This window comes from Eulemur rufifrons, chromosome 28 (genome assembly GCF_041146395.1).
Source record: "Eulemur rufifrons isolate Redbay chromosome 28, OSU_ERuf_1, whole genome shotgun sequence".
NCBI classification, from domain to species: domain Eukaryota; kingdom Metazoa; phylum Chordata; class Mammalia; order Primates; family Lemuridae; genus Eulemur; species Eulemur rufifrons.
Genome location: NC_091010.1, coordinates 49,452,830 through 49,597,008, shown reverse-complemented (window position 1 = coordinate 49,597,008; position 144,179 = coordinate 49,452,830). Strand labels below are relative to the sequence as shown.

General features: G+C 38.7%; 3 protein-coding genes across 8 annotated transcripts; 1 reads left to right on the top strand and 2 right to left on the bottom strand.

The window, feature by feature from the left end:
* Nucleotides 1-3,354: 3,354 nt before the first annotated feature.
* On the bottom strand, nt 3,355-15,540 carry INA (internexin neuronal intermediate filament protein alpha). Its single transcript, XM_069460775.1, has 3 exons — nt 14,402-15,540; nt 6,954-7,078; nt 3,355-5,370 (listed from the first exon to the last, which is right to left on the bottom strand). The coding sequence occupies exons 1-3, from the start codon at nt 15,464-15,466 to the stop codon at nt 5,061-5,063; spliced, it is 1,500 nt and encodes a 499-aa protein (XP_069316876.1). The 5' UTR covers nt 15,467-15,540; the 3' UTR covers nt 3,355-5,060.
* A 43,389-nt stretch (nt 15,541-58,929) lies between these two features.
* On the bottom strand, nt 58,930-59,248 carry LOC138376397 (small ribosomal subunit protein eS28-like). Its single transcript, XM_069460675.1, has one exon. It carries the CDS (start codon nt 59,229-59,231, stop codon nt 59,022-59,024), a length of 210 nt encoding a protein of 69 aa, XP_069316776.1. The 5' UTR covers nt 59,232-59,248; the 3' UTR covers nt 58,930-59,021.
* Nucleotides 59,249-60,139: 891 nt separating this feature from the next.
* Nucleotides 60,140-143,480, top strand: NT5C2 (5'-nucleotidase, cytosolic II). 6 transcript variants are annotated; one of them, XM_069460130.1, is made up of 19 exons: nt 60,140-60,169; nt 79,704-79,824; nt 100,319-100,392; nt 124,565-124,682; nt 125,935-126,030; nt 126,352-126,375; nt 132,305-132,396; nt 132,534-132,591; nt 133,625-133,718; nt 134,372-134,425; nt 135,948-136,031; nt 137,039-137,080; nt 138,252-138,359; nt 138,626-138,692; nt 139,387-139,557; nt 141,087-141,138; nt 141,257-141,317; nt 141,453-141,629; nt 142,207-143,480. In XM_069460130.1, the coding sequence occupies exons 2-19, from the start codon at nt 79,724-79,726 to the stop codon at nt 142,450-142,452; spliced, it is 1,719 nt and encodes a 572-aa protein (XP_069316231.1). In that variant the 5' UTR covers nt 60,140-60,169; nt 79,704-79,723; the 3' UTR covers nt 142,453-143,480. The 6 variants fall into 6 exon arrangements, with proteins under 6 accessions (XP_069316231.1, XP_069316232.1, XP_069316233.1 ...); XM_069460131.1 differs by lacking the exon at nt 126,352-126,375; XM_069460132.1 differs by lacking the exons at nt 60,140-60,169; nt 79,704-79,824; nt 126,352-126,375 and adding an exon at nt 89,661-89,763.
* The last annotated feature ends 699 nt before the right edge of the window (nt 143,481-144,179 follow it).

The following is a 144,179-nucleotide window of genomic DNA, read 5'->3' as shown; positions in this document are numbered from 1 at the left end:
GACTGAGGTGGGGGGTGGGGGAGGGGATGGGGATATGCCTACACAATGAGTGCATTGCGCACTGTTTGGGGAGTGGTAACACTTGAAGGTGCTGACTCGGGAAAGGGGGGGTGGGGAAAAAATATGAAACTATTGTTTTTAACTTGCACTGTTCACTTAATAATTCATCATGAATAAAAAAAAAATTCTATATTATGATATGTTCTATCGTGTATTAATCCTTATGGCAGGAAACCATGAAAGATGGATGTTACACCTCTCATTTATTCACATACGGCACAGCAGATGAACCTAAGTGAGTGACGTTTGTTCTAATAAGCACTTCTAAGGAAAGATGCTTTTCTGCCCTGTGCAATAATCAGCGAGTGACTAAAACCTGCTACTGATTATATTTCAAAACTCCAGCCCTTATACAAGTGATTTTGATTACACTCTGCTGAGTATTCTGTAACTCAGAGCCAGAATGAAACGTCTCAGATACAGAATGTCTCAGACCACTAGCCTCATTGGAGAGAGAATGGCCACAGTGATAAATCAATGAGGAAGCAAGCCTAGAGACCCCTCCAAGATCAATCTTCATTTTTGTTTGTAGCCTGAGCTCTCTCTATTCTGTTTCATTCAGAATCACTGAGACACTGCAGAAAAATAAATCTTTAAATATCTTCACTATGGCTCACTGTTTTATTATAATCCTGCTCTGTGTGTATGTTTTAAAGGGAATGTAAGAAAGGATTCGTAAATCTTAGCTGCTCCCCATCCCCACCTAGTAAGTTTGTGAAGTATCAGTATAAAACATGGGGCAATCAAATCATCTTCCAGGAGATCAATAGAGGAGGAGAGAAGCCCTTTGATCTACATAGTAATCATTCTCTTTGTCCTTTAAGGGTATGCGGCAGGGCACGGTAATGCAATAAAAACAGGGCTTTGTTTGGTTGGATTCGGGGCACTCACCCCATTTGCAAATGGCACATCCATGTGAGATATTTGAAAATTGCAACATGCATGATGACATCAACCTAACCTGTACATTAAGTTCGAAAATGTTGCAAAGCTACTATTGTATGGTCTATAAAGAAAAATAAAATTTCACATATAAACTCTGTTTTAAGGGCCCATGATGCCCCTCTCAGTTATTTCCATTTTATATTGCTGTGTTAGCTTTCAGGTACATCAGCTTATTTGGTTCTAAGAAAAAAAAATGTATTCTTACAATTTTGATCTTTTTCAGGACCTTAGAAACATGTGATGATATAATAAAAGTAATATTAGTTGAAAAATCACTGATGGTTGCTCACAGGTAAGCAACATTTCCAGCTTTTTTTCCCCCCATTTACATTCAAAGAGATTTCTGGCTTTTTCTCTAGCCTTTGTTTTGAAATCAATACTTTTATTAGATCTGGTTTATGTTGTCCTAATGGGATTTCTTCTTGCTGAGGTTGACCCAGGGTGGCTGTACACAGTGGTCTCAGCTGGAGCAGAAGGTGTGGTAGACTTCCATGATGATATTTTTCTGATAATTCCATAAATTCCCTACCAATAGATTTTTAAAATTGAGGTGAAATTTACATAACATAAAAATCATTTTGAAATGAATGATTCGGTAGCATTTAGTACATTCACAGTACAGCCACCACCTCAATCTAGTCCCAAAATATTTCCATCCCTCCATAATAAAACTCCATATCCTTTGAATAGTCACTCCCCATTGCTCCCTCTCTCCAGGCCCAGCAACTTCCAATCTGCTTTCTGTTCCAATAGATTTTAAAATACATTTTAAAAACTGTTTCTTTTTTTTAAATTATTCTTTAAATTGAAAACATTTTTTTTTTTGAATGGGATCTTACTGTTACCCAGGTTGGAGTGCAGTGGCACGATCATGGCTCACTATAACCTCAAACTCTTGGGCTCAAGCAATCCTCTTACCTCAGTCTGCTGAGTAGCTGGGACTACAGGCATGTGTCTCAATGCCCAGCTAATTTTTAAATTTTTTGTAGAGATGGGGTCTCACTATGTTGCCCAGGCTGGTCTCAAACTCCTGGCCTCAAGTGATCCTCCATCCTCAGGCTCCCAAAGTGCTGGAATTACGGATGTGAGCCACCACGCCCAGCCTAAAAACTGTTTCACATTTGCCTTTAGAGCCATGCATGGTGATACTTGGTCCTGTGCTTGAGTTCAAAGGTAAGTCCTAAAGTTTATCCTCACAGCTATCTATGACTTGCATTAACTCTGGAGCTAAACTTAGGACTCTAAGCTTCTAGACAATTGCTCAAGTTCTGCCCCCCTTTAGCCAGGGCAGTAAAGTGAATTCTAAGTATCCTGGATTTATTACCTCTTGTAGAATCGTCCCTTCTGTAATACTCTCTCATTTCCAGGCCCTTTGATGGGATGCTACAGAATTCCTTTGCAGAATTATAAGAAATCCCACCCACCTTTTTTTTAAAATAGAAAAATAGCACCCAACTCTAATTTTTAGCAGGAGCAGAGGTGACTCACGGTGGGATGGTCCCAGAGCCCAGTTTTGAGCTACCACCATCTCACTGCAATGCAGGAAGGCAGTAGGCTGAGGAAGTCTGCAAATAGCAGTTTGTGTGCAGGACTTGGTGTTGCCAAAGGTCTCCGGGGCACAGAAACCTTAAGCAAAACCTGGTGAGGAAGGGGTGAAAAAAGATAAAAAGAAAAATGTCTATTCCCATAAGTGAGGGGACTTGCTTCTATGTGGAGAGGCAACATAGGGAAGAAAAGAAAACACTGTGGCATCAGACAGAAGACTGAGGTCCAAATCCCAGCTCTGCCGCGTACTGTGTGACGTCAGACGAGGGTCTTCGCCTTGTTATTCTGAGGTTCGCCTTCATTTGTAAAATGGGCATACAAATACTCTATCTAAAGAGTGGTTGTGAGGCTTAAATAATTCTATGTTTGCTGCCTAGTACAGTGTCTGACTATAATAAGTAGGTACTGAATAAATTACAGCTAATTCTCAGGGCGGGGGATCTCACTGTCTAACGGATCTGAAAGTCATATTGGATATCGTGAAGGTCCTTTGCAGGCAGGCTTCCCCACAGTCTCTCTCGTTTTGTTGTCCGGTGGTCATAACAGTTGCCGTTGCTGGCTTCCTTTCCGTGTACCTCTCTGCCTGTGACTCTGAACATTTTCCATGTTACCAATTATTGTAATTTAATAATTTGTCGACTCCGTAAGATGCTCTAAATGTCTTTCTTTTCTAAACGAGTTCATGGCACTTGGGGATGACTCAGTGAAAAGAAGATACAGATCAGTCAGGGGAAGACTTGACCCTCTGAACCAAAGCAGTGCTTCTCTCAGTGAAACAGCAGGAACCACAGAACACGAATTATGTTGGTGGGATTTGTGTGACTTTTAATTTCTTATTTTACTAATAATGTCTTACAGTGAGAGTGAGGAGTAAAGACAGGGCTGGATGGGGCGAGGGAAAGGAAGAAGAGAGAAGTATCTTTGAAGTTCCTTGAACTACTGAAGCATGTGCTAGGGTAAGGAAGTTCAGTAAAAGCATCACGTCCTATCACCACCGAGCTCTTAAGGGAGATGTGGAACCGAGACGGGGCCACTCTTCAGCTCTGGTGGAAGTGACTGAGGACAGAGAACAAATCCCGTGTCAAACATGGCACACAGGAAAGACTGGGCAATGCGGATGCGACACAGTTGGGCAGATGAAGAGCTGACTCTTCAAGAATCTACTTCCTAGCAAGCGAGCAGGAGCAAGCGCACCCCTGCCCTGGTCTGAGTGTCTCCTCCTCTCCTGCAGGACCTCAACAACCATGCAGCCATGGGGAAAACGCTGGGCAAGACTCTTAGAAAACAGAAAGATCTTTTTTATATTTGCTGGTGGTGTGGATTGACCAGAAGTGGTTTCTTTTACTTTTGGGCAGTAGCATTGTGTCCTGGTGATAAAATATCCTACACTGAGCACTCGTAAAAGGCAAAGGAGAGTGAAAGCAAGGCCTCTTTTGGACCTGGACTAGTGGGAAGGGGAATATGTGGATTCTCAGGGCAAGGGCATGAAACAGCTAATTCTATTTCACCACAAATGAACTGACACAGATAAGTGACACCTTGGCTTTTTCCACTCATAGAAACACTCACTTCTTCTAGTTTATACTACTAAATCTAAGGTCAGCTTAAACACAGTTTGGGATGACTATTACTGTGCTTCTAAAGTTAAGGTGAAAAGCTATATTCTTAATAGTTTTTCCCCCCTAATTAAATGGATTTGAATAAGCTGAAAGCCTAACATCTAGATATTCTTTCCATTATTTTATTTGTTGGGGGAAACCCTTAAAATTTATCACTGCCATTTTTGTTTAACCTACAGAATTGAAAGACTATGAACTGGGCAGGGATAAGTCATTACATGAATCATAGAAGTGGTCAACATGCATTGAATTTTACCTATTGAGCAAGATTATTAAAGGGGGTAAGTTCTCGTGAAAGAACCTAAATGCATTTAAAAGGGAAGAATACTACACTAGCCTTTTTTTTTTCCTGGATGGAAGAAAAGGATATATGGAATTGAGGAAGGTAGAAAGGAAAGTGTCCATTAAACAAACACCTATCATTTCTGAAACAGTTCTATCAGAGTGGAATTGGGTATGGACCATTGGTTTATCTTTGGCAGTGATCTTATATTTCAGGCATCTAGAGTAAGATTACATAGCTGAGTAATGGCTGGGCATAGTGAATAAATACAGTTTTAATTTCAGTTCACAGCAAATGATGATGATCACAGATTTAGCACCTTAGTTTGTACTTCCTCTGCACCTGAATCATCTATCACTGTGAATTCTGAGCTTTAGGTGAGAAAGCTGTATTCTTAGATAACTCCTCTGTGATTGCTCCAGGACTGCAGTTTCCTTCAAGCTAAGGGGTGGTTTTCTTATTAGAGAAAGTATCAATACTAAATGTGAGACTGAAGCCTTGAAGATATTTTATAGTGGTGGCAGGTGTTAGGGATCAGGAATAGGCTGTTTAACAAGTCAAATGCATATTATTCCCTCTTAAGCATTAACTTTTTTTAAGCAATGAAATTATATTTTTTGGCTTGAGATGGTGCTTTCTTCTATATTTGATTTCTCGGTTTTCTTAGTGGATATTACCGTCTCCTCCAATATTTCTTCAAAACTTTCTCCTATCTGGGAGGTTTTCTTAGAGGCTACCTTAGAGGCCTCCTCCTCCTCCTCTTCTTTCTTAAGTGACAGCCCAGTGGATGATACTTTGGAGGTTGCAGAACTGAGGATTCTAGGTGGGAGCAGATAACTTGGATTGGGAGGTGGATTCAGCCCTGAAATGCTTAATCCACTGGTGCTGAAACGTGTCTCTTCACCTTCCAGCAGTTTCCTGAAAATCCAACAGAGAAAAATTCTTAGGAAGTCAACTTATAACTTTTATTAAAAAAGAATTTAACCCTCCATTCCTTATTCATTTTAAAGAGATTCCAAAGTACTTGGCAGTTTCCTCATGAGACTGAGACCAATGATAAATATTGAATTCCAAGGCTCAAAGAGTTGGAGCCTGGGTGCATGCACATACACGTGGGTGCGATGCCCACACCTGCAGCACCAGCTCTGTTTAAAGCACGACTGCCCGAGGGAAACCTATCCTATTCACAAATACATCCCAGAAGGAGAACCCACAACTCCTCAGGGCCATATCACACCCAGTTTTGGCAATTAGAGTCTACAAAACTCTAGGGAGAAGCAATTTTCCTAATTAACACCTTAACTGCAACAAGGATAAGGAAGTGAGAAGTTCACAAAGGAGGGAGGAACTGCAGCTTAATTCAGCCTGAATTTGAGATTTGTACTTTTTCAATGAATAAGGGTACAAAGGGAATGGAACCAGCAGCAACAAAAGCCAGTGAATGACACTATTTCCGATCCCACCCTTTTTCTCAGCCTAGCCTAAACTGCACTGTAACAGTGGCCTCAATATCTTTTTTTCTCATAACTAATAGTTTTTATCATCCTTTTTTTTTAAATGAGAAACTCGAGACACTATCAGATATGCTTGGAGATTTGTTTTGAAGTAGTATACATAGTGTAAAGCAAAAATGTCCAGACAGATCTGGGCTTGAATCTGAGCTCTGCCATTTACCTGCACTGTGACTTTGAGCAAGTCACACAGTCTGTGGTTCAGTGTCCTCATCTGCACACTGAGAACAATATGACCTAATACCTCGTGCCTGACACATAGTGGTCATTCAAGTAATAGCAGCTGCCCCATAAATATGTACAATTACAATGTGTCAATTAAAAAAAAAAAAAAAAAAACCCTAGCAGCTACTGTTAATACTTTTTTTTTTAAAAGGCAAATGTTCACTTAAACATTGCTTTGAGTAGGAATCTGGGGATATAACTCACCTATCAGGCTTTCTAGATTGTATAAAAACTCTTTTTTTTTTTTTTTTTGAGACAGGGTCTCACTCTGTCACCCAGGCCGGAGTGCAGTGACATGATCATAGTTCATTGCACCCTTGAACTCCCGGGCTCAAGTGATCGGCCACACACTGGGCTAATTTTTAAATTTTTTGTAGAGGTGGGGTTTCGATACGTTGCCCAGGCTGATATTGAACTCCTGGCCTCAAGTGATCCTTCTGCCTAAGCTTCCCAAAGTCCTGGGATTATAGGCATGAGCCACCGTGCCCAGCCTGATGGATTTTTATTTCAATCTCTGTGTACTCACATTGCCCCCTTAAATTCTTGGCAGAGGTAGGTAGAATACTCCAGGACTAGTAAGTGGAGCTGGGATATATCCAGGTGGAGGGACAGAGGGGTCAGCTCAGCTGAAAGGGGCAGTGATGCCCTTCCTTATGCTCCCTCACTGATCAGAAACCAGAAAGACCAGAAGCACTTATCTGGGTAGTATTGCCCCCAGGTGACTGCATATGATTGGGTGCGCAGTCAGCACGCCCTTTGAGGTACCTGTAAGCTGCTATCTCAATGTCAAGAGCCATTTTGACGTTGAGCAGGTCCTGGTATTCCCGAAGGTGGCGTGCCATCTCACTCTTGGTGTTCCTCAGATCATTCTCCAGCTGCCCAATGCTATCCTGAAAAAGCGACATATCCAGAATAGTTAGGCCAGGACAGCTGAAATCGATCGAGATTTCCACAAGGCAGGATTCTCAACCCTGACTACATATTAAACCCCCCTGAGGAATATAAAATGCTTACATCCAGGCCTGTCCCCAAGCCCAGATTCTGATGATTTGCTCTGGGGTGGTGTCCCAGCATTTACCTTTTTTCATAAAGGTCCCCAGGAGATTTGGGTGCATGGTGAGGGCTGGGAACTTCTACCACAAGCACATGGGTCTCAAATGAACACTGGGAGATGATTTTTTTTTCTTTTTACAGTCACTTACTATCACTCCCTTCCTTGTTGTATTGTTGCTGAATAACTCTGTTATTACATGTCCTTTCCAAAACCAAAGCCTCAGGTTAGGAGCTTAGATTCAGAAAATTCTAACTGTGGAAAGCACAGAGAGGAGACAGCAAGCCTTCTCTCCCTCCATTCCATGTCTGTGTTCATTTTGATGGTTTCCTGGAAGTCTGCCACTCAGTCACTTTACTGAAAGCATTTTACATGACAGATAAGGAGGAAGCATAATTGCTTCACAGGATTTTTAAACAATCCAAATGGCAGACTGAAATTATAATATTTTAACAAAGAAACTAGGTCCATGTAATGCTCCAAATTCTTCCAAACCAATGCATGGAAGAGAAATAGCTTCATATTTGTGACCCTGAACACAGAAGCCAGAAAGATCATTTAAAAACAAAGCAGATCCTGTTGCTTACCTGCTTAAAGCTCTCCAACAGCTTTGGATAAAATCCAAACTCCTCAGCAGTACATATACTCTTCCCTTTGCTCAATGTGTTTCAGCCGCTCTGGCCTTCTCTATTGCTCCTTAAACATACCAAGTTCATTGCTGTCCTAGGCCCTCTATTTATGTATTTTTTTGAGATGGGATCTCACTCTGTTGCCCTGGCTAGAGTACAGTGATGTCATCATAGCTCACCGCAACCTCAAACTCCTGGGCTCAAGGGATCCTCTTGCTTCAGCTTCCCCAGTAGCTGGGACTACAGGTGCACACCACCATGTCTGGCTAATTTCTTTCTTTCTTTCTTTTCTTTCTTTTTTTTTTTTTTTTGTAGAGAGGAGGTCTCACTATGTTGCTCGGGTTGCTTTTGAACTCCTGGCCTCAAGTCATCCCATCCTCCCTTCACTAATCCAACGCATTATTTTACTTCGAGCCAGGGCAGCTGCTAGCCCATGCAGGAACCTTGCACAAATTAGAAAAAGGTACCCCCAATGGGAGAACAAATTAGAAAAAAAGCACCCACTTGAATGCAGCCACCCTGGTCTTAGCTCTTAACATTACATGAAATTATCTTGTTCATTCATTAGCGTACTAATTTATTTTCAGTTGCTTTCCTCTATCACAGGGTTTTTCCACCTTGGCACTATTGATGTTTTTGAGTGGATAATTCTTTGTTTTGGGGGGCCATCCTGTGCATTGTAGGATGTTTAGCAGCATTCCTGGCCTCTAGGTGCTAGCTGCCAGAAGTACACACTTTTCTTCTTCCAGTTGTGATAACCAAAAATGTCTCCAGACATTGCTAAGAGTCACCTAAGGGGCAAATCCCTCTTGGTTAAGAATTACTGCTCTAGAACATAATTAACATAGATTCAGGGACCCTTTCTGTCTAGGTCACCCTGGAAGCCCAGAGCCTAGCACAATGCACACTGTTGATGCTCAATGAATAACTGTTGAATGAATGAAAGTGATGCAACATAAGCACTTCTTTTCTTATGACCTGAAAAGGTGTGAGCAAATAACCTACATAATTCAGCTGCCACTTTGGAGACATGAAGAACACAGTGGTTGAGAGTTATTTTTATGAAACAGTGATGCAGATAACGTATCAGAAACTTCAAGAAAGTAAGTGCTGAGGGGCCCTTGCAATTCCCCTGCGTGGGGATGACAAAGCAATGGTGAAAGGTAAGGCTGATAAATCAGGGGGTGCAAACTTCCAAATTAAGAGAATTTGCAGAAAGAATTAAAATTCATGCCACCTACCTGTTCTATAAATATTGACAGGAATACTGCAAAGGAGAATCTCAATTGACTTATGGGTACAGGATAAGCAATGATAGTGGGAAAAATTCATATGACACTGGACAGTGATGCAAGTATTTCAAAGTGTGTTAAGAGATCATGAGGGCATAAAAGGATTTTTACCAAGAAATTTTACATAATGGTTGCTATTTGAAGTTACACTACCCTACAAGCAAGTTCTGCTAGTGATGCGTTAGGAGCAAGAGAATCAACATTCCTGGGGTAAGGGGAAAAGGAGTCGGGGTTAGGGAAAAAGGAGAAAGGAGAAAATATTATCATTATGCAAGGGAGCAGGAGAAATTCGAGAAGAGGAAAAAAGGGGCATTTCATCAGGATCTTTGGGTTGCATTTTTTGCCCTGCCACTAACATCCAATGTACCTTTGCTAGTTTTCTACATTTTAATTTCATCAAACCTTCCATGTCTGCATATGGAAAATTATAGTGTTTATTCTTTTCTGAGATTCTCAAATTAAGATTCCAATTTAATGCATTTTACATTAGTAGATGAGTCCATTATCTGTTAAATTAGATAACAGACATTAGAACAGCATGGCACATAGGAAGTATTCAATAAATATTAGTGATTTTTATTATTATTGATGTCATACCATGTGATTCTCCATCTTTTTGACGATATGGACAAATAATCATGATCCTTCCCTATGACCCCTTAAATAACTAAGAAAAGTAATACATAATAAAATTTTAATATTGGATAGTTGCAGGCATATGCCTTAAAGCACCAGATTTTTAAAAAAGCGATTTTGAATAAAAACCTTTCTACAGTGGCTTATACCACTACAATGATGCCATTACACATAATGCAATCCTCCTCAGCAATTAAGAGTCATGATAATGATCAATTTTAAAAAATATTATTCTGTGATATCTTTTATCTTTCAGGTCAACTGAGGTATATCAGGCTGTTTCATTGTACGCTAAATGGTCCCAAAGAGCAGTGTTTGAATCAATGTTGCTGCTCTTTGGTTTTCTTTGTCCTGAAAGATGAACAGATTTGCTGCTACTCATTCTTAACAATGCCCGACTCCTGTGGTCCGCCCTTCTCTTCTATCTGGCTTGAAATCCAAACAAAGCGTTTTAGAATCATGTAAAATAAGAATGAGTAGGCTAGGGGCTTCAGAGTGGCCAATTTCTTAATATGTGCTTTAGAGATAGATGTTTTGTCTCATCAGTAGGTTAATTAGGTCCTTTTCTTAAAAAAATTTTTTTTCAGGTAGAGTGACTCTGGCATTAAAAAAAATTATTTCTGTTTCACTGCTGTATTTTCCAAATAAGAGGTGGTTGGGGAGCTGAGTTCTAGATGGATGAGATTTCCTTGAACTTTTATGTTAGGGATTTCACATATATATTTTATGCAGCAGAGTAGACAAATGCATGACTTGCTTCTTTCAGGGGGAATTGTGCTGCCTGCTGACCACCGATGGCTCTTCAATGTCTCTGTCTCTTTGTTTGCGCTCTCCACCCCACACGAGGCTGTTGTCTTGCATTGCCCTTCAAAAGCCCTGCCAAAGATGGCCTCCAGCTCGAAATCGGAGCAGAACGCTGCAGTCTGCCCCCTCCCCCAACCACGCAGCTGCTGCCGGCTTAGCCTGAGGGAATGGGAGCGAGGCACTCCCAGCTCCAGCTGGGGTCTCTCCCCAAGTAGTTAAGACAAATGCTGAGCATCTTGCCCATGGCTGGTAGGATGCAGGGTGGGAGTAAGAGAAAGCTGGCCACACGCGCCTCTGCAGTGGAGAAGAGAACCCACAGACAGCGCTGTGGATTTCATCACTTTTGAGGGGCCCTCAGCCAGGGGAGCAGTAGTGAGAGCAGCACAGTCTGATTGGAAGAAGCCATCCACAATGACTGCCCTGGCCATCCTGAATTACTGGCTGGGGAGAGCGTGTTTTTATTTGTGGTTCACTCACAGGTTAGTGTGAGCCTTATTCTCACTCCTGTCTTGGCTTCATCCCCATCTTTTTCTTTCCTCCACCACACTCTAAAATCTTGCACTGTAAGTTGCTTTACTGGAAAATGTGGTTTAAGTCAGCGCACTCCAAAATCAGCCTGAGAACCTACGGGATGCAGCACTGTTATTGAAAAATGCATATTCCTGGGCCCCATCTACAAACTGCTGAATCTGTATCTTTGGGAGTGGACCTGAGAATTTTTTTAAGCCCCCAATTGACCTTGTTTGTGTGTCATTTGGTTTAGGAACCATTAATTTAAATTTATTTCTGTAAAGAAGCTATCATGGTGGCCCAGGTGACAGTAATGCAGTGAGATGGGGGAGGGCAAACAAAATGAAACAAAACAAAAACCAGATGGAAGAGCTTAAAAAAAAAAAGCCAATGTAGCTTTTTTTTTTTAATTCTAATTTCAGAAATGGATCTATCAAACTATAGATTTATATGCAGTCACTGCCACCCCCAATCTCCAAAGGGCCAGACCCTTCCTATTTAATTAGGTTGTACTCCAATCTCATAATGGAGAGAAGAGAGCAGACTTGGCTCATCTCCCTGGAGAGCATTAACCAGCAGGGACTGTGATTGTTCAGCAAGGTCTTTCAATGAAAGCTTCAGCTTTCTAAGACTGACCACAATAAAGGTCTGGGACCCCAGTACCGTCCAAGAATATCCTTAGACATCTTTAACAGAACTGGGACTCTAATGGTGCTCTGAAGTGGCTATGTAGGAAAGAGAACTGCCCTGTTTCAGAAATGGAAAAGCATTAAGCTTTTCAGATAGAGGGGAGTTGCCTTTGGCTTTTGAAGACAATAGTCCTACCTCTTCCTAATCTCTTCCCTTGCCTGATTCAGACTCTCATACACTATTGTATACTTACTGTGTCACCTTGAATCATTCTTTACCTTTTTAAAAGTGTAAGAAGGCTTCTCTTCTCAAATAGGCTATCAATTCTCTGGGGCCAAGAAAACGTGACTTTAATTGGGCCTTCCTGTGTCTCATAGAGGGTGCCAAGCTTGCAAAGGAAAATGGCCCTACCACTAATCTCTGAAGCAGAAGAGAATCACCTCCCATTACTGCAGTGAAAGGGGGGTGGGGGAGGATGGAATGACAGGGCAAGAAAACAATGGCTAAATGTCACCATGGAGAGGGAGGCTTTTTGCCCTGGTCAGCACTACTAAGGTGGTTAGAATAGCCAGAGACACTCCTGTGGGTTCAGGCCTTCAGGACCCATGGGTAAGGCTGTGAGACCCACCTCAGCCTTAGGTCCCAAGGAGTCGGAAATAGCTTCCTGATGTCTGACCTTCCCTTCCACTCCCATCAGCAGGTCCTCTAAGGCTTAAGCTGATGGGGGCAGGACTGCAGAGCTGCAGATGCTGCAGTTTCTATTGTTTTTTTGTTTCCTGTAGACCAAGTCTAGATGACCCTACTATTGTCTAATGCTGAAAACGTTTTATGGCAAAGAAGACAGACAACACCATCACTACCTCTTAGAATGTAGGGGCTATACCAAGCAGAGGACATGGCAAAGCCCAATTTAGCTGGCAATTCTGTGTAAGTTGTTCTTTTTGTAGGAATACTGGGCTAGCCCTCCAGTAGACCACCTAGCTCATCCTTTGAGGCTTCTGGAAAAAACATGAGGTCTCAACCAAATGTGACTAATTCAAGTCATCCAGAGGCTGGGGCACATAGTGAAAAGTTCAAGTTACAGATTTTGAAGCAGAATAGAAGTACTTATTTAAATAATGCCGTAATACCAAACTAACCAAAACAAATCATCTAAGCAGGCTTTCTTTCTTCATCAAAGGGAGTCATTTGTATTAAACAGCAAATACCTGCACATCAATAACAATCCTTTAGCTCCTGACTAAAATGGTACTTTTGAGATTTTACTCCTTTCTTGGTTCTATTTTATTAATGTTCCCAAACCCTATTAATTTCATCAAATGTCAACTTCAATCCTAGCTTGAATGATTTCAAGTTTCTGAATTATTGGCATTCTATTCAAAGGAGCTTTTATTTACCTTGAAATTGAACCACACTATTTCTTTTCTACACTTTTCATTCACCCTGTCTCCTGCCTCTGTGACCTTTGTGGTCATAAGCCCAGAATGTTCTATATGTTAAAACTGAAGACGCAGTGGCCTTTGTTGGGAAAAAAGAGCCAATCAATACATTCACAGGAGCTTAGAGGACAGGGAAATATGGAAAAAAACATATGAACTATAACAAAGAAACCATCTCTTCGATTATTGCATACACTTAGGAGGGAAACATGTTAAGAAAATGAGAATTTTCAAGTGGGACCTCACAGCTGCTGAGCAAATTAAATGGATTTCGTTAAGTGCTAAGCCACCCATGAAAGTGCAAATTGGTGCTGTCCACGAGGTGACCTTTGATTGCAGGTAACCAAGACTGATGTGTTGATATTACAGAAGAAAAAAGAAACCAAAAGCAGTTAATTGCCTAGAGATTCATAACTGGGACATGAAACGGGAGAGACATAATTCCTGAGATGGGAAGAACTCGACATCAGCACCTCGGACAGCGCCCAAACCATTCTCGTTTTGCTAACCGGGTGTAAGGCTTTCTTTAGGAAGAAATGTCAGTAGGGAATCGTGGGAGGAGGGTGTGGTGTGTGTGTGTGTGTTGTGTGTGTGTTGGGGGAGGAGAGTAGAGCAGGGTGGTTGCTACTATCTCAATCATCACGCAGCTTGTTGGCTCCCAATCTATACATACCCCTTTGAGGACAAGTCAAGAAAATAGGGTAAGACCCACCTCAGTTCAGTACAGCATTCTCCCCCCAACCCTGAAGCAGACGATACTCCATAAATATCAATTTCAAGCGCACAGAAAGCCTTTCAAAGTCAACCAGACAAGCCAGATAGTCGAGACAGCACCGCCCACCATCGAGAGGCTGGAACCCGCCCCTGTTGGATTCGCTCCTACTCTGGGTGGGGGACTGTTCTCCAGGTCGCCAGTGTGTGCATGCCCACTTGCTGACAGAGAGGCATAGTTAGATTTTCAGACTCCAAAGAAGTTTAAGGGCTTCTTTGTTAGAAGGGCTAGGACAGGGACAAAAGGGAGGGGCCCAGAAGAAGGGCTTCCAGGTCCCTAAAATTAACAGTAGAGACTCCAGGGCTTTTCGTTTGCCAACGCCACCAGTCGAGGCCACTCTCTCCCCTTCCGTATCCTCCCCTTAAATCCTAGGACCCAATTTTACCAGAAAGAGCAGTACACTCGGGAGAGGACAGGACGCCCCTCCCTACGCCGCACTCCGGTCCTTACCTGGTAGCCAGCCACCTCAGCGCTGTGCCGCTCCTCCAGCTCCAAAATCTGCCTCTCCAAGGACTCATTGGCCCCGCGCAGGCCCTCAATCTCGATGGTGCGTGCCTGCAGCTGGCGCCGGTACTCGTGGATCTCCTCGCGGCTGGCCCGGATGGCCTCGGTGCTGCGCGCCGCCTGCTCGTTCAGGTTGGCGAACTTGGACTTGTACCACTCCTCCGCGGACTGCAGGTTCTTAGCGGCCAGGGACTCATACTGGGCGCGGATCTCCCTCAGCGCCGAAGTCAGGTCTGGTTTAGCCACAGCCACGTCCACCTCGGCCGCGGCCTGCGACGAAGCCTGCAGCGTGGCCAGCAGCTCGGCTACCTCTTCGTCGTGCACCTGGCGCACGAAGGCCAGCTCGTCCAGCAGCGACTCCACCTTCTTCTCCAGGTCCAGGCGGGCCAACGTGGCGCCGTCCACGTCGCGCTGCTGCGCCTTCAGGGCGCGCTCGGCGCCTTCGCGCCCGCGGCTCTCCTCCTCGCAGCGCGCCCGCAGCCGCTGCACCTCCTCGGCCAGGCCGTCGCGCTCCAGCAGGGCCTGCGCGCGCGCCGAGCTCGCCTCCTCCAGCTGCGCGCGCAGGTCGCGCAGCTCGCGCTGGAAGAGCTCGCCGACGCGCGACGGCTCGGCGTGGCGCTGCCGCAGCGCGGCCAGCTCGGCCTCGAGCGCTCGGTTCTGCGTCTCCAGTTGATGCACCTTCTCGATGAACACCGCGAAGCGGTCGTTGAGGCCCTGCAGCTGCTCCTTCTCGTTGGTGCGGATGATCTTGTACTCGTTGGTGCGCGCCGCCGCCTGGCTCAGGTCCAGTCCGTCGGACGCCGGGGACCGGCGGTAGGCCAGGCCCAGGCCAAGCGACGAAGCCGAGGAGCAGGCGGCTGAGGAGGCCACATTGCAGCGGGACAGCGACTGCGAGCGGAAGCTGCCCGAGCCGCCGGCCCCAGAAAGGCGCGCGGACAGGCGAGAGCCATCCCCGAACACCTTGCGGTAGGAGGAGGCGGAGCACAGGTAGTGCTCCGAGCCGAAGCTCATGGTGCTGGGATCAGGACCGGGCGTGCGGCTGCGGCAGGAGCTACAAAAGAAAGGAGAGGTGCGGCAGACAGGGCGCGGCTGGGCGGTGTGCACCGGGTTTTAAGGCGCTGGGGCTGGGGCGGCGCATTGGGGGCGGAGCTCCTGCTCCGGGTCTGGCGGGGAGAGGGAAGGGGGGCATCCAGGCGCGGGGGCGGGGAAGCGCAGTGACTACCGCAGCTGCGCGCGCGACCGACCTGGGGCGCGGGGACAGGGCTATCTGCGTAGGAGTCGCCCTCTGTCCGCATCGTCTCTCCCCAAGAATCGACTGCTTCGGAAGTGACTTGAGCAGAGGGGTGCCTAAACAACTGAGGTTTCCCATACAGAAACCGCACTGCTCTGTCGCGTCCCTTGACCCTGTCCTCCCTTCCCTTTTTAACCCAGTGGGAGGTGTGGGTTTTCCGGGGGAGGTGCCCCCTGCGCCCTCCCTCACCCTGGAGTTCCCGAGGGTGAGGTCCTGTTTTTCCAGTTAGAGTGGGGGCCCGCAGGGCGAGGCCTTGTCCCCTCCCTCAGGTGTTCCCAGGGGGAAATGTGAGTCTGCGTCAGAGAGCACCTCTCCAGCTGTTCCTCTGCAGCTCTCGGGGAGCGCCTGGGGCGGTAAGATGCGCGGAAAGATTGCGGCACCCTCAGAAGAGCGGCGAGATCGGTAAAGAAAGTGAGCCCAAGCTGCGGAAAGTGAAAAGAAGCGGAGGTAGAGAGGAAAAGGGGCCAGACCTGGGAAGGAGGCGCTGGGAATGACTGGGGCTCAACAATAGAGCTGTAAAGCGCGGCACAGACTAGGACCCCAAGCTGGTGAAAAGGGGGCTGCAGACTTTTGTTTTTAAGATGATTGTGTTTGAAAACATTTCAAAATGAGCATTTTTAAAACTGGGAGGTTTCACCCAAAAAGAAACTGAATTTCTGGCTTCTTCTGACTATGTGAAGAGCTGGGATGGGCACGGTGAGCAGAGGTGAGGTGCCCTGGCCATTTGATTTCACCACGGTCCCCGCCATTCTCCACTGAATTACATCTACCTTCTTAATTCATTTGCTCTACCTGTCTGGCCCTGTAGGCATTTGAGATTTCACTCTGCGCAAATCCTGCAGCACAGGTCCTCATCCGGCTTTGGAGAGCCACTTCCTATGGAGATCTCTCTTTAGACTAAAGAGGGCCCTGCAAACCAGTTGAACTCCGAGAGTGGGGAAGAGCACTGGTGACTAAGGGGGCCTCCTCTACCACACAGTTGGGGGGATCAAAGAATAGCATTTGAAAAGATGAAGGCCAGGAGGGGTCAGTGTGGGGTGTGCGTTATGTACTCACCGTGAAGCTTATAGTATCACTCAGGATGTGGATATGGCTTGGAGAGGGAGTAGGAAGACCTTTTTAGTTATATTCCAGAATTCCAGACTGAGGGCTTTCTTTGATCCTGGAATTTCAAGGATGTAGTTCTAGGATAAGTTTTATTTCAGCTTATGGAAGGGGGATATTACCGGGGACAGGCCACCAAAGGGAGGGGAAAGGGGATCTTATGGGACTTTGGAGCATATCTCTTGGCTTTGTATTTGATGTCATGGAAGATGGTCAGCCCCTGCCACAGCCTGCCCCTCCTCATCATAGACCAAAGACTTCAGCTACAGGAACTCAATTCTGAGGTCTCTGGGTACAAAGACCTGGTGAGGTGAAGAATGGAAGAGTGCTAACGCTGATGAATAATTACCACCTGTCAGTCTTTGTGCCAGCACTTTTGCATAGGTTTACCTCCTTCCAGCCATGCTTCAAGGTGACCCTCACCCTCATCTTACAGATAAGACACTGAGGCTCTGGTGCGGCACTCTGCACAAGGTCTCCAGCAAGCAAAGACAAGCATACATTCTTTCCTCACAACATAATTCTGCTTAGTGCAGTGAGACTCTTGAAGTCTCATTAATTTCCAAAATAGGGCTAAATGGGCTTCCTGAGGGTTTTGGCCAATAATAAATTAGTAGGCTGGTTTGTAATTGGAAGAACATTGGACTCAGAGGTAATGGGTTTGAATTGTAGCTTCTGCCACTTACTAAGCATGTGGGGATAACAATGTCTACCTCCCCAGAGTCATCAAAGATTGAACTGGTTTATGTGAAGGTTCTTCGTAAACTAGACAGGTATAAGTGATTATTGTCATTCTCTTCCTCTTTCAAATAAAAGGACACTGTTTCACATCCACCAGCAACAGGATACGAGTTGGGTTTAGTGAGGGAATTGCAGGAGACTGTCCACCATATCCTTACACAGGTATCCAGGCTACCCCTTGGGAAAGAGAATACAGCCAGCCTTGATCGTTTGTGGTACCAGAGGCCTGCATGAGTGTGGCAAAGTGGAAACAACCACAGATAATTAGAATATCTTACTTCTGGGCTATATTTCAACCATGATACTCAGGACTACTGAAAGCAGCAAAATGTCCTGATTGGAGTTCCACCTTTCTTTCCCTTTCCATCCTCAAATAGAAGCAGTACCCCAAAGGCAAAACACACATAGAGCAGAAGAAAGAGAGACAAAAGGCCTATGTAATCCAACAAAGTTGGCAGTGGCCCTGGAAATTCTATAGCGGGCTACATTTTGCATCTTCTTAATAGCGTGCCTGAGATTCCAAACTGATATTCTCCCATGGGACTTACACTTCCCTTTCTTGGCATCCCACCCCACAGGCCTAGATGTTTGGCTTTAATAATTTTAGCACAACACCGTCCTACGAAGGATTGCTCTTGGCTGAGCCTCAATCCGTAACTCCTTCCAGCTGGCTAGGTTTCCTGAGGGAGTGTCCTGGGTGTGTGGGGCTGTGTCTTCATCTTCCTCTAATGTTGCACTTGGTCATTACAGACACGTTGGTCAGTCATCCCCACTTCCCCCTCATACCACATCCTCTGTAGTCTCTCTGAGGCATTTGGCAGTGCTGACCCCTCTCCTTGGTTTCAGTGACTTGGTTCTTGGCCTTCTGCTCTTTCCCCATCTATTTTCTTTTATAGATATGCGATCTCCCTGCCAGTTGCAGTGGCTCACGCCTATAATCCTAGCACTCTGGGAGGCTGAGGTGGGAGGATTGCTTAAAGTCGGGAGTTTAAGACCAGCCTGAGCAAGAGTGAGACCCCATCTCTACTAAAAAAAAAAAAAAAAGAAAGAAAAATAGAAAAATTAGCTGTCATGGTGGTGCATTCCTGTAGTCCCAGCTACTCTGAGGCTGAGGCAGGGGGATCGCTTGAGCCCAGGCGTGTGAGGTTGCAGTGAGCTATGAGGATGCCCAGGCAACAAAGCTAGACCCTGTCTCCAAAAAATAAATAAAATAAAATTTGAAAATAAGATAAAATGGATATCGGATCTCTCACAGGTAGGGAGACTTGTGGTAAAGTTCTCTCCCTGAGAAATTTGGTTTTGCCTCATGGTTTTTCCTAACCACATGACCTTGAACACATTTCTGTTATTTGCTGAGCCTTAGTTTCTTCATCTGTTAAGCTTGAATAAAACCACCCACCTGAGTGTTCTGCAAACCTGGTTGATCATTAGAATGACCTGGGAACTTAAATTCAGATTTCCCAGGCCTTACTTGAAACCCACTGGATCTAGGTTTGAGAATGCGTAACCTAATTCTCATGAAATTACTGTGAGGTTTAAATGAGGTTATGTATACAAACCGAGTATCACAGTGCATGTTCGGCAAATGGTGGCTATTAGAAGTATCAACTTCTATAATTTATTCATTTAGCAAATAGTTACCCAATGTTTACTATATGCAAGGCCCTGAAGCAGGTGCTAGACATAAGGCAGATACAGACTCTGCCTCCATGAGACTGGCATTCTGGCAGGAAACACAGAGATTAAACAACTAATTACAAGTTAATTTTTTTTTTTTTTGAGAGCCTTGCAGTTTTGCTCCGTTGCCCTGGGTAAGGTGCAGTGGCATCATCATAGCTCACTGCAACCTCAAATTCCTGGGCTCAAGCAATCCTCCTGCCTCAGCCTCCCGAGTAGCTGAGACTGCAGGGGTGTGCTGTGACGCCTGGCTAATTTTTCTATTTTTAGTAGAGATGAGGTCTCGCTCTTGCTCAGGCTGGTCTTGAACTCCTGAGCTCAACCAGTCCTCCTGCCTTGGCCTCCCATTTTGCTAGGATTATAGGCGAGAGCCACTGTGCCCAGCCTACAAATTAATTGATAATTATAGTCATGACATGTGCTCTGAAGGGGAGTACAAGTTGTTGTGGGGCATATAACAAAAGGCCTACCTATGCTGAGGATTCACAAATTCCTATTTCCAATTTCCAACTCCAAACTCACATATCTAGCTGCTGTTACAGATCTCTTCATGAATGCTTGCTGGTCTTCAAATACTGTATATCTGAAAGTAAACTTCTTATCCCCCGTCTTGCCCCCTACCCCAGTTCTTGATCTTAGCTTTTATGTCCCATCCCTGTTTCTCTGCTTATGCAATTCTCTCTTCCTGGAATTTCCTCCTCTGCCTCTCCTTCAACTATTGAAATCCTTAAGGCTCAAATGCTTCCCCCATGAAGCCTTCCCTTGTATCTCCAATGGAAAGTGATTCATCTCTCCCTTGAACTCTCCTACCCATAGCCTTTGCTCATAATTAGCACAATCTTCTGCTGTAATTATTTGTGTGCTTGTCTAAATGGAACATGGTGGCACCTACCTGTAGCCCCAGCTTCTCTGGAGGCTCAGGTGGGAGGATTGCTTGAGCACAGGAGTTCGAGGCTATAGTGTATCATGATTGTGCTTGTGAATAACCACTGCACTCTAGCCTGGACAACATGGCAAGACCCTGTCTCTAAAAATAAGTAAATAAATAGATAGATAGAACTGGAAGCTCCTTGAGCACAGTTCATCTTCTGCATCTATATATCTCCCTGAGCATCTATCAGTATTAAACACGTGAGGTGAAAAAAATGGTTGAGAATACTTTCTTGTAGAAGCACTTGGGAAAAGTCTTTGGCATGACACCAAGAGTACAATCCATAAAAGAAAGAAATCAATAAATTACACTTCATCAAAATTAAAATCTTTTGCTCTACAAAGGACTCTGTTAAGAAGGTGAAAAGATAAGCTACAGACTGGGAGAAAATATTTACAAATCACAACAAAGGGTTTGTATCCAGAATATATAAAGAACTCTCTAAACATAACAGGAAGAAAACAAACATTCCATTTGGAAAATGGGCAAAAGACTTGAATAGGCATTTTACCAAAGAGAATATACAGATGGCAAATAAGCACATGAAAATATGTTCAACATACCTAGTTGTTAGGGAAATACAAATTAAAACCACAATAACACGATGCTACATACCTACTAGAGTGGCTAAAACAAAGTACTAACAATACCCAGTGCTTTCAAGGATTCAGAACAGCTGGATCTCTTATCAATTGTGATGAGAATGTAAAATGGTACAGCGCTACTCTGGAAAAACACTTTAGCAGGTTCTTATAAAGTTGATATATATTTACCTATGACTCAGCAACCTTACTCCTGAGTATTTAGCCTAGAAAAATGAAAATCTGTGTTCACACAAAAATCTGTACATGAATGTGCATAGCAGCTTTCCTTATAGCAGACTAAAACAAGAAAGACAAGCCAAATGTCTTTCTACAGGTGAATGGATAAACAAACCATGATATATCCATACAATGGAATGCTGTTCGGCAGTAACAAGAATGAACTATTGATACATGCTGTAACTTGGGTGAATCACAAGGGCATTTTCCTGAATGAAAACTAATCTCCAAATTTTACATGTTATGTGATTCCATTTATATAATATTTATATAATCTTTTTTTGGTGGGGGAGCGGACAGAGTCTTGCTCTGTTGCCCTGGCTAGAGTGTGATGGTGTCATCATAGCTCACTGCAACCTCAAACTCTTAGGCTCAAATGATCCTCTTGCCTCAGCCTCCCAAGTAGCTGGGACTACAGGCATGCACCACCATGCCTGAATTATTTTTGTATTTTTCTTAGAGACAGAATCTCACTGTTGCTCAGGCTGGTCTCAAACTTCTGGCCTCTGGCCTTGGCCTCCCAGAATGCTAGGATTACAGGAATGAGCCCGGCCATGTATATAATATTCTGGAAATGACAAAATTGTAGTAATGGAGAACAGATCAGTGGTTGACAGGGGTTAAGGTTGTAGGATTGGGGGGAAGAGTTTACTATAAAGGGGTAACATGAGGGAGTTTTTTTGTGGTGATGGAACAGTTCTACTCAAATACATACATATGATAAAAATTTGGAGAGAGAGGAAAAAAAGACCTAGTGAAATCTAAATAAGGTTTGCAGCTGAATTAATGCATTGTGCCAATGTCATTTTTCTGCTTTTGATAATGTACTATGGTTATGTAAGATGTTATCATGGGGGGAGCTGGGTAAATGGTACATGGAAACTTTCTGTACTATTTTTGTGACTTCTTGTGAATCTTAAACTATTTCAAGGTAAGATATATTTAAAAATAGGCAAATGTTCTTAGGAGATACATGCTGAAGTATTAGGGTTGCAGTATCTTGATTTATGTAACTTACTTTGAAATGGTTTGGCAAAAACAGCACACACACACACACCCCACACACACATGCACACAGAAGGGGAGATAAAGCAAATGTGTCAAAAAGTTAATAGTTGGTGAATTTAAGTGAAGGATGTACAGATGTTTATTGTATTATTAGCCTTGCAACTCTTCTCTAGGTTTGAAATTTTTTCAAAATAAAAAGTTAACAAAATTGATTAATATGTAGATAGATAGGTAGATAAATAAAGGAGGCAAAAAGAAAGTAGCATCCAAATCGGGGATTCAACCAGTGACTTTCAGTCTCACAGTCTTCTAACTTGGCCTAATTTTAAAGTCCTCTCCCCACTCTTCTTGCCCAACAATGGGAAAATCCTGCTTGTTTTGGAGTAACAGAAAAAGGTCAGAATTCAGACTCTGTTGGGAGTATTTTAAGTGCTACTCTGATTCCTTGGTGTTGCCATAGTCATTTAACAAACATTTGCAGAACGCTGGCTATGTGCCAACTTCTGGGATTACAGAGATGAATATAGCTAGAAGTGGTAAAATGTGCCCCCTTTCTCAGATTAATTTTTCACATAAATATAGAATCATGTATTATGTACTATGCTGCAACTTTCTTTTTTCATTTCAAAATCATACACATTTCTCCACATTACTTAGATAGATCTATTTACTTCTTTTTATAGTTCAGTGTAGTTTACTTAAATGAATGTGCCATAATTTGTTTAATCTCCTGACGTTGGACTTTTATGTTGTTTTTAGTTTTTCTCCATTAAAAATAACACTGATTTTTTTTTTTTTTTGAGACAGAGTCTCACTCTGTGGCCCGGGCTAGAGTGCCGTGGCATCAGCCTAGCTCACAGCAACCTCAAACTCCTGGGCTCAAGCGATCCTCCTGCCTCAGCCTCCCAAGTAGCTGGGACTACAGGCATGTACCGCCATGCCCAGCTAATTTTTTCTAGATATTTTAAGTTGTCCAGCTAATTTCTTTTCTTTTCTTTTCTTTTCTTTTCTTTTCTTTCTTTTTTTTTTTAGTAGAGATGGGGTCTTGCTCTTGCTCAGGCTGGTCTTGAACTCCTGAGCTCAAACGATCCTCCTGCCTCAGCTCCCAGAGTGCTAGGATTACAGGTGTGAGCCAACACGCCTGGCCAGCACTGATTTAAAAAAAAAAAAAAGAAAATAAAGAAAGAAAGAAGGAAGGAAGAAATAAATACATTGCTTGAGTGAAATCCAGCCTCCACCTTTGTTTTGCCTTAATCAATCAACCAACCAGCTTATTAATATATTGAACACCTGCTGTGTGTTCAGATGCATCTTGCTGCTTTTTGTGTCTGTGTGGGAGACGTAGTCACTACTCCCCAGAAGCCTACAATCAGTTGAAGAAGTATGGCTAACTTGAGGTCCTAACTTAAGGACCACCACAAAGCAGATTGTATTTGACTGCAGAGCATATGTACTAAGTACTCAGAGGGAAGCCCACCCTTTTTCTGTATCTGATTTTAGACTAGTTATTTTTTTTTTTTAGCTGAATCTCTTTAGTCTCCATGAAAAGAAGCTTGCATGAGCATATCATTAAGGAAAGTGGGGGAGAATCATGGCCCAAACTTTCTGGAGAAGGGGGAATGTTTTTAACAACAACAACAAAACCCATGAAAGAAAATGACATCAGACTGTCATACTCCTATTTGTCCTTTGTTCATAAAAATCAAACTGTTTCCATCTACATAGAAGGTAAAAACAGGTGGGGCGCAGTGGCTCATGCCTGTAATCCTGGTGCTTTGGGAGCCCAAGGTGGGAGGATCACTTGAGCCTAGGAGTTGGAGGTTACGGTCATGCCACTGTACTCCAGCCTGGGTGACAGAGTGAGAGAGACCTGGTCTCTAAAAACAAAAAATTATGAATTCTTTGGATGGCTCAGTTGATGGTAACACTTGTCTGTGGGTTGTAGTTTTGCTTACAAATTTGTGTTTGCAAAATTTTTCATTGCATTATTTGATGTACAGCCCTTTTTCCCCCTTCCGTATTTTTGCTTAGGGGATTTTGGGTTTCTATATTTTGGCTTTAGCATTATTTCAGTGCTTAAGCCTATCTGTATTTCTCACCCTCTCACCCTCCCTCCCTTTCTCCTCTTTTCCCTTTCCCAGAATTTTCTCTTCATTCACCTACTTCTGAGTTTGACACTAGGCTGAACCAGAGTTTCCTGGACCCTAGGAGAGGGAGAAATGGGGAGACGTACCTGATCAGTTACACTTCAGGACCACGGACAGCTCCCTGGCCTTCCCGGTGTAGATGCCTGCTTTTTAAACTTCACAGAATGGAAGAATGGAAACAAATCTGAGAAATCATTTGGCTCAATCCTGCCTGTTGTTATTTCCCAGAGAAAGGATCCCAGTCAGCCAATAGTTCAGGATTATTAACTGCCTGGCTGGGGTAAGATACAGAGGACCTGGGGTGCCCCTTTACCCCTAGCATTTCCTGTACTTACATGTTGCTAATGCCTAAAAAAAAAAAAAATCCTTCAGTTCAACTCAGCAGACTTGTATGGACCAAGCTTTTCCCTCCCTGGAAAGAGATAAGGCCTAAATGCAGACACTCTAAAGGGGGAAAAAGGAACTCTAGTTTGAATAAGAAAATAATCCCTCCTAAGGGTTTATTTTCCATGGTCTCCATAGAAAATAGAGGAAGAGAGAGGAGCACCAGAGCACTGGGGGCCAGAAAGAGCTGGAAAGGGAATGGCAGAGAGGGGCGTCCGGGGAAGTCTGGTCTCTAAATTCGACTTGGTGAGCCTCACACAGTTACATCAGTGTGCCCTGAGCACACAGCCTAAGGATATGCCGCACACTCTCCTAAAATAAGAATTCAGGTCTCCTACTGTCTCCTCTCCCAACAGACAAAGCAAGAGTCACTAGACTAATTTTCAAAAGATAATTTGTATAATGATTTGATATATTTTGTCTTCTTTGGTCTTCACAACGAACTTAGGAAGGGTTTCATTGTCCCCATTTTCCAAATAAATAAACCGAGACTCTGAGAGGTTAGGGAACTTGCCCAAAGTGACACAGCTAGAAAATGGCAGAGCTGGGTCTTGAACCAAGTTTCTCCAACTCCAAGCTGGTGTTCTTTCCACCATACTTTATCCCTGATTGGGTCTTTGTGTGTGTGTGTGTGTGTGTGTGTGTGTGTGATAAAATATACATAATGAAGTTTACTATTTTAACCATTTTAAATGTACAATTCAGTGGCATTAATTACATTCACAATGTTGTATGGCCATCATGACTATCTATTTCTAAACCTTTTTCCTAATCTCAAACAGAAACTCTGTACTCATTAAGCAGTAACTCCTCATTCTGCCATCCCTGGCAACCTCTGTTCTATTTAATGTCTCTATGAATTTGACTATTCTAGGTTTCTTATATAAATGGAATCGTACAATATTTGTCCTTTTGTGTCTGGCTTACTTCACTTACTATAGCTTCTTCAGGGTTCATCCATGTTGTTGCTTGTGTCAGAACTTCATTTCTTTTAATGGTCTGATAGGGTCTTTTGGTTGCAAAGGGCAGAGATTCACTCGGGCCCCCAGAAGCAATGAGGGGTTATTGTGAGCAACTTTACAGAATTAAGGAAGACAGAAATTGGAAATCTGAGCCACATACTGAATTTCAGGAACAGCCACGTGGCTGGATTTATTGGGACTTAAATAAGTCTGATCAGCACAGCTGTGGGGACCAAGATGTCTCATTGCTGTCTTAGTGGACAGAAGTTGTTGTTTTCTGATACTTGGCCATTATTATCAACCTAGTGATATTCTACATAGCGGTATTCTCCTGTGAGGTGTGGCACTACCAAACCAGCTATCCTATGAAAAGCAACCCTCAGGCTTTTGCTAACTCCGTATTTCCATCATTTTAATGATATGCTATCTTTTCTCCCTTTGTGCCTTTCATCTCTTGCTCCCAGTGCCAGTTAACAAACTTTCCAAAAATTTCTAGTTCTATTTTCTGGTTGACTTGGTTAATCTCCAGTGATCTCTTATCATACACCTCCTACGACACCTGCCTACCTAGAAATTAGCTGCCATTGAGATGAGCATCTTCCCCTCCTCTCATCAGGTATAGCCAGGGTGATAAGTCACATGCTGTTGAACATGGCTCCTAATGGTAAAATCCTGCTTTCTTGGGAGGAGGTTGGGTGCATGGCAGGCAGGTGTGCAGAGAGTCATTGACTTCATCCCTCTACATCAGCTCTCCTGTGCTCTGCCGCCAGGCTGTTTGTTGCACTTTAACCTTATGACATCTGCTCTGTGACTTCACAGATCATGGAAGAGAGGTGTATATGTCTGAGTTGATGTGTACTATGCAGGTATTTTTGCACATATTTACAGATTTTACAAATAATTGCCATATGGTGATACGTAGTTTGGAGTTGCTTGAAATATCCTCAGCTTATGTCAAACTGCCTGCTTATAGCTTCTAAATGGGGTTGTTGATCTAAGACTGAAAATCTGTTTTCAGTTCTCTTGCCAAGTCTGCATTAACAGGAAGACATTCAGAACACAGGGCACACTGAGGTGTTAGCACATCCACAAGGTGAGTCCCACTTCAAGTAAGCTGTGGATAAAAGGACTGGATTGTGGGAATCAGGCCATTCCTAGTTCTGTGACTATGACAGAGAATGTGGTGCTCACCAAATATCACATAAATATCTCATGCCTCTCCCTCTGGCTACATTTCCCAGCTTCCCTTGTAGTTAGCTTGGAGCATGTGACTAGTTCTGGCCAAGGGGCAGTGAGAGGAAGTGACACATGTTCTCCACACTTTCTTTACCTGGACTTGAGTTGACAGAACCCACAAGATAGAAGCAGACTGGATCCCTGAGTCATCATTGGAAACAGTGCCACCCTGGGTAGCCTCGTGATCTTTAATGAATGGGAAATAAACTTCTGTGAGTTAGACCCTGGAGCCCTTGTTGTTTGACTGTTACTGCATCATAGCCTAGAATCACCCTGACCAGTACAGTCACTAACCAGTGGTGTGACCTTGGGCAAGTAACACAGTGTCTTTAATCCTCATCTTCCTCTTCTGAAACATAAGAGAGTTGCCCCAGATAATCTCAAAGGTCACATTCATAATTCCTAATTTACCATGTCCTGTTGTCTTTTCCTAAGTGGGGTTTCTATCCATTTCTTTGATGAGTCTGGAGCATCTTGTAGTGCCAGAAAGAAAGGAAATGCTCAAAAACAAACAAATAAATAGAAAGGATGGGGACATATCAAAAGGAAACAGGAGGCCAGGCGCGGTGGCTCATGCCTGTAGTCCTAGCACTCTGGGAGGCCGAGGTGGGCGGATTGTTTGAGCTTGGGAGTTCCAAACCAGCCTGAGCAAGAGCAAGACCCCATCTCTACTTAAAAAAAAAAGAAAGAAAGAAATTAGCTGGACAACTTAAAATATCTAGAAAAAATTAGCTGGGCATGGTGGTACATGCCTGTAGTCCCAGCTACTTGGGAGGCTGAGGCAGGAGGATGGCTTAAGCCCAGGAGTTTGAGGTTGCTGTGAGCTAGGCTGACACCACGGCACTCTAGCCTGGGCAGCAGAGTGAGACTCTGTCTCCAAAAAAAGGAAAGAGGAACCAACCTGAAAGACCCCCAGTGGCCAAAGCTGGAACAATTTGAGCAACAAAATAAATCATGATAGTAATGGGTGATGACAATCAAATAAATATCTATGAGCCCATGCTTATAGAATTAAAAGATTGAATAAATAAGTTGGGAAGAAGGAACAAATCTCCTTTGCAGAAGAATTCTAGTTAATATATATAAGAAGACTGAGGGAAACAGAAAATCACCATTAGAACACCACTGTAATAATTGCTACAGATAAGGTGTAATGATGAAAATAACATTAATGGGAAAGACTTTAAGGAGTAACAGGATATTTGCATAACCTCAAAGTATAGACCCAAAAATATTTATTAATTATCTTATTTTTAACATATGTCCAAAAATGCTTTCATAGTCCCTCCAAAATGTAAGGCTTAATTCCCCTGTCCTTAAGTGTGGGCTGGATTTAGTGATGCACTTCTAACAAATAGTGCAGGGGTCAACAAAGAGCCATATAGGAAATGTATTAGGCTCTGGGAGCCACATGGTCTCTGTTGCAATGACTCACCTCCGCAAAAGAATGAATTTGGACACTCTAATAGTATGCTAGGGCTTCCATGATAAATACTATAGACTGGGAGGTTTAAAAAACATAAATTTATATTCTCACAATTCTGGAGGCTAGAAGTCAGAGATCAAGGTATTGTCAGGGTTGTTTCTTCTGAGGTCTCTCTCCTTGGCTTGTAGATGGACATCTTTGCCTTCTGTTTTTATTAATACTTGGTCTTTTCTCAATGCCTGTCTGTGTCCTAATTTCCCCTTGTTACAAGAAGACTTGCCATGTTGGATTAGAGCCCACTCTAATGACCTCATGTAACTTTAATTATTCGTTTAAAGACCCCATTTCCAAATACAGTCACATTCTGAGGTACTAGAGGTTAGAACTTCAACATATGAATTTTGGGAGTACTCATACCATATACCACAAAATAGCTCAGAATAGATCAAAGACCTAAATGTTAGAGCTAAAACTCTAAAATTTCTAGGAGGAAATGAATGTAAATCTTTGTGACTTTGGATTAGGCATTGGTTTCTTAAATATGATACCAAAAGCAACAAAAGAAAAAATGGATAAATTGGACTTCATCAAAATTAAAATTTTGTACATCAAAGCACAATACCCCGAAACTGAAAAAGCAGCCTGCAAAATGAAAGTAAATATTAAAAATCATACATATGGTAAGGGTCCAGTATCCAGAATATACAAATAATTCTCACAATTCATCAACCAAAAGATAACCTTTTAAAAAATGGGTAAAGGACTTGAATAGACGTTTATCTAGAAAAGATATACAAATGGCCAATATGCACATGGAAAGATCCTCAACATCATTAGCTATTAGGGAAATGCATATCTAAACCACAGTGAGCTGTCACTTCACATCTACTGGGATGGGTATATTAACAAAAATAAGGAAAAAAACAAGTGTTGGCCAGGATGGGGAGAAATTAGAAACCTAGTGCATTGCTGTTAGAAATGTAAACTGGTACAGCTGCTGTGAACAACAGTGTGGCAGTGTCTCACAAAGTAAAACATAGAGTTACATATGACTCAGCAATTCCACTTCTAGGTATATACCAAAAAGAAGACATACATCCGTACAAAAACTTGTACATGGATGTTTATGGTAGCAGTATTCATAATATTCAAAAAAGTGGAAGCAATGTCCATCAGTGGATGAATGAATAAACAAAATGTGGTATAGCCATATAATGGAATATTATTCAACCATTAAGAGGAATGAAGTACTATGAATAATACATGCTACAACATGGATGAATCTTAAAACATGCTATGTGAAAGAAGTCAGTTACAAAAGGCCACATATTATTAGATAATTCAGATTATGTGAAATGTCTAGAATAGGCAAACACAGAAAGACAAAAAAGAAGATTAGTGGTTGCTAGAGGCTGGGAGGAGAAGGGAATGTGGAGTGACTGCTTAATGGATAAGGGGTTTGTTTCCAGAGTGATGAAAATATCTGGAATTAGATAGTGGTGGTGGTTGGAGAACAATAAATGTAATAAAAACCACTGGAACATATATTTTAAAATGGTTACAATGGTGAATTTCCCGTTATATGTATTTGATCTCAACAAAATAAAAATCCTGTTAATATGATATCCCTTCTGACGTGATGCACCAAGAAGGGACGTCACCTGTGGTGTTCTTCCCAATGTGCATAACTTCAGTTTAGTCATTAGAAAATGTCAGACAAACCTACTTGGAAGGATATCCTGCAAAATACTTAACCAGTACTCTTGAAGAGTATCAAGCTCGTGAAAGACAAGGAAAGACCCAGAAACTGTCACAGACAGAAGGAGACTGAGGAGACATGATGACTAAATACAATGTAGTATCCTGGATTGATTCCTGCAACAGAAAAAGGACATTAATAGAAAAACTACTGAAATCTGTACTTTAGTTGGTTATAATGTACTAATGTTACTTAGTTTTGATAAATGTATTTTAACATTAGAGACAAGTTGAATGAAAGGTACAGGTACTATCTTGGCAACTCTTCTGTAAATCTAAAATTATTTCAACATGAATAGTTTTTAAAAACACACAAAAAACCAACCTGAAAGCCTGAGATTAAATGTCATAGGGGCCTAATTGGGTGGAGCTTTAAAGTTGGCTGTCACTTCTGTAAGTGGAGTCAAGTTCATTTGGAACAGATTTTGTGTCCGGTGTTGAGACACCTGAGTCCCCTCCACCCATCCTTAGTTACACCAATATAAGGCAAAGAGGCATCCACTGCTATAGGGCAGGGTTATGAAATGGAATTCTTTTTGCAGCCTGATAATAATACAAAAGGGCAAAGGGTAGGGAAATTTGGACAAAATAAATGTCCTGGGGTCTCCTGTGGAGATGAATATTGAGATTCCAATCACTTCTCTTTGAGAGCTCCTGTTATTAGAACTTCTCTGATGGATCAAGATGGTCGTGGATACGGTTCACTGGCATTAAAGTGGGCCAAGAGAACCCACTGAGAGGAGGGGGAGTTAGGCCTGGTGACGTGTGTGTGTGTGTGTGTGTGTGTGAGCGGCAGCGGTGGTGGTGGTGAGGCAGGGAGTTCTGTCACGACATGTGCTAAGGCTGGAAACCCTCTGACCCAGTGACTGCTGCCTAACCCTGGGAACAACGGCCAAGTGTGTGAGGGTGACCGTGGGAGCCCAGTGTGGAGCATCACAGGGGTCGAGAGCAGCAAGGTCCCTGCAGCAGGGAGCTGGGATGTGTTGTGCTGCCCAGGGAGGGTTTTCATCAGCCACACATGTGGCAGTGACAGGGGCAGCCACTCCCCCAGACAGGTTCTCTGAGGAGTGGAAATGTGTCATTTCACTGTCCTTGAAACACTTGGAAACAAAACTGGCCCCTTTGGATTGAGTAAACACCAAGGATGTTGGACAATACAAGGGAAGAAGAAAGGGATATTGGACTTTCTGCTAACCTGGCATGTTTTATTTTGAAAAGTAGAAGAGATGTGACCTTATCTGTGTGCTGGGCTGGTGATTCAGGTCGTTTCAGGTCGTGCTGGTTACGTAAATTCAGACTGGGCTTCTGAGAAATCATTGCTTCATATGTTCTGTCATTATTTCTTGTTCCTGTTTCTTTGGAGACCAGGACCAGGATGGAGGAAAACAGGAATCCTAAAAGGAATAGAAGAGCTTTTATCCTACAGATCATCTCCATAGCTCACTTTGTATCTAGTTTTCTGTTAACTAGGGCTGTGCCCCCGTCCCGCCCACCATGGATGAGAGATTTTCTCAGCACTTGATTCAGTTTACTTCCCACCCTTTCCTTCCTCATTGCTCCTCTTCAGAGCTCGGAGGTAGACATGCGAATGCTCAGTGTTCTGTGATGAATGTTTAGTGATCCATAGTTTCTTTGCTCAAATAAGTTCATTTTTAAGAAACTAATTAGAATGGATTATTCCTGCTCTAGGAGCTCGTGATTAATGAGTTGGTGCTTTTAAAGTGTTTCCTGGCCATGAAGACAGTGTCAGGGTCTAATTCAAAGTCTTTTCTCTCTCTGTTTCTTCATTGAGAATAATGTATACCTTCTTTCCTTCCCTCCCTTTCTCTCCATCTCAAAAATAGTTTCAAAGTATAGGGAGATTATAGATACACCTTCAGAGATTCACTGAGAATTAGGGCTCTTGTGGTAATTGGAGAACTAAGTCTTAGACCGAGTTCCCCTCCAGCCTTGTAAAAAGAAGAAAGGTGTATTTTTTCTCCCAGTTTTTGGCTATAGTTCTATATTCTGCTTTCTTTAAAATTTAACTTTGATTTTACTATTTTTCATGTTGCTATACAGTCTTCATACATTTAAAAATATTATTTACGATTTTACTTTTCTTTAAGTTCTCCACAAGGAACATTGAGCTTTCTTAAAAAAATTTTTTCTGTAGTGATGGGGGTCTCGCTGTGTTGGTTGCCCAGGCTGGTCTCAAACTCCTGGCCTCAAGTGATCCTCCTGCCTCGGCCTTCCCAAGTGCTAGGATTATAGGTGTGAGCCACCACACCCAATTTTCATTTTAATAGCTACATTATATCCTATCAAGTTGACATAATTTACTTAGTTATTCCTTAATAGATAGACATTCAGGGTATTTTCCCCCTAGTTTTTAGCATTGTAAAAAATATTGTAGTGAATATTTTTTCCTTCTTTTCAGTTATTAATGCAAATTCCCAGAAGCAGGCTCACTATGTCAAAGTACACACACATACCTATAGTTCTTGCAAAATTACTTTCATAAAATGATTATGCTAATTTAAGTTATTACTTGGAATTTATTAGAATGTTTATTTTACCCTTGCCTCATCAACATGGAACAGTATAATTTTAAGTTCGTTAACAGAATGCCTATGTCAAAAATTAGAAAGATCACAAATTGACAACCTGACATTGCACCTCAAGGAACTAGGAAAACAAGAACAAACCAAACCCAGAGTTAGCAGAGAAAAAGAAATAACAAAGATGAGAGCAGAACTAAATGAAATAGAGACCAAAACAAAAACAAAAAAATAAAAAAAAAGGATCAACAAAACAAAAAGTTGGTTCTTCAAAAAGATAAACAAAATTGATAAAACACTAGGCTAGACTAACCAAGAAAAGAAGAGATAAGATCCAAATAAACACCACATGATCCAGGATATGCTAGGTAAATATCCAAAAGAAAGGAATTCAGTATGTCAAAAAGATATTTGGACCCCCATGCTTATTGCAGCACTGTTCACAATAGGCAAGATTTAGCATCATCCTAAGTGTCCATCAACAGATGAATGGATAAAGAAATTGTGGTAATATACACAATTATATAGCCAGATATTATATAGCCGGAAAAAGGAGTGAAATCCTGCCATTTACAACAACATGGATGAAACTGGAGAACATTATGTTAAGTGAAATAGGCCAAACACAGAAAGACAAATCTTGCATGTTCTCACTCATATGTGGGAGTTAAATATTAAAAACAATTGATCTCATGAAGACAGTGAATAGAATGAAGGTTACCAGAGGCCAGGGAGGTTGGGGATAAAGTGGGGATAGTTGATGGTTGCAAAAATATAGTTAGATAGAATGAACAATATTTGACAACACAACAAAGTGGCTATAATAATCAATAAGTTAGGGTGTGCTTTAAAATAACTAAAAAAGTGGAATTGGAATGTTTCAGGTTATAAAATGAGAGCAGGTTATAACCTGATAGCAATGTCTCAGGTTCTAAAATCAAAGTACAAAAATCAATAGCATTTCTATATACCAACAGTGACCAAGCTGAGAACCAAATCAAGAACTCAATCCCCATTTACAATAGCTGCAAAAAAAAAAAAAAGAAAGAAAGAAAGAAAATACCTAGTAATAAATTGAACCAAGGAGGTGAAAAAGAACTATAAATCACTCATGAAAGAAATCATAGATGACACAAACAAATGGAAAAACATTCCATGCACATGGTTCAAAAAAATTAATATAGTTAAAATGACCATACTGACCAAAGCAATCTACAGATTCAATGCAATTTCTATCAAAATACCAATATAATTTTTCACAGAATTAGAAAAAAATTCTAAAATTCATATGGAACCGAAAAAGAGCCCAAATATCCAAAGCAATCCTAAGCAAAAAGTACAAAGTTGGAGGCATCACATTGCTTCACTTCAAATTATACTACAAGGCTATAGTAACCAAAACAGATAGCATTGGTGTAAAAATGAACACATAGATCAATGAAACAGAATAGAGAACCCAGAAATAAAGCCACATACTTAGAGCCAACTGATCTTTGACAAAGTTGACAAGAACATACCCTGGGGAAAGGACACTCTTTTCAGTAAATGGCACTAGGAAAATTGGATAGCCATATGCAGAAGAATGAAACTGGATCACCATCTCTCACCATATACAAAAATTAAATCAAGATAGATTAAGAGACTTAAATATAACACCTGAAACAATAAAAATCCTAGAAGAAAAACTCTTCTGGACATTGGCTTAGGCAAAGAATTTATGAATAAGACCCCAAAAACAAAAGTAGATAAATAGGACTTAGTTAAACCCAAAATCTTCTGCACAGCAAAAGAAAAAAGAGTAAAACATAACCTACAGAATGGGAGAAAATATTAACAAACTATGTGTCTGATATTGGACTAATATTTAGAATCTACAAGGAATTCAAACAACTGAGCAAGAAAAAAACAACCCCCTTAAAAAGTGTGTAAATGATACGAGCAAATATTTTTCAAAAGAAGATATACAAAAGGCCAAGGAACATGAAAATATGTTTGCTCAACATCACGAATCATCAGGAAAATGCCAATTAAAACCACAATGAGATACTGTCTTACTAGAATTAGAATGGCCATTATTAAAAAGTGAAAATGTTGGCATGGATGCAGTGAAAAAGGAACACTTATACATTTTTGGTGGAAATGTAAGTTGGTACAACCTCTATAGAGATAAGTATGAATGAAAATTTCTCAAAGAACTAAAAGTAGGTCTATCATTTGATCCTGGAATCCTAGTACTGGGTTTCTACCCAGAGGAAAAGAAATCATTGTATCAAAAGACACCTATACATGTGTGTTTTATCATTTATCATTTATCACAGCAGAATTCATAATCACAAAGATATGGAATTAACCTAAGTGCCCATCAACTGATGAGTGAATTAAAAATATATAGTGTGTGCATGGATATACACACACACACACACACACACTCATGGAATATTTCTTAGTGATAGGAAAGAACGAAATAATGGCTTTTGCATCAACTTGGATGGACTTGGAAAGCATTATCTAAGTGAAGTAACTCAGGAACAGAAAAATAAATGCCACATGTTCTCACTTATAAGCGGGAGCTAAACTGTGGCAACACACAGGCACACAGAGGGGTGGAATGGTCACTGGAGACTCAAAAGTGTGGGAGGGGATGAGTGATGAAAAACTACCTGTGGGGTACAATGTACACTACTCAGGTGATGAGTACACCAAAAACCTAGATTCCACCACTATTCAATATATACATGTAACAGAATTCAACTTGTACTCTCTAAACTGATTAAATTTAAAAAAATAGCCTTTGAAACTTGGTTCAGAAGAAGAAAAGAAAAAAAGAAAATTAAAAAATTTTTTAAATTTAATTTTCAAAAATTTCTTGTGACCATAGGTGCTGAGTGTTAAAATTTTTTCTCTGAATTGAATTATCATTATAATTACTATTATTATATAATTTATTAAAACAATATAAATGTAAAAAAGAACATTTTCTCCTGCATAGTCACAACATAATTAACACTCGAGAATTTTAACATTGATAAAATGCTATATCTAGTATATATCCATATTCAAATTCCCCTGATCTTTGTAGCTGTTTTTGATTTTTGTATTTGGATCATACATTGCATTTGGTTGATATGTCTGTCTTCTTTAAGCTAGCTTCTAGTTCTCCAGCTTTTTTGGGTATTTTTTACATTAATATTTTTGAAGCATCCAGGCCAATTGTTTTGTCTTTATCTGATTCTTTCCTCATGTTTAGATTCAAGTTAGACACTTTTGGCAGGAATATTACATAGATGTAAATTCTGTCCTTCCCTGTGCATCACATTAGGAGCACATGATGTCTGATGGTCTCATTATGTAAACCTTTCTTTCTGTGCTGCTTTTGACATACAATTATTATTTCTTAGGAAGGAAAATACCCTCCAAACTACTGCCTGCGAGGATCAGGCTCTGCTTTTAGATGGAAGGGAGAAGGAAGTAACACCAGTTAAGCGCTTCATTTATGCCACACACCATACCAAGGGCGTTTATAGAATTAATCCCATTAAACTCTCATAACAACGTGGGGATTATTATCCACATTTCACAAATATGGAATGTCGGGCTTAAAGAGGCCAAGTAAATGCTCAAAGTTCCAGAAACTAATGGAGCTGGATTTTTCTACAGGTCAGTCTTACTTTAAAATTCATGCCTATTCAACATATCACGCCTTCTTAGAACCATGTTCAGAATAAAGTGGAGTAGCCTTCTGTAGACCCATCCAGCAAGGGGTAATGAAAAGATGGCAGATACAGGATTGCACATCACCACTCCCCATTCCTCTCTCATGGCAGACATTACTAATCAAACCTAGCACTTTACCCTCTAAGTCTAGGGGTTTTGAATTCCTTCTCAAGTCACTGTTCCAGGCAGGTGCTACCAATTGGTAGGAGTTGGCATGGGAAATGAAATCTACTCTGTGGATTTGTAATCAGGCACATAAGTTCAAACCCATAGTCTATTTACTAGCTATATGATGCTGAGCAAGTCACTTTACCTATCTGAGGCCCAATTTTCATCAATAAGACAAGATAACTTAAGATAATATCTAATTTCCAGTAGAGTCGCATTAGAATTATCAGGAAGATTAATTGAGAGCAGGTATGTAAAAGTGCCAGCGCTGTACCTGGCACACATTAGGCGCTCAAAGGAAGCCACTAGCACCTGGGTGGCCAGAGACGCTGCACGTTTCGTGACTACCACCAGGGAGCGGTATGGCCCCACGGCTTGGTGCGTCATTTAGAACTTAGTTTTGAGTCCCTATATTGCGGCAAGGGCTGATCTAGGAGCTTGAAAGTATCCACCAATTTAAGTTTATGGAGGGCTTTGTATGGAGGTCGCAAAGTACTTTTCCCGCAGTGATCTCATCTAATACCGACCACAACCCTGTGTGGTCTCTGTGTGTTGGTCTCATCCCTCTCGAGGGACAGAGTTCATATGGGGGGGGTGGGGAGGGCAGATCTGGATTTGAAGCAAGGGCCAATATCTCTATCTCATGCCCTCTACTGCAACCTGCTGCCTTTTGTTAAGGATAATAGGAGCATAAAAAGATTTAGCATAGTAAGAGCTATCTTGCTATATTAATAATTTATTTTATTTTTATTGTTTGCTCTGTTGCCCAGGCTGGAGTGCAGTGGCCTGATCACAGCTCACTGTAACCTTGAATTCCTGGGCTCAAACGATCTTCCTGCTTCAACCTCCCAAAGTTCTGGGATTACAGGTGTGAGCCACCTATAATTAATATAGGTACCCAGCCTCTATTAATAATTATTAAGAACTAATGGCAGAGTTTCAGTTTGGGAAGATGAAAAAGTTCTGGCAATGGGTAGCGGTGATGGTTGCACAACAATGTGAATGTATTTAACCACTGAACTGTACACTTAAAAATGGTTAAAATGGGAGCCCAGGAGTTGGATGCCGCAGTGAGCTATGAGCACACCACTGCACTGCAGCCTCGGTGACAGAGCGAGACCCCTCTCTTTAAAAAAATATTTCTTAGAAAATGGTTAAAATGGTAAATTTTATGTTATGTATATGTTACCACAATTTTTAAAATGGCAACTACTTACATAAATGGTAACTACATAACACTTATTAATGACAATAGTTAATGTTATATATTATTCACTGCTTTTTAAAAAGCACTTATGGACTTATTAATTATTTCTTTAATTCTCACAACCACCAATTGAGGTAGGTACCATCATTATTCCCATTTAATAAATAATTTCATCATTGGGCTGTCATTACTCCCCCCTTCCCCTGCTTCCCCCAACAACCCTGGTCTAGTCTCTGATCTGCATGTCACTGGCCGGTCCTTGGTTAGCCAGTACTGTGGAGTGTGACAAAATGGAAAGACCATGGCCCTTGGACTTGCCTGACCTGGAGCTGATACAGGTTCTGCTGCTTTAACCAGCAGAATGTTCCTGGGCGAGTTAATTGATCTCTCTGAGTCTCATTTTTTATTTGTTCAATAAAGATAATAGCACTTGACAGAATTGTCATCATGAGCAAGTAAGATAATCTATAAATCTAAAGTGCTTAGCACAAGGCCAGGTATAGTGGCTCACGCCTGTAGTCCTAACATTTTAGGAGGCCAAGGCAGGAAAATAACTTGAGGCCAGGAGTATTGAGACCAGCCTGGCCAACATAGTGAGACCCATGTCTCTACAAAAAAATAAAAAAATTAGCTGGGCATGGTGGCACGCACCTGTAGTCCCAGCTACTTGGGAGGCTGAGGCAGGAGGATCGCTTGAGCCCAGGAGTTTGTCATTACAGTGAGCTGTGATTGTGCCACTGTACTCCAGCCTGGGGGACAGAGCAAGATCCTGTCTCTAATGAAAAAACAAAATGTTTAGCACAGTGCCTGGCACATAGTAAGCACTAAAAAGGTTTGCTGTTCTTACTGTTTTCATGTAGTAGGGTGCTCAGAAAATAATAAATACATGGATGAGTATGTCCTGAGGTTGCCTGAAACAGCTCCTGGCCCTCCCGGAGGTGGGGGTGTTGGAGGAAAGCAGAGAGTATTCAGCCCCAGTCAGCTTAGCTCATGAAATGATAGGTCTAGATAAGGTTCTTGGAGTCCAACTCCATGGTTTTACAGAGGAGGAAGCTGAAGCCCAAGAAAGGGAATAGTTTTATGCAAAGTCACCGCTTTTTGCCCTTCAACCAGGAAGTTACCCTGAGAAGCAGTCTTGTGTCCTGAGAACCCCTCCCCAGGAGTCAAGCCTGGGCAGTGATGTGAGCTTCGCCTTAGTCAGCTCTCGGGTCCCTCCCAGAAATATGACAGGTTATCAAGTCCTCTCCAGCCTCAGATCTGCTCTGAGAGGTGCTCACCTCTGCGCTTTCTCTGCAGAAGCAGCCAAAAGAATCATGAAAGCAGAGGGTCAGCAGTTTATCCTAGCCTCTGGGGCAGGGGGTATGGGGAGAGAGGGAAGGGGAAGGGCTCTGGACACCCTGGCACAGCTGCACCTTTGGTTAATATTTATTCTTTCTCCTTCCTCCTCCTGGAAACCTAGCAAGGGAAAGCTAGCAATAGCTTGAGAAGCAAAATCCCAGGGGCTGTGAGAAGCTGGTTCCTGTGAGAGGTGACTCAGCACAGGCCTTCAGAACGATAGGCAGTGTCCCCCACCTGGATTCTGCACAAGCCCATGAGTGCTGGGTGGGCCACCATGGCTGTTACGAGGTTCATGCTATTTGCCTGCTCAGAAGGGATTTTGTCTCTTAGGAACCGGGGGATGTCCTGGCCCCTCCAGCTCATGAGTGAGTAGTGGTGTCAGGGTACTTGTTGTGGTTTGATGTCTGAATCGCTTTGGCTTGAAGAGCCCCTCATGCCTTGCCTGGATGTAGTGACCCTCCTTCTCTCCAGGCTCTCATCAATACTACCTCTAGATTGATCTTTCTAAAACAGCACTCCCAGAGGGTGCCTCACTGTCTTTAAATTGAGCTCCCAATTCCTTAGCACAGTGTGGACCTGACCAAAATTTCTGCCTCATCCCAACCCCCTCTCCTTCCTCCCACCATGCACCTGTTAACTGAAGAAATAATGAGTTCCATAATTTGGAAAGGAGAGCTTTATTTCTCATAAAACGTTGCAGCCTGCGGGTGACCATTCCAGCAGGCTCTAAAGCAGGGCCCCAGGCCACGAGCCAGGAACATGTGCTTCAGGAATTTATACGGAACAGGATGGCCAAATATACATATTTAACAAGCTATAGGAAGAGTCATGAATATTTATGAAAAGAGAAACATGTGCCTGCGCAATGAGGCTTTTTGCCCTTTTATGGGGTCCATGTTCAGAAATGGCCACCCTCTGTGTCAAAAAGGTGAAACAAGGACGTGAAAACCCTCTCTACACGTGCCCAGTAGACGATTTAAAACCATCTTGTGGTTGGTGGTCTTTTATCAGGAAGGAATGCTGGTCTGGCCCTTAGGGAAAAAATCTGAGGCTGTTAGCAAGGGAGAGGGTAAAATGATGCGTGTCTGACCTCCCATCCCGTCATGGCTGGGAACTCAGTTTTAAGGTTTCCCTGGGGTCCCTCTAAGTTGAGAGGAAGTCTGTTTAGTCAGGGGGCTTAGGATTTCATTTTAGTTCATGCACCTTATACTCTTGCCCAGGGTTTCTCAGTGTAGCCAATGGACTGACTGTCTTCTTTAGAATCCCTGAGGACGTGACTCCTGGGCCTGAGACCTACTGAATCTGAAATGCAGATTTCTAGGTTCCAGACCTACTGAATCAGCTGCTGGTGGGACCTGGGAATATGCATTTTAATGACACCATGGCTGATTTTTGTGTAGACTGCAACTTAAGAACTACTGCCCTGCCAAACAGGATTGTTAAATTTCCTGACTGTGTCTGGGCAGTCACACCTCAGTGCCCTTCCTTACTCACGTTGTTCCTCTTCCTGGAATGCCCTTCCTGCACTGTGCAGCCTGCTGCATTCCGCTTCTCCTCTAAGAGTCATCTTACATGTCAGCTCTCTCTGCTGCTTCCCTCAAATCTGGGTTCCTTCCTCTGTGTTCACACAATCCCATCGTGCTTTCTACCTGCCTCTGCTATAGTATTTTCATATCATGTCAGAGTTAATTATTTGGCTCCTTTACTTGTTTGTGACCTCTGTAAGGACTATGGATGTTTCCTTTTTGAATCCCCAGGGCCCAGAAAAGTACCTGGCAGGGGAAAGGCATTTAATGCATGCATGTTTGCTGAACGAATGAATGGATAGATGGATGGATGGATGGAGACCAGGTCCCAGTCTAACTCAGAAAAGGAGATTAAACCTATTATGTAGTTGACAGAGCCAGTTGTGGTTTTTGTTTGTTTGTTTGTTTTGACACAGGGTCTCACTCTGTTGTCCAGGCTAGAGTGCAGTGGCATCATCATAGCTCACCGCAACCTTTAACTCCTGGGCTCAAGCGATCCTCCTGCCTTAGCCTCCTGAGTAGGTGGGACTACAGGCACGTGCCACCACGTCCAGCTGATTTATCCATTTTTGCTCAGGCTGGTCTCAAACTCCTGGCCTCAAGTGATCCTCCTGCCACGGCCTCCCAGAGTGCTAGGATTACAGGCTTGAGCCATCATGCCCGGCCATGGGCATGTTTATCATGCAGGCTTTTGCTTCACTGCTCTAGTCTATAACTTGGTCTTGAGGAAGCTATGGGTCTACATTTTGGCAAGAAGTATTTAGGTTAGTTATGAGTTAGAACTAAGAAGTTTTCTTCTTTTTATTTCTCCCCATCCCAAAGTATTTTTTAAAATTTTGAAATGTGTTTGTATGGGAGGCTAAGGAACTGCTTTCTCTTAATCTCTTCTAGGATAGACCCTACAGACCTATTCTCTACCCAGGCCTTTTACTGAGGATGATCCATTTCAGAATTCTTTTTTTTTTTTTTTTGAGACAGAGTCTCACTCTGTTGCCTGGGCTAGAGTGAGTGCCGTGGCGTCAGCCTAGCTCACAGCAACCTCAAACTCCTAGGCTTAAGCAATCCTCCTGCCTCAGCCTGGGACTACAGGCATGCGTCACCATGCCTGGCTAAGTTTTTCTATATATATTTTTAGTTGGCCAGATAATTTCTTTCTATTTTTAGCAGAGACCAGATCTCGCTCTTGCTCAGGCTGGTCTCGAACTCCTGACCTCGAGCGATCCACCCGCCTCGGCCTCCCAGAGTGCTAGGATTACAGGCGTGAGCCACCACGTCCGGCCCATTTCAGAATTCTTGACCTTCTGACTCTAGTGACGTACCTGCCACCTCAGTCAGGCACACCCTGGACCTTGTCACGACTGTTCCAGCTCAGAAATGCCAACATACTGGTCTCTGGCCAGAACTTCCTTGCCATCAGCTTGTTCACTTTCCCCACTCCCAGCTCCCCTGCTCTCTGACTTCATGGCTCCCCTGGATTTCTTTTCTAACCCCAGCCCACGAGTGGCCTCCTTTCTTCTCCACAGAGAGGTGCTCCTCCTCCTCTCTGAGGCCAGTCCCACACTTGGGTGCCGGACTCGGTCCTTCCCAGTCCCTTGGCACTCTGTTCCATCATCACCTTCCCTCTCTCCTTTCTGGCTCTTTCCCAAACACACATAAACACAGTCAAGCTTCTCTCACCTCAGAACAGTACCTCTCTCTAGCTATAAGCCAATCTGGCAAGTTCCCGTCACAGCATAGTTTATCAAAAGAGCAGGCTCTGTTTCTGACCCCACCACTCTAGTTGTTCTTCCCAAGGCCACAGCAACTTCCTAATTGCAAAATCCAGCAAACAGTTGCTATTTTTCTTGCACTTTGTGTTGCATTTGGCACTATGAGCTACTTCTTTCTTCTCCTTTTTTTCTTTTCTTTTTTTTTTTTTTTAGACAGAGTCTTGCTCTAACGCCCTGGCTAGACTGCAGTGTTGTGATCATAGCTCACTGCAACCTCAAACTCTTAGGCGCAAGTGATCCTCCCACCTTGGCTTCCCAAAGTGCTAGGACTGCAGACATGAGCCACCTTGCCTGGCCTCTACTGTCTTCTTTGTGGGGTCCTCTTCCTGTTTCCAAGTGTCAGTAGTCCATACTTTTCCTTGTTTAATCTTTTATCTTCTTTTATTTACTGTCTCTGCTATAGCTCATATAATCTAATGCTTACCACTTACTATGCAAGACATTTGACATCTCTAAACCTACTAAAATGGAGACTGTTGTGAAAAGTACAACTTATGCATATAAAGCGGCCAGCAAAGTGCCTGGCATAAAGTACAGGCTCACTAAGTGAGGTAGTAATTTGTATTATTATTGTTAAAATAAATGTCTTTATCTCCAGCCTATAGGTTTATATCTCTCTTATTATTTTTTAACCTTCTTATTATGGTGAATTTTGAACAGTCTCCAAAGTAGACAGAATTACATAATGTATCTCTTTTTTGTTTTGTTATTTGAGACAGAGGGTCTCACTCTGTTACCCAGGCTAGAGTGCAGTGGCATCATCATAGCTCACTGCAACCTCAAACTCCTGGACTCAAGCAATCTTCCTGCCTCAGCCTCATGAGTAGCTATGACTACAGGTGCGAGCCACATTGCCCAGCTAATTTTTCTATTTTTTGTAGAGATGGGGTCTCGCTCTTGCTCAGGCTGGTCTCAAACTCTTGGCCTCAAGTGACCCTCCCGCCGTGGCCTCCCAGAGCGCTAGGATTACAGGTGTGAGCCATCGCACCTCGCCCAGACTTCAGTATTTTTAAAGCTCCCCAGGTGATTACAAGGCAGAGCTTAGTTTGAGAACCACTGCTATAGATGATCCAGGTCAAATACTTCATTTTATAGCAGGAAGAACTGAGGCCTTGGGAGTTTAAGAATTTCATCTAAAGTCATACAGCTCATTAGAGTTTGAGATCTCAATTCAACAAGCTAATTTTTGGGGGACGTTTACTCTGATCCAGAGTAAGCACTAAGCACTTTACAAATATAATCCCAATCTTCACAATAATCCTATGAGAAAATTTAGGCCCAGGGAGTTTGACTCATTTGCTCAAGGTCAAAGCAACTAAATAGTGGCAGAGATCCCAGTTCAACTGTTCAGCCAAGTTCGAGCAGCATGCAGATGGCAAGATAGGCATAGGGCCCCTGCCCTTACGGAATTTATAGTCTAGTGGGAGGGGCAGGGAGCAGAGGACCAACAATTAAAATACAGTCTGATAAGGGTTTTAGCAGAATTAAACAAAGGTTGCATTGGAAAGCCAAGGAGGGCACTTAACTCTTAGCAAAGTTAAAGAAGTGTTAGGTAGATGGCTAGGGATTCCGGGTCTCCTAGGGACATAAGGGAGTGTTGCTGTGATTCACCCCCACAAATGGGCTTTCAGAGAGGTTCATGGGAGATCTGCATGCAGTAAGATCTGCAGTAAGACTCAAGACATAAGTCTCCCAACTGTCCAATCAAAGTGGTTCCATGGTGACGTTTGAACCACGAGGGAGGTCCCAGTCCAGGTGCTATAAAACAAGACGCAGACCCTAACCAGACCCTTTTTTTGCGCCCTTCCTTTTGCTCTCCTTTTGCTGCGACAGTGGGTCCAGTCGTCATCTGTGGCATATGAATCATGCTCTGTAAACCTATATCTTGCTCTTGCCCTATAATCCTATCGTTCTGTCCTCAATAAAACTCATTTTCGTGCTTGCCTTACTTTGGTGCCTCTGGTCATTCTTCAGCCACGAGCGCGATAAGAACAACATTTCAGACTAAAACCTGACAGGCCCAGCAAACAGAAAGGCAACGTTAGAGAGCAAGGTGAATGCTTGGAGCTATGCAGAAATTCAGGATGACTTGACAGGTACAGTGTTAGCAATGGCTAAAACTGAAGAAGTACAGAAACCAGATCATTAAGGGGAAGGAGTTTGAGAGAGGAAACCATTGAAGGATTATAAACTGGACAGTGAAAGCATCAGCTGTATAGATGTATGTATTTATTTATTTATTTTTTTTTTTTTTTTTTTTTTTTGAGACAGAGTCTCACTTTGTTGCCCGGGCTAGAGTGAGTGCCGTGGCGTCAGCCTAGCTCACAGCAACCTCAAACTCCTGGGCTCAAGGGATCCTCCTGTCTCAGCCTCCCGAGTAGCTGGGACTACAGGCATGCACCACCATGCCCGGCTAATTTTTTCTCTATATATTTTTAGCTGTCCATATAATTTCTTTCTATTTTTAGTAGAGATGGGGTCTCGCTCTTGCTCAGGCTGGTCTCGAACTCCTGAGCTCAAACGATCCGCCCACCTCGGCCTCCCAGAGAGCTAGGATTACAGGCGTGAGCCACCGCGCCCGGCCAGATGTATGTATTTAAATAGAAAAACTAACCAGGTGTGGTGGCGCATGCCTGTAGTCCCAGCTACTCAGGAGGCTGAGGCAGGAGGATCGCTTGAGCCCAGGAGTTTGAGGTTGCAGTGAGCTATGATGATGCCACTGCACTCTAGCCCTGGCAACGGAGTGAGACCTTGTCTCAAAAAACAAAAAACTGAAGTCTGGTCCCGCCCCCAAAGATTCTGATTTAATTGGTATGAGGTACAACCTGGGCATGAGTAATTTTTAAAAGCTCCAGTGATTCTCATGTTCAGCCGGAATTGAGAACCACCAATCTAAAGTTTCTTCCCCATCTAACACACTAGGAAGTTGAGCTGCCAGGATTCCCTGGAGGCAGGGGAATGGAATGTCTCCTGACATTCATCTCCTATCACCCTTTGTTAGTTTAGCAGGAAGCATTATGGAACAGACCCACTAAGCTGGAATTCCTAGAGTATTTATGGATTCCTGAGTGTTTAAATCTAGCAGCTCACTTGATCCAGGAGAAACCTGGGGGACCTACCCTACAGCTCTACCCAAGGCCTGGGAGTCTAGATGCCCTGGAGTATTATACTATGGCTAAAGGAAAGGGCAGAAGAAAGGGACTTTGGTATAATCTTAGTGGAGGCACTGAGGCCCTGACTATAGGGGGTAGGGGTTAAGAGTTACAAATACTCATTCCTTTATCGCTGTACAGTGTTTTAAAACCATATTCATAACCATTACTTATTTGAGTCCCCAAACAATCTTGAGAAATGCAGAGCAGCCGTTATTGTCTCCATTTTGTAGATAAAAACCAAATCTCTGAATGGTTAAGAAAATGGTTAATTTTACCAAAAATTGTAGTGGGGGCTGAGTGCAGTGGTTCATGCCTGTAATCCTAGCTTTTTGGGAGGCTGAGGCAGGAAGATTGCTTGAGCCCAGGAGTTGGAGGCTACAGTGAGCTATGATGATGCCACTGCACTCTAGCCCAGGCAACAGAGCAAGACCCTGTCTCAAAAAAAAAATATCTATCTATCTATCTATATATATATAGATAGATATAGATAGATAGATAGTGGGTTAGCAGCAGGGTCAGCCTGAGAGTCCCTTTTTTTTTTTTTTTTTTTTTTTTGAGACAGAGTCTCACTCTGTTGCCCAGGCTAGAGTGAGTGCCGTGGCGTCAGCCTAGCTCACAGCAACCTCAAACTCCTGAGCTCAAGCGATCCTCCTGTCTCAGCCTCCCGAGTAGCTGGGACTACAGGCATGCACCACCATGCCCGGCTAATTTTTTCTATATATATTTTTAGCTGTCCATATAATTTCTTTCTATTTTTAGTAGAGGTGGGGTCTCGCTCTTGCTCAGGCTGGTCTCGAACTCCTGAGCTGAAACGATCCGCCCACCTCGGCCTCCCAGAGTGCTAGGATTACAGGCGTGAGCCACCGCGCCCGGCCCTGAGAGTCCCTATACCCTGAATCCTGTCCTGGGCAAAAACACTCTGCATACCCAGGTAGCTCAGAATCCTTCTTGGCTCCTTGGACTTGGAGCCAAGGTTCTAAATGGCCCCATCAAATGCTACAGGGAGCAACTATTAATAAAATGCCTCCTTCCAATTTCCTACGGGCCATCCACCCCTGAGCACAGTAATGCTCTCTGGGATCTTTAGCAAATACCTTCACTTTTGCAAAGTTTGGGTGCTCAGTACTGGCTTTGATGCTTGGTCATTCAGGGTGGTGTTTAGTTATAATGCCCAGTGTGTCGAGGAGCATTCAGAAGGGCCTCACAGAGCAGAGTTGGCCAAATGCTGGGTCACAGACAGGGGTTGGCCCTTGGCCAGTGGCTCAAGATGAAATGGAAAAAAACAGAAAAGGGAAGTGATTTTTTACTAAGCTAAATTTAATTAATTGGAAGCCCTGTCTTTTATTCTGAGATTATGTTCTTCCTACTTTTTTGGTGTTAAAATTGTCTTTTATGAATTAGTGCTAATAGTAGATGGCAGTTTATTTTGATGTACTAAACGGCAGAGTTGAAAGATAGCCACCCTACATACATCTCCAAAATTGCTTTTGAAACTTTACTGATCCAAGAAATCCCAGGTCTGGTAACCACTCCTCATCTTGGAGGGCCAGGAGTAAGGCCATATGACTCCAGGATCCTTAGGGTTGTGGGAGGCCACAGAGAGAGCCTTGCCTTGAGGGCAGTGATAGATTATCAAACAGTGAAAGAATCAAAGTATCTGGAGTTGGGCTTTGCCACCCATAAGTTCGTGCAGAAAGAAAAGAGCCATTGTCATTTTGGTTTTACTTAACAAACATTATTGTCTTCTCCTCCATTTTAAAGATGAGGAAACTAAGACATGAGGGTATTAAGGAACTTGCCCAAGGTCACAGCTAGTTAGCAACAGAGCCAAGAGTTGAAGCCAAGGAGTTTGGCTCTGGAATCCATGCTCTTAATCCCTTTACTACACTGCCTGGTTAGAAGCAATTTAAGACTTTTGTGGCATGTAATGATCTATTTTCAGCCCATGATTCCATAGACAGAAACTGCCTGTGGACTAAGCTGCCTGATCTGCATTGAGCTTTTGTCAATGATCCCCTTTTGAGACCTTTCCACAACACCACTGGAAAAATCAGAACAGGTGGATGGCCCTTTGACAGTCTCGAAAGATAACAGCAGCAAAAGCAATGAACTTTGGATAAGGTTAGCAAGCCCTTGTAGAGAGGTACTCTAGAGCCTAGGCTGGTAATTTTCAAAAACATTTTTGAAAGCAACCAAACCCTTTCCTTGAAATATGGACCTATTTGCATATATAGCGTTATTGCAGTATTCTAGATCACCACAATAAAACTAGTTATAATGAATTTTTTGGTTTCTCAGTGCATATAAAAGTTACATTTATACTATACTGTAGTCTGTTATAAAGTGTGCAGTAGCATTATGTCTAAAAAATGTACATACCTTAATTAAGAAGTACTTTATTGGTAAAAAATGCTAACGATCATCTGAGCCTTCAGTGAGTTGTAGTATTTTTGTTGGTGAAGGGTCTTGTCTCAGTGTTAATGGCTGTTAACTGATCAGGGTGGTGGTTGCTGAAGGTTGGGGTGGCTGTGGCAATTTCCCAAAATAAGGCAACAATAAGTTTGCCACATCGATTGACTCTTCCTTTCACAAAGGATTTTTCTGTAGCATGCAATGCTGTTTAGATAGCATTTTACCCACAGTAGAACTTCTTTCAAAATTGGAGTCAAACCTCTCAAACCCTGCTGCTGCTTTATCAACTAAGTTTATGTAATACTCTAAATCCTTTGTTGTCGTTTCAACAATGTTCACAACATCTTTACCAGGAATAGATTCCTATTCAGGAAACCACTTTCTTTGCTCATCTATAAGAAGCAACTCTTCATCCGTTCAAGTTTGATCATGAGATTGCAGCAATTCCATTTCTAATTCTAGTTCTCTTGCTATTTCCACAACATCTGCAGTTCCTTCCTTCACTGAAGTCTTGAACCCCTCAACGTCATCCATGAGCGTTGGAATCAAGTTCTTCAAAACTCCTGTTCATGTTGATATTTTGACTTCCTCTCATGAATCACAAATGTTCCTAATGGCATCTAGAATGGTGAATCCTTTCCAGAAGTTTTCAATTTACTTTGCCAGATCCATCAGAGGAATCACTGTCTATGGCAGCTATAGCCTCACTAAATGTATTTCTTAAACAAGAAGACTTGAAAGTCAAAATCACTCTTCGATTCATGGGCTGGAGAATAGATATTATGTTAGTAGACACGTAAACAACATTAATCTTGTACATCTCCATCAGAGCTCTTGGGTGACCAGGTGCATTGTCAATGAGCAGTCACATTTTTTTTTTTTTTTTTTTTTTTTTTGAGACAGCGTCTCACTCTGTTGCCCAGGCTAGAGTGCCGTGGCGTCAGCCTAGCTCACAGCAACCTCAAACTCCTAAGCTCAAGGGATCCTCCTGTCTCAGCCTCGCGAGTAGCTGGGACTACAGGCATGCACCACCATGCCCGGCTAATTTTTTCTATATATATTTTTAGCTGTCCAGCTAATTTCTTTCTATTTTTAGTAGAGATGGGGTCTCGCTCTTGCTCAGGCTGGTCTCGAACTCCTGAGCTCAAACGATCTGCCCACCTCGGCCTCCCAGAGTGCTAGGATTACAGGCGTGAGCCACCTCGCCCGGCCTATTTTGAAAGGAATCTTTTTTCTGAGCAGTAGGTCTCAACAGTGGGCTTAACATATTCAGTAAACCATGCTATAAACAGATGTGCTGTCATCCAGGTTTTGCTTTTCCTTTTACAGAGCACAGGCAAAGTAGGTTTAGCATAATTCTTAAGAGCCCTAGGATTTTTGAAATGGTAAATGAGCATTGGCTTGAATTTAAAGTCACCAGCTGCACTGGCCCATAACAAGAGTCAGCCTGTCCATTGAAGCTAGGCATTGACTTCTCTCTAGCTATAAAAGTCCTAGATGGCATCTTCTTCCAATAGAAAGCTGTTTCATCTATATGGAAAATCTGTTGTTTAGTGTAGCTACCTCCCTATGATCCTAGCCAGATCTTTTAGATAACTTGCTGCAGCTTCTACAGCAGCACTTGATGCCTCATCTTGCACTTTTATGTTGTAGAGCTGGTTTCTTTCCTTATACCTCATGAACTAACCTCTTCTAGCTTCAGACTTTTCTTCTGCAGCTTCCTTACCCCTTTCAGCCTTCATAGAATGGAAGAGAGGGCTTTCCTCTGGATTAGGCTTTGGCTTAAAGGAATGTTGCAGCTGGTTTGATCTTCTGTCTAGACTACTAAAACTTTCTCCATATCAGCAATAAGGCTGTTTCACTTTCTTATCATTTGTATGGAGTAGCACTTTTAATTTCCTTCAATAACTTTTCCTTTGCCTTCATAACTTGGCTAACTGGCGCAAGAGGCAGGCCTAGCTTTCAGCCTATTTTTGCTTTTGACATGCCTTCCTCACTAAGCTTAATCGTTGTTAGCTTTTGATTTAAAGTGAAAGACATGTGACTCTTCCTTTCACTTGAACGCTTAGAGGCCATTGTAGGATTACTAACTGACTTAATTTCTTTCTCTTTTACTATTTATATATATACACACACACATGTATAGATATAGATATATATATTTAGTATGTAGAGATGGGGTCTTGTTATGTTGCTCAGGCTGGTTTCGAACTCCTGGCCTCAAGTGATACTCCTGCCTCAGCCTTCCAAAGTGCTGAGATTATAGGTGTGAGCCACCACGCTGGGCCCTAATTTCAATATCGTTATATCTCAGGGAATATGAAGGCAGAGGAGAGGGAGAAAGATGGGGCCAGTGAGTAGAGCATTCAGAACACACACAACATTTACTGATTAAGTTTGTTGTCCTTATATGGGCGTGGTTTGTGGTGCCCCCCAAACAATTACAATAGTAATACCAAAAACCACTGACCAGAGACCACGGTAACAGATATAAGAATAATGAAAAAGTTTGGAATAGTGTGTGAATTGCCAAAATGTGACACAGAGACATGAAGTGAGCACATGCTGTAGGAAAAATGGTGCCAATAGACTTGCTCAATGCAGCGTTGCCAGAAGCCTTCAATTTCTAAAAAAGAAATACTTGCAAAGTGGAATAAAGCAAAGTGCAATAAAACAAGGTATGCCTATACTTATTTTCATGATAAAGGCTCTGAGAAGTCCTGGAAGGCAGGGAAACCACGCTTACTCCATAGTTTTCCTTTTTTTTAAAAAAAAGATGGATAAATTCTGTTATGTTCATATAATGGAATACTACAGAGCAATGAAAATGCATAATTGCTACATATGGCAGCATCTTACAAATCTAATGTTAAGTGAAAGAAGCCAGACACAAAGGCATGCATACTGTATGAGTCCATTTTATATAAAGTTCAAAAACAGGTAAAAAAACAAAAAACCCACATCTTTGGAATTGGAAGTCAGAATAGTGATTATTTACAGGGAGGTGAAGGAAGTAGTGCCTGGGAGGGGGCGTGTGGTAAGTTTTGAAGCTTCTGGTTATATTTTACATTTTGATTTGGGTGGTGGTTACACAGGTGTATTTACTTTGTGAAAATGAGTTGTGCATTTTTCTGTGGATATGTATGTACATATATATTATTCTTCATTTAAAAAAAAAGGAAAACAAAACACAGTAACATTGAAGCGGCCAAAAAATGTACATGAAAGATATGTCCTTTTTTTTTTTAATCCTGCAGGGTTTCTGAACCAGCTTACCTGGTTCAAAGGCAAGGCCCCTGGAAAACTCACAGAATGAAATGAAAGGTTTCCCCTGGGCCACCGCTGGAGAAGGGTAGTACGGCCCTGAGCAGGGAGGCCCACATTTGTCTGAACTTCTAGTCTGTATTTGCTTCAGGCTTTCCATCCTAATCCCCTGTGTATTAGTTTCCTATTGCTGCTGCAACAAATTATCGCAAAATTTGTGGCTTAAAGCAACACAAACTTACTATCTGACAGTTCTGGGAGAAGTCTGAAATGAGCTTACATGGCTAAATCAAGGTGTTGGCAGGGCCGTGTTCCTTCTGGAGACTCTAGGGGAGAATCAATTTTCTTGCCTTTTCCAGTTTGTGGAGGCTGCCTGCATTCCTTGGCTGGTGGTCCCTCTTCATCTCCGTAGCTAGCAACAGCAGGTCAAATCATTTTCACATTGTGTCACTCTGACACTGACTCTTGTCCCTCCCTCTGCCTCATTTAAGGATTGGACCCACCTGAAAAACTCAGGCTACTCTTCCTATTTAAGATCATCTATCTAATTAGCATACTAAATTACACCTACTACCTTAATTCTCCGTAACATAATCACAGGTTCTAGGTATTAAATCACTATTCTGCTTACCATACCTGCTAAGGGATTAGATGCATATCCTACTTTATCTATCTCCTTTTTTATTAGCATGGATTTTCTTTCAGATGGCTAGTATCTGACCAAAGAATTAGTTGAAAAGAACTCTTTTGGGTTTGGGGAAAGTAAAAGTAATAAACTCAACTACTTGCCACTCAAATGAGAGAAGATTTATTTACTGTTCACCCAAGATAACACTTGTTACAACAGGAGTGCTGTAGGTGTCAGGTGTGGGAGGACCCCAGCTTGTGGTGGGCTTGGAAAACTCTTTGAGTCTCAAATCTGCACCCTACTCATGCCAATGAAATACAGTCATTGAGGGCTAGCATCTGACATCTGAACTGAAGCCAAAAAAGGGGATTATGAGACTGGTGCTCTGAAGGTGAGGTCACGTAGAGATTTATAATTCCTGATCGTGCAACCATGAGTCGGTTTCTTTGGGTCAATTGTATAGTTTCTGCAGTACTCAGAAGATTGTTGTTCATAATGGTCCCTAGGGCTAGCAAACAAGGCAGAGACCCATGAAGTCAGTTGTTGCCTAGGTAGCAGGCAGCAGGGGTTGGCTCAGATTGGCTGCTACCATGGCAACATTGATTGCTGTCACAAGAAGGAGTGAGGCAGTTAACATTGTCAGAGAACACGCAGACTACCTGCATCAGAATTATCTAGGAGTTTGTTTCAGTTTCGAATTCCCAGGACACATTGCCAGGATTCATAATTGGTAAGACTGGGATAGGGTCTGGAATCTGCCTTTCAGAAAACTCCCCAAGCAACTCATAATGCTTGGTGAGATTTGAGAACTATTGATTGAAGAAAACACTGCATCCCTGTTACAAATCCCTATATAAACCCCCTCTCACCTCTTTGGTCTGAGAACCAGGGCCACTTTCTTGCTTATAAAGGCCCAATCTTAAAAAGACAAAGTGGATATGCCATCCCAGGAATTTATAATGACAAATGCCCAAGTGTTTTGAATTCTAAGTATTTAAATGGGTCTTTCAAGATTTTGGCAAACATGGAACTTTTTTTTTCTGAGGAACATCTGTTAATATCTCACAGAGCTGTCATACCAAAATACACTTTGGGGCTCCCAGAGTAGATTTCTCAAATTGAGAAATGCTGCTCAAGATCACTGTGAAGGACTAGGGTGGGATCCCAGGAAGGGACCGGAGAGGACCATTTTCTCTCCCACAAGGAGAGATTGCAGGAGAGAGAGAACACCACCAAGAATATGGGCTTCCTGATATTTCTGAGAATCGCTGGTGTCATGGGCCACTGTTGTTAATGGAAGTGTATTCTTATCCCTCACATGAGTTAAGAACCAGTAGATTAGTTGATGTGTGAAATTCAAAGTGTTGTTTTATATTTCTCTAACACTACTTTGTAACTCAATGGCTGGGCAGATTCTGGTTTACTAGTTGTAGTGGATACTTTTGACTGCTTACCTAGCCTCCATCTCCCATAGCTTCTCCCCATGAAAAATTCCAGTTTTTTTCAGGTATCCTTTCCATCCCCAACCCCGGGGACAATATCTGATTTATCAGTGTATGATCATGCATTGGTGATGACTTTTGGTCTAGGGAGTCTGCGTGTGCCCTAATTCATTCCAGTTAAGTTGAAGGGAAGGATTTAACATTTGTGTTGGAGGAGAGGTGTCTCTGTGTTTTGTTGACATGAAGAAGGAAACTTGAAGCTATTCTACGTGTTTTAGGATGAAGCGAACCCCAGGGCTGCAGGGCAGACAGACAAAACTTGGTCCTTAATGGCAATATTGATTGCTGAATCATTTACCACAGAGTCTACCATACCACTCAACTTCCGCATTGTTTAAGCCTGTTTTAAATGGGTTTCCCGTTACTTGTGATCAGAAGTTTCCCAATAACTGTGGTGCTTGGTTTGCCTTGCACTCTGTGGTTTTTGCAATTTATATGTAAAATGCAAGAAAAGTGAAAAGAAGAGAGAAGACTATGGCTGTGGGGCTGAGAGAATCGATGGTCCATGGAATACAATTTGTTGACATAAAAGCTGTTGTGCTGTGTCTTCCTCCTGTGTTTTCATATCTTTCAGTTCCCACAACTGTCCACATCTGGAAAACAATTCATTAAATCAGCTTTTATTTGCATTTCTTGTCTCAAAAGTAATCATCTGTTTGTTTAGTGTCCTGTTAGCATAGAAAATTGTTTACTGAGGTTGCTGTGGAATGCCCAGGTGGGAAAACTAAATCAATTAGGAAATGCTTTCACCTACTAATGGTAGAGTACGTATACTTACTTGTACTTATTGAAGAATTGGCTTTCTCAATAGACAAGTAAATGCTTTTTCTCATTCTGGCATCGTTGTGCCTTAGACTTTAGTTCCAGTATGGGTGCTGCTTCCCCCAAATGTGTGAAATGTTCAAGCAGGCTGAACTGCCTGGAGGAGGGCTGTTGGTTCTGGTGGCACAGTCTGAGAAGGTGTTCCATTTTAAGTGCAACAACTTACCACTTATTTAGACGAATAGTTAGAGACTAAGGTTGGAATGGTTGGTGATATATCAGATCTATCTGGAAACACATGGTACTAGTGACTCCCTCAGTTTCCTCCTCTAAGAGATAGGCTGGCAGTTTTCTCACCACCCCACTACACATTCATTTAGTTATCATTAATTTATTTAAAAATATATAGGGAATCCTCAATGTGCCAGACCCTGCGCTGAGTGTTGTCTCTCAGTGGACAAGACGCACTGTCACTGCCCTTGTGGAGCTTATAGGCGATATTGAGAGACAGATACTAAAGATAGAACACACAAATACTTATTTCATGGCAACTGTGGTAAGTTAGGGAAGGGAAGGTATAGGGCAACATGAAAGCAAATAATAGCAGGGGATTTCAGTTAGATTGGGTAAGGGGCTTAGGGAAGGCCTCTGAGTACCATTTGAGTTAAGGCCTCAGGGATGAGTGGAGTTAGAAAGAAGACAAGAGCCTTTCAGGCAAAGGAAACAGTTTATTCAGGGACAAGGAGACTGGGTGTTCTAGGAACTGGAAAATGGCAATTTGGAAGGAGCCAGGTGAACATGGAGGAAATGGTGCTATTTATGTATTTGATTCTTTTTTTTGAAAGTCAATTTTTTATTGTGGTAAAATATATATAATATAAAATTTGCCATTGTAATCATTTTTAAATGTACCATTCAGTGGCATTAATTATATTCATAGTGTTGTGCAACCATCACCACTGTCTGTGTCCAAAATTTTTTGATCACTCCAAACAGAAACTCTGTAACCATTAAGCAATAACTCTCGATTCCTGTCTCCATCCAAACCCTGGTAACCTCTAATCTACTTTCTGTCTCTATGAATTTCTCTATTCTAGCTAGTTCATATAAATGTAATCATAATCTGTGTCTAGCTTATTTCTCTCAGCATAGTGTTTTCAAAGTTCATCCAAGATGTAGCATGTGTTCGTTTTAATGGCTGAAAAATATTCCATCATGTTTATATACCATGTCTTGTTTATCCATTCATGTGTTGATAGGACACTTAGATTGTTTCTACCTTTTGGTTATTGTGAATAATGTTGGTATGAACATTGGTGTATAAGTATCTGTTTAAGTCCCTGTTTTCAATTCTTTTGGGTGTCTACCTAGCAGCGGAATTGCTGGGTGATGTGGTAATTCTATGTTTAACTTTTTGAGGAACCACCAATCTGTTTTCCACAGCAGTTTGTACCATTTTACCTTCCCCGCAACAATGTACAAGGGTTTGAATTTTTCCACATCCTTGCCGACACTTATTATTTTCCATTTTTTAAATTATAGCCATAGGTGTGAAGTAGTATCTCCATGTATTTGATTCTGATGACCATATCCTTAAGAATCCATGTCTTCCGAAATCCTGAAGCTCTTTGGGGTCACTAATCTGGCATGAGGCTTATAATGTTTACGTAAGTGTCTGCTTTTTCTGCATAGATGTTCATCAACTCTTGAACAAGGTTTGGGTGGGGGATCAGTTTGAACTCCAGTGTCTACCACCTGGTAGGCATTCAATAAATAAAATGATTGTGGCAAAGGTTGCTGATCTTGTCTCTCTCACATTGTAAACACCCAGTGGAAGTTTCCAACAGGCATCTAAGAGACATTTGCTTGATTCAAAGGAATTAATTTTCATGACTATGTGAGGCAGTTGGTTGTTGGTTACATTTAAACTGCGAATCTGATCCCTGCTCCTCTGCTTTGCACCCTTCAGTCACTCTCCATTGCACTTCAGGAAGGACGGCACCCTGCCAGCTCTGACCTTGCCTCCCTCCAGGGCAATTTTTTGCCACTTTTTCCCTTTCTCTTTAGGCTTTTGATCATTCCTCAGATGCACAAGTCTCATCTCTATTTTAGGGCCTTTACACCTACTGCTCCTTCTTTCAGGAATTCTCCATTCCTCCAAACAAGTCCCCTCTCATTTTTTTTTGCCTATGTCCTACTCCTCCTTCAGATCTCAGCTGAGATGTCATTTCCGCAGAGAAATGTTTCCTGACCCTCTCCCGACCCCATCTCTAGCCCCATTATGTTCTCCTTCATAGCATCTTTTACTTTTCCTGCATAGCACTTATCAAAATTGTAGTAAAGCAATTTTGTGTTTGTTTAAAGTTCATCTTCCTAGTAGTCAGTGACCTCTACAAGGGCAGCCACTCTTATCTATATTGATCAATGTTACGTATATGATAGGCACTCATTGCCTGTTTTTGAAGAGAGTTCCTGCCAAGGAGCAGACCAACTGATAAGTGACCTGTGAATGCTGCTCACATTCTGGGTGACTCAGAGTTTATGGTATTCTAGAGGAAATAGTGTAGATCAGATGGATAGGACAGCCATGTGAGTGCTTGGGCAGGAAGTTGGGGAGTGGCCATCCAAGGCCACAGTGAGGTGGCCTCTTTGGCCAAGGCAGGGCCCAGACTCTTCAGCTAATGTCAGGTTAGAGACTCCAAGCAAGCCCTTCATGGTTCCTCTGCCTCCCAGCCCTCTGTTAGAAGGTGGTTTCATAAACTGGCTTGCCTTATCTTACCCTTGAAAGTCATGAGGCCAACTCGTCCTGTCCTTTTGCTTTCTTTTGCACTTAAAAGAATTAACTTTTGGTTACAAAAGCAATGCATGATTACACTTATCTTCTAAAATGTTAAAACTAAAGCTAATACTCCCTTTGGACATTACTTCTAATCCTGGTCCTTTTATCTTAAAGATAACCTCTGACATGTGTTGGGCATGTAGCTTTATAAATATGTGTTAAAAATCTTTTTATAAACCTAATGTGTGATGACAGGAAATAATAGCATTATTTATGTCTGTGTTTTATTTTAACTTTTTATTTGGAAATAATTTTAGATTAAAGATGAGTTACAAAGATAGTGCAGAAAGTTTCAACATACCCTTCACCCAGCCTCTCGTATTGTTAACAGTTTACATAACCTATGGTGCAACTAAGAAATTAACATTGGTGCAATACTATTAACTGAGTAACAGTCTTTATTCCAACTTCACCAGTTCTTCTGCTAATGTCCTTTTTCTGTTCCAGGATCCCATCCAGGATATCAAATGGTATTTAGTTGTCAGGTTTCCTTGGTGTCCTATCTGTGAATAGGAGAATCTATGCCAATTTCTCAGTCTTTCCTTGGCTTTCATGACCTTGACACTTTTGAAAAGTACAGGTCAAGTATTTTGTAGACTATTACCTCAGTTTGGGTTCAGATAAACCCAAATCTGAACCCAAATTCCCTGAAGTTTTGCCTTTGGGGGAAGAATTTTCTAAAATATCAATACTATGTAAAATTCTGCAACTTGCCATTTTCATTTAAAAATATGACTTTGGGATATATCTCTGTTATTACATATGGATCAAGATCGCTTCTTTTAAATTCTCAATAAAATTTCATTATATGAGTATTCTACATTTTATTTAGCCAGTACCCTGTTGGTGGGCATTTAGACTGATTCTAAATTTTCTTTATTATAAGCAATACCCTAGTGATTATCCTTGCATATATCTCCATGGTAGATAACTAGAAGTGGCAATGCTGAAATATAGACTTAATAGATGTCCAGTTGCCCTCTGAAGTGGCTGGGCCAGTTTATATTTTTTGATATTATGAAGCTTGAAAATTGATGCCAGTCTCAGTTTTATTTTCCATTTCCCTGATTACTAGTAAAGTTGGGCATCTTTTTGTGTGTTTATTGGCAGTTTGTATTTCATTTTCTGTGAACTGCTTACATTTTTTGCCCATTTTTCTAGTGGACTATTTATCTCGTTTCTTACTGATTTGTTAAGAGTCCTTTATGGTTTCAGATACAAATCCTTTGTCTTTTATAGATTGCAAATATTTTTTTCCTTATCTGTTATTTTTCTTTTAACTTTGTTTCTACCTTTTTTTCAAGTTATTCCATCTCTCTGATTTTTTTTGGAACCAAGTTCTTGATTATAAAAATAACATAAACAATGTAGGAAATTAATGGAAAAGTATAAAGAAGAAAAGAAACCACCCCAAATCTTATCACTGAGAGAAAACCACTATTAACATACTCATTTGCATACTTCCTTCTAGTCTTTTGTGTATGTACACTTTTTTTGCAGAGGTGAGATCACATTCATATGTGTGTGTCTGTGTATTTGTTATTCACTCAGTACCATGGTCTTTAGACACAAATCCTGGCCTTTTTTCAAATGCACTTGGTTTAAAGGTTGTGTTACACCAACTTTCAATTCCTATTCCTTTTTTCCACATACCCTTAAAAATCTAGGAGGTGAGAGGCCCAAGGCCTATCCTCAGCTGACTTGAACTGAGGCTGGCTCAGAAACACAAGGTTGGGGGGTGGGGGGAGGGTGCGTAGAAGTGCTCCAGCAGAGCGCGTATTAAAAAGACCTGGAGGCTTTTGGTTGACTGCAAGTTCAGTATGAGGCAATAGTGTGGGTGCCAAGAATTTTATTACATGAATGCAAGGCACTAGGTCCTACAAGGAAGAAGCTATAGTCCTGCTTTGCTCTGATGGTACCACAAACATTTGGTTCAGGCTTGGGAGACATATTCTAAAGGATTCACAATCAGATCCACCAGTTGTATGAGGAGAAGGATGAAGACCCTCACTCAAAACCAGGGCAAAGGAGAAACAATGGAAAGAATGGGAGATATTGATCTGGAATAAGAGAAGACCTTAGGCAGATGTGACAGAAGTCAGGTATCTGAAAAGTCAGAGTTCTAAGAGAGGTTATATCTGTTTGGTTTTTTTTTTTTTTTTAACATACAACACAAACGCTTTATTTAACAATCGCAGATCACCCCCACTGGGCCAAGTGGTCTTGACCCTGACATCCAGGACCCAGCAGCCAAGGTCAGCGCAGCCTCCGAGCTTCTCGCTCTGACTCTAACAAGGTGAGCACGTCACCCTCGCGCACGGGGCCTTTCACGTTGCGGATGATGGAGCGGCTCGTGTCGTCCATAAATTCCACGCGCACCTGCGTGCACTGTCCCTGTGAGCCGGTCCTGCCCAGCACCTTGGTGACCCTGGACAACTTTATGGGCTGCACGCGGCTGGTGTCCATAATGGCGGCGCTGCGGCTGTCGGGCGGAGAGCCTGTTTGTTTTTTGAAGCTCCAAGGGGTAGAACCTGGGTCTTGATAGTGGAAGTTCAGACACAATTTCTAACTGGTCAGAGCTGCCGGTACCAAGGAATGCAGTGCTCTGGAAATACTGGGCTGTCGGTCCTTGAGTCGTCTTCCTGCCATGGCAAGTTGGTGGTGGTCCGGTATCAATTTAACAGCTAACATTTACTGGGTACCTACTGTGTGCCAGGACTGTCCTGAGGCCTTACCTATGTTATCTTATTTCATACTGTCAGCATCTTTTGATGTAGGTGCTCTTGTTTCCTGTCCCTATCTTATAGATGAGGGAACTGGGCACAGGTCAGATACCTTGCCCAAGGGCACACAATTTGTAAGAGGCGGAACTGGGATTCCAACCATTCTAACAAAATTCTAAGCTGATGCTTTTAGTCACCAAGGGGATTCAGGCGTGCTGTTAGAGGGGTCTGGACCAGAGGAGTCTTGAGGTCCATTTGACTAGAAGATTCTGTGACTGGGGAAAAGGATACCCTCTTCCCCTAAGGGAAAGCTTCATAGAGCGTAGGCCAAGAGGCAGTGGAGAGGGTAGCCCAGGGGCCTGCTGAGGGGCGCAGGCAGGATGCCAAGGGATAGAAAGCGAAAGGAGATGGAAGGGTTGTCAATGTGTGTCACCCCACAGCTCGGCAACAACCGCTGTTCTGTCGTTTAAAGATCCCTAGACCCGCGTGAGACACACACTCGGTGCGGTCTGGAAATGTTGCAGTCGCCAGGTTCTGCGGCGGAGCTGGGGGACGGAACAGCGCGCCGGTCCCTGGCCAGCGGGAGCTGGGGGCGGCGCCCGGGCGGCGGGGGCGGGGAGGGCGCGCGCTCGGGCGGCTGCGGCAGTTGCGTGCTGCGATTGTTGGCGTGCGGCGGGGTCGGTGAGTGCGGCGGGACCCGCGGGCGGGCGAGGAAGGAGTGGGCGGGCGAGCGAGCCAGGAGCGAGAGAGGGTGCGTGGCCGAGCGCGCGACCCCCGGGCAGAAGCTGCTGCCTCCAGCCGGGCCTCCAGCCGAGGTGCCCCTCAGACCCCTCTCCTTAGGCCGAACCCCTCCCGCGCGTTCGCGGATGCCGCACGCCCCCCACCCGGTGCGGCCCCCGCCCCACCCAGCCCCTTCCTCAGCGCCGCGGCGACGTCCCCGGCTCACGTCACGCTCGTGCCATTGTTCCCGGGCCGTAGGCTCGCTGGGACCCCGCCTGGCCCTCGGAGCGCGGCCCTTCCCCGCCTCAGAGCCCACCTCGCCGTGTCCTCTCCGTTCCCCCTTCTCTCAAGTTGGTGGTGGCCCTTTACTCCGTTCTGCTTTTTTTTTTCCGACTGATCCCGGGCTGTCCCTAGCCGCCCCCGAAGCCATCCTTTCGTCCCCTAATGGCCTCCCCGTCCCCTGCTCTCTCGCGGTCCCCAAGGAATTGGCGGGCCTCTGTGGTAGGGTGCGAGGTTGGCAGCGTTTCAGCGAGACGGCGAGAAACTGCCAGCTTGATAGCCCACACGCCTGTTTGGTGTGCGGCACTTCCTGGAAAGGTCACGTCGAATTGCAAGCCGCCACACAAAACATGCGTTATTTCCAGACAGCTCCCACTCAGGGGGGCAGCCGTTTTGGTGGCGGCCTCTTCCCTTCCTTTTCCTGGGGCCCCCCGAAACCTGTGAGAGCGAGATGCAGATCTAAGGCCTGAACCGAGTTGTGAGAATAACGTTTTGGGGGATTTGACTCTGGCAGGCCACAGCTTTTAAAAGCAGTAGTTAGAAGTTGGTGTCCGATTTATTGTTTTCCAAAGCTTTCGGCTTTAGGGCCGTTACGTTTGAGGGTTGTGCTGTGAAGTACGGTGCTCCGAAATGGCTAGTCACCGTCCTAGGGGGGCTGTGTGTGCGCGCGCGCGTGCTCGCTCCCGGGTGCCGGCAGGTTCTTCCTGGCTGAGCTGTACTTGTTTGAGCTGAAGATGTTCTGCAGGGTTCCATTCAGTTCTAAGATCTGATGCCGTTGTATGAAAATTTACAATCAGCTACAAGTTTCCTGAAGTTTGTGATTGTAGGAAGATTTATATAGATGGTATTTACTCTTAGCACCTGCGAGCCTTAGCGAGAAGACATCAGGTCTTCCTCAAGAAACCCAAATTACAATGGAATGTTAAGTGGAGAGGCGTTCATGAATCTGTCTCTAGGCTATTTCTACTGTTTTATGGGAAAAGAAAGGCATACAGAAAACACGTTTATTTTTAAAGTCTTTTTATTGGTTAACTCTCTTGCTAAAAAGCTTAATTCAACAAAATAGTTTAAAAAAATATAAAACACCACAACTTTATCATGTTTTTTGTGACTATGCTCTATTAAAATTCTTATATAAAGGCGTTTTTATCTAGTTACAATTCCTATGTACGTATTACTTTGAATTTTGCACTTACCCACATTTTTGGGATGACTATGTATCTAGAGAATCCACCTACTCTTCATTCGTAGATGCTCTTTAACATGCCTTTATTTAAGCCCGGTAGTCAACAATGCCTGGTACACAGGCTCTCAGTCATTTTTTGTTGAATGAATGTTGTAAATATTTTGAGCTTTTTAGATGACATCTACTAACACAAAATGGTAAGTATCACAAGGGGTGTGTTAAGTGACATGTGAGCAATAAAGGCAGTCATACTTTCAGCCAGGGGACAACATTGCATATGTCTAAGGGCCTGGATTTTGTAGTCTTGGTTTGAGACTTGGCTTGCCACTTACCATTATGCAACCTTGGAGAACTTAATTAACTTTAGAGCCTCATTCAGTTTCTCTAACTGTGAAAAGGGAAAAATAGAGCAAATTTCACAGGGTTGTATGGATTAAATAGAGTCATTTCATTGAAGCAGTATTAGCACACATTAAGTTCTCTATAAATGTTAGATATTTTTTGGCCCAGAGTGGAGAGATATTACTGTAGCTTGATGGAATCAGAAAAAACGTAGAGAAAGTGACACTTGAGAGTAGGGAGAAGATGCTAACATCTTCCTATGGAGGGTATGTTGAATAGATTGCTGTCACTCAAACCAAGGGTTTGGTAAACCAGTAGTATGAGATAAAGCTGGAAAGAGAAATTCTGGTAAGTTGTTTACAGGATATGCTGCATGGATTCCTTGTAGTTAGAGTAGTATGAATGAAGTAAAATAACCCCCTTTTTTACAAGTAGTTGGTGTTTTTTGTTTGGTTTGGTTTTTTTAGGTTCAGACCTTGAAAAAGTTAATTGCTTTAAGGAAGTCGGTAGCAAATTGTTACGGAGTGCTAAGGTCCTTGCTAATTGACCCAGTGAGTCTTAACATGACATTTTACTGATTGAAATTTGATTGCATTCTATGATTGGTTGTCAGTGTTTGCAATGGCTATTCGTAGAAAACAACTTTAGTAGCAAACCAATAAAAATACCAAAATTGCCAGCAGGATAATAAAACTGCTCCCTTTTTAGGCTAAATACGGGATCAGAAAGATTAAATTGGTTTCAACAATGATGAGCCATTTGTTCTTAACCTTTTGTGTGTCTCTCTTGGTTGGGAAGCATTATCAATAGTGTGAGGTGAGGGTGGGCATGGCAGCTCATGCCTATAATCACTGCAGTTTGGGAGATCAAGGCAGGAGGATTGCTTGAGCCCAGGAGTTTGAGGTTACAGTGAGCTATGATTAGGCCATTGCACTCCAGCCTGGGCAACAGAAGGAGACACCATCTTAAAAAAAAAAAAAAAGTGAGGTGAAAGAGGCTGCATCCTGCATGGCATGGCAGTCATGATCTTCTTGCAAAGAGAAGACTGAAATCTGTACCTGAGACTTAATGGCTTTAAAAAAAAATCAGTAAGCTTGTTGGGTATTAGAGTGTGTTTTCAATACAATTGTCCGCGTAATATTTTTAAAAACTTACTGGTTTAACGGAGTTTCTTTAATGTTTTAATTTAAATTTGTCTTAAAATACTGTGAAATATTTCAAACATACCAAAAATAATACCATTTAATATATCTAATACACACCTTTATCAAATCTTTATAGTTAAGACTGTCATTTATTTATTACCATTTTCTAATTGTGTGGTCTCTCTTTATAAACATTACAGATAAAATTGAGGCTGGTATGAATCCCTGCTGATCCTATTCCCCTGTCTTCCCCTTCCCTTCTCCCCTCTCTCTGTCATCAGTTGGGTAACTATCATTCCCATTATATTTTTATACTTTTATTAACATTTATGTATCCACAAAATTACATACTTTTGCTTAAGATACATGTGATTCTGTAACATGCTTTTTTATTCAGTATTGCTTTTGATATATATCCATGTTGATATATCTTTAGTTTATTCATTTATTGCTATATTCCATTATATGAATAAACCACAGGTTTTTTTTTTTTTTTTTTTTTTGAGACAGAGTCTCGCTCTGTTGCCCGGGCTAGAGTGAGTGCCGTGGCGTCAGGCTAGCTCACAGCAACCTCAAACTCCTGAGCTCAAGGGATCCTCCTGTCTCAGCCTCCCGAGTAGCTGGGACTACAGGCATGTGCCACCATGCCCGGCTAATTTTTTCTATATATATTTTTAGTTGGCCAGATAATTTCTTTCTATTTTTAGTAGAGACAGGGTCTCGCTCTTGCTCAGGCTGGTCTCGAACTCCTGAGCTCCAGCGATCCGCCTGCCTCGGCCTCCCAGAGTGCTAGGATTACAGGCGTGAGCCACCGCGCCCGGCCCTAACCACAGGTTTTTTTAATGGATATTTAGGTGTTTCTGACTTTTTTGCTATTATTAACAGTGCTATAATAAACATTCTTGGTTGTGTCGCCTTGTTTACATGTGTGAGAGAATTTTAAGCCTAGAGAATTCTTAGGTTGTAGGGTATGAGCATCTTCAATCTTCTAGATAATGCCAGATTACTTTCCAAAATAATAAATACAAAGTACCCATCTGCAGGTTATGGGAGCTTCCATTTTGCCATATCCTTACAAACATTTGATATTATCAGACTTTAAAATTTTTGCCCATGTGATGGGTTTTGATTTGCTTTTTCCTGATTATTAGTCAAGTTGTGCCTCTTCACATCCATTATTGTTCATTTAGGTTGCCTTTTCTGTAAATTGCCTAGTTATATGCTTCATTTTTCTGTTGGCTTCTTTGCTTTTCCATCATTGGTTTGTAGCTCTCTTTACCTATACTTTATACTAATTCTTCCTCAGTTATGGTGTTGCAAATATCTCCTCAATGTGCCAGTGTACACGGTGACAACATTTATTTTTTCTGCTTAGTTTATCTTTAATATGGTATTCAGTTAGAATTTGTGTTACATGTTCTTTTTCTACCATTGTGTTTGTCATAAAATTATTCTCTGTAAATTCATAAGGACAGGACAAGTTTTTGTTATGCTTTAACTTTGGGCCAGAATATTCTAGAATATGAAATCTTAGAATTATTTGTTTAAGTGTATATATTTACACTACAGATTTCTGCCATTCTGCACTGTTTTGTCTAATTTGCCAGGTGAGTATTACATGTATTTGACTATTTATCCTTGAGAAACATTTGCTAACTTTTTTTAACCAGTCGTGTTAGAATCTCAATCTAGTTTGTGTGTGTCTCTATCTAGTTTGTTTTAGAGCTGCTAAGTAAGCCAGCTAGAATAATGTGTAGGTTGAAATAACACAAACATTCTGTATTAAAACTATAATAACTTTAAATTACACCTTTAAGAATTTGACTGGGATCATGCAGTATAAATAAGACCAAGCTGTAACCTGGAAAGTAAGCATTGGAATCTTCATAAATATGAAGTTAGTAAATGCCATTTTTCTAGTCTTGAATTGCTGGTTTACTTTTGAAGTAGGTTTGATGAAATAATTCTTGAAATATTTCTATCTAGATCTAAGAGCTTTCAGGAAAAAGAAACATATAGATAGTAGATTAGATTTAGGATGCTTTAATTGACATGAAAAAATGTGTGAAATTGTTAGCTTCTGGCACGTAGCGGGCACTCTGAAGTTTTGACTCCAAGTAGAAACCTATTATACATTCCTCCAGGCATGAAGTATAATACTATGTTGTACAGAAGCTTCAAGTATTAAAACACTGTGGGTTTTAACATTATAAACAATTTATTAAGCACTTTCTATATCAGTCACTGTTCTTAGCACCTTATACCTATTAATGCATTGAATCCTTGTTCTAACTCTGCCCATTTTGGAGTGGAAGAAACTGAAGTGATTATATAATTAGTCACAGAGCTAGTTGTGTTGGAGCCAGGCTTTGAACCCCCGGCATGTGGCTCCAGGATCTTCTGCACTCTTAACCACAAGTATAATTCTATGTCTTCAGCCAAATTATTTAACTTCTTTGTCCTTTTTCCTTCTTTGTAAAATGAGGATAATAACCTCATTAGCATAGTGATGAATAGAGAAATAAAGATAAAAAATAGAAATTAAAAACTGAGAAAAAATAAAAACAAAACAAAAAAGTGAGGATAATACTACTTAACTCATAGGGTTGTTGTGAAAATATGTACTGTAGTGCTTGGAATCATACATGAAAAATAGCACTCAATGAATGTTAGCCATTATTAATGTTAGCATTATTAAGGCATTGAACTCACGAATATCTCTGAATTTTTACTAAGTGGACTAAACCTTACATGTTACTTTATATACAAAAAGGTAGAAATACTGTGGTGATTATTTCTGCCTTTCTGATTTTTTATCTTTTTATTATTTTGTAAGCCGAAAGATAAGAGCTAAAAGTTGGGTGGTGAGCAGGAGCTCGTTGGTAGGAGAATGAGTTCTTTTTGAAATAAAGCAGAACTTTTTATTTTATTTTATTTTTTATCTAGGGTTCATTATTAAAGGTGCAAAGTATTAGATAATGCCTGAATGTAAAAATTGTGCAGCTTTGTTTATACCTTATGCTTTTAAAGACCTCAGTTAATTATAGCAATGTTTTGAAGACATAGCCAGCCCAATCTTTTAAAATGTTTTCTTTACATGCTCTCTTGTTCCTTTGTGTCAGTAATCATTGAAGGTCTAGTATTATTCAAAACATTCAGGTAGGCCAGCGTGCGGTGGCTCACGCTTGTAATCCTAGCACTCTGGGAGGCCGAGGCAGGTGGATCGCTGGAGCTCAGGAGTTCCAGACCAGCCTGAGCAAAAGCAAGACCCCGTCTCTACTAAAAAAATAGAAAGAAATTATCTGGCCAACTAAAAATATATATAGAAAAAATTAGCCGGGCATGGTGGTGCATGCTTGTAGTCCCAGCTACTCTGGAGGGTGAGGCAGGAGGATTGCTGGAGCCCAGGAGTTTGAGGTTGCTGTGAGCTAGGCTAACACCATGGCACTCTAGCCTGGGCAACAGAGTTAGACTCTATCTCAAACAAACAAACAAAAAAAACCAATCATTCAGTTAGAAGCAACCTTAATGAGCTGATGTAGAACAAATATATAGTGTTCTGTATGATATTGCAGAGTAGTAGCAATAGAATATTTATGAGAACATAACAAAATTCAGGTCTTTTTGTATATTTTCAACACTTTAGGAACAGATGACATAAATTTGTATTTTCTAGATACAATTTCAGACAACAGATAAGAGCATGTTGTTGCTTGAAGAAGAAAAACAAATTGTCAAGGCAACAGGTACTGCCTTTTTTACTTGGGAAGATCTTTTCTCAACTTTGTTATTTTCCATCAGAGAACAAGGAACCATTTGTTCCCAGGCCTGATGTTGAAATGTTAGCAAAATATTATTACATTAATCAAGCCAAGAATCTTATGCATTTGTGAATCAAGAGTAGGATTTCACAAAGATTCATTTAGAGCATTAAAAGGAACTTGTGCAATATTCTTGCATTTCCAGGCTTACGCAGAACTTAGCTTCTGAAAAGCAAAGAGCTCCATGTGTAGAGGTTTAGTGGTTCATTTGTTTCTGTCAGTATGTATCAAGTCTGTTGTGCAAGATTCTGGGGATACAGCAGCAAGTAGAACAGTCTTTGCCCTCATGGAACTTAACATTTTAGAGAGGGACTGACAGGATGCAAACTGTCAAATATATCTGAAAGTGTAAGGGCAAAGAAAAGTAAAGCAGGTTAAGAGGATTGAGTGATAAGTGATATGTGTGGGTAGGTAAGTGCAGGTTTTTAGCTGCAATTTGGTACCAGCTGCATCTCTTTGGTGTGCAAACTATGAGAGTTAGCCTTTGACAGGAATTGGGGCAAATGATACGAAGAACTGTGAGTGAAAATAATGAAGTGAAAAATGAACAAAATGTTCATCATGAACTATTTAAAAGATGAAAGGTCATGAAACATTTAATGCAATTTAAACACAGTTTTAAGGAGTCTTTTCTGAAAAATTGGCATTCCTCCATCTTAAACTATTTTATATATATATTTCCTTCCATGTATTACTTTTATGATGAGAAGGAGTAAAGGTTACAAAAATACTTTAAAAGCTATAGTTTATTTCACAGTACCGTTCTTTGAGTTATAGGTGACACTATTAACTATATGAGAATTTCATTTTTCAGCAGTATTGGTAGATGGCTTAAAGTAAACTTGCATCTGACCTCCCTTGTTTTTAAGGGAATGTATTTGTAAGTTCGTTGATTTGTGGATGTGTTACGGAGGGGACCTTTAACCACAAAAAATGGTAAAACCAACTGGCTAAGCATTATACTTTCTTGGGTTTACTTGCTCATCTGTAAAGATTAGGGTTATCAAGGGCTATATGTTAATATAAAATGTGACTACTTAGCACAATACAAGGCATACAAACAGGGGATATAGCTTTAGCTTTTCTTTTTCCATAAAATAAACTAATATATGTAATATGCAATGAAAGTTGTTATATTTATGACGACCAAAATAAATTTCAGGCTGGTGAGAAAATTTGAAATTATTCAAGATTATCCTTTCCATTTACATCTCAGAACAGTGTTCTTAGAATGAATGGTTTCTTATAAAACTTATAAATTCCAAAGTTTTATGTTTTAAATAGAAAATAAAAAAATTCCAGTGAAGTAATATAACACTGATTGTTCATACTGTTGTTGCCCTATTTATACTGACATACTTATTCCGTTGGAAAATAAGTATTTGATTCAAATTGCCATGTGTTAAACACTGCCTGATATACCTGTGCTACATATTGTTAAAGTGCCCCTAGCTTCTTTTCAAGAAATTTACTGATATGACTTGAAACGGACATTTAAAATGGCTTTGTAAAAGAGCCTTTGCCAAGGTGTAACTCTGGCAGCATGGCATTTTGTCTTAATGCAGAACTATCATGAAAATAAATTCTGACTGCTGTTTACATACTTTTATCCATTTGGGCACGAATATTATTGTAGTATACCATAATTCTTGGAGTTTTCTGAACATTATGTTATGGGTTACAAAGGACAGAATTTCTTTTGATTGTAGTTTTAAAATAGTGGTCTTAGTACATGTGACCATCAGCATTTTATTGGCACACTATTTAGAAGGAAAGACTATTCACTGTAGATTGCTAACCAGGCTTACTGCCTACAGTTTCAGTTACTCTTTGCTTCCTGTTTTCAGCAGTTGCCTAGAGCTGTTGGAGCAGCTGGTTTCCTTTCTTTGGGGGAGGGTGATGGTAGTGGTGACAGGAACTGTGTATGTTTTGCCTATGAAATATTTTTATAGCATGAAACCACAGTATTTTAAATATTTGAGAGTTCATTTGTTATTCTTCAGGTGCAATAACTTTGCCTGCTGGATATTTTATATTGAAACAAAGAATTAACTGAGTAACTAACTATACCACTACTTATGAAAGGAATCAAATTTTGAGCTTTTTATTCAGTATTAGTTGCTGCTGTACCTTACTGAAAAACTGTTGTTATGCCTGACACTGTAAACAGTTGATAAATGAAATGTTTACCTATTTGTTAGAACTTTTTTTTTTTTCGGCCAGATGATGAAGAATCATATATTTTTTTTATTTCATCTTATTGTTATGGGGGATACAGAATTGTAGGTTACATACATTGCCCATGTACCGCCTTTCCCCCCAAGTCAGAGCTCCAGGCGTGTCCGTTCCCCAGGTAGTGCGCGTTGCACCCATCATGTAGGTATATGTCCCTCCTCCCCACCCCCCCTTCCCGAGTCAGCACCTTCAAGTGTTACCATTCCCCAAACGGTGTGCAATGCACTCATTGTGTAGGCATACCCCCATCCCCTCCCCCACCCCCCACCTCAGTCTGATATCCGATTGGTGTCATTCCTAGATGTGTATTTAGGTGATGAAGAATCATCATTTTTAACTTTATTGTCACTATGAAAGATCGTTAAGGATTAGATAGACTGATTTGGTGAAGTTCTGTGGATAGAGTTCGAAAGTCTGTCATAGTAATGCTCAAATATGTTAGATAAGACCATAGGAAAACTGTTCCATGATGAATTATTGAAGATGATTTAAGAAAACCTCACCCTTTTTTACCTTCATGTAACTATAGACTTCATGGAATATTTTGTACCATATTAGTGATATTATGGTTATTTAACCAATTATGTTTACAATTGTAGTTGAATAAAGTTTTATGATCTTTGTTGAGACAGTAACTTGAACTTTTAAAATAAAATGTATTTAGTTACATGAGTGACCTAAGAAAGTACGTTGAATTTTTTTCCTACACATAATTTGGAGAAAATAATAAAAAATAAAAATATATAGGAAAAATCTTTTAGTTTAATACTACCTCTAATTTGTAAAGAAATAGAAAGGTATGTCTTACTTTTTAAAAACAGTTTTATTGAGGTATAATTGATTTACAATAACTTGCACATAGAGTATATAATAAGTTTTGACATGTATATACCCATGAAATCATCCTCATATTCAAGGTAATAGACTTATCACCCGTCCTCCCAAAAGTTTCCTTGGGCTCGTTTGCAACATCTCCTCTCCCAGTCTCACTCCCCCATCCCAGGTAACCACTGATCTGCTTTCTGTCATTACAGATTATAGTGAATTTTCTAGGATTTCATATAAATGGAATCATATAGTATGCACACATATTTTTGTCTTTTCACTCATTGTAATTATTTTTGAGTTTTCTCACGTTTTGTGTATAGTTCATTCCTTTTTAAGAGCATAATAGTATTCCATTGTACCAATATACTCTAATTGTTTATCCATTCACCTGTTGATGGACATTTGAGTTGTTTGCAGTTTATGGCCATTTCAAAGCTGCCACGAACATTCGTGTATCCTTTAATTGGATAATTACTTAGGAGCAGAAAGGCTGGGGACACATGGTAGATGTGTTTAACTTTTAAGGAAATGTCAAATGTTTTCCAAAGTGTTTGTGCCATTTTTATATTCTCACCAGCAGTGTACCAGAATTCTGCTTGCTCTGCATTCTCAACATTTGACTTTGTCTTTTCTTTTCTTTTTTTTTTTTTTTTTTTTTTTTTGAGACAGAGTCTCGCACTGTCACCCCAGCTAGAGTACAGTGGAGTCATCATAGCTCACTGCAATCTCAAACTCTTGGGCTCAAGAGATCCTTCTGCCTCAGCCTCCCAAGTAGCTGGGACTATGGGCATGTGCCACTATACCTGGCCAACTTTTTCTATTTTTTGTAAAGACAGGATCTCTTGCTCAGGCTAGTCTTAAATTCCTGGCCTCAAGCAATCCTCCCACCTTGGCCTCCCAGAGTGCTAGGTTTATAGGCATGAACCATAGCAGCCTGGGCCTCACATTGTCTTTTTAATTTTAGTAGGTATGTAGTGGTATCTCATTGTATTTGTAATTTGACAAGTGATGTTGAGCATCATTTTGTGTGCTTATTTGCCGTTTGTATATCTTCTTTGGTGAAGTTTCTGTGCACATCTTTTGCCTATATTATAATTGGATCATTTGCCTTAAATTGGATTGTCTTATTTTGAGAGCTCTTTATATATTCTGGATGTAAGTCCTTTTATCAGATAAGTGATTTGCAAATATTTTCCCAAAAACTGTAGCTTGTTTTTTTCTTTACAGTAGAAGAGAGAAAACATTTTAATGGAAACACAATATGTAAATACAATTTAGATTTTTTAATTCTCTGCTAGCCATGAAGAAAGACCGATAACAAGTATATAAACAAGAATACAGAGACAATATTTAAACCTCCTAAGGGAATAAAACATTTTAAATATTTTACATCACTCATAGGCCTGTAAACTGTAATATGTAAAACAGATTACCATGATTTGTAAATGCCAACCTTGTGGTAGGTTGTTTTATTGTTGGTTTGATTTTATAAATCACTCCCTTACTTTACTCGGTGAACAAATATTGTCTGCTCATAGAGGCCTTACATGGTTTTCCTATCTATAATATGACCACTGTCATTCTTTATTTCCTTGCCTTATTTATTTATCTTATACTGTATATCACTTATCACTACCTGACATGATATTATATATTTGGTTATTGTCTGACTCCTCCACTAAAACGTAAGCTCTGTAAGGCTGGGAATTTGTCTCTTGTTGTAGCTTGTCTTCATTTCCTTAACAGTGTTTTTGAAGAACAAAAGTTTTAAATTTGGATGAAATCTAATTTATCGACTTTTTTATTGATTGTGCTTTTGATATCAGATCTTGGAAATTTTGACTAACCCAAAGTTCACAAAGATTTTCTTCTCTGTGTTCTTCTAGAAGTTTTTAGTTTTAGATTTTACATTTAGGTCTATGATCCATTTTTAATTACATTTTGTGTATGGTAAGAGCTGTGGATTAATTGATTTTTCTACAAATGAAGAGCTAGTTGTTTCAGCACCATTTATTGAAAGGATTATCTTTTCTCCACTAAATTACCTTTGTACTTTTGTCAATAGAATATATATGTTTATGCCTATCTCTGGAATCTCTGTTCTATTGATCTATTTGTCTTTACACCAATACCACAGTGTTTTGATTGTGTAGGTTTATAATAAAGCTTGAAGTCAGGTAGTTTGTCTTCCAAATTCTTTTTAAAAGTTCTTTTAGTTATTTTGGGTCTTTTGCATTTCCATATGAATTCTAGAATAACATTGTTAGTTTCTACAAAAAAGCCTGCTGGATTTTGATTAGGATTGTAATGAATTTGTGATAATTGACATATTAACAGTATTAAGTCTTATAATCCATGAGCATAGTCTCATGGAGCAGTATCTCTCCATTTTTGTCCTTCATTTTACTCAGTAATGTTTTGAAATTTTCAGTGTACAGCTTGTGCTCATCTTTGTCAGATTTATGTATAAGTATTCATATTCTGATGCTATTGCAAGTGGTACTTAACATTTTTAAATTTTTGATTGTTTTTTTGCATTAGTAGTGTATATAGAAACAGTTAATTTTTGTTTGTTGCTCCTGTGTCTAATAGCTTTGCCAAACTCAATTAGTTCTAGTAGCTTTTTATAGATTGTTTGATTTTCTACATAGATGGATAATGTCATTTGCAAATAAAAACAGTTTTACCTCTTTCTTTTCTATCTCGTTGTCTTTTATTTTCTTTCTTTTGTCTGATTGTACTGGCTGGAACAGAACCTTCAGTACAATGTTGAATAGAAGTGGTGAGAGTGTAAATTTCTGTCTCATTCAGGAACACACCCTGTCTTTCACCTTTAGTATGATGTCACCTGTAACATTCTGGTAGATATTCTTCATCAGATTAAGGAAGTTCCCTTTTATTACTAGTTTGGTGAGAGTTTTTATCAGGAATACATGTTGGATTTTGTCTTATACTTTCTCTGTATCTGTTGAGATGATCATACTGTTTTTCAATCCACTAATGTGGTGAATTAATTACATTGACTTATTGTCAAATGTTAAATCATCCCTGCATTCCTGGGATCAGCTCTACTTGATTATGATGTGTTATTCTTTTAATATATTGTTAGATTTGATTAGCTAAAATTTTAAGAATTTTTTACATCCATGTTGATTAGCAGTATTTATCTGTTATTTTCTTTTCTTTGTAATGTCTGTGTCTGGTTTTGGTAATCAGACAAATGCTGGCCTTAATAGAAAGAGTTGGAAAGTATTGCCTTTGCTTCAATTTTATGGAAGAGTTTGGGTAGCATTTATATTGCCTTCGTCCTTAAATGTTGGTAGAATTCCCCAGTGAAACCATCTGGGCTTAGAATTTACTTTGTAGGAAGGTTTTAAACTATAGTTTAACTTCCTTACCAGATACTGGGCTAGTCAGGTTATCTGTTTCTTTATGAGTAAGGTTTGGCAGCTAGTTTCTTTCAAGGAATTTGTCCATTAATGTAAGTTTTTAAATTTGTTGCCATAAAGTTTTTATAATGTTCCCTTATTACTTTCTTAATATCTATAGAATCTGTACTGCTGTTACTTCTCTCATCTCTGATGTTTGTAATTTGTGTCTTTTTTTTTTTTTTTCTCTTCAGTGTGGCTTAAAGATTTATCAGTTTGAACCTTTGCAAAGGACCAGCTTTTGGTTTCATTGCTTTTTTTCTATTGGTTTTCTATTTCATTGATTTCTGCTCTGATCTTTATAATTTCCATTCTCCTGCTTGTTTTGGTTATCATTTGCTCTTCTTTGTGTTTGTTTTTTTATTTTTGGAGAAAAGGTCTCACTCTGTCGTTGGAGTGCAGTGGCACTGACATAGCTCACTGTAATCCTGGGCTCAGGTGATCCTCCTGCCTCAGCCACCCAAGTAGCTGGAGATACAGGTGCACACCACCATGCCTGGCTAATTTTTCTATTTTCTGTAGAGATGGGGTCTCGCAGTTTTGCCCACATATTCTCTTATAATCCTTTTTCTTTCTTTTCTCTTTTTTTCTTTTTTTTATTTTTTATTTTTATTTTTTTTTTATTTATTTTTTTTTTTTTGAGACAGAGTCTCACTCTGTTGCCCGGGCCAGAGTGAGTGCCGTGGCGTCAGTCTAGCTCACAGCAACCTCAGACTCCTGGGCTCAGGCGATCCTACTGCCTCAGCCTCCCGAGTAGCTGGGACTACAGGCATGCGCCACCATGCCCGGCTAATTTTTTTGTATATATATATTTTAGTTTTCCATATAATTTCTTTCTATTTTTAGTAGAGACGGGGTCTCGCTCTTGCTCAGGCTGGTCTCGAACTCCTGACCTCGAGCGATCCACCCGCCTCGGCCTCCCAGAGTGCTAGGATTACAGGCGTGAGCCACCGCGCCCGGCCTTTTTCTTTTTTTTAAAGTCTTGCTCTGTCACCCAGGCTGAAGTGCAGTGACCCAGTCACACTTACTGCAGCCTTAAACTCCTGAGCTCAAGTGATCCCCCCACCTCAGCTAGGCGTGCACCACCATGCCTGGCTAATTTTTAAAATTTTTTGTAGGGACAGGGTCTTGCTATGTTGCCCAGGCTGGTCTTTAACTCCTGCCATCAAGGGCTTCTCCTGACTCGGCCTCCCAGAGTGCTGGGATTACTGGCGTGAGCCAACCAGACTCAGCCCCATTTTCTTTCTTTATGGTCTGCAGTAATGTCCCTGTTTTCATCTGGTTATTGATATTTTCATCTTATCTCTTTCCTAGTCAGGCTAGCTAAAGATTTATCAATTTTGTTAGACATTTCCAACAACCAACTTTTGATTTCATTGATCATGTATGTAGTTTTTTTTAATTTTTTATTTTATTCTTGCTCTAATCTCTTTTTTTTTGAGACAGAGTCCCATTCTGCTGCCTAGGCTGGAGTACAGTGGCATGATCATAGCTCACTGCAACACTGAACTGAAGTGATCCTCCCATCTCAGCCTCTTAAGTAGCTGAGACTACAGGTGTGTGCCCCCACACCCAGCTAATTTTTAAAATTTTTTTTGTAGAGGCATGGATCTCACTATATTGGCCAGGCTGGTTTCAAACTCCTGGCCTCAAGCAGTAGTCTGGCCTTGGTTTTCCAAAGTGTTGGGATTATAAGTGTGAGCCACCAAACCTGGCCTCTGCTCTAATCTTTATTTTATTTTATTTATTTTGTTAAGACAGAGTTTTACTCTGTTACCCTTTGTACAGTACAGTGGTGTCATCATAGCTCAGATATAAAGTTATTGATTGGATATGATTTCTTTCTTTTCTTTCCTTCCCTTCCTTTCCTTTCTTTCTTCTTTCCTTTGTTTTTTTTTTTTTTTTTTTTTGAGATAGGGTCTCACTCTGTTGCTGAGGCTAGAGTACAGTGGCATTGTGTTAACTCGCTGCAACTTCAGACTCCTGGGCTCAAGCAGTCCTCCTGCCTCAGCCTCCCAAGTACTTGGGACTACAGGTGCACACCACCATGCCCAGCTAATTTATCTAGTTTTTTGTAGAGACGGAGTCTTGCTATGTTGCCCGGGCTGGACTTGAACTCCTGGGCTCAGGCCATCCTCCTGCCTCAGCCTCTTGAGTAGCTAGGACTACAGGCATGTGCCGCTGCACCCAGCTTCTGGTTACTTTTAGGTATTTTCTCTTTTTCACCGTTTTTTAAGGAAAATGATTTTGATGTGCCTTTGTGTAGTTTTCTTGTGCTTGGCTTTTGTATAGTTCTTTGTGCTTGGGTTTGCTATGTTTCTTGAAGCAGTGGGTTTATAGTTTTCATTAAATTTGGAAAATTTTCACCATTTCTTTAAATTTTTTTTCTGTCTTTCCCTTTGCAGACTTCAATAACACGTATGTTGTACAACTCACTGTTCTATTAAAATTTTTTTAGTCTTTTTCTATTTTAGTTTGAATAGTTTCTATTGTTACGTCTTCAAATTCACTAATCTTTTCTTTAATGTCTAATCTGCTTTTAATCCTATTCATTGTATTTTTCATCTCAAATATTGTAGTTGTCATTTCTAGACATTTGATTTGGGTCTCTTTTTTATCTTTTATGCCCACATTTGACATTTCAGTCATCTGGTTTTTTGAGTATGTGAAATATGTTCAAATATGAATTATGTATTGAATGATGTATTAATGGTATTTGAATTATGAATTATATATTGAATTATGTTCAGTTGTAACTTCTAACAGCTTTGAGTATTAATTCATTTAGTATCATTTATGGGTTTGTTTGAATTGATTTTTCTCCTTTGTCATGGATCCTATTTTCCTGCTTTTCTGAATGCTACTAATTTTTGATTGGATGCTAGCTATTATAAGTTTTACCTTGTAGAATGATGGATATTTTTGTATTTCTATAAATATTCTTGAACTTTGCTTTTTGACATGGTTAAATTACTTGGAAATAGTTTGATCCCTTTGGATCTTGTTTTAATTTCTGTTAGGCAGGACTAGAGCAGTGTTGTTGTTTTTTTTTTTTTTTTTTTTTTGAGACAGAGTCTCGCTTTGTTGCCTGGGCTAGAGTGAGTGCCGTGGCATCAGCCTAGCTCCCAGCAACTTCAAACTCCTGGGCTTAAACGATCCTACTGCTTCAGGCTCCCCAGTAGCTGGGACTACAGGCATGCGCCACCATGCCCGGCTAATTTTTTCTGTATATATTTTAGTTGGCCAGATAATTTCTTTCTATTTTTAGTAGAGACGGGGTCTCGCTCTCGCTCAGGCTGGTCTCGAACTCCTGAGCTCAAACGATCCACCTGCCTCGGCCTCCCAGAGTGCTACGATTACAGGCGTGAGCCACCGCGCCCGGCCTAGAGCAGTGTTTAAATAATTTTGTCCTACTATAGACACAAAACTTTTCTGAGTACTCTGCCTAATGCTATTTAAATGAGAAGTGTTCCATTCTGGCTGTTTGAGACAGAAACTATTCCTGGCCTTATGTGAGCTTCAGGGATTACTCCCTGTAATCCGTTTGGCTGGTTCTTTTTCAGGCCTCAGGTGGTTTCCTTACCCACATGTGCTAATCAATAGACAGATGAAGACTTGAGGGTTTACTTTCTGCAGATTTTAGTTTTTTAAAAATAAAAAGTAGGAGGTAGGCTTTTATGAATACTGTTTGAGATTTTTAAAAATGGGAATGTACCTAAGTCTTTACCAGTAAATGAATTTTATTTCCTATGCTTTACCATATGACTGTAATTGGAGTTGAAGTCTTTTCTAATAGAATCACTCTTCTGATTTCTCTTAATTCATCACAGTTTACCAATTTTATTTGTGATTCATATTTAAACTTATGTAAGATATAGTCCTTATCCAAAAAATACAAATCATTTAGGATTAATCGTATTTCTGTACTTTAAAATTTTTTCCACTTTTTGGGTCCACACAATGGTTTGGATTTTGCTACATGAATTTTTAAAGCAAAAAACCCCTCCAAAACACAAAAATCCAGTCATAGTATATCTAGATTCAGTTATAATAGTCTAGCAAATAACTTTTCTCACATTAATTTTATACTTTAATAAGATTTTAACCATAATTTTTTGAAAGTGCCAGTACTTTTGTCCTATAAATAGTGTTTGGAAATCTTGATTACTTTGAAAACATTACAAACTTAGGTATATATCCAAAAGAATTGAAAACTGGTACTCAATCAAGTATATTACATGCAAGTTCATAGAAGCACTATTCAGAAAATAGCTAAAAAGTGGAAATAGTCCAAATATCCATCAGCAGATGAATGGATAAACAAATTGTGCTGTATACGTATAATGGAGTATTTTCTTCAGTCATTAAAAGGAATGGAGTATCTGATACATTTTTAGATGATCTTTAAAAACATGCTAAGTGAAAGAAGCGAGGCATAAAAATAAAAGGTCGCGGCCAGTTGCAGTGGCTCAGGCCTGTAATCCTAGCACTCTGGGAGGCCAAGGCACGAAGATTGCTTGAGGCCAGGAGACCAGCCTAAGCAAGAGTAAGACCCAGTCTCTAATAGAAAATTAGAAAATAGAAAAATTAGCCAGGTGTGGTGATACATGCTGTAGGTCTGAGCTACTTGAGAGGCTGAGGCAGGAGGATTGCTTGAACCCAGGAGTTGGAGGTTGCAGTGAGTGGTCATTATGCCACGCACTCCAGCCTGGGTGACAGAGCGAGACTCTGTCTCAAAAAAAAAAAATAAAATACAATAAAATTTTGTCACAGATTTTATGATTCCATTTATACAAAATATCCAGAATAGTTAAATCCATAGAGACAGAGCCCAGATTGGTGGTTGCCAGCGGAGGTGGGAAGGGCATAGTGGGGAGAAACTGCTTAATGAATAAGGGGTTTTACTTTGGAGTTATAGAAATATGTTGAAACCAGAGGGAATTGGTGGTTGAACAATATTCTGAATGTACTAAATGCCACTGACTTGTTCACTTTAAAGTGGTTAATTTTCTCAATTGAATTTCTCATAGGTTTCTTTAATAAGTTATTACTTTAAAAAAGCTACAAAGGTGGTTTATTTAAAAATTGATTTAATATTATAAATGATGTTAGCATGTTCTAAATGGGAAATAACTTAGGTTCCAGATGTTCTTAACAAATACTGGTATATTAAATAAAATGTTAATAAACTTAATTCTAAAGGGATATTTTTCATCCTTTTTTTATTTTTTTTATTTTTTTGAGACAATCTCGCTTTGTTGCCCAGGCTAGAGTGTCGTGGCATCAGCGTAGCTCACAGCAGCCTCAAACTCATGGGCTCAAGCAATCTTCCTGCCTCAGCCTCCCGAGTAGCTGGGACTGCAGGCATGTGCCACCATGCCCGGCTAATTTTTTCTGTATATGTTTTTAGTTGTCCATATGATTTCTTTCTATTTTTTTAGTAGAGACAGGGTCTCGCTTTTGCTCAGGCCGATCTCAAACACCTGAGCTCAAATGATCCACCCGCCTCGGCCTCCCAGAGTGCTAGGATTACAAGCGTGAGCCACCGGGCCCGGCCTATTTTTCATCTTTATTTAAAACTATTTATAGATGAAAACTTCAAATCAAGTGAAACCTAAGAATACCCTATTTGTGAAAGTACTTAAAACAAAGGCACTCAGCTACCTATCTTGTTTAGATGTTTATCCTAATTAGATGAAATGTTTTAACATTTCTTCTTTTAGTTCATAGTGTGTATTACCAACTGAAAAATAATTTATTACTGAAAAATATAAAAGCATGAAATAATTACAAATCAAACATTCATTACTTATATTTGTGCCACCCATTGGCTGAGGTTAGAATGTTGATCAGAATTTAAAAGTTGCTTACTACACACATTTTAAAAATATGTATTTACTTAAAATTATATATTTTTACAAACCAGTAGTCTCAGTGCCTTTTCTGAAATCTAGGATTATAGTTAGCAATTATTAGCAGCTATGCTTAATTATTATATTTGGAAGTATATGTGATATTTCTGGGTAGAAATGACCATATGGAATTATTTTTGTAAATTTACATAATTTAGAAGTGTCAGTGTAATTTTCAGTATATTTACCATGTTCAGTATGTTTTAATAGGTAATTAATTGTGTTAGGCAGTTTCCAAGCTAGAATTTTTCTAATAGTTTTAACAATCAGATATCAGATGCCAATATTAAGCTACTAAATTACTGATTTTCTTTTCTAGAATTCAGCCATATAATTAAAATGACAACCTCCTGGAGTGATCGGTTGCAGAATGCAGCAGATATGCCTGCTAACATGGATAAGCATGCTTTGAAAAAGTACCGTAGAGAAGCCTATCATCGGTAAGTATTTTTGTATATTTAATCCTCAAAACAGCTCTGTAAAGTGGGCAATTATTATCTTCATTTTAAAGGTGATGAAATTAACGTATGGAGAAATTGGGTAATTTACCCCAGATCACATAGCTAGTTTGTGATTAATAAAAGTCCTTAGGAGAAGGAAGTCTTCAGTTGGTAGAAAATTGCACCTAAGTTAGTAAGAATGAAATTCTTAATTGGCATTTACTCACAAACTGATTATAATTTTCAAAAAGATTTTAAAAATTGTATCTACTGACTACTATGTGTTAGATTGAATGTGGGTAACTCTGGGCATTAGCAAAGTTTTCTTGTTTAGACTAATACTTTCTCTAAGTCATTTTTTCATTAAACGTTTAAATCGTATTTTCTTTTTACTTATCACTTTTTATAGATTCAGTTAAATGCCTGCTTTTACCCAAATCTTAAGTAACTAAGATACTTGGAAGTAGGTAGTGTATTTAGAAATCATTAATTTTAGGCAGAAGTTAGAAGTTTACATTTTCAGTGAATTTGTAGGATAGAAAGATCTGGGCACTACAAGAACCATCTCTACTTCCCACTGCAGGAAAACCCAGGATAAGTATAGTTGCTGGTATATTGGCAGTGCTAAAAAGTTGCATGGGAACTTCAGAAAGCCTAAAACAACTCATAATCACTTAGCTGTTTCTGAGCTAGAGGAAAGATGAAATGAATATCACTCTTAAAGTCTTACTGGAAAAATGGTTAAACTAGTTTATGTAGGTATGTTTTTGTAAGCAGACAAAATAATAATTTTGAGTCCACTCTTCTCTGTGTAGGAAGGCTAGTCAGAATTAGGTTGAGTCCACTCTTCTCTGTGTAGGAAGGCTAGTCAGAATTAGGTAACATTTTACTGTTTCAGTAAGTATTAATATTTTGAAGAAGATAGTGACTTGGTATTGAGTGTTTGAAAAGTTAATTATTCTATCAATAGTTGGTTTTCAAAGTAGGCTGGTGTTAATTTGCCTCATGGTAGGTCACTGTGTGGCGTCTCTAGGTGTTAGGATGCTATTAACTCATTAAACCCTGAAGAAGTGAAAACATTTCAGGTTCCTATCAAGACTCAAAATCAATCAGTGAGTACTAATGATCCTCTTCTGTGTGTGAGACTTGTTGCCAGCTACAGCATTTTAAAATGTAAAATGGAATGTTTATGTGTGTCTATGTAAATAAAACAACATACACATTTGGAAGAGATTATGTTATCTAGAGAGGTATTCTGTACTTTCTGTTCAATTATTTGCTTAGTCTTTATGCTATAAAGTATACGTTTGGTTAGGATGTAACATTTTTAGCAGTGGAAACAAAGGCTAGAATTATGTAACAAAGGAGAGATCACCTCATAAACATCCTAATTGTATTTAATACATGTCATAGCCTGAATGTACTTCTGACTCATTTGGAATGGTATTTCCTGGAAGATTTTAGTTGGGCTCTGCACCCTACAGCATTTACATAGTAAATGCAATCTGAAACAATAGAAGCAAAAAAAGCATCATCAAGGGTTTGAATTTTTAGATCATTCAGAAAAAAATTTTAATATAGAAAAATTGGGGCCGGGCATGGTGGCTCACACCTGTAATCCTAGCACTCTGGGAGGCCAAGGCGGGAGGATCGCTTGAGCTCAGGAGTTTGAGACCAGCCTCAGCAAGAGCAAGACCCTGTCTCTACTGAAAATAGAAAGAAACTAGCCAGACAACTAAAAGTGGAAAAAATTAGCCATGCGTGGTGGTGCAGACCTGTAGTCCTGGCTACTTGGGAGGCTGAGGCAGGAGGATCACTTGAGCCCAGGAGTTTGAGGTTGCTGTGAGCTAGGCTGATGCCACGGTACTCTAGCCCAGGCAGAAGAGTGGGACTCTATCTAAAAAAAAAGAAAAATTGGGTTCTTGTACTCTTGCAAGTATTTGCTTCAAAGAAATTATATATCCATTTTTTACTAATACATTGACAAAAATGTATATATTTATGGTATATAACATGATGTTTTAAAATATGTATATATTGTTAAATGGCTAAATCAAGCTAATTAACATGCATTGCCTCACATACTTATCATTTTTTTGTGATAACATTAAAATTTACTCTCCTAGCAGTTTTCAAGTATACAATACACTACTAACTGCAGTCATAATGTTGTATAATACATCTCTTGAACTTACTCCTCCTCTCTAGCAATGTTTGCTTTTGTTAATTAAAAATGTTAAATAGAAACCATTTCGAAGAAATTTATTTTAGTTTTCTAGTTAGGTCAATTTGTAGAATAGTCTGTTTCCAGAGCTTTTTATTAAAAACATTTATTTCTGTAAGTAATTTATCATTGGTTAGGTTAAGCAGACTGTGCTGTGCTGATCGTTATCACAAAGTATACATTGTATATAATGCTTTAGAATTTCCTTTTAGAAGCAGCTAAATATTCTTAGTTAAGTAAATAAGCATCTAACTTCTAGCTTTTTTCTTGCTTAATACTGGTCTTCTAAATTTCAATATGGAAATGATGGTCATGTGTCATTATTTAAGAAACTGGCCTTTAGAATGTATGACTGTTCCTCCTCTATTTCCTTATTGTGGTTGTTTAGTTTTATGGGCTGAGGATAGTCATCAGACCAAACCTATCATTGGAATGTTTTGCCATATGGTCAGAATGTAGGCTGAGCTGCTTAGATGTCATTGTGACCTGAAGGAGGCAGGTTAGAAAATTATCTCTTATATAGTTCTTTGTTGAACACCTAGATTGTGATAGTAATCAATACAGATCAGAATTTGTATTTACCAAATCCAGGAATGGAACAATTAGATTTTTCATCTGCTCGCCACATTGACTGTGCCCAAGATGCTGAAGTCAGGTATTTGGTTTTATCCTTTTAAAGTTCTGATGATTATAGTACAGCAGAATTTCTGTGACATTGAATTGACTTTTTTTTCTATAAACACAGCTTGTGAATTTGGCAGTGGTTTTTATCATGTTAAACTAAAATTTGATAAGTAATTAGGCTTGTGAATTTTTGTTTTAACCAGTCTTTTGCCTTATTTTAAAAGACTTTGCAATTGCCATACCTTTAAAGTTCTTTAAAGACCTTTGTATATTTATCTGAAATTTGTGTTTATCTGAAATTTTTTTAAAATTGCAACTTAGGCCTCCAAAGCCATACCAATCTTTATTTAAACTATTGAATAATGTTTTCTTTTCAAATTGAAGTAAATTTATTATATGTGTTTAAGGAGTGAAAAGGAATTTGTGTACATATAAAAAATAATTTTGTAGTCCCTATAGCTTGGCACACTAACAGAGTTAGAAATGTTTATGATGACTTATTTTAAACTCAGACTAAAAGCAGGTATCAGGTTATATGCAGACAAATATGGCCAGGTTAATAAATTTTAATTTCTTTCTCTCTTAACCATATATGGATATCACATGAATGTAATTTAGCTTTTTTAATTTTGTCATTAACCAAGCTGAATAAACTATCATTTTAGTATGAGTTCAAATATTCAAATGAATAAACTATTAACATTTCCATAGCCATTTTATAAGTTGAAAATTATGTGGAAAATATAGGTCCTCAGGAATTCTAAGGAGCCATATTCCTTAAATAATATGCATATGGGATATATCTCGTCAGAATAAAAAGAGTGAGGTAGAGCATCAAAACTGTTAAAACTTTTTTTTAGTATATATTTCTAATTCTTTGGTTAGTGTTTCCCATTCCTAAGGAATGACAAGTGAGGATTCAGAAACTAGTAATATATTTTTTAGCTTATTTATTTCCTCCCCCAAAACATTCTATGGTTGGAATACTATTCAGCAGTAAAAAGAAGTAAACTATTGATACATGTAACAACTTCAGTAAATTTGAAGAAAGTTATGCTGAGTTAATAAAGCCAATCTGAAAAGGTTATGTAGTGTATGTTTCCATTTCTATAATATTCTTTTTTTTTATTTTGAGACAGAGTCTTGCTCTGTCACCTGGGCTAGAGTGGTGTGGCATCAGCCTACCTCAAAGCAACCTCAAACTCCTGGGTTCAAGCTATCCTCCTCCCTCGGCCTCCTGAGTAGCTGGGACCACAGGCGTGCGCCACCACACTTGGCAAATTTTTTCTATTTTTAGTAGAGATAGGGTCTCTCTCTTGCCCAGGCTGGTCTCAAACTCCTGACCTCAAGCAATCCTCCTGCCTTGGCCTCCCAGAGTGCTAGGATTACAGGCATGAGCCACTGCGCCCGGCCTCTATAACATTCTTAAAATGACAAAATTATAGAGATTGAGAACAGATTAGTGATTGCCAGGGGTGGGTGGAGCAAAGAGGTGAGTGCAGCTATAAAATGGTAGCACAAGGAATCCTTGTGATGGAACTGTTTTGTATCTTGACTCTAGTGGTGGTTATCAGTCTCCATACACACAGACACACACACACACACACACACACACACACGAGTGCAAGTAAAACTGGTGAAATCTGAATAAGATTGTAAATCACGTCAATGTCAATTTCCTGTGCTGTGATATTCCGCTATAGGTACACAAGATTTTCCTGTTGCAGGAAACTGGGTGAAGTGTACATGGAATCTCTGTATTATTTCTTACTACTGCATGTGAATCTACAATTATTTCAAAATAACATTTAATTTAAAAAATTCAGTGACATACTTTTTTTTTTTATCACAGGCATTCCTTGTCTATTTTAGCTACAAGTTGCTCTTTATTATAATGTGCAGTGATATTACATCATGGAGTACAAATTCTTTAAACTTTTTATTGTTCAGAAGAAGGTATTAGATCCTAAAACATTCTTGCTTTGTTTCTTTACCACCATTCATTCCCTCTGTGCTTCTTCCGAAAACAATATGCCTAAAACTAAAATGAAAAAGAAAAGTGGTGATATTGGTGGAATGGAAGAGAAAGAATAAAAGCAAGGAGATCTTAGGCTCAGTGAATTCCTGTAATAAAAATCTCACGTTTAGGAAATGTTATTAATATTTAGATGACATATTTTACCTTAAAGGGTGTGGCTTCTTTTATTCAATATAATGTCTGAGAGATAGATTCATCCGTGTTTTTGTGTATGTCAGTAATTTTTTCTTTTTTTATTACTATGTGGCATTTTATTGTATCATTAGCTACTTTGGAAAACAGTTTGGCAGTTTGTTTTTTTTTCCCCCTTTTTTTTGAGACAGGGTCTCAGTCTGTTGCCTGGGCTAGAATGTAGTGGCATCATCATGGTTCACTGCAACCTCAAATTCTTGGGCTCAAGTGATCCTCATTCCTTGCCTCCCAAGTAGCTGGAACTACAATGTGCATTACCACACCTCGCTAGTTTTTATTTTTTATAGGGACTAGGTCTTGCTGTGTTGCTCAGGCTGGTCTCAAACTCCTGAGCTTAAGTAATCCTCCCGCCTTGGCCTCCCAAAGTGCTGGGATTACAGGTGTGATCCACCGCATCTGGCCAGAAGTTTCTTATAGAAACTTTATCCCATGATCCAGCAATTCCACTTCTAGATACTTACCCTAGAGAAATGAAAACTTAAATTTACACAAAAAACTGTATGTAATAATGTTTATAGTATCTCTTATTTATAAGTACTCAAAACTGGAGACAGCCCAAATGTCCTTCAAGAGGTAAATGTGTAAACAAAATATGGTATATTTACACAATGGAATGTAACTTAGGTAAAAGAATTCACTAGTGATACATACAGCAACTTGGAGGACTCTCAAAGACATAATCCTGAGTCAGAGAAGCCAGTGTTCTCCAACAGTAACATCTAGTCTGATTCCATTTATGTGACATTCTCAAAAAGACAAAACTATAGTGATGGAGAACAAATTGGTGGGTTCTACAGTTGGTGGAAGAAGGGAAGTGTGACTACAAAAGGATAGCAGGAGAGTTTTTTGGATTGATGGAACTGTTTTATTCCAGATTGTGGTGGTTAATATGTGAATCTATGTGTTAAAAACTCATAGAAATGTACACCCAAAAGAGATCAATGTTAATATTACTATATTTTAATTTTGAAAAAATAAGGATAAGGATAATGATTCTCTAAACATTCTTGAATATGTCTTTTTGTGGATATATGCACTCATTTCTCTTGCTTTCTACCTAGGAATGTAATTGCTGGGCCATAGGGTAAGCGTGTGTTTAGTTTTAGTAGATATTGCAAAATAGTTTTCCCAAATGGTTGCTCTGCTTTATAGTTCCACCTACGGTGTATGAGAGTAGTGTCACCAGCAATAATCTTTTGAATTGTATATTTAATTTAAAAGTTATTGTACACATGTAGTGACATCTACTTTTGGTTTTTTTTTTTTTTTTTTTTGGAGACAGAGTCTCACTCTGTTGCCCAGGCTAGAGTGAGTGCCGTGGCGTCAACCTAGCTCACAGCAACCTCAAACTCCTGAGCTCAAGCGATCCTCCTGTCTCAGCCTCCCGAGTAGCTGGGACTACAGGCATGCACCACCATGCCCGGCTAATTTTTTTTTTTCTATATATATATTTTTAGCTGTCCATATAATTTCTTTCTATTTTTAGTAGAGATGGGGTCTCGCTCTTGCTCAGGCTGGTCTCGAACTCCTGAGCTCAAACGATCCGCCCACCTCGGCCTCCCAGAGTGCTAGGATTACAGGCGTGAGCCACCGCGCCCGGCCTACTTTTGGTTTTAATTTATATTTTTCTGATGAATAATTAGGTTGAACACCTTCATATCTTAAGTAGCCATTTGGAGATCTTTTGTGACTTGCCTATTCAAGCTGCTTGCTAATTGTGTTGTCTTTTTTCCCTATTGATTTGTGGAAGGTCTGTGTGTATATATGTGTATGTGTGTGTTTTTTTTTTAAATAACAGCTTTATTGAGGTATAATTCACATAATATAAAATAGGAAGTGTACAATTCAGTGGTTTTTAGTATATCAACAAACTTATGCAACCATTACTATTGTCTAATTCCAGAACATTGTCATCACCCAGAAAAGAAACCCCATACTCTTCTGTCCCTAGACCCTAGAAACCACTAATTTACTTTCTGTCTCTATGAAATTGCCTATTCTGGACATTTCATATAAATGGAATCATACAATGTATGGCCTTCTGTGTCTGTCTTCTTTCACTTAGCGTGTTTTCAAGGTTCATCTGTATTGTAACATATCTCAGTACTTCATTACTTTTTATTGTGAGATAATACTCCATTGTATGGATATACCATATTTTGTTTTTCTGTTGATCTGTTGCCTAACATTTGGGTTGTTTCCACTTTTTGCTATTATGAATAATGCTACTATGAACATTTGTGTGCAGTTTTATGTGGACATTTCTTTTGGGTATATGTCTAGGAATGGAATTTGCTAAGGTTTATGGTTACTTTATTTTTAACTTATTGAAGAATTGTCAAATTGTTTTCTAATGTGAGCGCATCATTTTACATTCCATTTAGCAGCGTATAAAGGTTCTAGTTTCTCTACATCTTCATTATACTTGTTTTGATTTGTCTTTTTTTTTTTTTGAGACAGAGTCTTGCTCTGTTGCCCAGGCTAGAGTGAATGCCGTGGCGTCAGCCTAGACCACAGCAACGGCAAACTCCTGGGCTTAAGTGATCCTTCTGCCTCAGCCTCCCGAGTAGCTGGGACTACAGGCATGTGCCACCATGCCCGGCTAATTTTTTCTATATATATTTTTAGTTGTCCATATAATTTCTTTCTATGTTTAGTAGAGACGGGGTCTTGCTCTTGCTCAGGCTGGTCTCGAACTCCTGAGCTCAAACGATCCACCCGCCTTGGCCTCCCAGAGTGCTAGGATTACAGGCGTGAGCCACCGCGCCCGGCCTACAGTGTCAGTTTTTTAAAAAAACAAAACACCTCATCCTGTGTTTTAATGAGACTCAGCCAAGAGGGTATAGGTGCACCTCTCTGTTGTGCCTATCTCTAATACTACGATTACACGCTACTTTTTAACTGCTTTTGAATGGGCCTTCTCCACTAGACTTTGAGCTCATTAGAAATCAAGGACTGCCATATTTATCTCAGTATGACTGGTACCTGACACGTAGACATTCATTAAATATTTGTAGAATGTATGCATGAAGTTTGAAAGAGCTAATCATCTTTAGACAATGCCTTAACCTTTTGCATAGGAGGCTCCTGTAAGCGTGTACCCTCTGCTCAAGTGAGAATTTTTGTTTTCCTTTCTCTTTGCCAGTAATAAAGGCTTAAAATAGTAATTACATTTATTTCCACCACACTGAGCTGTGATACCACAGCTGAAAATCCAAGGAATCCATGGGAAGTTGGCACTCTAAAAGATTAGATCATTTTTCCATATTCAGTTTGTATTCTTGTAATTGTGGAATTTGGTTTGACAATAATCAATGGAAGTCCTTCATATTCATGTAAAATGTGAGATTTAGATTTAAAAAAAAAAGTATTTCCTAAGACATTCATCTTGAAGAGACCCACAAAAAAAAGAAAAAACAAAACAAAAAACTTGAAGTCAGGAGTTCCGAGACCAAGAGATATATTAGTGAGGTAATGCTTGACAATCTAGTTCCTTTTCCTGTCCCTCTATGCTCAAATTACAATAGTTCTTTGAGTGCTTACATATGACAGACAACAACTCTACCAGATGTTATCTCCCTTCTGTAGATTAAAAAGCTCAGGTTTAGGTTAAGTAACTTATTCAAGATTTCAAACCTACAAAGCAGAGGAGCTGGGATTTAAACTTAGTTGTTCCAATGTTCATTCTCTTTCCATTACACCATGCTGCTTTTCTAAATAAATTGAAAATAATTTTATTTTCAATCAATAGTTTTATTTTCAATTTAGTATTTAATAGTGCTTTTAATTGTTGACTAAACGTTTTAATAAATAATAGAAACCTTATGGTAAGATATTCAGGTAATATTTAAGGAGATAAAGATTTTTTAAAATTTAAGTTTTAATTCATGTAGTATTTCTTTAAGGTATGTATGTTTTATTTTTAACTTGAATCACCACTAGGAGGACTTATTTGCCATCTCAGTGTTCTTAGACTTTAGTAGATTTGTTTATTCCTTCCCCTGTTGCATAATCCCTATGCATTATATTGGTCAGGAGGCAGGAATGTTGCAGATGTTTTTCTTTCAAACCTCAACTGGCTCTGGGCTTTGGAATTAACCTTTAGAATGTTCTCGATTTATCCCCCATATGCCAAAGATCTGTAAATATCTTTTCACATGAGCTGAAATTTTCAGGCGATAGAGTGAAATATTTGTGAACACAGATGTTTTCTTAAAAGCAGTTAATGAAATCTGAAAAAAAGACCTCAGTGTGGAAATACTTTAGGTTTCTCCTGTAATATGATCGGTACTAAATACTTCCTTCTCTTTGTAGTTCACATTGTTCATTTTGTAAGGGAGGAAATAACTAAACTGATAATTAAAACATAAAATTATTTATCCTGCTCCCCTCCTCACCCCCCCCCAGAGTAAACTAAAAATGATTTTGACCTACCAGGGTTGCTGGATTCTGTGAAACTCACATTGTTTGCGTACTGTTGGAGGGCCTCATTAGGGGGTAAATTTGCTTTTTCTGTGTTTGCCAGTAACGTCCCTGTCTCTTACGGGAACTTACCATTTGGATTGTCTCCTTCGTTAACTAGCCAGTCTTAAACAGTTCAGTCCATTAGTTATTTTTCTTGGTTGCCAATTTTTTTCCTATTATTCTTACGTTTTCAAGTATTTAAAGCTGAGAATATTGGTCACCGAGATATTGCCTAGTTAGGGTTCGGCATTGTGCCCGAATTTGTTGGGCCTCTCAGGGCCTGAGTTCTCTGTGCTTTAACAAATGAGCTACAGTTCTCAAGAGATCAGTGAAGCTTGTTTGTTGATCCTGTATTCTCATCCAGAGGAAGTAGATCTTTGAGAATGTCTAAGGAAGGGTGAGTTGTTTATTCTTTCTTGCATTTTTCTCAGTGAAGAGGTATCATCTGAATGAATTAGAAGATTAATAAGCAATCCTGCCAGTCGGAGAATGGAGGTGGAGGCAGAGATATTCAGCCCAAAGCGTATAGTGTTTCATGTGTAATCTAATGTAAAGTTATTATTGCTGTTTTCAGAGACAGCATTGAGGATGGCTAATCTTAATAGGAATTTAGTAAGATATAAGTATTTTGTTTACCCTGTGGCAAACTCATTTTTTTTTTTAGTAGAATGTATTTATGAAGATTGGAAGTAAACAGTGGTGGTTTACCAAAGAATTGAGGGAAGTTTAAAAATTCAAAGGCATTTTAAAATAAATTGTAACTTTAGAAATGGTGTGAAGGATTTAGTGAAAAGCAGCCTGTGATTTTGTTTCTTTCTGGGAAACGTAGGCAAAAAATAACTAGAGCAGAATTCCCTATTCTTCTTTGCTTTGTAATATAAAATAGTTCTGTGTTAGGGTTTTATTGTTTTTATATTACTTTCTCTTATGCTTCAGAGTCTGAATTATTACTAATTCTCTTTTTGTGACTACTCTAAGTGACAGATTAATGATTGCATATTGTTCATTATTTCATGTCTAGCCTTCAAACATAATTATACCTGATTAATATTGCCTTTGATAAAATAGGACATAGATCTCTCAAAAAAATCTTTAAAAGTACAGTAAAATTTTAATTTTGATATTCTAGAAGATACTAAAACTTTTTCTAGTTCCTTTGTTCTATAAGAAATTTTGGAGTGGTTCCAGAACCTTGTGCTTGTAATTTCTTTTAATCTAATCATGTATTGATTATGAGAAAAATAAAATTGGCTTACTTTATTGCTATTTTAAACTCCTTATTGAATAAAGAGAACAACCAGGGATATAAATAATTTTAGACCTCTCAAGACATCACTAGAATTTTGAGGTTTGTTTTAAATGTGAAAATTAAGAAAGGACTTCCTATTTAGGGTTGTGTTTTCTTTCCTTCCAGTAGCGGCTGCAAATCAGCAGTTGTTAAACAATTTTTTTGATAAAGACTATTAAAGATGCTGGCATATTTGTCAGTTTTATACACATGGTTATGTGTACAAAGCTAATTTGTTTATAAAGCTAATTTGTAGATTTAAGATGTGTATTTCTAGATGCAGTTAAAATTCTTGGGAAGTAATTAGTACTGATTTTTCCTCCATAGTAAAGCATATGTTAGGCTTGGTTAGTTAGAAAGTTAGAGGGACCTATATAAGGCAAAGGACACTATAAGGGGTGAGATGTTCTTTTAGGTTTATCTCATGCACCTCTGAGGCAATTTCTGTATTGTATGAATAGATAAGGAGCAAGTGAACAAGCAAGTACATGGATTATATAAATAAAATCAGTTAGCTTTTATCTTCTGTGCTGTCTTTAGAAATAAATGAACAAACTTTGTGCTTTGAGAGAAAAGAATTCTTATATTCACTGTTATCATATGTGTGATATTGACATTTAGTACAGTGTATTATCATTCGGTATCAGTGAAATATTTCCCTAATAGTAATAGGGGAAAAGCTTGTTATTAGAGTTCAATCACCAAAAATTTACTTGAGCCTTGTGTAAACTTATACTAATCGAGACAGTGTGGTATTAGTGTAAGTATAGGCATGTAGATCATGAAACCGAATAAGGGAATTCATAAACCTACATATGTATCGTCAGTTTTCAGCAATGAGGTCAAGGTTATTCAGTGGTGAGAGGCTAGTGTTTTTGGCAGATGTGCTGGAACAACTGAACATTTATATTAAAAAAAAATGAATTTTGACCTTTACCTCAAAACATATGTAAAAATAACACAAAATGGATCATAGACCTAAATATAGTCTTTGTGACTTTCATTTAGGTAAGGATTTCTTAGATAAAATACATAAAAAATCATAAGACAAAATTGATATGTTGGGCTTCATCAAAATTTTAAAAAAAACAAACGTCTGCTTTTTGAAAGACATCATTAAGAAAATTTAAAGGCAAGCCACAGAATGAGAGATAATATTCTCAACACATTTATAGCTGATAAAGGACTTGAATCCAGAGTTTAAAAATGAACTCTTATCACACAATAATAAGACAACCCAGTTTAAAAATGGGGAAAATATTTGAATAAATACTTTACAAAAGAGGATATGGCAAATAAACACTTGAAGAGATGCTCTTCATCATCAGTCATTAAGGAAGTACAAATAAAACCACGAGATAACACTACGAGCACATACACTAGAATGGCTAAAATTAAAAACACTCGACAGTGTGGAGCAACTGGAACTCTCATGCATTGCTGATGAGAGTGCAAAATAGAAGAGTTTTGGCAGTGTCTTTTCAAGTTAAGCATATGTTTATCGTATGACTTAGTAATTTCGCTTTTAGATATTTACCCAAGAGAAATGAAAAGATGTGTCCACACAGATTTGTATGTGACTATTCATAGCAGCATTATTTATAATAGTCAAAAACTGGAAATAACCCAAAAGTCCATTAACTGAATGGATAAACAAATTGTGGTATAACCATACAATGGAATACTCAGGAGTAAAAGAGTAAATATACATGCAACAGCATGGATGAATTTCAGAAGTATTATGCTAAGTGAAAGAAGCCAGACACACAAAATAATGTTAGATTCCATTTATGTGAAAACTGTAGTGACAGAAAGCACAGATCAGTGATAGCTTGGGGCCAGAAGTTAAAAGACATGAAGGAATTTTTTTGCGTTGAAGGAAATATTCTACATCTTGATTGTGGTAGTTGTTTCATAAGTGTATACAGGTGTCAAAACTCACCATACTTTCCACTTAAAATGGTTGAATTTTATTTTAGGTAAATTATACCTCAGTAAAGTTGGTGCAGGAATAAGACTTGAGAAGCTCCTCCTCAACTTGCTGATTTAAAGTTTTGTAAATAAAAAGGTCATACATTATTTATATTCAAAGGAATATCTTTGGGAAAATACAGGTGCTCCTAGGATATGTAATGCAGGAAAAAAAATGTAGTCTCTCGAAGTGATCACTTGAGATGCAGGGTCTTGAATAATAAGATAGCAATAACTGAGGTGGGCATTTCAGGTATAGGAAATAGCATAAACAAGGCCTTATGGCTTATTTAGGAAATAGCAAGCAGTTCTCTTTGATTATTAGAACAAAAGGTGCATGATATGAAGCAACATAAGATCAAATGGATTTTGGCTAATGTTGAAAGGTTTTGAACTTTTTGAAGATCCAAGAATTTGTAATTTATTAGTTGGGTAGGTAATAAGCAATGACTAAAGGTTATTAGGTAAGACAGTGACATGATTAGAGATGGACTTTAGGACAGTGCTTCTCAAACTGTGGTGGAGGACCAGTTTATAAAAAAATTTTCCAATCTGTTTCAAACTGATATATTTATAAAATAGAATAAAAATGAATTACTAGAAAAACGAAGAGAAAAATGTAGCCTACATTTTTTATTACATTCAACAAACAAAATTTCCATGTCAAATTGGTATAAAAGTTTCTAAATGCTTGCAGTTTCTGTATGTATCATGTCATGGATTAGTAACAAATGTTCACAGACCAGCATTGGTCTGGGGACCGCACTTTGAGTAGCACTACTTCAAAGTAATTAATTTGGCATCAGTTCAAGGGCAAATGACTGCTGGAGAATTAATGAGGACCCGGACATGTGGTTAGCAGTGTGAATTGAATGGAAGATCTGGATTCCAGAGACATTTGGTAATTTATTTAAAGGTACATGAGATAATTGGATATAGATTTGGGGAGAGGAAACAATCACAAGATAACTAGATTTTAAGCTTGAGTGGGAAAATGGGAGTGGCAATAGCAGAAATGGGAACTAGTTTGGGAATTAGGTTTTCAACAAAAATCCACATTATAGCATTTTTCTATTAAGTAAAAATGTATAATATAAAAAGTCAACCAGGCATGGTGGTGCTTGCCTGTAGTCCCAGCTACTTGGGAGGCTGAGACGGGGCGATCACTTGAACCCAGGAGTTTGAGGTTGCTGTGAGCCAGGCTGACACCACGGCACTCTTGCCCAGGCAACAGAGTGAGACTCTGTCTCCAAAGGAAAAAAAAAAAAAAGGACACATACCATTTGGCTCATAATTTTAATTTGCCCTCTGAAAAATGCACTTGTAACTTTTTCTTTTCTTGATTGTAATAGCAAACTTTGAATGTATAATTACATAAACCCATAATGAAAACAAATGCCCAAGAAGATTTTGTACTTGAATCCTTAGTCTCATTTGTTGTAGTAACTGTTGTTGGGCACTTGGCCAGGAAATTGTGACTCCTAGGCAAGGGGCGGAGTTACAGATAAAGCTCACCATTGCCAAAGAAATTCTATTCCAAATGGATTTGTGTGGAGCAACAGTGATATCCAATGACAAGTTAAATTAGACACAGAGGTGTTTTCTCCAGCACTGTCTCAGAAGATACATGCTATTGAGGGGCCTGATTCAGACTAAACAATCTTTTTGAAGTTAGGTTAAGTCATAAAAAAATTATACTAGGGACTTTAAGAAGAATTTTGTTATGTGACTTCAAGAACTAGTTGACTCAGATAGTTTCACACTTTTACAAAACGGCAACCAGTGACAGATGAGGTAATGCTTTGAATTACAAGTTAAATCTCAAAACCATTAAGAGTTTGCTATTTATAAAATTTCAAGTTAAGTAAATTGCATGTTCATGTTACTTAAGTGTGAAAATATTAGATCCCTATTCTTAAAGCACATTATGTTTTTATTTCTTATGGTTAATATTTATATTGGATAGAGTTTCTTCAAATTTCATGCCTTACTGCAGTGGAATATGATAAAAGCTGTTATATTTGTCTTTGTATTGAAGTCTGTGCCTGGTTTTACAGTGTACCTGTGTGTATCCTAGAGATTATTTCTTTTGTTAATGCTCAGATCTGCAATTTGCAAATGACTTAGTATATTGGAATTTCTGGCTAATGATTGTGTTTTAAAGTTGGATGCTTAGTTCAGTCATGCTTTCTAGGGTGGCAATGTTGCGCTTTTTTTTTAAACCAAGCTTTGGAAAGTTAATTTCACAGATACGTTTAAGCTCCTGAACATAGAGGTGGAGAATGTTCCACTGGTTAATAATTTAGAAATGTGACACAGTAAACTGGCATTGGCAAAGGTACAGTCAAGATCCTTGGACCAATAGAAATTTTTGGATTCCCCAAGGCAAATAAGTCTTTTTGCTTTGAAACATGTGGTGGGGCAGTGAGCCAGTCTTTTAATTGATATAATACCTATTAGTTAATATAATACCTGACACTTTGTTTTGTTATAATCTCAGTGAAGAAGAATAATTAGCTGAGGCCAAGAAATTAGTTTCTCTTGAAGACTATATCCTGGAGACATGGTGTTTCAGGCTCAAGGGTGCCTCTATGCTGAAGTCAATGCATACTTTCAGCATTTGGATGTTTATTATCTTTGTAAACCTTAGCATATGTAGCCACATAACTATATTTGGCTTATTGCAGTTCTCTGTGATGCAGCTGTTCCATTTTGTCATTACAGCTTTGCTTATACACTCTGATATTCATACAACAAATTAGATTTAATTCCATACTGCCCCTCCCCTTATGGCTTATAGTCTAAACAAGGAAAAAAAAAGGAGAGATGAGAATATATGTGAGGTTTTTCTTTTTCATAAACATTATAATAGAAATGAATTGGGGGGAGACAGGTGTGTTGTTTTTTTTTAAAGTTCAGGAATTGCTTTTGTGATTTAAAGTACTTATTTTGAATAAAAATGAAGAGATAAAGTGTATTTGGTGGAAGATCCTCATAGGAAAACATCATATTTCCTAATTTTAGGCATTTATAAAGTCTTTCCTAGCTCTGGTTACTCCCTGAAGAACAGCTTCTATGATGTATGTCACCAAATGGTACCTGCTTTACAGTAGACATTCAATGTGTTGATTGAATAGTTAATGTGACTAAAGAGGAGAGAAATGCAATTCCATATTTAGCAGTGATTATTTTGGCAAAAACGGATTTTCATATTCTTAAACTATGTTATTCCTTGAGTTTATGTGGTTAATAAAGGCACATTGTGATCTTTGTATCCTTTAAAAATATATATTATTTGATAGATTTTCATGGAAGTACAGGATTAATCTTTTTTTCTGGCCAAGAAAGAAATTGGTAAACTACTTGACTGGGATCGTTGATAGTTTCTTTCTACCTTTAACACTGATTGACATTAGCAGAGTCTCTCTCTTGTTTTTTCTTTTCTTTAGACTTAGATCAGGAAGAAATAGCAGTCTCTTTTTTCCTGTGACTTTAGGTGTGCTGGACACCAGCTAGCATCTATGAAAACCAAAGCTATTTCTTTTATTATGTGGTTCCACATACCTTTCTCCTGGATTGTATCACAAGAACAAGAGTCTTCCCCAATTCATTCCTGCCTGTATTCCCTTAGAATATTTTAGGCCTGTCAGCTGCTAGGGCTCTTATCAAGGATTTGATCCACTTGGCCTCCTAGCCTGAATTGAGAATCTGTTTGAAAAGCCTTCAGTAGTGACATTTAGTTTCTAGAGTTATAACCATTATTTTACGTCTTTTACTCCTGTTGTGCTTTCAAAAGAATTTATAGAACTGGGAAAAGATAATAAAGTAGATGCTTTTATCAGTAATAGCAGGGTGAAGCTTGATGAAGTGGTAAAAGGGTCATGGTGGTATTTTGAGGTTGCAGAGTATTTTTAAAAAAGGATGTTAGGCCAGTCGTGGTGGCTCATGCCTGTAATCCTAGCATTCTGGGAGGCCAAGGCAGGAGGATTGCTTGAGCTCAGGAATTCAGGACCAGCCTAAGCAAGAGCAAGACCCTGTCTCTACTAAAAAAAAAAAAAAAAAGAGAGAGAGAGAGAAAAAAAAATTAGCCAGGCAACTAAAAATAGAAAAAATTAGCCAGGTGTGGTGTTGTGTGCCTGTAGTCCTAGCTACTCGGGAGGCTGAGGCAGGAGGATTGCATGAACCCAGGAGTTTGAGGTTGCTGCCAGGTAGGCTGATGCCATGACACTCTAGCCTGGGAGACAGAGCAAGAGCCTGTGTCAAAAAAAGAAAAAGGAGGTTTAGGTGGCTATTACTTATCTTCTAGCTCCATATTTCTTCCAGCTGTCCACTAGTCTTTTCTCCCCCTCCCATCTGCTGTCAACCCAAGATAAAAAAAAATATATCGATTTTCCAGGAGACCAGGCTTTTTTTTTTTTTTTTTTTTTTTAGACAGAGTCTCGCTCTGTTGCCCGGGCTAGAGTGCCGTAGCATCAGCCCAGCTCACAGCAACCTCAAACTCCTGGGCTTAAGCAATCCTTCTGCCTCAGCCTCCCGAGTAGCTGGGACTACAGGCATGTGCCACCATGCCTGGCTAATTTTTTTCTATATATATAATTTTAGCTGTCCAGATCATTTCTTTCTATTTTTAGTAGAGACGGGGTCTGGCTCTTGCTCGGAGCTGGTCTCGAACTCCTGACCTCGAGTGATCCTCCTACCTCGGCCTCCCACTGTGCTAGGATTACAGGCGTGAGCCACTGCTCCCGGCCAGAGACCAGGTTTTCTTATGGGGAAAAAAAGTATATCTATTTTATATAACATCTCTCTTAGGAGCTAACAGTTCTATAGAGCTAATCTAGTGTGCATAGCAGCTATGCCAGTGAGATAGATTAAATGATTTTCATAGTTTTCAGAGAAATAGAGAAGAAAACAGTTTTGGTTTTTTATTTAATTTTTGAAATTTTATTTTTTTTTAAAGAGATAGGGTCCCACGCTGTCACCTAGGCTAGAGTACAGTGGCATGATCATAGCTCAAATTCCTGGGCTCAAGCAATTCTCCTGCCTCAGCATCCCAAGTAGCTAGGACTACAGGTGCGTACCACCATGTCCAGCTAATTGTTCTTATTTTTTGTAGAGATGGGATCTCACAATTACTCCTCTTTGGGGACCTTGGATGGGGAGCCAAGCACAGGCATCTTTATTTTTAACAAGTTATTGGGTGATTGTGATTTTGATGCACACCAGATCTGTTGATCTGTATCATTCTAATTTCTCATACTTCTCAAATGAAAGTGAAGAAAAGATTTGGTAATAAGAAGATAAGTCATGCAGTTTTAATCTTGGTTACTAAGCTGGGGATCAGATGGAAAGGGTATTTTTATATTCAAAGATGATTGAAACTTACCACAAAAGACCATCATGGTGATGATCTACCATACTATTATATATTAGGTTTTCCCTATGTCTTCATAGTGATCTTCCTGAAATTTGAATGAGATTATTTCATTTCCTCAAAATCTGATATTTTGTTCTTGCCTGCAGGATAAAGTCCAGACTCCCTTATGTGGCATATAAAGTCTTCATGATTTTGACCCCTGCTAACCTTTTTAGCTTCATAGCTTTTATTGCCCTTTCCCCCCATAGAAGCTCCCCCAGAAAACCTTCTGTAGAAACAGAAAAGCAAAACCAATGAAAGCTCCTCAGCTCCAGCCACAATAAATGATTTATAGTTCACTGTAAACATTTTCCTTGGTTGGTTATTCTGCCTGCCTTGCCTTTCTTGTTTTGTCCTACTGGAAAACATCTACTGATAGTTTAAGATTCAGCTCAAACATCTTTTCCTGACCTCTCTAAAGCAACTGGTGCTGTCTCCTCTATGTTATTTTATAGCACTTATTGAATTGCTGTAGTTATTTGCTTATGACTCTCTTCTAGTAGGCCGAGTTCCTCAAGGATAAAGATAGTAAGTTAAAATATAAGTTTCTTGAGGGCAGTTACTCTCGTTCAATGCCATATTGATGTACCTGGCATACAGTAGACACTATGAATGAATCTATGTTTTGGGTAGGCTTCAAATTAATTAATCTTTGTTTATTAAGTAACTTATAAATGAATAAATTAATGAATTATGAACTCTCAAATGTAAGCTTACTTTATGGGTTCAGACTTTGAAAAGGAGAGCCTCTTCTGAAATCTAGAATACATGGCAATTGTTAATGCCAGGATACAATAAATAAGTCCATATATTTTTGTGTAATATCTGATTTCACTTATGGTATAAGAAAGACTTGAATAATTTTTATTTTGACTCTTAATATTGGTATTTAAGTGAGAAAATCTAGAAGAAAATGGGAAAGTTTCTTTGACATTGGTCTTGGTAATGATTTTTCGGATAGGACACCAAAAGCAAGTGAACAAAAGCAAAAATAAACAAGTGGGACTACCCCAAACTAAAAAGCTTCTGCACAGCAAAAGAAACAGTCAACAAAATAAAAAGGCAGCCTATGGATTGGGCGAAAATATTTGCCACCCATATATCTGATAAGGGGTTAATATCTAAAATATATAGAGAAATCACAAAACTCAATAGCAAAAAACCCAAATAACCCCATATGAGCAAAGGACCCAAATGGACATTTCCCCAGAGTAGACATACAGATGGCCAATGGGTATATATGAAAAGGGGCTTAACGTCATTAATCATCAGGGAAATGCCAATCAAAACCACAATGAGATATCCTCTTTCACCTATTAGAATGGCTTTTACCAAAAAGACAAGAAATAACAAATGTTGGCAAGGGTGTGATGAGAAAAGGGAACTCTTGCACACCTTTGGTGGGAATGTAGATTGGTGCAGCCACTGTGGAAAATAGTATAAAGCTTCCTAAAGAAATTGAAAATGGAGCTACCACATGACCCAGCAATTCCTCTTCTGGGTATATACCCAAAGGAAATGAAATTACCACCATGTAAAGATACCTGTACTCCCATGTTCATTGCAGCATTATTCACAATAGCCAAGATATGGAAACAGCCAAACTGTCTGTTGATGGCACAGATGAATGGATAAAGAAATTGTGTGTGGGTACACACACACACACACACACACACACACGCGCGCGCGATGGAATATTATTCAGCCTTAAAAAAGAAGGAGATTCTATTTGCAACAGCATGGATAAACATAGAGGACATTATGCTAAGTGAAATAAGCCAGACACAGAAAGAAAAATATTGCACGATCTTACTTATACGTAGAATTTAAAACAAAGAAAAAACCAAAAGCATAGGCAACAGAGTAAAACAGTGGTTGGGAAAGGATGAGAAGATACAGATCAAAGGGTACAAAGTTGCAGTTATGTAGGATGAATAAGAGATGTAAGATACAACATGAGGGCTGCAGTTAATAATATTGTATAAGGTAGTTTGTCAAAAGAGTAGATTTTAGGTACTCTTACACAAAAGAGGTAACTATATAGGATAATGGATATGTTAATTTGTGATAATCACTGTGTATATGTATATCAAGTTAAGTATTAATATATCAAAATATGCACACCTTAAATACATGCAATAAAATTTAAAAAGTAAAATTTTAAAAATCTGTTGGAAAAATAAATGAGAAGATCTAGAAGAGTAGCCAAAAAACTTCTTTAAACTTCAAAATTTCTTTTCCAATATTAATTGAGATAACATTTTTTACTCTCTTGTATAGGGTGTTTGTGAACCGAAGTTTAGCCATGGAGAAAATAAAGTGTTTTGGTTTTGATATGGATTACACCCTTGCTGGTGAGTAGCAATTTCTGATTGCTTAAGAAATGCTGCTTTGAGTATAACACAATGGGTCTGCAGTAGGCAATTCAGTACATAATTGTGGATTTAGTTATATATTTGGCTTCCAGAAACTCTTATTATCAAGCTGCTTCTGCTGAGATTTGTGAATATTGAAGTTATCAGATATCCTTGAGATTTGCTTCATGAGTTTGTATAGATAGGTAGAAGGAGTACTGAATTATATTATTTTAGAGACCCTGATAAGAAACAATATGGTAAAATCATACCTTAATGGATATATTTGGGCATTTTTGACTTTTACTCTATTAAACTGTTTTTTAGGGATAAAATTTTGTATCTCTCAGTCTACCACAAGGTAAATTTTTATCAGCTAAAAATTTTAATATGTTATTAGGACAAATGAAAAATGTCGTTTTCCATTGAAATGGTTGTACACATAATATGTAAAAGGTTTTTGAGAAACTAGAGCTATTGGTTTTGTTCGTTATCATGTAGTCCTTAAACACCAGCACTGTGCTCTTTTCCCCCTCTTTGAGATGTATTTGAAATAATCAATGTATTAGTCAATGGTTATAACATCTTTTCAGAACTTATTAAGTAAAATATTTTCAGTCTGGTGAAAATGTCATTTAAGAAGCAGTAGGGGCCGGGCGCGGTGGCTCACGTCTGTAATCCTAGCACTCTGGGAGGCCGAGGTGGGCGGATCGTTTGAGCTCAGGAGTTCGAGACCAGCCTGAGCAAGAGCGAGACCCCCATCTCTACTAAAAATAGAAAGAAATTATATGGACAGCTAAAAATATATATAGAAAAAATTAGCCGGGCATGGTGGCGCATGCCTGTAGTCCCAGCTACTCGGGAGGCTGAGACAGGAGGATCGCTTGAGCTCAGGAGTTTGAGGTTGCTGTGAGCTAGGCTGACGCCACGGCACTCACTCTAGCCTGGGCAACAGAGTGAGACTCTGTCTCAAAAAAAAAAAAAGAAGCAGTAGGGATGAGGGATAAAGTTGACCATGTGTGCAGGTGCGCATGTGTGTTTGCACATATGTGTGCAACTGTGACAATCAGAAAATAATCTTTTAGAAATTATTTCTAAAAGTTTTTGTCTTTACACAAAAATCTTAAAATGCGTAAAATCACTTATTTTCAGGAAGTATTTATATAAATAGTAGTGTTAGAAAACCAACTTCCATCTCAAATTAGACAAATCTCAATTTGATGTTCAATTTAGACCATAGATGTAAATGAATAATATAAACATACAAAAGTGAACACATTCAGGTACTTGCCGCATAGATGTGGCCATGATTTTTCACCAGTTTATTAAAAATATACATATGTAGTATATTTGATTTGAACTTTTCATTTCCTTCTATACTCTTTGTCATTCATTTTTCTATTGCCTTAAAGTTGTTTTTGCAGCATTTTAATTGTTTTATATTTTCCTAATCGGATACAGGCACTTTTAGGAGCACTTGTCAGAAAGCATTTGAAAGCACTGTACTTTCTTACTGTATATCTTGCTATTTGAACGGAGAGAAAAATTGCTCCTTTCAAGAATTTTAGATCTCTAGGAAAAGGAATGGTGAAATGATTTGGCAGCTGTAAGAGTTGCTACCTAAAGCAGAAACAGAAGTTAATGGGGTCAAAAAGTAACAACTTTTTTCCCTTGGTTATTAAGACAGTGCCATTATATTGAAATAGTTCAATTATTGAGAGTCTGTAATGTGCCTGGCATGTTTTGTTACTGAGCATTGAGATAATTAGATCTTTTCACAGAATAATGAAAAAATGAACTCTCCTTTGTATTGAAAAACTCACTGAATCTTAGTCTTTTAACTTTAATGATACCTTATGATTTCTTTTTATTTGCTTTTTTGTGTTTTTGTAACACCACTTCGTATTTTAATGCTTTCTCCTAGTCTGGATATTAATATTCTTTGTGTATAGTAACTGTTAACATTTATTATGTGCTTATTATTTGCCAGGCTCTGTTCCAGGTGCTTTACATAGATATATCATTTAATACATGGATTATCTTATTTATGTCTCTTATTTAATATTTATAGAAACCCTACGAGGCAGATGCTACTACTACCATCTCCACTTACAGATGATGCTGAGACATTAAGCACTTACTTTTGTCCAAGGACATTTAGCTATGATATAGTTGAACCAAGAGTCAAACCTAAGCATACATGTATTATACGCATATAATGTTTAAAATATCACTTTGAATAATGACAATTTATAGTGAGATATTTCAAAATAATAAGTTCCCTTCCCCTCTTTAAACAAACAAACCAAGACTTAAGCATTCAAAAGGGCAAAACCCTTTGAGAGGTTCCTTTGAGAGATTATACACATTATTACATCAGTTCTTTGTTGGTGAAAAATGTGATTATGGTATTTCCTTTACTTCACAAAGCACATAGGAAAACAAGTTTATTGGCTTTATATTCTCACCTGTTTTCCAGAATGGTAGTCATTAAATTTAGCTGTGAATAACTTTTGGTTGTTTAAAAAATAAGCCACACCCTTGAAGTACTAAGACTTCATGAGAAAAATGTGCCATGAAATACAGAGACAAGACTAAAAGAAGTGGGTTTTTTTTTTTTTTTTTTAAACTTCAAGTATTTTGGATAAATCTCCCTGGAATAAGTGTAATAGCCTTCCTTACAGGGTAAGTTCTTGGAAAGAATCTGTATTCTTTTTAAAGCCTTCTCTGAAACGTCATTTTCTCTGTGTAATTCTGATACCTTGGTACATCATTCCTTCTGAGTAATTTATACGTCAGTTGTAGCTTTTGTTTACTTGTCTCCCCGTTGGCTTTCAGCTTTCTCAAGAGCCAGGCCTATCTTTTTCATATTTGTGTTCTATGTGTAGCATAAAGCCTGACATAAAGAAGGTGTCCAGTAAATGTTTATTGAATGAACAGTTTCAGTACATTAAGTTTTAGTAGTTTAAAAATCATTTTTGGTACTTTAGTTTACCCAGTATAAAATATACACTAATTATTCAAGTGAATTACTTATAAATATGAATGTATTTTTAATAATTTAATAACATTGAGAAATAAGTTACATATAATAAAACACATGCATTTTAAGTATACAGATTGAATTTGAGTAAACGTATATATCTATGTAACCACCACCATAATCAAGATACAGAATATTTTCCTCACTCCAAAATGTTCCTCAGTGCCCCTTTGAAGTCAGCTCTCTTCCCCACCCCACTCTTTGCCATAGAGCTTTTTGTCACAATACGTTAATTTTGCCTTTTTTAGAATTTCATATAAATGGAATCATATAGTATGTACTCCTTTGTGTCTGGCTTCTTTTGTTCAGCATAATGTTTTTGTAATTCATTCATGCTGTTGCTTCTGTAAGTAGTTCATTCTTTTTTTAAAGTGTAAACCCCTAGTATTTAAAGAAAACAATTGAATTTGAAATCATTTTAGACCTATAGAAGAGCTGCAAAAATAATGTGGAGAGGCCGGGTGCGGTGGCTCACGCCTGTAATCCTAGCACTCTGGGAGGCCGAGGTGGGAGGATTGCTCGAGGTCAGGAGTTCGAGACCAGCCTGAGCAAGAGCGAGACCCCATCTCTACTAAAAATAGAAAGAAATTATCTAGACAACTAAAAATACATAGAAAAAATTAGCTGGTCGTGGTGGCGCATGCCTATAGTCCCAGCTACCTACTCGGGAGGCTGAGGCAGGAGAATCGCTTAAGTCCAGGAGTTTGAGGTTGCTGTGAGCTAGGCTCATGCCACAGCACTCTAGCCCGGGCAAAAGAGCAAGACTGTGTCTCCAAAAAAAAAAAAAAATGTGGAGAGTTCTCTTTTCCTCTCTTGTATGGTAACATCTTCCTTGGCCATAGTAAATTATAAAAACTAAGAAATTAACACTTGTACAATATTAATTGAACTACAAACTTTATTTGGTTTTTATCAGTTTTTTCATTATTGTCCTTTTCCCATTCCAGGATTCAGCCCAGAATCCCACATTGCATTTAGTTGTCATATCTCCTTGGTCTCTCCCAATCCGTGATAGTTTCTAAGTCTTTCTCTGTCTTTCATTGCTCTGACACTTTTTAAAGAGCACTGGTTAGGTATTTTGTAGAATATTTCACAATTTGGGTTTGTCTGCTTTCTGGTTTGTAGATGGTACCTTCCAGCTCTGTCCTCACATGGAGGAAGGAATAAGGGATCTCTCTTAGGCCTCTTTTGTAAGGGCACTAATCCCATTTATAAGAGCTCTGTCCTCATGACCTAATCATTCCCCAAAGGCCCTACTTCCTAACACCATCACATTGGTTATTAGATTTCAACATAATTTTGGGGGGATACAAACATTCAGACCATAGCATGTGGTATAAAACTGCTATCTAGCATAATCTGTGAATTGGTTATTCTGACAAACAATATTTTGAGTGATACAGAGTTACCATGTACAGCATGGATGGGTTGTTAGTTTTCAGAGTTAGAATGTTGTAGTGACATTGTCAGTTCTTCTTGGTGTTTTGAAAAAAAAAAAAAAAAACCGGGCCGGGCGCGGTGGCTCACGCCTGTAATCCTAGCACTCTGGGAGGCCGAGGCGGGTGGATCGCTCAAGGTCAGGAGTTCGAGACCAGCCTGAGTGAGACCCCGTCTCTACTAAAAATAGAAAGACATTATATGGACAACTAAAAATCTATATAGAAAAAATTAGCCGGGCATGGTGGCGCATGCCTGTAGTCCCAGCTACTCGGGAGGCTGAGGCAGTAGGATCGCTTGAGCTGAGGAGTCTGAGGTTGCTGTGAGCTAAGCTGACGCCACGGCACTCACTCTAGCCTGGGCAACAAAGTGAGACTCTGTCTCAACAAAAAAAAAAAAAACCCAAAACGAATGGGTCAGGTGTGGTGGCTCACACCTGTAATCCTAGCACTTTGGGAGGCCAAGGCAAGAGGATCACTTGAGGTCAGGAGTTTGAGACCAGCCTGAGCAAGAGTGAGACCCCATCTCTACAAAAAATAGAAAAAATAGCTGGTACGATGTCGCCACTGCACGCTAGCCTGGGAGACAGAGCAAGACCCTGTCTTTAAAAAAAAAAAAAAAAAAAGTGAAATTGATAGAATATAGTGAGTCTAGGATTGGTGATTCTAAAGCATGTGGATAGGTCATCACAGCTCAAAGGGCAGTCATGTTTTGGAATGGTATGTTAATTGAGAGGTGGTTATTGGCTTATGACCTTCCTTATCACCCTGTAAATTTGCCTAAATTTGTTCTGAGGAAACAGTTACATAGAGTTTCCTCAAAGTCTTTTTTCCTTGTTTTCAAATGTGGGAAATATATATAAATTCTTTATGAAAAGAGTGGGAGATAGGATTTAATTTTGGCAAATTAAGATATTTTCATAAGGAAATGCTGCTTTTGGTCTTCTAGAAAATGGCCACAGAACACCTTCTTTAGGGGAGGAATATCATGATTGGTTTTTATTTTGATTTATCAACTTTTTTATGGTTCACATTGGTAGACAAGAAAATTTTCTTTGAATAATCCTGATGTTTGGAGAACCCTGTTCTTTTTGTCAAATGTTGTGATTTATAGAATTAGTGGTGAATAATCATTTAAATCTTTGATTTGTCACTAATAAATGAGGAAGAGGATAATTAAAGCAAAAATATATACTCAGACTGTAGGAATATTAAGCTGTGTGTGTGTGTGTGTGTGTATATATATATATATATATATATATATAAAAAATAATTCTAAACTTACAATTTTCCAAAAGTAAATTATATAGACCTTTGGTAGAATGATGTTAAGGGAAGGTAAGGGGAGTTTGTTGTTAGATGTTTCTTGAGAGTAATTTATCAAAAGAGAAATTGACCTTACTTATATTAAAATGTTTTTTATTTTGCTTGCAGTTTGGTACTCATTTATTCTGCCAGTGAAGTGTGTCACACAGTGTTCAGTAACGTAATCCTTTCGGATGGGAGTCTCATTATATTCATCTCATCTGAATGCCAGCTTAATACCTCAAACATTTTTCAGAGAAGATCCCTTTATCATCGACTGTCCCTATAATTGAAGCCAGCTATGCTTTTTTTGTTTTTATTAATTTGTTTGCAAGATTTTTATATAAGACTGACATTTTTATATAGACTAGAAACCAAGAAATGCAAAAAACTTACTGACATAAACTAATTTCTTCTGATTGTCTTGGACCTAAATCAGTATCAATCCTTAATCTACTACCCATAAAATGCCAGTATTAGTATTTAGCTCTTTATCTCTGTAATACTGTAGATTAACACTTTATTTCTCAAATGGGATTATGCATATCACTTGTGCTTTAACTACAGTTGACCCTTGAACAACTCAGGGGTTAGGGGCACCAACCTCTATGCAGTTGAAAATCCGTGAATAACTTTATTTTTTTAATTTATTTTTTTATTTTTTATTTCAGCTTATGGGGATACAAAAGTTCAGGTTACATACATTGCCCATGTACCGCCCATTCCCCCCCTCCCAGTCAGAGCTCCAAGCGTGCCCATTCCCCAGACAGTGCGCATCGCACTCATCAAGTAGTTATACCCCCATCCCCTCCCCTCACCCCCCACCTCCCTGAGTCAGCACCTTCAAACGTGTCCATTCCCCAGATGGTGCGCAACGCACTCATCATGTAGGCATACACCCATCCCCTCCCCCCACCCCCCACCTCAGTCTGATATCCAATTGGTATCATTCCCAAATGTGCATTTAGGTGATGATCAGGGAAACCAATTTTCTGGTGAGTACATGTGATGCTTGTTTTTCCATTCTTGGGATACTTCACTTAACTTTTGACTCCCGAAAACTTTACTAATAGCCTCTTGTTGACTGAAAAACTTACTGATAACATAAATAGTTGATTAACACATATTTTGTATGTCGTATGTATTATATACTGTATTCTTACGATAAAGTAAGCTAAATAAAATGTTATTAAGAAAATCATCGCCTGTAATCCTAGCACTCTGGGAGGCCAAGGTGGGCGGAACGTTTGAGCTCAGGCATTCGAGACCAGCCAGAGCAAGAACGAGACCCCGTCTCTACTAAAAATAGAAAGAAATTAGCTGGACAACTAAAAATATATAGAAAAAATTAGCTGGGCATGGTGGCACATGCCTGTAGTTCCAGCTACTCGGTAGGCTGAGGCAGGAGGATAGCTTGAGCCCAGGAGTTTGAGGTTGCTGTGAGCTAGGCTGATGCCGCAGCACTCACTCTACCCTGGGCAACAAAGTGAGACTCTGTCTCAAAAAAAAAGAAAGAAAGAAAATCATGAGAGAAAATATATTTACTGTTCATTAAGTGGAAGTGAATCAAATCATCATTGAAGGTCTTCATCCTTATCTTGACATTGAGCAGGCTGAGGAGGAGGAAGAAGACGAGTCTTCTGGTCTTACTGACTCAGGGGTGGCAGAGATGAAAGAGGTGGGGAAAGTGGATGAAGAGGCAGGAGAGGCAGGCACATGTGGTGTAACTTTTATTGAAAATGATCCATGTATAAATGGACCTGTGTAGTTCAAGAGTCAACTTGTACAGATGAGTTTATATATGAAAGTAATGTTTAAAATTTAGATCATACTGAACTATGTATGTTAGCTATGCTACTGGCCAAGAGTAGGCTATGTTTTATATAAAAAGTACCTATTAAGACAATTTACAATTCCTCTCTTACCCCAAATTCCTTTAGCAACGTTCTTTGCACATGAAATATATCTGGATCTGGTCCTTTGCATTTTGGCTTCCTCTGCAGATAAGTATTTTTCTTTTCCCTTTTTCAAGGCTTCTTTTTCCCTTAATTAAACTTATTGGACGCTCCAGTTTCCTTCCTATGTTATTAAGTTGCCTGGATATAGGGCCTTTTTAGATCCCACATTTTGCAGTTTGGGTCCTTACCTAAGTATAGTCATTTAGCTTTTTTATGGTCATATGAGACAGATAGATGGGTCAGGCCAAGTACATTTCTGAGGACAAAACAAGCTAAACAAGATCTTGAAAGTCAACCTAAGGTTAGGTCTTTGCACTTGAGAGAGAGCAAGAACGAAAGAACTAATCAATACGATTTGTGAATTTTGTTGCTTTGATTTTATTTGCATAGACCACCAAAAATATTATATCGCTGAATTTATTGTTACTAACAGTGAACAGTAAGAGTGAAAATAGAAAACAGAGAGAACTGGCATTTTTCAGGCTGTTTGTTGCTTGTTCATTTTTCAGGTGGCAAATAAGCATGAACTGACCTGTGACTTCCATTACTCTTAGTGTTCTGTTACTTAGTTTTATAATATTATACCCTGAAATCTATTTCTGAGGTTTCAAATGAGAAATTCTCTTCTGAGTAAATGAGTGACATAAAGTACTTAATATCACCTCCTCGTGGTTACAGATCACCATCTGACAGACTGCTAATCTGCAAAATGTGGTTTCTTCAAGAAGCAAAATGCTAGCCAACAGCTGTTTAGTCAGAGTAATCTGAGTGTTACAAGTGATTTTCTTAAAAGCCAGAATAATCCTCTTTCTGTTTTGTATAAGTCTCATACATGCATTTAGGTCCAGTCTTATTTTTATCCTTACCCTAGCAGCCATATTGGTTGGAGGTAAAAACCTCAAGAGTGTGATAGACCTGGGTTTGGATCCCAGGTCTGCCTTGTTCTAGCTCAGGGGTGAGGAACTTTTTCATGTTGGAAGGCTGCGTTAATTTAGCTGTAATCAAATAAGACTGCATTCAAGAAACTTCAATTAGATATACTTAAAATGTACATTATTTTGTAAAAATGTAACTGTTATGTACTTAATCATTTCAAAAAATGAAAACTATTTTAATTTTGGTAGAGACTGGGTCTTGCTCTTGCTCAAGCTAGTCTCCAACTTTTGGGCTCAAGCAATCCTGCTGCCTCGCCTCGGCCTCCCGAAGTGCTAGGATTATAGGCATGAGCCACCACACCCAGCCCAAACAATGACTTTAAAATGTCTTCTACTGAGAGCTCAATCAATTCTATCTGTAGTTCTTTAGGTGCCTTGGTAATATCAACTAGGTGAGGCTGAATTGCTAATTTGAGTATGATTTTCAAAGTCAGTGAACCTTTCATTGTTTTCTCCAATTAATAAGTCTGTAACAGCTGTGTAATCTTCAGATTATTTGCATATATCATCTTCATCAATGACCTTTGCTAACTGGGGAAAATGTTCATCTGAAATTTCCTTTTGAAGAAGTGTTTTGAAAAAAGATAGCTTTTTTTGAAATGCTTGGATTTTTTGCCACATATCATATATACACTTAGTTTTACCTTAGAAAGAAATATTCAAGTCATTTTGATTTGACATGATATCACACAGAAATGCTGTATTCCCATAGAAATCTTTTAGTAATTCACATTGCTGATTCTGTTCTTCATAAAATTTAACTGTCTGTTCTCACAGAGATAAAATTTTGGCCAACACCTGTGCCTGTGTTAGCCAACACTCTTTAGAATGATAGGGCAAATCTACATTGAATACCTCATCGTTCAACTTTAGCATGTTACAAAACTGATGATTCCCTGTTGCATTTGTATAAAGATAGTTAACAATACTTATACCTTGTTGCAAAATGTGACTGAAAATAGTAGCTTTAGCAAGCACAAAGATTTTGCTGATGCAAGATACAATGAAAAGAAATAAGAGCATCTGGATCTGTTAATGCGTTTTTTTTTTTTTTTATCTGTGCAATAAACCCTTCATGTTTTCCTGTCATGGAAGGTGCACCATATGTACATACACTTACTAAATTTACCAAATTCATTCCAACTTCATGACATTTACCTTGAAAGTTGTTGAAAATATCTATTCCCCCATGTTCTGTTTACATGAGTGTCCAAAGTGAATAATTTCATAGCAAAGAAAATCTTGTTATGACCCGAATGAAGTATAAAACCTGCACCGAGTCAGCAGTATCAGTTGATTCATCCAAAGTGATTGAATAATATATATTTTCCTTTTGAAGTTGTTTTGTTAAGGAATGTTATTGCGGTCTAAGCATCCTACAACTTCAACAATGCATTCTTTCACAATTTCTACATCCCTGAATGGCTTCCCTTTTTTCCCCCAAGTATATAAGATACTTTATAAGTTGCTTCAGTGGCATTATTTCCAGGTCTTATTGCTGCTTGAAAGAATTATCTTGCTTTTCATCTTTTAATTTCTGCAATACAACCTTTTGTACCTCTCCCTCTAATTTAAAATATTTTTGGTCCTTATGAGTGTTATAATGCTGATGAGTATTGAATTTCTTTAATGTTGATATTGCAGTATCACAAGGCAAGCAAATCATTTTATCTTTAGCAGAAACAAGATAATATTGCAGTTTCCAATCCTCATTAAAAAGTCTGTTTTCTTCCTTCAGCATTGTCTTCATCTTCTTTGACATGATGGGCTGTTAAGCAGACAGAATTAAAATAGTGTCGAGCTGTGCAGCTCTTCACAAATTCAACTTCAAAAGCTGATAACAGACTGACATACTCGACTCTCATAAACTCTCACCAGCCAGCCTGGTGCAGTATTGGCGCCAGTCAGGCAGGGGTAGTTAGAACTAAATCATGAGCATAGTAGCCGTCACTTTAGCCCTCATGACTTACTAGTATTCTAATTGTGCCAGTCAATCGGGGATGATTATTTCATTGAAACTTATTTTATTCTTTGGAATTTTAAATATGTTCATTTAAAAAAGAAAACAAAAACAGACAAAAGTGTATTAATAAAAATAAAAGGATTTGTTCTGTAAAATTTGGATTCAGTCAAAAGGCTGTACTTGAGGACCTAGAAGGCCACAGGTTCCCCATCCCTGTTATATCTCTTGACCACCAGCATGTTACTTCACCTCTCTGTGTCTCCGTTTCTTCATTTAATTAAAAAAAAGTGAGGGTATGATAGGGATAAACTTTAAGTATAATGTTTAAATGAAATAGTGTATATAAAATGATTACTGTAATGAAAGTAGTTCTCTTCTGCTAGTGATAACAAAGTATTAATATACTGAACTTGAGCTGTAAGAGAAAAATCTAAGGAATAAGGAGAAAAATATCAATATTAACCTCATTTACACCCCCATGTATTGTGGAAAAACCTGGAATACTAGGCAGATAGAATGGAATATTTAATCTTATTTTTAATTTTTTTTAAGTATTGTTAACAATCATGAACTTAATAGAAAGTTAAAGTTTTTCTCTGAGTAGCTTTTAATGACAGGGTATTTTGGCATCAGAGTATGTTTCCATGGAAATAAAGCAGTGTTTCAATGAAGGGTTATTTTTTAGCAGTATCATGGTGAAGGAAATAGATTTTGGAGATCAGGTCCTTACTTAAATTAAAAAAATGTTTCTTTATGACAGGGGTATCACTGATTTGTTTCTAATAGGGATAAGGGAGTTACTTGCTCAAGCTTGTAATCCCAGCTACTTGGGAGGCTGAGTCAGAAGGATCACTTGAGCCCAGGAGTTCAAGGCTATGGTTAGCTATGATCATGCCACTGTACTCCAGCCTGGGTGACAGAGCGAGACTCTGTGTTTTAAATAAAAATAATAATAAAAAACAAAAAAGAGTACCAGAGAAGAGTTTAAGAAAAACTAGCTCCTTAGTGTTGGTAAATCAGAGGGTTACTCTGCTACTAGCAGAAGCGTCTCAGGACCTTTGATCCTTGTCCTCTCATGCATAGTAGATGCCCTCTGATCTTGTTTTATTGTTATTGGAATGGACTCAACTCACTTGACATTTAAGTGAACATTTTTTGCATGGTGTGTTTACTTGGACTAGAGTCCAGTCCAGGGCACTTATCATGTTTCTGTCAGCAATTGTATATCCTCACTAAACTTATTGGCTTTAGAGGTGCTTAAAGGAGTGGGAAAAACAATCTGAAGTAAGAAGTATTACTCGGTATTGGTGTATTGTCACTATAGACATCTCAAACAAGTCAGAGCATTTTCTATTTTCTTTTTTTGTGGTAAAATATATATAACATAAAATTTACCATTTTTAAGTATATGATTCAGTGACATTAAGTACACAGTGTTGTGCAATGCTTACCACTATCCATTTTCAGAACTTTTTCATCATCTCAAACAGAAACTTCATACCCATGAAGCAATAACTCCCCATTCCCTCCTCCCCGCAATCCCTAGTAACTTCCATTCTACTTTCTGTCTCTGTGAATTTGCCTATTCTGGATATTTCATAGGAGTAGAATCATATATTTATTTTTATGTCTGATTTATTTCTATTAGCACAATGTTTTTAAAGTTTGTCCATGTTATAGCATGTATCAGAATTTCATTCCTTTTTAAGGCTGAATGATATTCCATTGTAGGTATATACCACCTTTTTTTTTTTTTTTTTTTTTTTTGAGACAAGCTGGTCTGGAACTCTTGACCTCAAGTGATCCTCCCTCCTCAGCCTCCCAAAGCACTGAGATTAGAAGCATGAGCCACCATGCGTGGCCACATTTTATTTATCTGTTCATCTGTTGATGGACATTTGGATTGTTTCCACCTTTTGCTATTGTGAATAGGCTGCTAAGAACATTGGCGTACAAGTGCCTGAGTTCCTGCTTTCAGTTCTTTTAGGTATATATGCAGGAGTAGAATTGCTAGATCATGTAGTAATTCTATGTTTAGGTTTTGAGGAACCACAAAACTATTTTCCACAGAGGCTGTAACATCTTGAATTCCCTTCAGCAATTCATGAGGGTTCCAGTTGCTCCACATCCTTGGCAATACTTGTTGTTTTCAGGTTTTTCTGTTTTGATAATAGTTATCCTAATGGCTGTGACTGTTAAGGTTTATTATGGGTTTATTATGGTTTTGATTTACATTTCCCTACTGGCTACTGATGTTAAACATCTTTTCATGTGCTTATTTGGTCATTTGTATATCTTTTTTTGAGAAATGTCAGTTTTTTCAGTTGGGTTTTTTTAATTGCAGAGTTGGAGGATCTCTATATATTCTGGGTATTAATCCCTTATTAGATAGATGATTTGGAAATGTCTCTCATTCTGTGAGTTGTCTTTTCACTCTCTTGATAGTGTCTTCCTACACAAAAGTTTTTAATTTTGAAGTCCAGTGTACCTATTTTTTCTTATGTTGTATGTGCTTATGCTGTCATATCTCAAAAATCATTGCCAAATCCATTATAATGAAGATTTTTTGTTATGTTCTCTTGTAAAAGTTTTAGGATTTTAGCCCTTACATTTAGGTCTTTGATCTATTTTGAGTTAATTTTTGTATATGGTGTAAGGCAAGGATCCATTGTCATCCTTTTGCATATGTTGAAAAGTTTTTCCAGCACCAGTTGAAAAAAGACTATTCTTTCCTCACTGAATAAATCAGTTCACCATATATGCAAGGAGAGCTTTGTTTTTGTCTTTTTTTAATGAAACCAATGATAACATAAAGTTTTGTGTCTGCTTGAGCATTTCTTCTTAAAGATGAAACTCCTTGCAATAGTGATAATTAAATTAATATGGAAGATTAGCTGAGTTGAACTTACCTATTGATAATGGATAAACTACTTGTATCTATTTGAATTTCTTAATATGGCAAGAGGTCTAAGAAAGGAGTGTATTTGTTGAAAAATCTTTGGTACAAACTAAGGAAGATACCCTTCATCAAAAAGACCAGAGAAATAAAATTGTTGTCCCAATCATGAGACAATACTCAAGGCGTCCTTCTCACAACTTGGAAAATGTAGAACTTACACATTACCTTACCCACTGGCCTCCAAGAGACACATTGTCTATATGCAGATTTATGTGTGAGGGAATGAGCATCTCCAAGTCAGTGAAAGTTATCAACCTGTGTATATTCTTTGACTTATCCTTGAGGGATTTATCAGTTTATGATTAGATTATACAGTTGAAGATTAAAGGAACATAAAAATAGGTGTAGTTTGACGATGAAATGCATTCATTATCCCCTTTAGTGATCTTTTTTCTTAAGAGGTTTTGAACTGTTTTTTTTTTTTTTTTCCTCTACCAGAAACAGAGTAAAGTAAGAGGAATTTTTGAACAGAGAAACTAGGGTAACAGATAAAAAGAAAAAAATTCTTCTCCCAAAGATGATCTCTTTCCAAACAAAACTAGGTAATTGTGGTTAATAAAGTTATCAATAAAAATAAATTAGAAAACAGTGTCATAACACCAAACAAAATAAAAATCTAATCAGAAGATATGAGGACTCTTAAAGGAGAGTTGTGAAGATGAAATGTGATAAATTCATACTAGATCCATTGAGTTGTATCAACAATCTGATCAAGATAAACTGAACTTGACAGGGCCTATGGTGAATGGGTTTGCATAGCTAGAAGGTTCATTATTTATAGTTTTAACTATAAAGCAATAAACTATAGACTCTATCTCCCCCCTGCCTTTTTTTAGAGCAAGGTCTCACTCTGTTGCTAAGGCTGGAGTGCACTGGTCTGATGATAGCTTACTAATCCTGAACTCCTGGGCTCCTGACTCAGCCTCCCAAGTAGCTGGGACTACAGGTATGCACCACCAACCCTAGCTAATTTTTTTTTTTTTTTTTTTTTTTTTTGGTAGAGACGGGGTCTCACTGTGTTGCCTGGGCTGGTCTCAAACTCCTGGCCTCAAGCGATCCTCCCACCTTGGCCTCCCAAAGTGAGACTACTTTTATGTAGGATACATACTTTACCTTTTTTCCAGAAGGGATTCGAGGTGACTTGCAAAGTTAAACACATCTAAACTGAGTCAAAAGACTAATCTTTTTTTATTAAAGAAAGCCCGTAAGAAAATATATTTCCAAATAGTTATTTTCCTTCATATAGTCACCTTATTAAGGAAAATGTATTCCAGTATCACTGTCATTTCTTAGACATTTTAGGAATTCTTTTGGAAGTGCATATTGCCTCTGTGAGTGATTGTTTTGAATGAGTGAAAGCTCATTTAGATGTGTAAGTTCACATTTGTTTTTAGTAGGCATTATTTTATAAGTCATATCTCATAATACAGCTTGATTATTTTCATTTCAGAATAGAGTTTTTGTTTCAGTTGTTTTGAGGTAAGTGTCCTTTAGAGAGGGACAACTTATTTTGGAATAAATCCAGTGATCCTTAGGTAGAAATACTTGTCTTTGTTTGGTTAACTGAACTAAGCTTCTTTTCTTTTTCTTTTTTTTGCAAGTTGTGTCTTAATTTAGGTTCTCTAAGCTTCTTTTTAAACTAAGCTATTTTTGGTATCATCCCTAATTTAAAATTTTTCTGCATATTTACACTGTTTTATTTTCTTTGGCCCAACATATTAATAACCTATGTGTGACTATGATTTCCTAAGACTATTAATACCTGGTAACACTAAACCAGTACTATCATACCAAAAAATCAGTGCTGTTGGTAGAACTGGTTCTCATCTAGACTATAGTATTGACAACATGGTATAGTTAAAATAATTCTGAGCAATCCTTTCTTTGGAAGGATTTTATTATAACTTATTGCTGATAAAAGACTGTTTTAGTATTGCATAGCCCTCTAAATGGGGAGGATATTTAAGCAGTAATTAAAGGAACACCTGGTCGGGCGAGGTGGCTCACGCCTGTAATCCTAGCACTCTGGGAGGCCGAGGTGGGCGGATCGTTTGAGCTCAGGAGTTCGAGACCAGCCTGAGCAAGAGCGAGACCCCATCTCTACTAAAAATAGAAAGAAATTATATGGACAGCTAAAAATATATATAGAAAAAAAAAATTAGCCAGGCATGGTGGTGCATGCCTGTAGTCCCAGCTACTCGGGAGGCTGAGACAGGAGGATCGCTCGAGCTCAGGAGTTTGAGGTTGCTGTGAGCTAGGCTGATGCCACGGCACTCACTCTAGCCTGGGCAACAGAGTGAGACTCTGTCTCAAAAAAAAAAAAAGAAACACCTGACTAATAAAATAATTCTGTATGTGTGATACACAATACTTGTATGCACTTTTGCTATTTAAAATGTTTTGTGAAAGATTATTTAGAACTTTCTGATCTGATAACATTTATTAAATTATGTGGGAATAAATTAGGGAGGATGGATGAAACAATCCAAAATAGTGCCACTAGGTAAAGCTTGGGTGATGAGTTTAAAGCAGCTTATTTCATATTCTCTCTACTTTTATGTGTATAAGTAAAAATATCCTTAATAAAATTAAATTAAAAAAATCAGGACCAGGTGCATTGTCTAATGCCTGTAATCCTAGCACTTTTGGGAGGCCAAAGGTGGGAGCATTACTTGAGGCCAGGAGTTAGAAACCAGCCTGAGCAACATAGCCAGAGACCCCCGTTTCTACAAAATATAGAAAAATTAGCCAGGTGTGGTGGCATGTGCCCATAGTTCCAGCTACTCAAGAGGCTGAGGCAGGAGGATCACTTGAGCCCAGGAGTTTGAGGTTGCAGTGAGCTATGATGATGCCACTGCATTCTAGCCTGAGCAACAGAGCAAGACCCTATCCTACCCCCACTAAAAAAAAAAAAAAAAATCTGGTGGAGGAAACTGACAAAGTGCCAATAAAGTGATTCTTTTTTAAAGGGCATTTAAATTTTAAGGTCTTTTAGTCTTTTCATTTCCATTTGATATATAGTCATTATTTTAACTGTTATTACTCCTTTTTCTGAAACCTCAGGATTTTTTACACTACTTACCTCAGGAAATGAAGTGCTATTTCTACAACCAAGTAATGCTTTTGAGGTGATTTCTCAAAAGAGTATTAGGAAATTCTTAGGAAAGAATTTAAAAAGAAATAATAGTCCTCCTCATTATCCCATTTATGGATGAAAGTCCTTTGTACTAGTTGAGCTAACCACCCTCAAGATTATTTTTAGATATATATTTATATTACATATAAAATATATGCTATATTTTAGGGGTGTGAGTTTTATGTGAATCTACACTTAATTTCCAAGCTTTAATTCCCTTTATGTCAAGTCTCAGTTAAGGTTTTCACTAATGTTAATCTCTCTGAATTATAATAAATGGTTTATTTCTATATTATTAGGAAATTTAAACAGTTGCTTAATAAAACCCATTCCATATCCTCCATTACATGGTAAGTGATAGAAATAATAAATTACTAATGTTTATGATCTTTACTTTCCATTTCCAATCATAAAAGCATTCAATTGTAAGACATTTTTTGTGAATGAATGTCATGTAATAATATTAGTTGTATCAGTAAAGTTAGTAAGATCAATCTTCTTTTCCCCAGTATCACAGGCTGTTTTCAACATGGCTAAACTTGTTTTTCAGAATAGTTCTAACACAGTAGCTACCTTTGATTCATTATCTCTTCTGCTTACACATTCTCTGGATGTTGGTTTTATCATGGAAATAATGGCCACTGAGGAAAGGACAAATGATAATGGAATCAATCTGTGTAGCGAACATTTAGTTTAAACCTTATTAATAAAACCTGCTGGGTCAGGGAACACTAATACTGCAGTTGGTTACCTAGGCGGATCATGAGAACGTTGGGTTTATTTTCTGTCATTGGGAACACTTGTTTGGTTTTGATAGTCACGTGAAGGAGTCAGATTCAGATGATTACAGGAGTCCAAATGAAGTGACTGTGTAAAGATTCTTTTATTTCCCAAGTTTTTAATCTACCCTCTTAATTTTCCTTGAGATGACCAGAATAATAACATTATCCAGGATATTTGTGTTTATTAAAGAAATAATTTATTTCTACCTGGATTTCCAATTCATTAAATACCTAAATTCTGTTATTTAAGATTCTTTGAAGAAGAGAGCCAAACATTTTAGTTAAATGGGTTAGGTAACTTATATGGAAGTATATGACCTAAAGTATAGGCTAGAGGTGCACACTGTTGGCCCATGGACTCACCTCAGACCATAGACCATAGTTTGGTTCAAAGAGTATTTGTTTAATTGGGTCAGTATTTTAAAATTGAGAAATTACAGGTAAAAAAAAAATCTAGGTTGGCTATTATCACACAATTGGTAACATTTGGCTGTCATTCCCACAGGGGTGGTCAACTACAGTTGAGTAGCTAACTTCCTCCTCTAGGCAAGATGTATGCCCTCACTCAGCCCACTTTACACATTAATTCACTTGCCTGACCCCGACACAGGTGGTTGGAACATATCATGTGAATCTGAATTTCAGAGAGTTTGTCAGATAAACTTTATATTAATAGTACTTTGATATAATGTTTATAAAAAGGAGTTAATCTGTATAAGCCTGAATAAATCAAACATAGCTTCTAAGAAGACTTCCTAGGCTGGGTTCATTGGCCCCGTTTCTGGCCCTGTATACTATCTTAGTCACATTATGTTACTGATCTTCTAAAACTTATTATAAATATCTAATTATATATCCCTGTAGTGCAGCATGAGCAGCTATAATCCCCTTTAGGTCAAGGATCATGAATTATTTTGTTTTTTGTTCTCAACATCTAGTACCTAGTGCCTAGTAGGTATCCAAATGTTTGTTAAATTTCTCTAACTTTAGTACAAGCATTTGAGTGCCATGATCTGTTTTTATTTTTGGGAAAAAAATATTAGCCATTTCTATTTTTGTATTACAAGTAGTTCCTTTGGTTAAAGAGGATTTTAAAAAGTTATAATCTCAATAATTTCAGTTTGTCTATCTTAAATTGAAAACAGTACTGAAAATACAAGGTCCTCCTAAGGGTATCTCAAAGGGTATATTTATAAGTTAAGTAATTTTTTTCATTGTACCTTAAAATATCCTTCTAATATTTTCAGTATTTTGTAAACAGATAAATCCCTTAATTAGCATTTAATTTGCCTTTGAAATGAACCAAAATTGGCAGTCTCTCAAACTCCACGTATTTATTTTACTTACGTACATATTTAGTCATTTGGAAGTTCATTTTATTTTGTATTACTGTAAGTGTTGCACAGTGTCTAGCTTTTTTATCTTAAGTAAATTAAAATTGAGATAGTTTTATGAAACTTTCAATTTTTTTTAAGATCATTCGTGATCTCTTGGGTTAGAGATAAAATTTTTGAGTTTAGACTGTTAATATGTTAGGGTTTTCACATAGTTTTGAAAAGTGGGAACAGTCTTCTGGCATTTGTTTACATGAGAATTGGAAAGATTTTACTGAAAATTTTCTCAATGAAAGATGTGTATTATTTATTACCTTTTCTAGTTGTAGGCACAGAGAACCAACATTGCATAGCCTAATAACTAGGTAGAGAACATTGATGTTGATCACGTTTATAGCATAAAAGCAAATGTATTTTCTTGGGTGGCTGGGTTGCATTTTTGTTTTTCATAGTGACTGTTGATGGTAGTTTCTCCCAGTTGTAATGCTTTTAGAACTTTTAGGAAATACATTTGGTCATTTCTGCTCTTTTATTTAGTACCAACTCCCTTTCACAAAAAATCCAGGAGTTAGAGGAGTCTAACCACATGTTTTCAAAACCCTAAATGTCTGGGGAAAATTACTGCCTATAAAATAAAACATAATGCGTATTTTAAAAGTGTTAATATATTTAAAGGAAGTATATATCTTCAACTCAGTTATTTTACTAGATTTAGTTTCTTTTAACTTTATGGAGTGCTTTAACTGCTTAGGGCAAATATCCACTGACAGAATCAAAATTTAAAAATTTCCTTGCATTCCAAATTTAAACATCTAGTTAGATTTTTAGCAGCGTACAGTTGATTCTAGTCTATATCAAGACGAGAAATTTAGGTGTTGGAAGGGTAAAGAGGTAGGTAGGTACCTATAGGTAGGTAGTTAGGTTTAGTAGACTCAGCTTAAATGGGTATTTGAGAGCAAGATGAGACTGCTCTGATTTGCTTTTGTATCCTTTATTGAGTCTTGTTTCACAATCCATAGTTCAATTTTAAACACCATTTGCCAGCTGCATTCACTTTCTATCATATTAACCTGAAATGTGCTAGAGAAAATAAACTAAGACAAATAGATTTTTCTGTTTGTCTTTTCACTTAACATTTCAGGATCAGACATGGCTTGTATTCAAGACTAAAGGTGCCAGGAAAGTAAATAATATACAATACTTAGGCATATTTTCAATACCCTTGTTTTGTTATGGCCAATTAGGCTAATTTTAGTGATGGTCAGAGACTTCTAAATAGTAGTAACTCCTGTAAATACCAATTTCCAAATGGTATCTCTCTATTCCAGCCCATCACAACAGTTTTAAAATCAGCTTTTGTTTTTGTTTTTGTTTTTGTTTTGTTGCTTTGTTTTGTTTTTTAACAGGAGAGCCAGTGTAACTCCTTCAAGACTGGAGTGACACACACTGCATCTTCATCTGCCTCATGTGAGTTCTCATTTTGGCAGCAGCACTCTACTAGGCTGGAACCTCTGTAGAGGTTTGCCCTTTATTTTTCTAAATCTGTAAACTGCTACACAGTGTGTCTTGGTGGCAAAGGTAAAAAGTGCATGAGAATTTCAAATTTCCCTGCAGAAAGTTTTCGACTCCTTCCAAAGGGACTTTCTCCACTAACATAGGTTTTATCTTGTATGAACAGTATCACTCAAAACAGAGCCCAAAACTTTCATCCACAACGTGCAGTTATTTTTTGAAGAGCAGTTTTTTCCTTTCAGATTATTCAGTAAAGAATATCTTTAAATGCTCTCAGTAGCTTCAACTTTCAAAGCTTTGGTTGTTCTCTTTATAGTCTAGTTACGTAACCTGAGAACACTGTGTGCTGTCCTAGTGGCTAAAGCGGTCCTCTTTTTTGGACTCTGGCCCCTAAAATAACTTCTTCCTTTGTCTTTGGATATTGAATAAGTTGGGGTAGGCCCGAGGACCTTCTTGGAGAAGAAATAAGCAGTTAATGTGTGAGGTTATGTTTACTTTGAAGCTATTGCCTGGGTTTTGGAACCACAGAAAGTCAGTTGTAAGAGTTGAGCTAGAAACTGTGCATCATTTACTTGCCACAGTTTTGAGAGAAATTGAAATTAGAGTCGTTGCAGCTGTGGAGCGGCATAAAGCTCTACAGACTGGGGTGATATATATGGTTCCCTACAAATGAGGCCGGCTTTGAAGCGCCTCTTTGACTGAAAAAGGAATTTTGCTTTTAATTTTTATTTTTAAAGGAAGAGTGGTACTTTGTAAGCTTCAGGAATTTTTGCTACCAGGTCAGAACAAATGTGTTTATTCCTAAGAAACACTTAGAATAAAACATCTAAATTCATGCTCTGTTCAGCTGCAGTTCTGCTTTTGCAGAATTGTACTGTATAGTTCTCTAGCAGATAATTTAATGACCTGGGAGTTCATGTTGCTGAAACAATTATCCTGGAAGCTTATGAGAAAATGTCAATAGCTTGTAGGTCTTACTGATTAATATAGAGCTTGATGAAATAGATAGTGTCATCAAAGTGGAACTTGGACTCTCTTTGCTAAATCCATTTCCACCTGTGACTAGAGCAGTTTATTTTGGACTAGTTGAAAGAAATTGGAGAGAGAAGTGTATGTTTCGACACCCAAGCTTAAGATTGGATGGCTATGTAATCTAGAAATTCATGTTTAGCAGTGGTAGTATACCCTACCACAGAGAACTTTGGATGAGACTGAGAGAGACCTACATTCTGGCTTCAGCTGATGTTTGTTCTTGCTGTGTAACTTTGGGTCAGCAAATGGGGAAGATACATTGTATTTTTGGAAAGTACCTTAACTCATTGAGAGAAAGGAAATTTAAAGCATTTATTTCTGTAGGTGGAATTTCTAGAAAGTCACTTCCCTTGAACACTTGGGAAGTTCTGCCCTGTGAATAAATACAATGTGGCAAATAGGTAATGTTTTATTTTCTACTTTTCTGTTTTCCACTATTCATTTTGCCAGGCTTTGTACTGGCAAAATGGGGATTTGAGATTTTTTTCCCCCTGTATTTTTTTTCACTAAAAATTCTGAGTAAATTAATTTGAGCTTCAATCCAAATTGTCTCATAGACATAGGTTTTAAATACCAGTTACTCCATCATTCTATAATTACTTTACTCCTTAACTAGGGAAAATTGCTGATTTAGGTGTGAGTCTAGGTGGGAATGATTAAGGTTTGTTTTTGTCCCCCATTCTTAAGACATATCCAGCAAATTTTCCTTCTAAAAATTAATAATTAAAAATACTTTATTAATATATGGGCCAAATCCTATAAGAATGAATGTCAGTAGAGTACCCAAAATACTTAGCTATATGGAAATTTTTTTTCATTAAATACTGTTTGAAATAAATGGACTTTGGTTAGGATTGAGAAGTAATTTTTGGTTTTTGGAAATGGTATTAAAATGAGATTTACTTGCAGTTGAGGTGGGAGCAGGGAGCAGGGTAAGGTGAGAGATGTTATATTCCCAGCATAACTCAAATTTACATCAGTGGGTACCATACCTTACTGGTTTTATGATAATACACCAGCTTTTAACTCTGTTAGTGTGTATGACTGTGTAGCACTTTCTTTACCACAGTGCATATCTTATAGAATAGATTTAGGAATTCCACAGGTAAGTCTTCAACATGGTTTTTTTTTTTGGCGGGGGGTGGGGATGAGGCAGGAGTTGAGGGAAAGAAAGAAATATGGCCAGTTTTGAAAATGTTAGCTAGGGTTTGCATTAGCATTAAATTATTATTACCCCCATGATAACAAAAGAAACAAAGACAGCTTTCTTGGGCATTGTCCTGAAGAGATGAGACTCAAGCATCTCCGAAAGAACCTTAAAATTTTTAGGCTTCTGTTTTTTGTCTGACAAATGTTTATTAAAGGATTTTGAAAGCCCAGCTTGCTTTTTAAAAATTTCAATTTAATTGAAAAAATAGATAAATACATTATATGTTACAAGTTTTAAAGGTACAAGAAGATACATGAAAGTCTTCTTCCCTGTCACTTAGCCACTCAGTTCCATTCTTTGGACGCAATCAGTTTCTTTTATGTATTTCCTGAAATATTCAAAAGGATTGCTTTTGGAAAAGGAAAGTTGAGTCGTAAGCACTAACTTGGATAGGCGGACTATTTGCAATGAAAAATCAGTTTTAGCCATAAGCTAAAGATGTTAATAGTAGATGGAAAAACTATAATAATATTATAATAATAGTTGCATTATTATGAGACTACAAGAATAGAAGGGATATTTTTGCCTGATTTGACATTTAGCAAGCTGGTAGGTCCTTTTGTTTTTATTTTTATTTTGATTATGGCTTACCCACTCCTAGAGACTGATGGAAGGATGCTTATCTAAATATTTTATTTGGAAGAAACCTATTTAAAGGAGCAGTGTGTTCATTATGCTGAATTACAGTGATAACACTAAAAAGTTTTTTCATTATGGAAAATTTCAGACATACACAGTAATAGAGAGAAACCCCCATAGTCTGAAATACATGGCATTTGGCCTGTAACAAATTCGGTATCCTTCTTTGGCAGATAAGGAGATTTTTTTTTTTTAATACACATACTTGCATGTACCCATTCTGCCATAATCACATCTAATGAAATGAATCATAATTCTTTAATGTCTAATTCTCTGTTCATATCCAGATTCTCTAATTCTCAGACATGTCTTTTTATGATTGGCCTGCAGTAACAACTTATAAAATATAATTGTGATGGCTATGACATTGGTAAGGCTGATAAGAAAAGTTAATCTAACAACTAGAACAAATATGTTGATTGGACAAGGACTATAAAGCAACTACCAAGCCAAATAGGAATTCTAAAAATAGATTGTTTTAAAAAAAAGCTCATTTTGGATTTTGAAGGATTTATGTGTCCATTATGCACATCAGTGAAGGTTCTCTTACCTAGTTTTCCATTTACTTTTGTTGTCATGATTAATATCACAGTTGTGCATATTAGTTTTTTTTAATTCTGGGAATGAAAGAATAAAGGAAAGATGTTTGGAATAGGTTTCCTAAGAATGAAGGCACTATATAATGAAATGTTTGATAATTCATGTTGTTGCTGCTGCTCCTGCTATAAGATGACCTATTTCCACAGACTAACAATTGAGTTCTCTGATTACTTGGGACAGTACAAAACATAGAGCTTGAGGGGAAAGAAGAAAAATGGCAGATTTAGGAGGAGGGATGCATTGGGAAAGAGCAGAAACACAATCATTTGCCTTCTGTTTTAACTGGCTGTTCTTTATGCTGACTAATGAGAACCTCTTCTTTATGCAGTGTACAAGTCCCCGGAGTATGAATCCCTTGGCTTTGAGCTTACCGTGGAAAGATTAGTTTCTATTGGCTATCCCCAGGAGCTGCTCAGTTTTGCTTATGATTCTACATTCCCTACCAGGTAATTTTTCAAGATGTTTTGGGATTAAGACTACTTCCCCTACCCCCAAAATTAGTAATTCCAAATTTATCTCTGACAAAAAAAATTATCAAATAATTCTTTGCTTGGTGCTGATTCTAAAATTGCCATGAAATTTTCATATACACCGTATTTTTTGTGTTCTTGAATTGAGCTCAGTTTATTGCTATTAAAGAAGACCTACTTATGGGTAAGAAAAGGGATTACTAAAACTGATGGGCAGTAATCACAGATGGTCCTATCTTTGGCTGTTGGAAAGCCATTATATGTTTTGTTAATATAGTTAACTTGGTAGTCAGAGCCTTGGCAGTTTGCATTTCTGGATTTGATAGGGAAGATTTAAAATTAAGAAAGATAATGTTCATTTGAGATGCTATCATATATGTCCCACATACAACATATGATAGAGTGAAAGATAAAAAGGTTGCTCAACGAAATTAAAAGACTGTTATAGAATGGTACCAGCTATATTAAGAGGAATTATGTTTATACCTTCTTCGATTAAGCTCTTACTCCATATAGAAAACAATTGAGAGTATTTATGTATCTGCAGTGGTCCCCAACCTTTTTGGCACCAGGGACCAGTTTCATGGAAGACAGTTTTTCCACGGACCAGAGGTTGGAATTGTTTGGGGATGATTCAAGCACATTACATTTATTGTGCAGTCAGACCTCTCTGCTAATGATAATCTGTATTAGCAGCCACTCCCCAGGGCTAGCATCACCACCTCAGCTCCACCTCAGATCATCAGGCATTAGATTCTCATAAGAAGCACGTAACCTAGATCCCTCGCATGCGCAGTTTATAGCAGGATTCGCCCTCCTGTGAGAATCTAATGCCACAACTGATCTAACAGGAGGTGGAGCTCAGGTGGTGATGCCAGCGATGGGGAGCTGCTGTGGATACGGGTGAAGCTTCACTGGCTTGCCCACAGCTCATCTCCTGCTGTCTGGCCCATTTCCTAACATGCCACGGATCAGCACCATTCCTCTGCCTGGGGTTTGGGGACTGCAGTCTATCTGGACAAAGTAAATATTTTTTAATTGCTCTGGGATTAGTTTTTAAGATTTAATTCACTCATTTTAGCTTCTAAGGTTATATTGTTTTGGGACATACTTGAGTGGCTACAAAGCGGGAATTAGATGAAGTTGGTTCTTGGTGATTGAGTAGTACTACATAAAATTATTGCCCGTATTACTTTGCATAATCAACGATGTTTTCATTTTCACATAGGGGACTTGTCTTTGACACACTATATGGAAATCTTTTGAAAGTTGATGCCTATGGAAACCTCTTGGTCTGTGCACATGGATTTAACTTCATAAGGGGGTGAGTACAAAGAACCTATAGCCTCTTCCTAGTGTTTTTATAGTCAAATAATACAATGAAGACATTATCTCCTAGATGTAATATACTTGCCTATTCCTTTCATCTTTAAAGAGAAAATTCCTTGACATAAGGTTAGTTAACGTTAGGCAGTTGGAATCTAAACTGACATACAAATAGTTGGCAGGTACATTTTGTTTAAATTAAGTGCCTTCTAATTATACAGCATTCAACAAAGCTAATCTTCAAATTTGTCCAAAAGAACTGCAGTAGTTTTGACTTATTTGAAATTCTAAGATTTTTATTTTCTCCTTTTTAATACAGTTCTCAGGTAGCTGCTCTGAAAAGGTATGTACATAAAAGTGCTTTGAAAAAGTTTTAACTATAGCAGTTTAAATGACTAATATTTGTAGTAACAAAACAACAGAAAAAATTTATTTTTTGTTCAGTAAAAATGGGAGAGAATTCCAGTGTCCCTAGCCACAAGGGACCAGTTCCACTGAGAAGTGAACAGTGGGAACTCAAAATTTTGAAAATATTTGGGGAAAGGGAAAATTGGTTTTCTGTTAATTAGCAAATTTTCCAGTGGGGCTTTGTTTTTGTTGGGATGTGTTATATTGTATGTACACATATATGGACCAGAGTCTCTGCTGAGTTTATAAGGTTCAGAAAAAAATGGTTGGTAAAATCTTGATTTTTTAAAATTTATCTCCATGAAAGCTCACTGGAACTCCAAACTCCAAAAAAAAAAAAAAAAAAAGATTTTTAGTAGCTAATACATTATTTTTTATATTCTAATGAACACTTTCAACCATTTGATTGTGTGATTAAAATTTTTTTTAAAACATAGGGTTAAAATGAATAGAGGGTTATAATATTTAAAACAAATAAGGATGAGCTTTATTTTCATAATCAAAATATTTCTACTGTTGTCACTAATTTGGACTTTATACCCTGGTAGATAGCAAATAAAATTTAGTATATACTTTTTATTTTGGCAAAGCATCCCAATTTTTTCTTAAAAAATCATAATACCACAATTTGACAACTTCTGTAATTATGGCTTTACCATTACACATTTTCTCTATTGTCATACTACCTTATTTACTACTGACACTATATTAGGGTCAGAACAACTCTTAAAACCAAAATAGGTTATGTGTCAGTCTCTTGTGTAACTTTACCATGTATTATTCATTCTTGATGGAAAATAGTAACATCAGTCTACATTGAAATTGTTAGAAAGACAATGCTTTATCCCAGCTACTCAGGAGGCTGAGGCAGGAGGATTGCTTGAGCCCAGGAGTTTGAGGTTGCAGTGAGCTATGGTGGTGCACACCACTGCACTCTAGCCTGGGCAACAGAGCGAGAGACCCTGTCTCAAAAAAAAAAAAAAAAAAGTTTTGTTTTTTTTTTGTTTTTTTTTTTTGGTGATAAAAGGCACAAAAAAGGACTGAAATTGTACCAGAGCTTCCTTTAAATCTGAGGTCACAGCGGGGCCCCACTTGGAATTGAAGAATCTGATATAAGACTCTTCAGCTGGCATTACTGACATTATACAGGCTCAAAGATGTCCAGGTATACATAGTAAGAACAGTGTCAAGTATTAGGTTGGTGCGAAAGTAATTGCAGTTTTAGCATTGTTGAAATTTCCTGTTTGATATTGGAATGCATTCTTAAATAAATGTGGTTATGTTATACATCATTTTAATGTGTGTTTTTCTTTTCTTTTTTTTTTTTTTGAGACAGAGTCTCACTCTGTTGCCCAGGCTAGAGTGAGTGCCGTGGCGTCAGCCTAGCTCACAGCAACCTCAAACTCCTGGGCTCAAGCGATCCTTCTGCCTCAGCCTCCCTAGTAGCTGGGACTACAGGCATGCGCCACCATGCCCAGCTAATTTTTTTCTATATATATTTTTAGCTGTCCATATAATTTCTTTCTATTTTTAGTAGAGATGGGGTCTCACTCTTGCTCAGGCTGATCTCAAACTCCTGACCTCGAGCGATCCTCCTGCCTTGGCCTCCCAGAGTGCTAGGATTACAGGCATGAGCCACCCGCGCCTGGCCTAATGTGCGTTTCTTGCTTTATTTTTTTGCTAATGACTTGTTACTTGCTGTTTATTTTACATTTATTTTAGACTATGGAAATGATGTTAGACATAAAGCAAATTAGAGCACTTCTCTTATTCGAGTTCAAAATGGGTTGTAAAGCAGCACAGGCAACTTACAACATCAACACATTCGGCCCAGGAACTGCTAACAAATGTACAGTGCAGTGGTGGTTCAAGAAGTTTTGCAATGGAGAGGAGAGCCTTGAAGATGAGGAACACAGTGGCCGGCCATCAGAAATTGACAGTGAGCAATTGAGAGCCAATCATCGAAGTTGATCCTCTTACAGCTACACAAGAAGTTGCCAAAGACCTCAAGGCCAACCGTTCTATGGTTGTTCAGCATTTGAAGCAAATTGGAAAGGTGAAAAAGCTCGATAAGTGGGTGCCTCATGAGCTCATTGAAAATCAAAAAAAATCGTCATTTTGAAGTGTTGTCTTCTCTTCTTATACGCAACAATGAACTATTGCTCTATTGGGTTGTAACGTATTGACAAAAAGTGGATTTTATATGACAACCTGCGACGACTAGCTCAGTAGTTGGACCGAGAAGCAGCTCCAAAAGCACTTCCCAAAACCAGACTTGCACCAAAAAAAGGTCATGGTCACTGTTTGGTGATCTGCTGCTGGTCTGATCCCCTATAGCTTCCTGAATCCCAGCAAAACCATTACATCTGAGACGTCTGCTCAGCAAATCGATGAGATGCACCGAAAACTGCAACGCCTGCTGCCAGCATTGGTCAACAGAAAGGGCCCAATTCTCCACAACGCCCGACCACGTCGCACAACCAGCACTTTAAAAATTGAATGAATTGGGCTATGAAGTTTTGCCTCATCCTCCATAATACCACTTCTTCAAGTATCTCGACAACTTTTTGCAGGGAGAACACTTCCACCACCAGCAGGATGCAGGAAATGCTTTCCAAGAGTTTGTGGAATCCCAAAGTATGGATTTTTATGCTACAGAAATAAGCAAACTTATTTCTCATTTGCAAAAATGTGTTGATTGTAATGGTTCCTATTTTGATCAATAAAGATGTGTTTGAGCCTAGTTACGATGATTTAAAATTCACTGTCCGAAACCTCAGTTATTTTTGCACCAACCTAATAAGTACCGACCTTGACACATCTGGGAAGGCCCGTGGTTACATCCACCTTTCTTTCACTTTTCCTCTCACAAGGGGTTTGTTCAAGATCCATGATTATCAGGAAGCAGGATTTAGAAAATGAAGTGACTGCAGGTAGTACTAGTAAGCTAAGCTGTTTTATATACTGATATTGTCACTATAATTCAGAATCCCAATGAAGATGAGCCAGGTTTCTATTTATGTCCGAAAAGGAATTTTTGTATTATGGGGGACAGGGGTAGACAGAGAAGAAAAGGAAGAGAAGCAGCAGTTCAATAAATTAGTACTGCAGTCACATTTACTAACTCAAGCAGACCTCCTCTCTTCCCTTACACAAGCCAATAAACTTTCCCAATAGCTCCTTTGAAAATATGTTTAATAGTGTTTCAAAACTAAGTCATTGATGAGTAAATGCACAATCATTCAAATGGCATTTAGCACTGTGCAGTCTTTAGACTGAAAAGGCGCAAAGCCCATGGAAAGGAGAGACTGAAGATGGAGGGAAAAGGAGAGTAGTTATTGAAGTATAGCAATGGACAAGGCTGGAAGGGAAATGTGGGCTCCATTAGTCCTTGCTAATGAGTTGGGACCTCATTTTTTCAAATAATCTTTATATTGTGTGGGTCACCGAAAGTAGGGATCTGTACTGTAACTGCTTCCTTCCCGCTCCAAGTGTAGCATTCCTTTAATGACACATTACCTAGCCTTGAATTGAGTTTTATTTTAAATATATATTAGCATGGTTTGACACTTAAACAAAATGTAATTTCTAAGTATATTTATAAATCAGTTTGGGTTCTAACTGCCTAATAAATGTGAACTATCTTTATGTAAAGGACTTGTTCTTTAATGATTGGAGGGAATAGAAAAGTATATTAAGAAAACAATGTGTTTACTAAACCTGTCTGAGGAAAGTATATCATTACTGTTTCCTTCCACCTTATTTTTCATTACAAAAAATCTTGAAAGGCTAGATGATAAGAGTTCCCAGTAAGAGTAACTTTGTAGAATAATCTTATTTCAGAAGAGTGACTTAAGACAGGGAGCTAGTGTGATTTTATATGCCTAACTGGAGTTTATGCCATATATAGTTAACAAACTCAAGCAGGAATTTACCCAAGTCATTCTGAGTATGAACTTTAAATTTAGTTTCCTTTAGATTTGTTAATCTTCATGTATTCATTGTCAGAATTATGCCTTTTGATGTTTCAGTCTTTCTCCCTTTTAATTTCTCTGGAACATTTTTTAACACTGTCTCCTTTTTGAAGTATTTCATTGAACTCTCCAAGCTTCTCATGTATCTCTAACAATTTCTGTTTCGCTGGTTTTTTTTTTTTCTTTTTTAACCCTGAATGTTCTCCAGGGTTCTGTTCTCAGTCTCCTCTCTTCCTTCTCTGCACTCTTAAGTGGCCTCATCTCCTCTACTACTTTTCATGATTTTGTCTATTACCTGTGCGTAGATGATCCCACTTATCTCTCAAGTCTGTTTTAAGTTCTTGATCTTTGTTTCTAATTGCCTGCTAAAAATCTGTTTACTTCAAGCTTAGCATAGCCAAAATAGAACTCTTCTTACATCCCCTTCTTATCCAGTTTTCAAATTTCTGTTAACAGTACCAATCACCTCTCAGAGACACCTTAGCGTGAGTGTTATCATCTTTGGCTCTTACGTCCCTCATCTGCCTGATACGATCATTTGCCTGGTCTTGTTCATTTTACCTTGGCAATCTCTCTTGAATACATTCTTCCCTTTAATTTCCTTTGTCACCACTCTATAACACGACCTACTGTTCTCATCTGGACCACTGGAATAACCTGATTTCCCAGTACTTTCTATCAGTTACCTTTTGTTGGAAAATAAATTACTTCAAAACTTAGTGGCTTAAAACAGTGACCATTTTATTTAGCTCAGAATTCTGAGAGTTAGCCGGGCAATTCTGGGATTGTTTGACCGATCTCTCTGAGCTCTTTTATGTGTCTGTGGTCAGCTGGTGGGTCAGGTGGCAGCTGATCTAGAATGGCCTCACTCACATGCCTAGCAGTTTGCAGGCTGATGGCTGGGTGGCTCATCGCTGCATGTAGTCTTTTTATCCTCCAGCAGACTATTTTATTCTCATTCACACAGTAGTCTCAGGGTTCCAAGTATAGCAAGAGAGGGCAAATCCCACTATACAAGTGTTTCCCAAGTCTTTGCTTAGATGCTACTTGCTGTTTTTCAAGCCTATATTCAAGAATGGAGAAACCAGTTACAGATTCCTTTGTTCCTTCTTCACTCCCACTGCTTCACTTGACCAGCCTTAAAAAAAAAAAAAAAAAAAGAATGGAGAAATAAACTGAACCTCTAATGGCAGGGGCCACAAAGTTGCATCACAGAGTGCCAGGAAGAATTTGTGGCCATTTTTGCAATATGTCATATTTTCTTTTTCCAGTTTATCCTAAAACAGCTACTAATTTAATTTTTAACTCGGCTCTGATGGGTGTATATCTCTGCTTAAAAACTGTCAGTAGCACCTTCTTTCTTGCCCCTGAATGAAATATAGAAACAATACCATCATCTACCTCAACCCATTTTTCTAGCTTTATTTTTTCTCTGTTCTCCTTTCTCTACCCAATTGAACGAGTTTCAGAACTGGCCCACCTGGCCTTTAAGGCGCAGCTCATCATATATGCCACCACTTCCATGACTCTTCCCTAGATTTTCCTCTCCTCATCCCACATGTTCACTTCTCTCTGTGCCTTAAGTTGAAATCGTTTCCTCTTCTTCAGGTTTCTCATAGCTCTTTGCACCTTTCTTGTAGTAGCTGTGATTTTTTTACTTTGTTATAATTGTATATGTATGTTATTTACCTCCCCTACCAGACTGAGAACTCTTTAAGTACTGGAACCTGAGCTTGTTCATCTTCATAGCAACCCAGGCTTAATATTTAGAATGCTATCTTACACATAGCCATCAAATATTTGAATGGAATTTTGAATAATGACTATTTCCCATAGTTGTTATAATGTTAATTTTTAAAATGTCAGTTGATTTTTAAAATTTTCTTTCAGACCAGAAACTAGAGAGCAATATCCAAATAAATTTATCCAACGAGATGACACTGAAAGATTTTACATTCTGAACACATTATTCAACCTACCAGGTAGACTCATTCTATGCTTATTTATACTGATGCTTTCCTTTCTTTCTATGACCATTAGTCTTTGCTTAAGGGAGATAATGAAGTAAGTATGAATTATTTCACTTATAGCTTATGAATATCTATTCTTCGTTTTTCAGAGACCTACCTGTTGGCCTGCCTAGTAGATTTTTTTACTAATTGTCCCAGATATACCAGGTATGTATATACTAGTACTTTTTTTTCAATTGATTTTTTTAAATTATTGTACAGGGTTTTAGAGAACTGGCCATTGTAGGTCTTTTCTGCTTTTCTAAAGTGAATTTAGTGCTAGTGAGAGATGCCACATTGCCAGCCTGAGAGATGGGACAGCACCAGCAGCTCCATGCAGGCCCTCACCTCCCACACGGCCCTCTCCTTGCCAGTGTGCTGCAGCCATGTTTGGAAGGGACCACTTCTGATTGGCTTCTCCTGGGAATGAAGACGGCCAGCAGAGGTGCTAATTGTGACAACTGAGTGGGAGGTTTGTGTGATGATTATCTGTCCAAGCAGAATTACACTAAAACCCCCCAACTCATTTCACAGCAGCCACCCAGGAGCCATTCAGGGATGCTAATTTAGTTTCATTCCCAGGCCCAGCAAGATTTGATTGAGGATAAATACTGTTTATCTTCCCTGAAATAAAATTCTGCTTAAGTCTTAAACAAATTATCCTCTCCTTTTAGGGGAGAATTATACAGCCATTGCTGAAAGTTTAGTCATAGATGCAAAAGTTTGGTAACTTCTGATCCCCTTTATGCCTTATCCATTTTAAGACACTAAACTTGGTGGGAAGCTGAGTCACTAAGCTAAATAGAAAATGGACAATACCTTTGTACTTAGGGACAATGTCAGAAAAGTCAGAGTGGAAAGAACCTAAATGACCGATTTTGAGTTTTAAATGTTTCTTCAATGAGAACCTGTTTCTAAAAAGTGATAAATAAAAGAACCTGATATTTTTGGATCTTTGGCCTTTTAGCTTCCATTCATTATATTCTGTCACTTTGTATTTGTTCAGAACTATTGTAATCCGTTGAACACTGTAGCCATTTCTGGTGGTCAAAAGTGGATTTTCATTAGGGAGTAATTTTCCTAATTAGTCATAGTCTTTACCCATGTGATACGGAACCTTTGGGTCCCCTGGGCAATTTTGATACTCATTTTATTTACCCTTTTTTGGATTCCCTGTCATGTTCTTTTTATCTTTCTGTAGCTGTGAAACAGGATTTAAAGATGGGGACCTCTTCATGTCCTACCGGAGTATGTTCCAGGATGTAAGAGATGCTGTTGACTGGGTTCATTACAAGGTACCTAGAAGCTGCTTCTTCACCTGCTCATTCTTTGGCATGTGTTTTATGGTCTAACATTAAAAAACTTTCCACATGCAAATGGAACAATTTTTCCTTTGTTTAAAAAAAAAAAAAAATGGACTTGGCCTCCAGTGACAGCTCTCTAGAAGACATTTGTTCTTGTCTTTGGCCGTGTTGCTCTCAGAGGTAATGCTGATCCCTCCTCAGTGGTGGTACTTGACTAGATTTTATTCCAGTTTGCATTTCTCAACTTACTTAGAAGAGAGTTTACCGTATTAGATTATACTTAACATATCCTTCGTAGATGACAATGGTCCATTTTTTTTTTTTGTCCAAATGTTTCCCACTTGACTAATAACACTAATTAAATATTAAGTTTACATTTATTATAAACTGTATTGAATAAGATATGAAATGTCTTTTAATTTCTAATTTAAAATAGAAACAATTGTATATTTTGAAGACAGATTTTAAAGGCAGAGTTGTAGCAAATCATACCTGCTCCTTTTTCCTGGCCTTCTCTTCTTTTCCGTTTTGGTAAATACTAAAGAAATGCATGTGGGTTGATAGTAAACATACTTTTTCTTATAAACTAAATGTTAAAAACTGATTTTTGTTCTTTTCTTAGTTCCTTTTTTTCTTCCCCCTAGGGCTCCCTTAAGGAGAAGACAGTTGAAAATCTTGAGAAGTATGTAGTCAAAGATGTAAGTAGTTTAGGGAAAAATAGATCTGCATAACTTATTTTACCTGCTGGGAAAATGAGTAACAAGACTATTTATAATGAAATGGACAGGGAAGATATTTATTTTTCTTGGCGTAGTAGGTGCCAGGTATAATCACCAAGAATTATCAGCCAGAGTGTAGGTCTTGGTAGAGTTTTGCCTGTTTGTTGATAGGCAAGAAGACCCAGTATTTCATTTGCTCTTTTAGCTCTAATTATAATAATAGCAGCTAGAGGTTTACTGTACGCACATCACTGTGCTACGTGATTACGTGCATTATGCCATTTAATCTTTCCTGTAGCCCTGAGTTAGTTGTTATTGTTACCTCTGTGTTATAGAAGAAGAAATTGAGGAATAGAGGGAATAAATAACTTGCCCAAGGTCACACACTTAGTAGTGAAGCTGGGATTCATAACCAAGTCATAACCACTGCATTAGATCATCTCATAAATGTACATATGTGTGACTGTTATTTAAAATGCCTTTAACCTATCAACAGGGAATAATGAGGAAAGCTTTAAAATACCTTAAAAGACATTAATGGAAAATTTAATAAAATTCAAAAAAATCTGTAGTTAATGGTATTGTACTAATGTAAATTTCTTAGTTTTGATAATTGTACTGTTGTTATATAAGATGTTAATATTAAGAGAAGCTGGATAAAGAATGTATGAGAACTCTCAATACTATTTTCACAACTTTTCTATAAAATTATTTTCATAATAAAAAATAAATACAGAGCCCCAAGATGAGGTACTTATTTCTTTTCCTACAGAGTAAAAGCAGAATATGGTATTTTCTCAAAGTTCTGTGGTAAAGATTTGTTTTCAGTCTTTGTGTCTCCTATTTCCACCCACCTCCCTTATGATTTTCAAGAAAGAACACTGAATGGGGAGAGTCCAAGAGAATTTGAGTAAAGGAATCTATTTACTGTGAGAGAAGGAAAAGGTGTTTTTCTTTCCAGACACATCAGGAGTTAGAATTTCCTCATTTGTCTGCAGGGTGGGTGATTTCTAGGTTGCACCTGCACATGTTATTTTATTCTGCAAGGTGTTTTATAAAACCATAGGATACACAGTGAAGCCATCCCTAATAATCTCTATTATATAGAGTATTTGTGGGTAATGTTTAAAACCCACTTCTCTTGATTGCTGTCTTACCTCACATACTTCAAGAATCTCAAGGTAATTTAAACTCTTTCCTGAGGGAGACATCATGAGGAAGGTAGAGTTATGTTGTAAATGACCACATAAACCACGTAAATAGGTGTATTATTTTATATATAAATCTATATGTTATATAAACTATGCTATATATGTTAATACTTTATTCATGCATGGTGATAATGTGGGCTTTTAAATGCAAAATTCTGAAACCAACCAACTAGCCCTAAAAGGGCCTCCCCTATTCCTATTTCAATGTATAGAAATCCAGTATGTGACTACCCCAACATATAAATAGAGAAATATTTTAGTGTTTCACTCATTATCATATTACATTTCAGGGAAAACTGCCTTTGCTTCTGAGCCGGATGAAGGAAGTAGGGAAAGTATTTCTTGCCACCAACAGTGACTATAAATATACAGATGTAAGTACTCAGTATTCATATTTGTTTATTTACAGTGGAATTATTTTGGCCTAAAGAACTGTGAAGATAATGAGGAGGATAGAAGTTTATTAAGTGAAGGTAGTTTCTTGCCATCTCATTTTGAAAGCAGAGTGGGAAAAGCAAAAATATATAGGATAAAATCTATGTCAGAGTGGTTCTCAATTTTTCTAAATGTTCATTTTAACTATTTTCCCTTATTATAAAAGGCTACTTGAAGGTTTTAATTTTGGGGTTGTTTAAAACATTTGTGGTGATCAAATGGCTTCTATGCCATTTTGGAGGATCATTTATATAAACTTCAGCAGTCATACCCTTTATTGCTCTGTATATACGACTTCCCTACTGTTGGAAGTACTGTAGCAATAGATGGCGCAAAGATGTTTTGAATCTTAGCTGTCAAAATTTACTGCCTCTTAACCTAAAACGAAATTTTTCCCATGATTAAAGCGTGTGGAAATACTGATTTAACTCAACTTCACTGTACTTTTGCTGAGACACGTACAAGTTTATAGTACTGGCAAGAAGTTTCACTCCCCCCTCCTTTCTGCATGTAAAATCTTGATTTAAATATCTGGTGACTTGTATTAAACAGTCTTACAAAACCAGTGGTTTGTTAGTTGGTCTAGGGACCGTAGTAGCAAGGTCAAGGTAATATGTTATATCCATGTAAGTCATTAGTTTTCTCCAAACCCTTACCTCCTAGGCCCCTTACCTCCAAATATATATTCAAAAACATCTTCTAGAAGAAGTGTGTATCCTCCCTGAGAATGTTAGAAGCTTTTGTTGTTGTTGGTATGATGAAGCATTAATTTTTAGCTTCCACTGCCATTATTTCATAAACTTTAGAGGAAATAATAATGTGATGAATCCTATCTTGAAAAAGACATGTTCTATGAAAAGCTTGTGTGTAATTTTTTTGTAGGTATTATGTATCTTGTGAAAAAATAGTATATGGACCTTATGTTGTTTTTTTTTTCCCCCCCCAGAAAATTATGACTTACCTGTTCAATTTCCCACATGGCCCCAAGGTACTATATGTAACTTAAAAGACCATTGCTTTAGTAATAATGAATGCATTGATCATTCTGGAATATGGAGGGGAGGGGGCTGGTCAGAACCCACCTAAAGTCCTACTTTTAAAGCCTGCTGTCTAATCTTAATCATTAACATTAGAAGTAACTCAGGAGCTAGTAGAATTTAAAGTCATTAGCAATTTGAATACTTGGTAGACAGAAATAAAAGGGATATTCATGTGGTATTTAGTAGGATGAGATCAGAATAATTTTATGCCCAACAAGTTCTATACAGAATTGTTAAGTTTGTTTGGCAATGAAAGGAATTTCAAGGTTGAGGAAGATATTTGATTAACAAAAAAAGAAAATTTGAATGTATATATTCTTGACAACTTCTAGATTCTGCTATTAGTTATTGCTGAGTTTTGTGCCAAGAGAGAGTTAACCTTGATATTTAGCAGAAAAGTCTTCATTCTTGCATTATGACTGCACTTAGGTTTAAGGAGTGATACCCATTGCAACTTAGTCACATACTTACAGAATTTTAGCCCTAGATTTTTGTGAACAAACATTAACAAACCCTGTTTTGAGAGCACCCAAAATCACAGTGTACAGTGCCCTTTAGCTTGGTCTTTAAAAGTTAATGCCATGGTTCCATTTCAGGATAGAAATAATTTTAATGGGTGTGTAACTTCTACATTAGTGTTGTGAATAGCTTGCAGTATGAACCAAAGGCCAGTATGTTCCTAGAGCCATCATTCTGAAAACATAACCAGTAAAATTTCCTAATAATAGTTCCATGTTAGTTTCTGTAAATTAGTTCTGATCTACCTCTCTCTTAATCTGTCCTGTGGGTATTGATTTGTCCCTCTCTCTAGCCCCTTTTGAGCCCCTTTTTTAGCACATTTCAGGGTGTGAGCACACAATTTATGTTAAAGTCCTGTGAAATAAGTTACTGTGTAGGATCTAATAAATCTAATAAATTACTAGAGTCATTTATTTATTATTTACACCTTGCCTGCTTCTAAAAGGATGTGGCTTATAGTTAGACATGATATTTTTTATAAAATAATGGGATCTTCTGGCTTTACTTAGTATTTCTATATTCCTTGCATCTGAGTGAGATTAAACATCAGTACCTAAGGTAAGCAGTGATGTTTTGGCTTTTGCTGTTTCTCCTTCACAGCCTGGGAGCTCCCATCGACCATGGCAGTCCTACTTTGACCTGATCTTGGTGGATGCACGGAAACCACTCTTTTTTGGAGAAGGCACAGTACTGCGTCAAGTGGATACCGTAAGTCAGGAGAATGATCTGTTTGCTAGCACACTGTTCTTCTGTTTCTCCTTTCCCATTCCTACTCTCCTTGGGGAAACAGGTATTTTTAACTTATTAGCTCATATCTCTCTTTTGAAATTAAGAGTTTTGGTCTTAACTAAAGTAGCCAAACAAACTCACTAATTCAAAAGAATAAGTGTCATTCATTTGACTGCCTGGCCAAGTAATACTGTTGGGGGAGACTGTGATAGGATAATAAAGTTATCCATATTCTCTTCACACAGCAAACTGGCAAGCTGAAAATTGGTACCTATACAGGCCCCCTACAGCATGGCATCGTCTACTCAGGAGGTGAGTCACAGACTTCCCTTTATTTATTATAAGTCTTTGCTCAGGCCTCACTGTGAAAGCTTTGGTGTTCTTCCAGCATGGCGCCACATGTATTCTAAAGATGTCATTTACTGGAGGTGAACAGTTTTAGTCATGTACTGATGTAACAGGAGTCCAAGTTTGAGAAGTTGATAGTATGTCCTAATGAATCTGATTTTCACTAAAAGGATTCGTTTTCCCTCCTTTTTTTTAAAACCTATTTCAGGCTTTTTCTCAATGTCCATAATCATTTGGGGTGCTTCTCAAGATATTCTCAGGGGGTTTTCAAGGAGGCTCTGGTGGCACAGGTACATATTATTTTGATGTTAGAAATAATTGAACAAAGCCAGTTTAATAGCAGATCTGTGATGAAAAACTGTAGTGGTACTTTTGAAGATTATATTCACTAAAGCTAAGACATGTAGTTTTGTTGCTCTTGGATTTGGTGATCAGCAGCTCTGGTCAGCACAGTGGAGCTGAAGGCCTTGTCTTAGAGGCAATAAAAAGAGAATGGTGAGTCCTTGCTTTTAAGAAAGGTGAGCTCTATTTTCTAGTCTGTCCCTCACATAATTTTAAGAATAAAATTAATCATAGTATTTAATAGTTACGGTACTTGGAACACTGGTCTTAATATAGAGACATTTTTGTTTTCTCCTTGTTCACTCCATTGTTTCAGGTTCATCTGATACAATCTGTGATCTGTTGGGAGCCAAGGGAAAAGACATTTTGTATATTGGAGATCATATTTTTGGGGACATTTTAAAATCAAAGAAACGGCAAGGATGGCGAACTTTCTTGGTGATTCCTGAACTTGCACAGGAGCTGCATGTCTGGACTGACAAGAGTTGTAAGGAGCCATTACTCTTATTTTATAAATCTTTGACATAGCTAGTTTATATCGAAATGACAAGCTTTGACTCAGTCCTCTTTGATAAGCTTACTGCTTTGTATGCAGGGGGTCAGAGGTAGTTAAAAGGTGGGTCCTGATAGTTGGATACCTCCTTCCTATATTCAGATATTTCACAGAACTCCAGAATTTGAATAACTATGAGAGGTTATCTTGTTTGGCCTTCTTGTAGCTCTTTGAGGTTAAGTATAGAATGTTGGCGTCCTGAGTTGTATTATAGTAACAAGTGAATGTGCACTAGAGCACTACTACTGCTTTCCTCTGTAGTCCTGTATGTCTCCAACCATGCCTAGTAGTCTCAGTCTCTCTGCTAACAGCCTGTATCTGTGATTCTGGGGCAGTGACAGTTCTGAATGTTAATTACCTCCTGGTACTTTTTATTTTCTCATCTGAGGCCAAATTGTATTAGCTCAAACTGAGCTATACTGCACATTTGCAGTATATACACTATACTTAATTGAGCTATGGGTATATAAAGGTGTTTGACACAAGTTCTTTAGCCAGCCCTAGCACATATCACCTGCAGTGTGGTGAAAGTTACTCTGGAAACTCAGCCCACCTGGGATAGCAACCCTGGCTCTACCACTTAAAATCTGCATGCCCTGGGACAAGTTACCAAGATACCCTGTGCCTGAGTTTCCTCAAATGTAAAAATGGGGACAATAATAATAGTACTTACCTGCTAAAGCTGACGAGATTTAACTGAGGTACTATGTGTATAAAGAAGATAGAAGTGACAGTCCTTCTCAACCAAAGCTCCTCATCTAAACCACAGAACACAGAAAATCATTTGAGTGACTGTTTTCTCAATTCTCCTAAAGATGATAATTAGAAAACTTGTTATGTACAGTGGATGAAGTAGGGCTTAGTTATCTTGGGGAACCCAGGCTGAGAAAGGCTGCAATACACAGGAAGCCTGCAGGAGATGCTGGCTGCTGCTGTTACTACTGTCCACAGTATCAGTGGGGTTTTCTGGCTAGCCTTCCATCCACATTTTCAACTTTTCCACCTATGAAGTTTTAGAAATCTAGTTGATTTGGCTCTACTATTTCCTGGACCTGTGACTTAATGCTAATTCTCAATCCTTCATCTGAAAATGGGACTATTTACACTGGCTTTGCTGACTACATCTGAGATAGGGTATGAATTGGTACTTTGTAAGTAAGCTCAGAATATTCTGAGCATAAATCTAGGAAAGTTGTAGTCAGTGGTATTTAGTGTGAGGAAAGGCAGTTAAAGAGGAAATTGTGGTGTTCTGGCAGCAGCTGCCAGACTCCAAGCAGGGTATCAGTGGGTTTTCCTGAAGGGGAGGGAGGAGGTCATTTTACACACTCACCTATAACATGTTACTCCCAGGCTATACTTTTCAGTCATATCTGCAACCTTTTAATTTTGTTTTAGCAGCAGTTAGGAACTGGGTGCTTTTATTTATTTAAAACATTTCCCTTTTCCTTCCAAACCTCAACTAGCACTTTTTGAAGAGCTTCAGAGCTTGGATATCTTCTTGGCTGAACTCTACAAGTAAGTTTCATAATTCTAAAAATTCCTTCCCTAAAAACCATCTACCTCTTTGGGCGTCACTTAGCTGTAAGAAATGTTCTTTCCAGAGATTTTCACTGAGTTTTTCTTTTGTCTTCAGGCACCTTGACAGCAGTAGCAATGAGCGCCCAGACATTAGTTCCATCCAGAAACGTATTAAGGTATCCAAATAAAACTTGGGAAATAAATTGAGTTTAAGTGATTTTCATATTTCTGGTTTTATATAGGGAGTGGCACATAGCTGCTGCTCAAAAAATATTTGTTGAATAAGCTGAGAATCTCATTCTTTGTTTTAGAAAGTAACTCATGACATGGACATGTGCTATGGGATGATGGGAAGCCTGTTTCGCAGTGGTTCCCGGCAGACCCTCTTCGCCAGTCAGGTGATGCGTTATGCTGACCTGTATGCAGCATCTTTCATCAACCTGCTGTATTACCCGTTCAGCTACCTCTTCAGAGCTGCTCATGTCTTGGTGAGTTACAGCTACAGCCTTAAGCTACTGTTGATAGCTAAGATGCACTCCAAGGCCAGGATCAGCAACCAGCTTTGTAGGATGGCATAGGAGACGGTTTGAACATCTGTGATATACAGAGCCCATGGGCAGGTTATATGGTTGTATAAGAAGGGGTCTTTGAGAAAGTGTGACCAAAATAGGAGGATACAGAGTATAACTTCACTCTCTGAAATCTACTCTATTAAAAGTTATATTTGAATGGTCTTTGAATCGAAAGAAATGTGGTTTCTATATTCCTACGTTGTGACACTTTTCTGTTTTAGAACTGATTTTTTGCTATGACATAGAAGATAAGAATCTCTCCTCTTTATCTTATCCAATTTCAGGCGATAGTAAACAATATGGACACGGCCTTAGGGAAGAGATGGATAGATAGCGATAGGTAGTTCTATGAAGAGATATCTATATTGACCTATCTTCTGGTCCATCATAGGTATAACTGTGCATGGCCATCTAACAGAGGAGAGGGGTTGGATTTGGGAAGCAGCTATTTTACTCTGTCTGCTTTCTGAGCCTCTAGCCTTGTCCTGTCTAGATGCCTCATGAATCAACGGTGGAGCATACACATGTAGATATCAATGAGATGGAGTCCCCTCTCGCCACCCGGAACCGCACATCAGTGGATTTCAAAGACACCGACTATAAGCGGCACCAGCTGACACGGTCGATTAGTGAGATTAAACCCCCCAACCTCTTCCCACTGGTCCCCCAGGAAATTACACACTGCCATGATGAAGATGATGATGAAGAGGAAGAGGAAGAGGAGGAGGAAGAAGAATAAAGAGGAAAACCAAAACCCTGAACACCCATTAAACAAGTTCTGGCAGGACTTACAGGAGCAAAGGATGTCCCTGTTTGGGTTCTACTGGGTTGTGGGGGCAGGGGGATTCTATCAAAGGTACGTCTGGAAAGTTTCTGAAGACTTTAAAATATTCTAATCATAGAGGGATACCTGTTTTAGTTTTGTGTATCTGTATTCTTTGCAGATGGTTCAAAATTGTAATGGAGTCTATTATGGAAGAAAGGGTAAAATCAGGCTGAACTGCATGCAGATGGCTCCATTGTGGCTTGTGACACTGTTTCCTTGTCTTTTCTCATCAGTATGTCATAGTGAATCTGGATATACTAAGGGGTGAAGGGTCTCAGAGTAGAACAAGAAGGACGATGGGAAGGCGTGACCCAACATGCTGTAATGTTACAAATTGTGCTATAACTCCAAAATCCAGCTTTTTTAGTGCATTACACAGTGTTGTATATCAGTGGAGAAATATAGTGTTTCCATTATCAAATGTAGCCTTCTGATAAGGTCAAGTTTCCTTTTATATGCCTTTTAGTAGCTTCAGTGACGCTGGCAAGGCTACATCTCTATCAGTAACTTTGCAGTAGTATTCTCTGCTTGCTTTAGGGCTAGATCGGACTGCAAGGACTATTTGGAGGTAAAAGACTGCATCCTTTCTACATCTTTTTGGTTGATAGCACAAATGCTTATTTTTTTTTTATCCACAACCAGTCTTTTTCTCATCTGTGATAAATATATAGAAAGAACTAGCTGAAAGGACAAAGGAGCAAATCCCCAGAAAAGGAAAGGAGGAACCTCCTCCTTCCATTACAGCATAACAGTAAAATTCCTTAGTCTGGGCTATATAGTTGTGGCTCATGCTACCCAATTCCAGATTCTGTCCACTAGGGTTTTATTGTTGTACTTTAAAATTGAGCATCGGAGAATGAGAAAAGGGCTCTGTAAGCCAGAATCCTACTAAAGCAGAGGGCACAATCGGTGTGAATAAATTCACTTCAGAATCTCAAGTGAAATCACTTCTTGTTTTGAACAAGAATGAATCATTACTGTATGTGTTAGGGTATTATAATTGCCTCACCAGTACAGTGAAAGTTATTCCAACATTTTTAACAAGTGGTATAGACTCTTAATTTAACCTTCACGTATTTTCTTCCATTCTTATTATCATTGGTCGACAGGGGAGGGTAGATTAGCTGCTCTAGAGTTCAATAAAGTATAATATTTCTAATACTGACTTTGACCCCTTCTGTAGCACAACTGTAATAGCTGTTGGTTTTCAAGTGGGTTTAGTGACATCAGTTTGACTTTTTCTCTTAAAGGAAATATGCCCAGATCACTTTTAAAAATATTCAAGAATTGATACATGCCAACATAATTATAATAGTCCTCAAAGTTTTTTTGGAACAGAACTGTGAGGTGATGCTTTTTTTAAAAAATCACTTTATAGTAGGGGGCACAACTCAGCTTACTTAGTCAAGGATGCACTGCCTCCCTGCTTTTGATACATAGGGCTTTAGATTAAGTCATGTGAAGAAACATACATTCTAAATGCTAGCTGTTGGGAATATATGCCCCTTTAAAAGAATCAGGTTAGAAATGCTATTGCAAATAACAATTAGACCCATGGTCCGTGTTTTAAAATTTTAGGGAATGTGTTTTGTGGTTACCCCAGTTACTAATTATTCTCATTCAAGATGAAGATGGTGCCC

Coding starts and splice junctions, on each gene's coding strand:
- INA (XM_069460775.1), bottom strand. CDS start 15,466: ATGAGCTTCGGCTCGGAGCACTACCTGTGCTCCGCCTCCTCCTACCGC. Junction 7,079..14,401: donor CTGAGGTGGCTGGCTACCAG/GTAAGGACCGGA, acceptor TCGCTTTTTCAG/GATAGCATTGGGCAGCTGGA. Junction 5,371..6,953: donor ATTGAGATAGCAGCTTACAG/GTACCTCAAAGG, acceptor TTGGATTTTCAG/GAAACTGCTGGAAGGTGAAG.
- LOC138376397 (XM_069460675.1), bottom strand. CDS start 59,231: ATGGACACCAGCCGCGTGCAGCCCATAAAGTTGTCCAGGGTCACCAAG.
- NT5C2 (XM_069460130.1), top strand. CDS start 79,724: ATGACAACCTCCTGGAGTGATCGGTTGCAGAATGCAGCAGATATGCCT. Junction 141,139..141,256: donor TTCTTGGCTGAACTCTACAA/GTAAGTTTCATA, acceptor TTTTGTCTTCAG/GCACCTTGACAGCAGTAGCA. Junction 141,630..142,206: donor TCAGAGCTGCTCATGTCTTG/GTGAGTTACAGC, acceptor TGTCCTGTCTAG/ATGCCTCATGAATCAACGGT.